General features: G+C 45.9%; 3 protein-coding genes across 6 annotated transcripts; all 3 read right to left on the bottom strand.

The window, feature by feature from the left end:
* Positions 1 to 30,960: 30,960 nt before the first annotated feature.
* TVP23C (trans-golgi network vesicle protein 23 homolog C) lies at positions 30,961 to 56,871 on the bottom strand. Its single transcript, XM_059148229.1, has 7 exons — positions 56,635 to 56,871; positions 49,816 to 49,898; positions 48,378 to 48,522; positions 42,431 to 42,520; positions 41,086 to 41,217; positions 34,616 to 34,744; positions 30,961 to 32,061 (listed from the first exon to the last, which is right to left on the bottom strand). The coding sequence occupies exons 1-7, from the start codon at positions 56,644 to 56,646 to the stop codon at positions 32,035 to 32,037; spliced, it is 618 nt and encodes a 205-aa protein (XP_059004212.1). The 5' UTR covers positions 56,647 to 56,871; the 3' UTR covers positions 30,961 to 32,034.
* A 2,910-nt stretch (positions 56,872 to 59,781) lies between these two features.
* On the bottom strand, positions 59,782 to 93,796 carry FBXW10B (F-box and WD repeat domain containing 10B). 4 transcript variants are annotated; one of them, XM_059147848.1, is made up of 15 exons: positions 93,394 to 93,787; positions 93,060 to 93,138; positions 91,493 to 91,624; positions 90,289 to 90,489; positions 90,053 to 90,180; positions 89,153 to 89,275; positions 85,972 to 86,081; positions 84,134 to 84,334; positions 78,623 to 78,744; positions 72,978 to 73,126; positions 71,886 to 72,028; positions 66,358 to 66,516; positions 64,085 to 64,353; positions 63,060 to 63,215; positions 59,782 to 60,631 (listed from the first exon to the last, which is right to left on the bottom strand). In XM_059147848.1, the coding sequence occupies exons 1-15, from the start codon at positions 93,562 to 93,564 to the stop codon at positions 59,832 to 59,834; spliced, it is 2,943 nt and encodes a 980-aa protein (XP_059003831.1). In that variant the 5' UTR covers positions 93,565 to 93,787; the 3' UTR covers positions 59,782 to 59,831. The 4 variants fall into 4 exon arrangements, with proteins under 4 accessions (XP_059003831.1, XP_059003829.1, XP_059003830.1 ...); XM_059147846.1 differs by having other exon boundaries at positions 93,060 to 93,788; XM_059147847.1 differs by lacking the exon at positions 63,060 to 63,215 and having other exon boundaries at positions 90,053 to 90,489; positions 93,060 to 93,792.
* Positions 93,797 to 100,702: 6,906 nt separating this feature from the next.
* TRIM16 (tripartite motif containing 16) lies at positions 100,703 to 121,252 on the bottom strand. Its single transcript, XM_059147850.1, has 6 exons — positions 120,521 to 121,252; positions 114,429 to 114,524; positions 110,692 to 110,925; positions 108,470 to 108,635; positions 107,907 to 108,002; positions 100,703 to 103,839 (listed from the first exon to the last, which is right to left on the bottom strand). Exons 1-6 carry the CDS (start codon positions 121,019 to 121,021, stop codon positions 103,271 to 103,273), a joined length of 1,662 nt encoding a protein of 553 aa, XP_059003833.1. The 5' UTR covers positions 121,022 to 121,252; the 3' UTR covers positions 100,703 to 103,270.
* Positions 121,253 to 137,183: the final 15,931 nt, after the last annotated feature.

The raw sequence follows: 137,183 nt of genomic DNA, 5'->3' as shown, positions 1-137,183 counted from the left end.
TTCCTCCAGGCCTTGTTGGGGGGGGGGGGGGGGCGTCCCCTCCCCCACCACCGCGGGCATGCTGGGGGCTGCTGGGGGCTGCACTGGCCTAGCTAAGGGCAGAGGCACACCTTTCCAGGTAATGATGTCTGAACTGGGGGGCATCTTTTCTGCCCTCCTCCCCTCCCTAGTATTTCAAGCTCCCTCCTTCCTCTCTCTCTCTCTCTCCCCTTCACTCTCTTCCAAGGAGATGAGATTCAGATTTGTGGGCTGTTGTTAATGCATTCCAGATGCCAGAAGCAATCTTGGCCCCAGCTCAGCAGTTCTGCCATTGGGCCTCTCCTTCCCCCAACCCCGACCCCACCCCCACCCCACTCCAACACCCTAAAGGGCATGGAGGAGAAAACAGGCGGGCTGGCGCCACCTGCTGGCAGCAGCCCGAAGCGCAGAGAAGAGGAAGAGGATTTTAGGGTGGGGCTGGAGGTTTCCGGTAACCGGCTCAATTCACAAGTTCTGGGTGGAAGAATCCGGTTTATCTGATGAAAAGTCCTTGAGGGAAAAGATTATATAAATTAGGACACTTCGGTCCTTAGAAATGAACAATGAACGGAATTGAAGATTTATGGAGCGCCTGGACAACCCTCTTTGTCTCACTTTGCCACTTTGTTATGTTCTATTTCTTTCTTTCCTTTTTTTTTTTTTTCCATTCTGGAATCCCAGCTGGGTTGCTTCTAATGTCAGATCCTGCGAAGGGTGGAGATTTTTGCATCCAGTCTTGTGTTCCACAAAATAAGCCGCAAGAAGACTCCGTGCAAATGAACCAGAAAGTCTGTGGCCTGGTGAAATCCAGTAGGTAGGGGAGGAGGGAGATTTAGTGTAAATGAAGCAAGTGGAAATAAATGGCCTGGGATTGTTGGGACAAAGTGCCCGTGAGGATTTCCCAGGCTAGCTAGCTTCTAGGCCATTGTTGAGCCAGTCAAATGGGAGGAGACATTTCCAAGATGGCGAATTATGGCCATGTCCTACCAGGAGTGGAAACGACTGGGGGTTAGGATTCCCCAAAGCTCGAGAATAAAGCCCCCGCAGCCAAGGAGTCAGGTTCCTCCGGCAGCTGGGTGCAGTAGCGCAGAAGCCTAGACCCTAATTTCTCTGAGAAAAGGATGAAGAGTTCAGTCTTCCGAGAGTGCAACCTTGGCCATGTGTGCATTTCTCCTGAACATGGTCCTTCCTATCCCCATCCGATCAGGCCTGACCCAGGACCCTGAAACCACCAGACCAGCCAGAGAAGCAGGAGGCCCAGCCTTCCAAACAGTGAAGCGTCCCTTTTATTCATACATCTTTATTTATGCATCAAGGACAAAATTTCCACTGGGGAGGGTTTTCTGCACTCTTTCTGCCTTGTCTTCCCGTCAAGAGACTTCTGTCTTTGCCGGCTTGTCCCTGTGCCTTGGTAACAGAGAACGTGGACAGAACGGGCAACGAGAGAAGCATAACTGGAGCAGCGGTCACCGGCTTTCTGTTTCTGGCTAAGCCACCATGTACTTGGGTGATGATATGAAGTGGAGGGGTTACTTGGAGACAAGCGGCGGATGGGCAGAGCCTTTAAACAGGGTGTGCGTGGAAGAGTCGAGAATGGGAAGGCTGGAGGTCTGCAGTAGGTCTGGAGACCAGTAATGTGGAAAATACTGAGAACACTTCAATGAGAGAAGAGATTTTTTTTTTTTAAGTGATTTGTTGTGCATTTAGAATGTATTTCCTGGGGCACCTGGGTGGCTCAGTGGGTTAAAGCCTCTGCCTTCAGCTCAGGTCATGATCCCAGGGTCCTCAGATCGAGCCCCACATCAGGGTCTCTGCTCAGCGGGAAGTCTGCTTCGCCCTCTCCCTCTGCCTGCCTCTCTGCCTACTTGTGATCTCTGTCTGATGAATAAATAAATAAAATCTTTAAAAAAAAAAAAGAATGTATTTCTCTCCCCCATTCCCACCTTAGGTGGTTTCTTAAAGGACTAAACATCAGAATTACTTGTGAGCTGCCTTTATTCAGGGGGGAGAGAAGCAAGTGTTCCCTGTTTCTTTGAATCAGCATCATGGAAGATGGGGCCCCAGAGGCTCCCATCTGCATATAATGTATATATGTTCTCATATCCCATGTGATGACATATCCAATGTATATATGATCTCAGCCCTGAAAAAGCATGGTAATAATAAGAGCTATAATCTCAGACCTTTTTTTTCTTTCATAGTTAAAGCAAACATGTCCAAAGGAAGAAAAACCATGACCATGTCAGTTTCTCGATCTATGATGTCTTCCCCAGACACCTGGAGGGAGACCTTTGGTCCGAGTTGCATAAGTGTTGATGAGATTCTCTGTGGGGTGGAGTTTATTAATGGGGTTTGAGGCTGTGGGATGTGTGGCAATGCTCTACCAATCTGGGCCAGTTGAACGTTGTGGTTCAGAGCACAGGGCCTTCAATTCTGCCCCCCCCCCCGTCCAAAGCCCAGCAAGGTGACTTCTTCCCCATGTGACCCAAGCTAGTCATGTCTCTTCTTGGCACCTTGACTTCTTTGTTGCTAAGGTGGGGATAAAAACAGAACCGGTCCCTTGAAGTCAAGAGTCAGCCTAAGGAGTAAATGAGTGTCGTGGTGAAGTGGTTAGCACAGTGGCCACCATTTATAAGAACGTTCCTTCAGTGTCAGCAGCTCGTGGGCACATGAGCTGAAGTGGGCACACTCCAGCCCTCCATGAACGTCTGTGGTCTAATTATTCACTTAGATCAACCCAGAGGCCATCTGTGCTTGTCTCGCTAGCTGACTGTGTCCCTCCACAGGGGAGCTCTTCTCTTGGGTCCAAGGAATGTCTGAATTGGGGGGTGATGAGGGGTCTGGCTCTGTCTCCTCGTCCTGAACCCAGTAACTCTGACTCTTTTCCACCTCCTGTAGCAGGTGTCCACTTCCCCTCATGTGAATGTGGGGAAGAGACGATGATGGCCAACTATTCTGGGCAACTGTGGTCTTTGCCCCCTTCCCAAAGCTTTTGGATGGAACAGAGAGATATCACAGGCCACTGATGTCCACTCAGAGCCCATGTAGGTGCCCCAGCAAGCCAGATTCTGCTCAGGCCCTAGAGTTGCCCACATGCTCTGCTCCAGCCCGGCCAAGGTCCCCTCTCATTTCTCGAGAGGCTGGGCTCCCACCTCCTGTCTGCTCTTCCATGGGGCTCCCAAAACCCAGGTTCCCTCCCTCTGGCTTTCCTGCTGCTTCTCACCACATCCAAAACTCCACCACCTTAGGGAGAAGAGTACCTATATGGGACCAGGAAAAATACCGCATAGTAGTTTACAAATGGATACGGCATTGTCGCAACCTTTCAAAATGCTTTCAGTGTTTTCAGACCTACTTCTTGGTCATGTCTTTTATGGCCATTTGCTGCCTCCTTATAATAAAAGGGTACATTCACCATCCAGTCCCCGCTCCTCCACTGTCTAGACAGCGAGCACCTGGCAAGTGGGGTGCACTCACCCAAGGAGGGGTCCGAGATGAGGCACTATGGTGTGGTCAGAAGATGTTCTAGCTTTGCTTTCCAGTTTTTTTTTTTTTTTAAGATTTTTATTTATTTATTTGACAGAGATCACAGGTAGACAGAGAGGCAGGCAGAGAGAAAGGAGGAAGCAGGCTCCCCGCTGAGCAGAGAGCCCGATGTGGGACTCGATCCCAGGACCCTGGGATCATGACCCGAGCCGAAGGCAGAGGCTTTAACCCACTGAGCCACCAAGGCACCCCTCCAATTGTTTTTATCTTATTTTTTTATCTTCCATTTTTACATCTGTTTTAGATTTAACATGGGAGAGCGGTGATGACTGTTTGCATGTATCCGAATGTGGAGGTACACAGTGTCAACGGTATGGTGACCTCTGTCCTGGCCCACATCTCCTGTCCATCATTCTCTGATCTGGCTCTAGATAATCTTTTCCTGCTTCATCAGCCCCCAGAGCGGTTCCCCTCCTGGCTAGGGTGGTATTTGCAGTCCCTAACGTCAAGCAGGACTAGGCACCAACCAGCCTTTGAAAGGACACCAGAGGCTCTGGTCTGAGCCTGCATTAACCCGTCAGTAGCTGGGCTGGAGAGATGATTGGGCTCCTAGTGGATGGAGGGGCAACCCAAGGTCAGGCATGCCCTTGGTGACTTGGAAGTATTTCAGAATGCTAACAGCAGCCCTGCGCACCCCCGACCCCTGTTCAGTGGCCAGTCCCACTGCAGCCACACCCTTCCTTCCAGTGAGCCCTGCAAACTCTGCAAATCTTGCCTGCCTTTGCACCGTTCCCTAAGAGTCAAGCGCCTTTCCACCTTCTCTCTGCCTGTTAAAATGCCACTTACCCTTCAAGATCTATTCCGGATTCTCCCGTCTCAGAGAAAACCCTGCGGGGCTCCCAATTAGGACCAAGCCCTCCTTCCCTTGCTCACAGCACACCCTCACATTTAGCACTTAACGCTTACGGTAATGTGTGCGACTGGTCGGCACTGGCTCTTGCTCACGCACGCGCTCTCTCTCCCCCCAGCCCTCTCTTCCCAGCTCGTACCCAAAGGAAACCCTATAAGCTCCTGGAGAGGAGCAGCTACCGTGTCTCCACAAGCCTAAGATGCATCATTATTTTATACCCCTCTAAGAAAGAGAAGAACCTGCCATTAGACAACATACCCTGATTTCCAAGATGCTGACATTGTTTTTAAGTGTGACGTAGAATGAATGAATGAAATGTGAGGGACGCTTGCTTGCGTGGCTCAGTTGGTTGAATGTCTGCCTTCAGTTCAGAGCGTGATCCTGGGGTCCTGGGATCGAATCCCGCATCAGGCTCCTTGCTCAGTGGGGAGCCTGCTTATCCTTCTCCCTCTGGGGCTGCCCCCCACCACCCCTAGTGCTCTCTTGCACTCTCTCTATGTGCATCAAATATATACATAAAATCTTTTTTTTTTTTTTAATTTTTTAAACAAATGGGAGGAGTGTCTGGGTGGCTCAGTTGGTTGATTAAGCATCTGACTCTTGGTCCTTAGTTCAAGTCTTCATCTCAGGGTTGTAAGTTCAAGCCCTGCATTAGGCTCCACTGGGCATGGAGTCTACTTTAAAAAAAGAGAAAAGGAAAGGAAAGGAAAAGAAAGGAAAGGGAAGGAAAGAAAAAAAAACAGGGGACACCTCGGTGGCTCAGTCAGTTAAGTGTCTGACTTAAGCTCGGGTCATGATCCCAGGGTCTGGGATCTAGCCCGGCATCCTGCTCTCTGCTCAGCGGGGAGCCTGCTTCCCCCTCTCTCTGCCTGCCTCTCTGCCCACTTGTAACCTCTGTCTGTCAAATAAATAAATAAAATCTTAAAAAAAAAAAAAAGAAAAGAAAAGAAAGAAATTCATGGAGCCCTTCTCACATGTCAGGTGTGGTTTGGGGAAGCAGTTCAGGGCGAAGGGACCCGAGATCCCAGGCAGAGTTCCAGCTCTGTGGTAGCCTGGATGTCCCCAGAGAGCTGCTTAATCCCTTTGACATTCCCTGGACTGAAGGATGACAAGCTGGTGACATTTCATATGTACAGACTGCTTATGACCACACCAGCAGTTTTGTATTTCTCTGTTTTATAAAAAAAAAAAAAAATACAAATGTATTTCTTAAATGGAAAACCAGTGTCCCTAGCCCCTTTGATTTTAAGGATAGTGGGAGGGGCGGCTCCCAACCCACCTCCCACCTCCATCCCACCTCCCAACCCCCACCCCACCCCCCACACGGGTCACATGACCTTAGACGGGACACTTTCTGCCTTTCACAGCTAAGGAAACGGGATCACAAAGTTGATCACAGGTACTCTGTCTACTAGAGGTATTTTATGGAGACAAACTGCAGGACTCGATGTCAAAGAGCTTTGGAAACCACAGAGCCAGACGAATGTGAGAGATTGTTATGGGCAAACAATGACATTACAGATTTGAAAGTGCTCGCTGCCCTCAAGAACAAGGACCCTATTCCACTCCAACGTATCCCCATAATAGACACAGAGTCCCTGCTCTCAGCATACGTCTGTCGCACACGAAGCCTTCCGAAAATGTCAAAGTCATAAAGCGTTAATAGCAAGGCGTCGGAAAAGTTTCCCCAGCTTTCAGGAGCCCACTGGAACTGGTTTTCAATCTTAAAGAGTTGGCATCATTAAGATACATAAAATCCCAATCGAGTTTGCGGTGATCCAACAGTTCTGGCTCTCGGCACAGTTAATAAACTGGAAGACAGAGGCTTTTATCTAATGGGTCCCATTTTCCCATTTCTCTTGGCTCTGGTCAGAAAACTGGCCCAGTCCCTAAGCTTCTCCAAATCCGAGTAACCCTTGACTCCATTAGATGACTCAAGAACACCGTTATACTCTTCATTTTCACACTCGACAGTATTTTGTGACTCTGGAAAATGTAACTGGCTTGCAATGTCTAGCATGTAAAAGGTAGGCAATCTGCTATCTTTAAAGCGTAAGATCAGACTTAAATTACAGAAGCGAAAGGAAGACTCCAGGAATCCAGGATTATGGTTTCATGTGTGGTAATTCAGACCACTGGGTCTCCATGGACCACTTGTTAAAACACGGACTGCCGGGCCCCCATCCCTGAGCTGTTACTTAGCCCAGACTCTGGCAGGATACCAGAATCTGCCTTTCTGGCAATTTCCCAGTGATGCTGGTGCTCTTGGGACCCCTCTTTGAGGACAATGGCTGTTTACTTGCCCTGGCATTCTCCCTTGAGAATCGTGGTCTTCTTTTAAAACCAGACTCTGGGGGCACCTGGGTGGCTCAGTGGGTTAAGCATCCGACGCTGGATTTGGTCTTAGGTCATGATCTCAGGGCCCTGGGATTGAGCCCCACAGAGGGCTCTGCACTCAACAGGAAGTCTGTTTGAGGATTCTCTCTCCCTCTCCCTCTGCCCCTCCCCTGCTCACACTGTCTTGCTGACTCTCTCTCTCTGTCTCTCAAATAAATAAATCTTAAATAATAATAATAAGCCTAGAATCTGTCTCCCTGGGATTCCAAAGGGACTTTCCCTCTCAGGACCCAAAGAGATCTAGGTTCCCTGGGGAGAATCTGCTGATACCAATAACTACGACAGTGCGCACACACCCCTGCAATGCTTTAGGGGTTCATAAAAGAGGAGATGATGTCCTCGCATCTGGGGGTTCCCAGCCGGAGTGGGAAGTGATCTGCATTCCTCTAACCTGGAACTAGCGGGAAGCATTCCCTCTGTTCTGCATACCGATTATTGCATAAAAATTCTATACCCCTAAAAATACAGTTGACCCTTGAACAATAAAGGGGTCAGAGGCACAAACCCCCACGCAGCTGACAATCCATACATAACTTCTGACTTCCCCAAAACTTAACTACTCATAACCTACTGTTGACCAGAAGCCTTAGCAGTAATGTAAATGGTCAATGAACACGTATTGGGTATGTTCTGTGTACTGGATACTGTATTCTTACAATAAAGGAAGCTTAAGAAAAGAAACATTATTAAGAAAATCATAAAATATTGAAAATCGTAACATATCGAAAAATGAAAATATATTTACAGTGCTGTACTGATTTTTAAAAATCTGCCTAGAAGTGGACCCATGCAGTTCAAACCCACACTGGTCAAGGGTCAACTGTGTATATATGTGTGTATGTGTGTGTGCGTGTGTGTGCGTGTGTGTACATGCGTGCCATGTGTAGGTTTGTGTATGTGTGTGTGCACATGCATACATGTGTACGTGTGTGCGTTCATGTGTGTATGTGTGTGCATTGTGTGTATGGGTACATGTGTATGTGTGTGCGGGTCTGTATGTGTGTCATGTGTATGTGTGTGCATGTGTGTACATGTGTGCCTGTGTGTATGTGTGTATATATGTGCATGAGTGCGTGTCGGTGTGAGTGCTGTGTGCATTTGTGTTGCATATGTGCACAGTCACGTGTCTCCACGTGTGTGTGTGCATACATATGCGTGTCTATATATGTGTGTACATATAACATACGTATAATACATATATTTATTAAAGGGCCCATCGAAGATCACAGAGACGTTTTCATTAAAGCAGCATACCTCCGGACACCTGGGTGGCTCAGTGGGTTAAAGCCTCTGCCTTCGGCTCAGGTCATAATCCCAGGGTCCTGGAATCGAGCCCCGCATCGGGCTCTCTGCTCAGCAGGGAGCCTGCTTCCCTTCCTCTCTCTCTGCCTGCCTCTCTGCCTACTTGTGATCTCTGTCTGTCAAATAAATAAAAATCTAAAAAAAAAAAAAAGCAGCGTACCTCAGCATAGGAAATCCTGCGTGACACTCCTGCTTACCAACTCCTAAAACATCCTCTGAGTATCAAGCAAACCAACCCTACTACCATGACCAAAGTAAACGGGACCACAGGAAGGTGCCCAGGGTAGAAGCCACCCTGCATGGAGGAGAGCTGAGCCGACCGCCCTGCTTGGGGTTGCTGAAGGAGGGTAGGGTGAGACCCTGGGCACGTGCCCTCCCCTCCTGGGCTCTCATTTCTCTTTCTGCAAAACGAGGATGATGCAAACCTCCACTGGAGAAGGAGTGTTTTCGGGCCCCCTGTCATGAACACAGTGACTTTCTGTTCTTCACATGCCACTCCTGGTCCCCTTTCCTCTGTGCTATGTGAAGAACTCGCCCGATCATCAGATTTGAGTCGGGGGTGGGGGGTGTCAGGTTCTCAGAAAGCCTGAGAACAGCCCCCCTAGGAAACCAAGGCAGACTCAGACTGTAGGATCAGACTCAAATGGCAAAAGGAGCTCAGACAATGTCACATGGTGGAGTTTAAAAAGACGCATTTTTAAGAGCCTGGACTTACTGAGTCAGCGATCTGGAACATTCTCAAGAGACTAAAAATAGCCCCAAAAGTGGACTGAATTCTAAACTACGCTTTAAAAAACTTTCTGTGCGAAAACAATTGGGCATCTCTTCTTTAAAAACGGCTCTGTGTTTTTCTTTATTGAGATGTTCACGACTGCAAATGCGAAGGATTTTAGAGGGGGGGGGGGCGGTTCAAGCCTCAGGTGGGGCATGGAACGTCATGGCCCAGAGGGTCATCTGGTCCCAAGATTGTATCCAGCGGACCTTTGATCTCTCAAACAATTTACATTTTCAGAGCAAGACATTTTGAGGATTCTTTTTCAAGCATCAGCTTGGAGGACAAAGGGTTATCTTTAAGCAGCTGTTAGGAGCTGCCCCTGGCTTGGATCCGGGTATCACGTGCCTTCCTCGCACAAGAGGAAGTGTGTACCCAGTCTGAAGCAGGGGAAACAAGTATCTGCGTATCACCACCCTGGCCACCTTCCCCGACCCGCCTCCCCTTTCCCCAATTCACACTAAAATACCCTTGGTCTCATGAAAGGCAGAAGTTCATGGTTCTGAAAATCTGAACCAGGTAAACCACTGTCTGAATCTCGGCATGAAGCAGAAGGACCTGGAAGGAAAAAGGACCTTCCCTGATTTTCCCAAGTATGCTCTGAATGCAGGGACAGACGGGGAAGGGGGTGCAGAGACCCCAGGTCTGTCATTAACAGGAAAACCCCAGCGATGGGAAGGGGCCTCCACATGCAACCAAGAGAACTTTCCTTCTGCCTTTCACGGGGTGCAGCACCTTATTGTGGACTAATGAACTTGAGTATGAACTCGGTGAAGGTGAGTGAAGTCCAGAGCCTGTGCATTCAACATCCACTTACTGAGCACTTACTATGTGCCAACCATGTGTTGGGTGCCAGGGATATGGAATAATAAGACAGGATACTGACCTTAAGGAGCACCCACTCAGTAGGGCACAAGGGTAGACATAGTACTGCAATTCACAGCAGGAGCTATAATCATAGAGGCACACAGGAGTGCTATGGGAGCAAAGAAAGAGCCCAAGAGCATCACAGTAGGCTTCCTGGAGGAGGTGGCATCTAAGCGCAGTCCTTCTTATTCATTATTTTATTGGGCTTTTTATTATAAAAGTTATAACCGGGGGTGCCTGGGTGGCTCTGTCTGCTCAGCATCTGATTCTTGATTTCGGCTCAGGTCACGATCTCGGGGTCGTGAGATCCAGCCCCACGTCGGGCTCCACGCTCAGCCCAGACTCTGCTTGAGAGTCTCTCCCTCCCGCTCTCTCTCTGCCCCTCCCCCGACTCATGCATACATTCTCTCTCTAAAATAAATTAAAAAACTGTTTTTAAAAACAATTGTAACTGGGGCACCTGGGTGGCTCAGTCATTAAGCGTCTGTCTTCTGCTCAGGTCATGATCTCAGGGTCCTGGGATCGAGCCCCGCCTCAGGCTCCCTGCTCAGTGGGGACCCTGCTTCTCCCTCTCCCACTCCCCCTGCTTGTGTTCCCTCTCTCACTGTATATCAAATCAATAAAGAAAATCTTTTTTTAAAAAAAGTTATAACTGGACTCAAGATACAAAAAGTAGAAAAATATACAGATTTATGGGGAAAAAAACGTATTAATCTTCCTCACACTGCCCACAGTCCCCACTTCTAATCTAATTAAGGTTAACAGTTTGGTAATCTGGTACAGGCCTTTGTGCACCTTTCACTGTGCTCCCACAAATCAACATGCACATAAAGGAAGAGCCTTACACGTTCTTTAAATTCTGCAGTAAAAATGCAGTTTGGTGCTGTGCACGTCACTCGGCTCCTTGGTCTTCCCAGGTAGCCCTATCTCAGCGGTTCCTCGAGAGGGAAACACGTGGGCCCAGACCTTCCTTTCACCGGCTGCACCCGGAGCAGCTGCGAGCCTTTCTAGCCCGTCTTTGCAGTCAGTGTTCAGGCCCCCATGCATTTTCTTTACTTACTTGTATTTTTCACTCGCGTGTATTTCAGTTAGAAAGCTCACTCCTCTCAGGTGAGTGTGGGGGTCAGAAGCTGGACAGGGCAGCATACAGCCACCCTCAACTCAACAGATCCAGGGACACGAGAGCAGACGGCCAGACAGGCTCAGAAGCGCACGCAATTTTTAATTCGCGCCTTTCACTGTCAGCCCTACAAATTAACGAGGTGGTTTTATGCAGCCCAGCTGGAATCTTGGGAAACACATCGATCTGATATGGGTAGGACGAGGTAGCAGACTGCCTTCCAGAGGCGGCAAGCCAGCCCAGCCAGTCCCTTCCCCATGCAGGTGGCCGAGGGAGGCGCTGGGCAGGTACACCTGTCCGGTCCGGGTGTGACCGAGCGCCGTGGGTCGAGCATGGCTAACCTAGAGTGGAAGGCGTCGGGCAGCTGGGGTGTGAGCTCTGCCCAGAGCAGCCTGTGTGATAAGACAGTCCGTATGTGGAGACTGCCATTGTCCGTGATGCTCTGTCCCGAGCCGTCAGTCCGTCTGAGCCAGCTGGGGGTACACCTGACATTTTATTTCTCCTGGAGGTCATTGCCTGCCTGGATAAAGTCTTCTGCTTTGGCTTGGGCTGGGGATACCGGGCTCCCCTCACTGCTGCTGGGTCTTGGACCCCCGCATTCCCCCGGCAGTGTTCCCTTAGCTTGGCAAGAGGCCACGTAGCAAGAAGGTGGCGGACTTGAACCCAGGCTGCCCATTCTTGGCCGGCTCCCTAGCCCACCTCATACCAGTCCTTGCTATGCCGGTATGACAGGCAGGGTCGCTGCCCTGAGGAGCTCGCCCTCCCTCCTCTCAGCAAGCTCGTGGGACTCCTTGAGAGACAGAGACATGAGGAAGGGCAGCTGTGCTACATCAGACGTGAATTTTATGCTGAAACGCTGCCAGAGTCATTTCGATGCAGAGAAGGGTGGGAACGGAGTATTGTTTGGTTTTGTTTGTGGAGAACCAGAATCTAGAAAAGCCAGATGATAGAGGGCAAGTCCCCGAACGCCCAGCCAAAGCGTTGGGACGGTAACGATCCTAAAACCCAGTTTTTGTCACGCACCTCCCTTGCTCTGGGGTCTCTCTGTCCGTGTGTCCAGGGTGACTGCAGACCTGAGCAAGGTGGGGGTTACAGATAAGCTGAGGCTCGGGGCCACCTCCAACAGGGGCACCAGCAAGGAGACAATGGCAAACGTGGAGAAGACAGCTCAGGGATTGTCGAGAAGGAAACCCAAAGGGTCTGGTAACTGGTGTGAGGTGGGATGAAGACGGTCAGCGTAGGAGTGTGCTCAGGCCCCAGTAACAAAGCAGCCCAGACCGGGGGCTCAAAAAACAGAAAATTATTGTCTCCGTTCTGGGGGCTAGAAGTCCAAGATCAAGGTGTCTGATAAGCAGCCCTCCCGTCTCTGGAGGCCTCTCTCCTTGGCTTGTAGACGGCCGCCTTCCTCCTGTGTGAGTCTGTGCCCGGATGGCCTTACGAGGACACCAGGCCGACTGGATGAGGCCCCTCATCGCTCTAACTTAATCACCTCCATAAAGGCCCTTCTCCAAAGACAGTCACGTTCTGAGGGGCTGGAGGTTAGGACTTCAGCCTATGAATTTGGTAGGGATGCGACGTGGTCCAGAAAAGCTAGCACGAGGACAATGGGCTCGGTTCCGGGAAGACCAGGTTTGAGACCTCCCCAGCATTCCAGCAGGCTGTACTGCAGATCTGGGCATAAAGCTGAGGTTGCATATACACCCAGAAGTTGCTTGTCTGCCCAGCTCAGCACACAGGCACGGCTTTTCACCCAGAGTGCGAGTCCAGAAATGCCACGTCTCTGTTCCACTGAGCTCTGACCAAACCCAAGTGAGTCAGTTCCAGCTCAGCAAACTGGAAAGAGACCGCTTCATAAGTGAGAGGGCCTGTTTAATAATTAGCCAGGCAGAAATCCCTGGAAGGCCTAATGAATGCCAGTCAGCTCCCTGGGATGCTCCTTCCTGCTGACCCCTTGGATTTCTCACCCCTGCCCCCATCACCCTGTGCCGATAAGAAGGGTTCTGTGGCCCCAGGACTGGGCTCCAGTCAATTTCACATCCCCTTCCCTTCACCCCTAAATGTACCTTTTTTTATTTTAGGATTTTATTTATTTATCAGAGAAAGAGAGCACAAGCGGGAATGGGGGGTGGGGAAAGGTGCAGAGGGAGAGAGAAGCAGGGTCCCCACTGAGCAGGGAGCCCAATGTGGGACTCAATCCCAGGACCCCAAGATCATGACCTGAGCTGAAGGCAGACGCCCAACCAACTGAGCCACCCAGGCGCCCCCATAAATGTATCTTACTAATATCTATATCCTTCCCGGCACCTAATACAGTTTCTTTCAGGCAGCAGTGGGCCAGTAAATACATGTTGATGGTCACACAGGCAGGACAGGCCTGGTCACTCAGAGAGGCACCACGGAGCCCTTAGGAGCTTGGCCTGTGGGTCAGACTTCCTAAGTCTGAGTTCTGGAGAATGAGCTGCTCCGTGCCTCGGTTCCCTCATCGTCTCAGATGAGCGCAGTACTCACCACAGCTGCTTCATACAGCCGTCACAGACATCAGTGGGGTGAGGCGTGTGTGTCCTGACTCCCATTCTCTATGGCTGCGACCTTATACACTGTATCAACATCACATCGACATCCATAAGGCATCCCTAGTGTTCAGAGCCCCTAAAACGTCCCCCTTGGCACCCAGCCAAACCTCCAGCATGCTCACCGTACCCCTGTAGCTCTGACGTCGGGAAAACAGATGACAGCTGGGCTCCCCAGCAGCTGGCGGAAAACACAGATCGTGACCAGACAGGTTATTACTGTGCCTCAGAGAATCGTGAGCACTCCTTCGGCCCCAGGACGGCAAATAGCAAGACACTATCAGTACTAATTCTGAATTGTCTCCGTTCTGGGGGCTAGAAGTCCAAGATCAAGGTGTCTGATAAGCAGAATTGGTGTTTCAGGAGAATTGCCATGGCCAAGGCTGAGCTTGGTGGACAAGAGCTCTGTGGTTGACTAGTGATGTCTGCCCGGGGCACGGCAGGGATGCAACACACCAGGCACTCCTTTGCAAACCCTTTTTCAGCCAAAGCATCCACGTCCATGCAAGTATGAAGAAGGCACCCAGGATCCATATAGTTTATTATGACATGGATATGACAGGTGTGGGGAAAGGCACACAAAAGGTGAGAAGTCCAATAAAAATATACATACTATTGATATGTGGGGGAAATTCCTGTTTTTTGTTTTTTTTTTAAGATTTTACTCATTTATTTGACAGAGAAAAAGAGATCACAAGGAGGCAGAGAGGCAGACAGAGAGAGGGGGAAGCAGGCTCCCTGCTGAGCAGAGAGCCCAATGTGGGGCTCCATCCCAGGACTCCAGGATCATGACCTGAGCCGAAGGCAGAGGCTTTAACCCATTGCACCACCCAGGTGCCGAAATTCCTGTTTTAAAACCCTAATCAGTCTTGGAGACGCCTGGGTGGCTCTGCCTTAAGCGTCTGCCTTCAGCTCAGGTCATGATCTCAGGGTCCTGAATCAAGCCCTGCATGGGGGTCCCGGTTCAGCAGGAAGCCTGCTTCTCCCTCTCCCACTCCCACTGCTTGTGTTCCCTTTCTCAATGTGTCTCTCTCTGTCAAATAAATAAATAAAATCTTTTTAAAAAATTAAAAATAATAAAATTTTTTAATAATAAATTGTTTTAAAAGCCTTGATAGTCTGTTTTGAGTTTGTTGTTTTTTTCTATGGGGTGGGGTCTTCAGAGATTCTTACCTTTTCTCAATATTCTTCAAAACAGTCAGCTGGTGTCACCTGCCTCTATTTATAGAGTCCATGCTTTAAAAAAAAAAAGCCATAGAAAGTCTTGAGAATGGGCTCCAGATGTCATTTAGCTCAGTCCCTTGGTCACGGCAAAAGCACTTCCGGCAACAGCCCAGCACACCTGCTCAGTCCCTACATCGGCCCAACGGGATAAGGCAGCTGGTCGAACCTGATCGACATGATTGCCAATGAGGTGTTTCCTTGGACTCAACCGAAGTCCTCTCCCTCAGATCTCTCACAGACCACCCTAATTCTGTCTCCCAGAGCCATCCAGAACATGAACACCTTGCTCAACATGACAGTCCTTCCAATCTCTGAACCCACGGGTACCCCGAGCCCCAGCCCCAAAACTTTCCTACTCCCTGCTAAACAGCCCCAGGACTACACCGTTTCCCAGGTCACCAGACGTCAGATCACCTGCTCGCCCTGGGCTCCCTTCTTTAGACCATTTTTGATCCCGGCTCTGTTCAGTTTCCTGCTCCCTGATCTCATTGTCAAAAGGGCCTCCAGGCAGAAAGCCAGGGCGATTATAAGGCTCACTTCATTTACTTCTCCGTTCTCGGGCACTGCAATTACACACTTCCTGATGTCCAATGCTTGGGAGGGGAAAAATGATTTCCTCTCTCCTATCCAGTCTTCTGATCATTTTCTATGGGAGGCTGAGTCTAGTCCTTGTTACCATATCATGCTAGAGGTGGAAGTCCCCAGAAAACATTTTTTTTTTTCCCTACTCGTTTATAATATAAAAGTCTTCCTGAGGCTTTTTAGAGACTGGTCGATGTCAGGTCCCACAGACAATGCGCAGGAACGCCTGGTCCAGCATCTGTAGTTGGTCTGAATCTGTAGTTCTGTGCTCCCCAGGGCTCGAAACAGGTGGTCGTTTACTCCTACAATCCCTGCGAATCCAGCAGAACCATCGCTGTTTTGCAAACAAGAGAACCAGCTTGAAAAGACTAATGAGGTTAAAAGTGATCAAGGTGGCCTTGTCCTTCCGGGTGACACCAAGCAAGACGCTGATGCCTTTCCTGTAAGTCCCAGCCTCCCAAACACATGTAATGTTGAAGTTTAAACGGAAAAATACAAGTGCTTTCTGAAGTCACTGTGACCTTAACCGACCACATATCTTTTTCTAAAGCTTCAGTGTGATCCTTTTTCAAAACTGGGCAAAATGGGGCACCTGGGTGATATAGTCAGTTAAACAGCCGGCTCTTGATTTTGGCTCCGGTCTTGATTCAGCGTCATGAGATCGAGCCCCAGGGCAGGCTCATGCTCAGCAGGGAGTCCGCTTGAAGGTTCTTTCTCCCTCTCCCTCTACCCCTCCCCACCCCTCCACCTGTGCACTCACTCTCTCACTCTGAAAATAAATCAATCACTCTTTTTAAAAAAAATTGGGGGCAAAATGGGAGAATTAGGGGTGCCTGGGTGGCTCAGTGGGTTAAGCCTCTGCCTTCAGTTCAAGTCATGATCTCAGGGTCCTGGGATCGAGCCCCGGGAGGGGCTCTCTGCTCAGCAGGGAGCCTGCTTCCCCGCTTCTCTCTCCGCCTGCCTCTCTGCCTACTCGTGATCTCTATCAAATAAATAAATAAAATCTTTTTAAAAAGTGGGAGAATTATCTTCTAAAAATATAAAGAACCAAACAAACTCAAGAAGAGACAAGACATGCTTAAATTCTCAATTAAGAGCGGACACCCTTCTCTTGGATGTGGAGGTATGAGACAGATCACCTAGAAAGCTCCCCCCAAGGGAGTACACTTTTAACCTAATTTTTGGTAGATGCTTCTACCATCTGGGAGGCATCCACTATTCCATCTCTCCATTTTGTCTTGTTTTGTTTCTCTTCCAGAAGGATACACGCAGGGCTGGTCTTTCAGTGGCCATACAGGTACCAAGAAATCCACTCTTCCCTAATTCAGGCAGGTTTTGCTGCTTGGAAACCGTTGTGCCTTTGTTCCAAAACATGAAGTTGCAAATAAGCATCAATGGCTGAAAAGACATGCCAGCAGAAGCCAAAAATCAGACAGTAAGTACACGGTGTCCTACAAGGACCCCCACGGGTGGCAGCGCCAGCTCGCCATGACCATCGGTGGCTTTATCCTTATTTCCCACTGCTCCATCCCCCAAAGAAAGCCCCCTGTGATTTGAGAACACGGGAAATCTGCAGCCTAGCCCCAGTCCAGGCCTGACAGGACACGTATGTTCGTTCACTTTTGCCTGCGCTGCTAGCTGGCGGGTACCCAGTAAATGTTTCTTGCCTGCCCTGAGGTGTCCGGCCTGGGGCTATGCACTGGGAATATGAACGTGAACAAGGAAGCTAGGATCCCTCCTCCATCGAGTTTACAGACAACTGTTGGAGTGTGACGGTTAGTTTCATGTGTCTACTTGGCTGGGCTACAGAGACCTGTTATTTAGACAAACGTGATTCTCGGTGTCGCTGTTGAAAGTATTTTGTACCTGTGATGAACATCTACAATCTGTTGCCTTTACGTAAAAGAGATCCCCCCGGGGAACGGGAGTGGGTTTTATCCAATTAGTTAAAATGCCTTCAGAGCAAAACTTGAGCATTTCCGGAAGAAAGCTGACCTGGAGCTTGCAACACGAGCTCCTGCCTGAGGGTGCTGGCCACCAGCTGCCCTGTGGATTCGGGGACTTGGCCAGCTGCTGCCAAGTGCATAAGCAGCCAGTTCCTTGACATGCATCTGTGTGTATGTGTGTATGTGTGTGTGTGTGTGTGCATGCGTGTGCGTGAACTAGATACACAAACATCTATAGAGACTTAGTTCATGGAATGTGTCCTACTGTGTAGACATGGAGATGTAAAGATATAAACAGAGAGAGCGAGAGATGCACTGATCCCTTCTGCTGCTCCTGTTTCTCTGGAGAACCCTGACTGATCCAGGGAGACTCCCACGTACACAAGGGATCACTAGGCAGTGTCCTAAGTGCTATGACCAGGAAGCAACATCTGTGATCGTGGAAGCCTGAATCAGACGTTCCAGATGGGAACCTCGCATTCATCGTGTACCAGATGCACCATGACCCTGGGTCAATTCCTACATCCTCTAAGCCTCAGTTTGCTCGCGTGCAAACTAAGAGAGTATCCCCCTTGTGGGGTCATCGCAAGATCAACGAGGGTAACACTCTTCCTCGTGAACACTCAGGCGGGAGTAGGAGGCCAGGATTTAAACTCAGGTCGGCCAGGCTCTGATGTGTGTACCCTTATTGCTCTGTCAATGCACTTGGGGGTTTGTCCTCCAGCAGACACTTTGCCGCAGACAACCCACATGTAGCCGTAGCTTCGGCTCTGCTCTGCAGAGATGCCTCTTAAATTTATTGTACTTTTGGCCCAATCCTAAGGTGGAATTCCAGGCTCCAATACAAGCCGGTACTTGGATGTGACCACTGAATTCAAACTCAATGTATCCTATCTATCCATCCATCCTATCCATCCATCTGTTTATTTATTTTAGAGAGAGACAGCAGGAGCAGGAGGGGCAGAGGAGAGAGAGACTCTCAAGCAGACTGTACTGAGTGTGCAGCCTGACATGGGGCTCAATCTTACAACCCTGAGTCACACCCTGAGCTGAAACCAAGAGTTGGATGCTTGGCCAACAGTACCACCTAAGTGCCCCAAACCAACGTATCTTAAATTCAAACTCCTCTTTCCTCACTGTGGACCAGTCCTAGCTTCATCTCTGTCTGTTTGTATGACTCTGGGAAAACCACTGACCTTCTAATCCTCGGAGTTCGATGTGGGGGAAGGGAAAAGTTGGCAATATAAGGAAAGCAGACACATCACAGATAGTTCTCAACGTTTCCTTGTGTCCACAGGACCTTATCTCTGTGTCTCGTACATTCTAGGTCCATTATTCTATTTACTCCCCCAGCATCTATTAATCAGCACTGATTTTAATTAATCGCACCACAGGAAACAGGGATTTAGTCTCAACTCACTACTTGCAGGCTAATTTTCCAGGAAAATCATCATTTTCCATTAAACCAAAATAACTAAGGCAGCGCTGCATTGGGACCGTTTCACTGACATTTTATGTTGATGTACTGCCATCTAGTGGGAAGTGTGCACATTACAAGCAAAAAGAGGGTGGGGCGCCTGGGTGGTTGAGTCAGTTAAGTGTCTGACTCCTGATTTCCACTCAGGTCATGATGTCATGGGTGTGAGACAGAGCCCTGCGTTAATTTTCTTTCTCTCTCTCTCTCTCTCTCTCCCCCCTATCCACCCTCCAACTCAAAAAAAAAAAAAAAAAAAAAAAAAAAAAGAGGGAAAATAGCGGGCAGAGAAAAGCAACATCCTAGAAGAAATGTTTACAATTATCAAGATGAATCCATGCACAACATTGTTGGATTTCAACAACCATCTGAAAAATGTAAACAACAAGATGTCTTTTACATATAAATTATAAACGAACACGATAGCAAGTTGCCAACTCAGATAATCTTATGATCCCTCTCTTGTTCTAAGCAAAATGGGAAATAAGAGATTCAGCATTCTTTCCTGCAACTGACTGCTTTGCTACATTTGAATTCTCTGCGCCGTATGTTGGATGGGAATCTAAATTAAAGAAAAGCCACTCAGCTAGGGATTAGAGTTCCTGACCATTCCTTTCACTAGCTAGGAACTCTGTTTTCGTTTCTGAATCAATTACCATTATCACATGCTTACCATGAGCTGGGGGCCATGCTGAATATTTTATGTGGATTATCTCATTTAATCCTCGTGACTCCCTCCCCCTGCTAACTGGAAGGGTAAGGTGATCTCACACATTAGACTCAGCTTACTGACTCATCTATAAAAATGGGGTAAGTGGGGCACCTGGGTGGCTCAGTGGGTTAAGCCGCTGCCTTCGGCTCAGGTCATGATCTCAGGGTCCTGGGATCGAGTCCCGCATCGGGCTTTCTGCTCAGCAGGGAGCCTGTTTCCCTCTCTCTCTCTGCCTGCCTCTCTGTCTACTGTGATCTCTGTCAAATAAACAAATAAAATCTTTAAAAAAAAAAAAAATGGGGTAAGTGACTTGTTCAAAGTCAAAACCAGGACACAGACCTGGATCCATGCCGCAGGTGTGTCTGAACCAAACACAGGTTCTTCGTGATTACATCTGCCCAGGTACGACACTCCTGCACAACTCCAAGAATGTTGTGAGGATGAAACAAGTCACGGAAAGCACTTTTTGGGGAAAGCACAAAGTCTGAAAGCTTATACATAAAACACCCAAACCACCACCATAGAGTGGAACATGCTCTATGTTCTATTAGGATAACCATTACTTTACAGAAGGATTTTTCGGTTATGGATTGCTTTTTCTCAGTAGTGACGGCCCCTCCTTCATTCCTGGCTTCAAGTAATTTTAACCTTTTTTTTCTAGTCAGTTGAGCTGGAAGTTCGTCAATTTTGTCGATCCTTCCAAAGAACCCGTTTGGTTCTGTTGATTCTCTCTATTGTTCTCCTATTTTGTTTCTTTCCTCTCTCGTATTCCTTTCCTTGTTTTTTTTTTTTTTTGGGGGGGGGGGGTTACTTTGCTATTCCTTTTCTAGTCTCCTAAGGTGAAAAATGGGACTATTGATTTGAGATCTGTTTTCTTAAGACTTTTAGTTTTAGACTCATAGCAAAATTGAGAATATGCAAATACATTTTTCATAGACCCCCTGCCCTACAAATGCATAATCTTCCCCATGATCAACATCCCCACGAGTGGGATCTTTGTTACAGTTATGAACCCATACTGACACATCACCACCCCAGTCCACAGTTTTCCTTAGGGCTCCCTCTTGGTGGTGTACACTTTGCAACTGGGCAGATGTGCAACGCCGTGCGTCCGCCATTAAAGTACCAACACAGTACTCTGCCTTTTCCAGAATGTCATGGAGTTAGAATCAAAACGTGTCATCTTTTCAGATCAGTTTCTCTCATTTAGTAATATACATTTGTTTCCTCCATGTCTTTTTGTGGCTTGTTTCTTTTTAGCGATGAATAATATTCCATTGTCTGGGTGACTCAGTCAAGTGTGTGACTCTTGATTTCGGCTTGGGTCATGATCTCAGGGTCATGAGATCGAGCCCTGTGTCGGGCTCCACACTGAGCGTGGAGTCGGATTGATTCTCTCTCCCTCTCCGTTTTCCCCACCACGACACCCTCACACATGGATGTGATAACACGCACAGACACATTCTCTCAAAAAACAAACAAACAAAAAAATATTTTATTCCATTGTCTGGATGTACCACAGTTTAACCATTCATGTACCAAGGGACATCTGGTTGCTTCCAGTTTGGGTCAATTATCAGAAAAACTGCCATAAGCACCCATATTCAGATTTTTGTATGGACATGTTTCATTTCATTTAGATAAACATCAAGGAGCACATCTGCTGGACCATATGCAAAGAGTATGTTCAGTTTTATAAGAAAATGTTCAACTGCCTTCCAAAGTGGCTGCAGCATTTTGCATTCCCACGAGCAATTAATGAGAGTTTATAATTTGTAGTTATAAATACAGGGATTTATAGTTATAAATTTCCCTCTACCTACTATCATGGATGCATCCCATACATCTTGGTATGCTGTGTTTTCATTTTCATTAATCCCAAAAGTATTTTCTAATCTTCCTTGTGAGTTCTTCTGTGACCCACTGGTTATTTCGGTGTTAATTTCCACATATTTGTGAATTTCCCAAATTTGATTCTGCTGATTTCTAATATAACTCCACTGGGTAAGATAACATACTTTGTATGGTTTTAGTACCTTTGGATTTACTGAGGGTTGTTTTATGGCCTAACACGTGGTCTATCCTTAAGAATATCCCATATACGCTTGAGTAAAATGTGTATGGTAACTGTTCTTGGATGGAATAGATGTCTGTTAGATCTACTTGGTTTACAGTGTTCTTGGATTCTCTATTTCCCTGCTGTTCTGCCTCATTCATGTACCCGTTATTAGAAGTGAGATACTGGGGCACCTAGGTGGCACAGTTAAGCAGCTGTCTCTTGATTTCAGCTCAGATTGTGATCTCAGGGTCATGGGATCAAACGTGTCAGACTCTGGCCTCAGGAAATTCTCTTTCTCCTTCTCCCTTTCCCCTTCTCTCTCTCTAAAATAAATCTTTTTTTTTTTTTTTTAAGTGAGATACTGAAGTTTGCAACTGCCATTGTTAGACTTCCTGACCATGCCACCTTTCACTAGCAAAGCAACTCAAGTTTTCCTTCTAAGCAATAGTTACCATTACAGAGCATATGCCAAGCACCTGGGACTCTGTTGCATATTTCATATGAATTATCTCTTAATCATTAAAAATCACTAATCGTGAATATTTAACAATAATAATAATAATGATTGAATTGTCTATTTCTCCCTTCAATTCTCTCAGCATTTGCTTCATGCATTTTGGAGCTCTTGCCAAGTGCATATATAATTGTTATGTCTTCCTTATGGACTGGCCCTTTTATCAATATGTACTGTCCTTTGTCTCTTGGAGCTTTTTTTTTTTTTTTTTTGGTCTTAAAGTCTATTTTGAATATGTCATCTTACAGCTTTCTGACCTCATTATTTCTGATGAGAAGCAAGCTTTTAATCTTTTTGAGCACCCTTTATATGTGATGGGTTGCATCCTCTTGCTGCTTTCAACACTGTCATTGGCTTCTGACAGCTTGACTATGGTATGTTTAGATGTGGTTCTCTTTAAGTTTATCATACTTAGGATTTGTTGAGCTTCTGGATATGCAGATTAATAACTGTTTTTTTTTCCCAAATCTTTCATCAAATTTGGGAAGTTTTCAGGCAATAAATCTTCAAATATTCTTTCTGCCCCCTTCTTCTCCTCCTAGGACTCCCATAATGTGTATATTGGTATGCCTGATGTTGTCTCAAAAAACCCTTGGGTTATCTTCACTCTCTATTCTTTTTTCTTTCTGCTCCTCAAACTGGATGATTACAACAGTCCTATTTTCAAGTTTTCTGTTTATTTCACCTGTCAAATCTGATTAATTTTTCTTTTGGCTCTTTGAACATATTTAAGACAGTTGGCTTAAAGTCTTCTCCAGGATCTCTTTCGATAGAAAATGGAATACATAAGATTTCTGTTGAATTAATGCCATCGGCATATACTGAACTCACTGAGAACAGCAGACATTCCACTTAGGATATACCATCCAAGTGAGGAAACTGGCCTCTCCAATTTCACAAAATATCAGCGCTGGTTTCTGGACTATGGCATCTACCTCCCGATTAGAACATCAGAGTTCAAGGTCAAATCCATCTGCTCTTCAGCAGCACCTGAGTGAAGAGGATCTAAGGGGCCGACCGTCCGCTAATAACTGCAAACCAGTGTTTCTTACTCCTTCAGTACCACGGCCGCTTGTTATGACAAATATTTTTAAATGCCCTTTTCTTTATTCAAAAAAATGTACAGACAGACATCATATAACATACCTTAGGCGTTTTTTGAATCACTATGTCTAACTATAACTTGGGAGAAATGAAAGGAAGCAACTCATGGTGACATGTAATTCAATATGAAAATAAATGGTCACAACTTCTGAAGATACAGTAAGAAAGTAGTCAGAGGCTTACCCGTAGGTATATGTAATTACCATGAATGGGGCCACAACGGATGCTGACCAACGCAGCTCCACTGACGTCTGAGTTGCAACTCAAATGCTATGAGCAACGTCGCCACTGGTGACAGGGGTTTCCAAAATGGTGAAATACTCTTGCTAAAGTACTAAGCAAAGAGTACAACCTTCCCTCACTTGATAGTCGCATTTCTGGGTGAGAATCACAAAACTGCAGTAACAAAAAATGTACATTTTAGTTTATGTATGTACAATGGACAGAGCGTCTAGGCTCCGATCATTATTGTCAGTGTTCACCAGCTAGACACCATGGGAGACAGAGCTGTCATCACGCCAAGGTGGGTTTATTAACACTCTTTGCACAAGGAAGATCCTTCGGATCACCATGGGATGCTCAGTACTGGGTGTTAGGAAGGATTTATTCTAGGACTTGGGCTTGTGTCATTTCCTTTCAAGAAGGGTTCCAGGAATCGGAGGTTCACTCTGGAGTGGGTGCTTGCAGAAAATGAAGCATGCTAATATGGGAGGTGGCAGAAACAGGGGCTAAAGCTAGCTGGCAAAGCAGCAGCAGTCAGTCACTCGTGGAAGCCAAGAGCAGAGGGTGTTTGGTCATTTTTTGTGGTCTGCGCAGTACTCTTGCTTCTATGCTCCAACATGATTACAGTGTCCTTATTTCTGCCTTGCTCCGTCATGGTCACAGAATGGCTCTGTCAGATGTTAGTATCGAATAAAACTATTTATGTTCAGCCGGACGCCGTAGGCTTAGCAGTTTGGGTCGGGGCAGCTTCCAGCCAACAGCTGTCAGGAGGTGATTTTTCTAATTATAAACAAAATTTTCATGTTTAATTGTTCAGGGGGAGATACAGACGTTATTTGAGATGCAGGACAACTGCTGGCTATAGAGGACTGTCCTATGATCTACAAGCGCCTGGCATCCCTGGGGTCCACACGTTCAAATATCACCCAGCCCCGTGACTAATCACTGTGTTAACCAACCCTTCCCTCCCCACCATCCCCCCGAGAACCACTGCTCTGAATATCCTAAGTCTAACCCCCGAATCACACCGAAGTCAGGATACACATTAAGAATACCTCAGACTACACCCCTCCCAGAACTATCTCACCAAGCTGTAGTGAATGGCTTTGCATCAAAAGTTGGCTACAGGGGCACCTGGGTGGCTCCGTGGATTAAAGCCTCTGCTTTCAGCTCAGGTCATGATCCCAGGCTCCTGGGATTGAGCCCCACATCGGGCTCTCTGCCTGGCGGGGAGCCTGCTTCCTCTTCTCTCTCTGCCTGCCTCTCTGCCTACTTGTGATCTGTCAAATAAATAAATAAAATCTTAAAAAAAAAAAAAAGTTGGCTACAAAAGCCGTCGAGATCAAGGGCTATTTATCACAGAAACAGCACTAAAAGCATTAGCCGCCAGCTGCAAGGGTCCTCCACATAAAGCCTCCCATGAGAAATAACGTAGTCAGCACTGCTACCCACTTACCTAATGTCCCTTTCACTTTCCCCTACTAATAAAATCTCACTTTTAGGCAAGACAGCAATGTGCCTACCGAAGTACCTGCCTTTCCAGACTTCCTGACACCTCAGTGATGCCATTTTGGCTAATCCGATGTAACCAGCAGCAGGTCTCCTGTTTCTTTTTCTTTTTTCTTTTTTTAGATTTTTATTTATTTCACAGAGAGAGATCGATCACAAGCAGGCAGAGAAGCAGGCAGAGAGAGGGAGGAAGGGAAGCAGGCTCCCTGCTGAGCAGTGAGCCTGACGCGATGGAGAGCTGGAGCCCAGGACCCTGAGATCATGACCTGAGCTGAAGGCAGAGGCTTTAACCCACTGAGCCACCCAGATGCCCCTCCTGTAACTTCTGAGAAAGCTTTTGCTTTTCCAATAGAAGCAGACAGATGCAACTGGAGCCTATAATCTTCTTCCTCAAAAAGAGATGAGTCATCTTCAGCTGTGACAGTCATCTTGTGACCGCGAGGCCATGAGCATGGAGACAAAAACCAGCTCTCTAAAGAACAGTTCAGTAGCCACAGCAACACTAGCCAACGGGCCACTGCCAGACTTCCTTTGTGGAAAAACACACAGACCCTTTTCTTGTCTAAGCCATTATTATTTGTAGGACTTTCCGTGACTTGTGACTGAACAAATCATTGAGAGAGGAAATCAACAGTTACAACAGATATCTCATGGAATTAAAAAAAAGAGGTTTATGTTAAGCCTTTAATATAATAACCAACTGGACAACAAACAATGCTCAAACTATGTGTGGGGAAGCTGTGTGCGTTAAATCTTCATCTTTCCATAGCAGGAAGTCAAGGGCTGATGTATCAAGTTGAAAAGCCAAGAAACACTGTAAACACCATAAGAATATTATTTAGAGATATGGAGGTAAATACCCCAAAATATAGAAACAGAGGCAGCTGAAGACATTTGCTTCTGGGAGCAGAATTGAGAGTGAGAAAAGCTGCTTTCCTTTGTAGCCTCTGTAATACTTGATTTTCTGACTCAAGAGGTTTTTGTTTTAGTTTTTTTTTAATTACTTGGAGTAAAAAGCTCTATGAGATTATTTTTTTTCTTGGCAATAAATTGTAACTTCTTCAGGAAATCATATGCTTTCTCCTTTCTTATGTAGAATAATAAGAAGGTTTTAAGGAGTACCTCCTGCTTCTCATAAGAATTAGATAATACTTTGATTTTATTTGTAATTGAAAAGTAAACTTAACATCCAATTTTAGAATGTGCTGTTCAAAACCAGCAACAGACTAAGTTTGAAAATCACTGACTGCACTGTGGTAAAAACTGGCACAGCTGAATTTCACCTACAAATACATTGTTTGGCTTCATGTGTTTTCTTCCTTCTTCCTTTTTTTTTTTTTTCGAGAGAGAGAAAGAGCACACGCAAGTGGGTAGGGGAAGAGCAGATGGAGATGGGGAGAGAGAATCTTAAGTAGAGCCCAACTTGGGGCTGGATCTCAGGACCCTGACATCATAACCTGAGCCGAAATCAAGAGCCGGACACAACCAAGCCACTGAGGCGCCTGGGTGGTTAAGTCAGTTAAGCACCCAACTCCCAATTTCAGCTCAGATCATGATCTTGGGGTCCTGGGATCAAGGCCCACACCTGGCTTTGTCCCTAGTGGGGAATCTGCTTGAGGATTCTCTCCTTCTCCCTCTGCCCCTCCCCCTGCTCTCTAGCTCTCTCTCTAAAATAAATAAATCTTTTTAAAAAATAAATTTAATATTTAAGCATTAAAAGATGAGATTTCATGTAAACATCTAGGCTTTTCATTTCTCTTGAAAAATGGAAAAACCCGGGAACAGAGGGACCGTACTCCTGAGTGGCAACAACTATCTGGAAATGAGAAGCTTCTAGTCTCTCGGATGGTGTGTGGACTCTCCCAGTTGGTAGTTTGCACCTGGTCAGCTCCACCTCTCTGGTCCCACCCACACTACAGGATAAGGAATCCAATGTCTCTTCTTGTAAACAGAAACAGCATGGAACAATGCAAAGTATAGCTTATCAGCTGTGCCACCAGTAAGTCAAAGCAGGCTGGTAAGCCACGTTGTGGAAACAAATTAACCAGGTAATCAAGTGGCTTTACACACCAGAAGTTTCTTTCTCACTTGCACTGTATGTCCCACAGGAATAGGCAAGGGGATTCTGCTCTACAAGTCATTCTGGGACTCAGGCTGGCAGAGGTTCTGCCATCTTGAGCACCACTGGTTGCCACGGAAGGGGAGGAAAGATTAGAGACTTCCCCTTCTTCACCCAGAAATTACACTGGTCACTTTCACTCAGATTTCATGGCCATAACTACTCATGGAGGCTCAGTTAATTAAGAGAGCTGGGAAATGTAGAACAAATGAGATACTTAGTAAGCATTACTATCTCTACCACATGCAACCTTCAGTAAATTATTTTACTTATCTCACAGGGCACCTAGGTGGCGCAGTTGGTTAAGCGTACCATTCCTGATTTCGGCACAAGTCATGGATCTCAGGCCCCATGGGAATAAGTCCCATGTCGGGCTCCTTGCTCCGTCAGGAATCTGCTTCTCTCTCTCTCCCCCCCGTCTCACTCTGTCCCGCCACCTGCTCACATGCACTCTCTTCTCTCTCTCTAAAATAAATAAATCCTTTTTAAAAATTTATTTTACTGGGACGCCTGGGTGGCTCAGTTGGTTAAGCAGCTGCCTTTAGCTCAGGTCATGATCCCAGCATCCTGGGATCGAGTCCCACATCCGGCTCCTTGCTTCGCAGGGAGCCTGCTTCTTCCTCTGCCTCTGCCTGCCACTCTGTCTGCCTGTGCTCACTCTCGCTCCTCTCTCTCTGACAAATAAATAAATAAAATCTTTAAAAAAAATTTTATTTTAGGGTTAGGGAGAAGGGGGTGGGATTATGGACATTGGGGAGGGTATGTGCTTTGGTGAGTGCTGTGAAGTGTGTAAACCTGGTGATTCACAGACCTCTACCCCTGGGGATAAAAATATATGTTTATAAAAAATAAAAAATTTTAAAAAAAAATTTATTTTACTTATCTCGGTTCTAGTTAGGCATTTGTAACATGAGGCAATTAATGGTCTTTCCTCCCTCTTGAGGTTACAAGGTGAATCAAATTAGATCACACATGTTGGCGAGGATGCAGAGAGAGGGAAACCCTCCTGCGCTGCTGTTAGGAATGCAAAATGGCGCAGCCATGCCGGAAAACAGCGTGGAAGTTTCTCAAAAACTTAAAAACAGAACTGTTCTACAACCCAGTAGGTCCCAGGGACCCAAAGGACACAAAAATGCTGATTTAAAGGAGCACACACATCTCGATGGTCACAGCAGCTTTACCAGCAATAGCCAAATTATGGGAAGAGCCCAATGCCTGTCAGCTGATGAATGGATAAAGAAGATGTGGTGTATAAATACCATAATGTCACTCGGCCATAAAGAAGAATGAAATCTTGCTATTTGCAAGCCAGAGTGTTATTATGCTGAGTGAAATACAGGGAAAAACAAATACCACATGATTTCACTCATATGTGGAATTTAAGAAACAAAACAGATGAACCCAGGGGAAGGAGAGAAAGAGAGAGAGAGAGACAGAAGCAAACAATAAGAGACTCTTAAAGACAGAGAACAGACTGAGGGCTGATGAAGCGGGTGGGCGGGGTACAGGTTAAATGGGTGATGGGCATGAAGGAGGGCACTTGGGAGAAGCATTGGGTGTTGTAAGTGATGAACCACCCAATTCTACACCTGAAACCAATTTTACCATATATGTTAGCTAGAATTTAAATAAAAAATTGAAATTAAAAAGAAAAAAAGCGATCATACATACGGAAGAATCTTGATGAGCTCTAAAGTTATACAAATTCAAAAGGATCAGAGTCCCTACGCTATGGTGGAACATGCTATCAGCCCTACACACGCGCGCACACACACACGCGCGCGCGCACACACACCTATGCATTTCATAGGTGTGGTCCGAGAACACATACTCCGGGAGCTGTAAAATGCAACGTTGCTTTCATTCTAATGGCACCATGCAGCCAGTTCACCTGTGCTCCAGATGGACCCAGGGAACAGAAAAGAGAAAATAATGCTCACTGCCCTCCTCGGTGCCCCCCACATAACCTTTCAGTCTCGATGAATGATTAAAGCAGACGTGGCAGACTGTACTTCCCAAAGAAGGCTCACAGTCTCTCCCGGCCCACGTAACCCTGTTTGTAATGTAGTCCTAACAGTCCCCCCATCAAGCTTGGGTCCACCATGTACCCTTCCCTTGAACTCAGAGAGACCTTGGCAACCACGTCAGCCACCAGAGAAGAGCCGAGGTGATGTTAAGTGGATACTCAGACGAGTCATAAAAACACCATGTGCTTCTCCTGCTCTCTAGGGAAGCGCACTCTGAGAATCCAGCTGCCAGGTTGTGAAGAGGCCAAAAAAAGCCGACAAAGGGACTACAGAAAGACAGCACAAATGTAAGGTGTTCTTAGGGGCGCCTGGGCGGCTCAGGAAGTTAAGCATCCACCTTCGCCTCAGGTCATGATCCCAGGGTCCTGGGATGGAGCCCCAGACTGGGCTCTCTCTTCCGCAGGGGGCCTGTTTCTCCCTCTCCCTCTGCCTGCCGCTCTGCCTACTTGTGATCCCTCTTGCTTGCCATCAAATAAATAAATAAAATCTTTTAGGAAAAAAAATGTAGTGTTCCAACAACAACGTAGCAAAGGTCCTAGCTGCCTGCCAACACCACCCTCCAGACCTGTGGCTAAAGAAACCCCCAGAGTTTCCTGCCCAATGAGTAAAGACAGGGCTACAGCCGAACCCCAGACACTGTATAGCAGAGAAAAGCTGTCCCACCAGGCCACTTCCAAATTCCTGTCCCACAACATGTGTAAGCATTAACAAAGACTGTTACACCACTAAATTTTTATGCAGCAACGGCATCCGGAACCGCTAAACTCATCGGCACCAATAACAGTACCTTAATGACCACACATAGAAAACGACAACTACGTTTTTCCTGAATTATTACATCCTAAATGCTGTACTAACAGAAACAATTATGGGGGCTGCTAATATACTGTACTGGTAAGAATTCCATTAGGTTACAGCAAAAGAAAAGCCAAAATAGTAACACTTGAACAAGAGAAAAATTTGTTTCTCACCTAGAAATTTGGACAGGCAGCTCAGGGCTGCTATCCCTGTCAGGGAGAACGCAATCTCTACCTTATTTCTGCTATTCATAAACAGGTTTCCATCCCACAGCCCTAGATGGCTGCTCAGGCTCCATTGATCACACGCCTACATTTCAGCTAGCAGGAAGGACAAAAGGGGATGGGATGGGTAGACCCCTCTTTATTATGTTTTTTCAAGATTGATTAATTGATTGATTTGAGAAAGAGAGAGTGGGAGGGGGCAGAGGAGAGAGAGAAACTCAAGCAGACGCCCTGCTGAGTGCAGAGCCCCAGGCAGGGCTCTATCTCAGGACCCTGAGATCATGATGTGAGCCGAAATCAGGAGTCGGAGGCTTTTTAACCCCCAATGCCCCTCTTTTTAAGACAACTTCCTGCAAGTGCATCCACTGGCCAGAACGCAGTCACAGGGCCACATCAAGATGCAGGAAAATCTGAGGAAAGCTGTATGTTGCCATGTCCCTGCTAAGAAGCAGGAAATGGGCAGAAGGGGAAAATGGGACTTTGGGAAGTAAGTGGTAGATTCTGCACATGCATATTCCAAAATACAATTCCTATTTGGCTTAGGATTACAGGTTCAAATCATGACGCAGCTCTCAGAAACCATACCAATGTGGCCCCTGTCAGACGTCAGACTCTCAGCTCTAGAGCTTTCCGATTCAACACACGTCTTTACGCAGTATCCACTTTCCTCACCAGACGACTATAAGCAAAATGGCAAATAAACACTTAATAAATTAATGATTCCTAAGAAAGCAAAAGACATTCAGAGACAAATACTTCCTCTAAAAATCATAAATATCCTGGTGGGTCTTCCTGTCATCTGTGTTTCCTTGGACAAGGCACTCGATAAAACCTAAAATCCCGTTTCATCAGCTGTAAACAGGTATCACGCATTACTGGTTTGTCGTCAGGATGGAAGGAGATTACACATGCTGAAGTGCTTTGTAAACAGGAGGGTTTTATACAAATATAAAGTTATGCACCTTCAAAGCAATCACACCAATAAAGACACTTTGAATATTAAACATTTTTGTAAAATTTTTAACAATGTATAAATACATCCCACAAAATAATCTGTTGGTTAAAAGACACCAACAAAGTTTACAGAACATACAACAGAATTTATAGACTCCTACAACTGCTTGTAGATTGTTACATATATTGCTTTAAGAAATACCAATAATACAAAGGCATGATTTACAATATCCCCATTATATCAAGAAAAAAAATAGATTCATACAATAAAATGTCTTTTAGGCATTTATTATGCCAAGTATTTAAATGATTATTCTCACTAGGACATAAGAATAATACTCTTTTAGTGATAAAAGATAGATTTCATTAGGCCAAGGCCCACTGACGAGTTTCCAAGAAGTTCTAAAGTAAAATCTGGCTATCCCTTCCAAAAAATAAATAGAACAGCAGCAATCTCTAAGAATCCCCTAAACAGAAACTGTGAAAATTCCATTTACATTAATAGGGCCTTAAGTACATGAGTTATTATAAATAAAAATAAAATTTACAAACTAGTTAACCACTAGCCCAAATTTGGTTTCTACCTGCCTGTGAGTGCCTAAGATAAGAAGTTTCATCATGAAGTATATATTAACTTGTAAGATTAACAATTATCTCTAACTTACATGTAAGCCAAAGTGCTTACTTTTACCACAGAAGCAATACCTTCTTCTGACAATAATTTACAGAAATAATATGGACACACCTAGAGTTCTGCAACAGACCGAGAACATCCCCTTTATTCTACACATCCAGGTACAAATGTCTCCATTACATATGTACATGAACACACTTTCAGTCATTTGGAATCAACGGACATTACAGGACTACGTGCACACATACATAACCATGAACCACTTTTAACCATGAGCCACGCCATACTTCCACGCCCCAAAATGCTAAAAAGAGATTAAAAACTCTGTATGAAAACTACCTTCCCATTTTTTTAAAGTAGATTTTAGAATGGAAAAACAAACCCAACGCTCCTCTTTGCAACGTGTACTGAGTTCCAAGAGCCTCAGAGTCAAGAATCTCTTCAGCTGTTCCCCAGTGTAAAAGGACACACAAGCTTGCTCTCACTCTCTTCAGGAAGTCTGCTCATCTCCGGTGTTCTGAAAAAGAGAAAGAACTCCTTCAGACTGAGAATTGTTCTACTTGACATGCCAGCCTCCAAAGCACTAGGAAAACATTCCATGTCTGTAAGGAGGGCCAGATACTACACTACCTTACAGAGCATGGCCCAATGATTTTAAACATGATGGACATGCAGGGCACCTGGGTGGCTCAGCTGGTTGGGCGACTGCCTTCGGCTCAGGTCATGATCCTAGAGTCCCGGGATTGAGTCCTGCATCGGGCTCCCTGCTTGGTGGGGAGTCTGCTTCTCCCACTGACTTTTTTCCTCTCATGCTCTCCCTCTCTCTCTCAAATAAATAAAATCTTTAAAAAAAAATAAATAAATAAAAATTTAAAAATAAAAAAAAAATGATGGACATGCGGAGAAGTACATCAAAGGATCCCCTGAGATGTCCAGCAAGTCCATCTCATGTTAAGCAGAATACCAGCAGCTGCCAGGTAACTCTCCTGACCCTACCCGTGTTATGTCAGGGTCAAGGTTCTATTTCCCTGTATTCAGTGTCCCTCCCTGCTTCAGAAACACTAAAAATCCGAAGGGAAAAAATTATTCAATACGCACTTGACAATTACCATACAGTGGACCCCTGCAACATCCTATCTGGGACTGTGCAAAAATACCTCAGGAAAAGAATCATGTCCCTACAACATTATTCATTTTCTGGACTTTTCATCATATACAAGAGAAACTGTATAGTAGAATGGAAAGAACAATGAATTTCAAAAGAACAGAGGTGGGTTAGGCCTTAGCTAAGTGTACTATATATATACATATATATTTGGCCTTAGCTAAGTGTACTATATATATATATATTAGCTGTATATCCTTAAGAAGTCACTCAGTCTGTCAGAGCCCTAGCCATCTAAATGTAGTCCTAGGACCATGAGCATCATAGTCCCTGGACCACCACCCACCTGGGAACTTGCAAGACATGCAAATTGTAAGACCCTGCCAGGTTAACTCTGGGAGTAGAACTCAGCAATCTTTGTTTTAGCCCTGCAGGGGATTCTTAAGCAGGCTCAAGTTTGAAAAACCACTGTCCTATATAACATTACCTGCCTGACCTACTGCCCTTAACAAATGTGAGGTATCCCAGAAAGTACCCCGTCAAATCTCCCCAAGTGATTTAACCACAACTATTCACCTATGGATAGTACTTACTCCATTGAAACCCCTGATTTAAATCTTCATACAGGGGAACTAGAGTAAAACCTTTATGTTCTAAAAAACAATCAAACAAATCTGAGTACTCTAAAACAATCTTTAATGATAGAGTCTTATGTCTCTACTTGTTCTGACCATAAATCCAAAAATCATAACATATGTTCTCCGAAACTTCATTTAGAGCCACCAGAATTAATGGAAAGCTACTGAACTTAGGTAGTTTTTTAGAATTAAGTTGTTATCAATGATAGTTTATCCCTGGTTTTAAAATAATTTCAGGGCAGGGACCCTGGGTGGCTCAGTTGGACTCTTGATTTTAGCTCCAGTCACGACTTCAGAGTCATGAGGTCGAGCCCCGCATCAGGCTCTGTGCTGAGCATGGACCCTGCTTAAGATTCTCTCTCTTCAAGGGGAACCTTCCTACACTGCTGGTGGGAATGCAAGCTGCTGCAACCACGCTGGAAAACAGCATGGAGGTTCCTCAAAAAGTTGAAAACAGAGCTACCCTACGACCCAGCAATTGCACTACTGGGTATTTACCCTAAAGATACAAAGGCAGTGATCCGAAGGGGCACATGCACCCGAATGTTTATAGCAGAAATGCCCACAATAGCCAAACTATGGAAAGAACCTAGATGTCCATCAACAGATGAATGGATAAGGAAGATGTGGTGTATATATATACAATGGAATACTATGCAGCCATCAAAAGAAATGAAATCTTGCCATTTGCAACGACATGGATGGAACTAGAGGATATTATGCTGAGCGAAATAAGTCAATCGGAGATATCATATGATCTCCCCGATATGACGAAGTGAAGATGCAACGTGGGAGGTTTGGGGGGTAGGAAAAGAATAAATGAAACAAGATGGGCTCGGGAGAGAGACAAACCATAAGAGACTCTTAATCTCACAAAACAAACTGAGGGTTGCCAGGGGAAGGGGGGTTGGGAGAGGGTGGTGGGGTTATGGACATTGGAGAGGGTATGTGCTATGGTGAGTGCTGTGAAGTGTGTAAACCCGACGATTCACAGACCTGTACCCCTGGAGCTAATAATACACTATATGTTAATTAGAAAATTAAAAAAATTATTTAAAAAAAAAGATTCTTTCTCTCCCCCTCTCCCTTGGCCCCTCCCATTTTCTTCTTTAAAAAATAATAAAAATAATACATAAATAATTTTCCAAAAGAAATAATAAAGAATGAATAAGATTTCAGGGCACTGACAATACATTTCTAGAAAGTCCTAAAAGTCAAAAATAATTAACATAACTTCATCATCATCATCTCAAAGTTTTTTAAGTATTTCCTAAAAATCAAACTCTGTAAGAATTAGTCACTGACCCTCACAACCAGAAAACACTTACTTGTCTTAAAAACTGCTTTCCAAGATAAGATGTAGCCATGTTGGTTAAATTCTTCCTGCTGCCCACTTTGCACCTGATGTAACCATACAGGTTGGCACCTTGTAGCACTACACCCATGATAACCACCGCCTGGGAAAGAAAAAATAATCAGGGGTTACTGGCCTAAAATGCACTGACCTTCCTCTGTGTCAAACAACAACAACAACAAAAAACACAACAAAACAAAGCAGACCACCATGGGAAAGAGAAGGAAAAGGAAACTCATGGGTGGGACTTGTGTCAATGAGACTCCTTAACCTGACAGAACAGACCCATCCAATACCTACTGAGCACAAGGCACTCACATCCGCCCAACATATATTAATTACACACATATGCTATACACCAGGCCCCAAGCTGCCCACTGGGGACGCAACGAAAGGACCATTCTCTCTCTAGGATTTTCCATGGGTCTGCAAATAAAGATACAAAAATAAGTAAGTAAATGAGATTCAGAAGAGGCTCAAACGTTAATTATTCCTTTAAGAATTGTGAAAGAATGGTCAGGAGATCAAGCTTTCTCAGTTATTAACTAAGCATGCAAAGGGGAATCTCCACTCTAGGCGAGCGTGCGTGTGTGTGTGTGTGTGTGTGTGTGACAAACAACCATCTTCCAGGAAAACAAGGCAGAGCTGGAAGACAGCAATCAATGGTTGTTGGCCTCCTGTGAGGAGCAGGATGCAGGGAGAGTACTAGGAGGAAACACACTTTGGCACAGTTGCTCCTTCCTTATAGCCACATCTGGGAACCTACCCATGACCCCACTAAGATCATTAAAGACAGTGAGTAAGAAACTCAAGCTTCCTCTTTAAGGATTACGGAAGAGGGGCACCTGGGTGGCTCAGTCGGTTAAGCGTCTGCCTTCAGCTCAGGTCACGATCCCCGGGTTCTGGGATCGAGTCCCGCATCAGGCTCCCTAATCAGCAGGGAATCTCCTTCTCCCTCTCCTTCTGCCCCTTTCCCTGCTTGTTCTCTCTCTCTCTCTCAAATAAATAAATAAAATCTTTAAAAAAAAAAAAAAAGATTATGAAAGAAAAGTTCATTAGAATGTGAGGAGGTCCCACAGTTGCTCTAGAACAGGGTGGGCAAAGTTTTTCTGTTAGAGCCTTTGCAGGCCATGTGATCTCTGTTGCAAACACTTCACTCTGCCATCCCAGTCCAAGAGCAGACACACACAACATGTAAACAAACAGGCAAGGCTGGGTTCCACTAAAAAGTTACAAAAGCAGGTGCTGGGCTAGATTTGGCACACAGGCCATAGTCTGCCAAGGCCTGCCCTAGAATAAACTCATCAACCCATCTGCTGTTAAAAGGGTCACCCGGAAAGTGTTTCTATGTGAAAAAGCAACACAGCTAAACAGAGTCTCTCGCCAATCCACACTTACTCTCCTTAACCTTTAATAAGCTATGCAGTTGATTTTAAGGACGTTAAAGGGTTTAAGTGTTTAATTAAGAAACAGATACAAATTCCTAGTAAAAGTGGAATTGCACTTGCTGTTTAAAACTTGTGTTTCAGGGTGTCTGGGTGGCTCAGTCATTAGGCGTGGGACTGAACCCCACATGGGGCTCCCTGTTCTGAGGGAAGCCTGCTTCTCCCTCTCCTGCTTCCCCTGCTTGTGTTTTTTCTCTTACTCTCTCTCTCTGTCAAATAAATAAATAAAATTTTTTAAAAAACTTGTGTTTCACAGAAATAAATACATTAGAATTATACAAGGTTGTTAGTTACCTAAATAAACATAAAACTGTATTTTTATTTAAATAAAACTTCTCATGCTTCTCAAAGTGGGACACTCCTAACATGCTAGGGACCAGCAATCACAGACTGAGCATGGGTCCTACAACAAATTTTAAAATCTATTTGTAAGTTAATTGGGGTGCCTGGGTGGCTCAGTGGGTTAAGCCTGTGCCTTCGGATCCGGTCATGATCCCAGGGTCCTGGGATCAAGCCCCGAGCTCGGCTCTCTGCTCACTGGGGAACCTGCTTCCTCCTCTCTCTCTCTGCTTCCCCCTCTCTCTCTCTGCTTCCCTCTCTGCCTGCTTGAGATCTCTGCCTGTCATATAAATAAATAAAATTTTAAAATCTATTTATAAGTTAAAACAGCAGACATCTGGTTTAAGGTGGTGTAGTGAAGCCTAACATCAAGAGCTCTCTATCCCTAACACAGAAGAGATTTTAAAAATACACAGGTTAAAAAGAGATTTTTAAAAATAGGTTTGGGCGCCTGAATGGCTCAGTTGGTTAAGCGACAGCCTTCGGCTCAGGTCATGATCCTGGAGCCCCGGGATCGAGTCCCGCATCGGGCTCCCAGCTCCATGCAGGGTCTGCTTCTCCCTCTGACCTTCTCCCCTCTCATGCTTTCTCTCCCCCACTCTCTCAAATGGATAAATAAAATCTTTTAAAAAAATAGTTTTAAAATAAAAGGGAAATAAGCCAGTACTAATAAACATTTAAAAAGGGGGAAGGGGCTGGGGGTCAGAGAAAGAACCAACTTGGTTCTGCTCTATACAACTCCTCTCTCTCCAAAGACCCTCTAACGGAAATTTCAGCGATGATCACTGCCCTCAATATGTTGGAGGCAGAAGTCCAAAGGATCCAGACAGCCCTGAGAAAAAATTCAGACCCCTGCCTCCCAAACACCCACCACGCAACACAGGCACCTGATCCCAGCAGCCTGCCACAAGATGCCCCCTGGCGAGAAGAAGCAACACAGAAGGACCAGCCAGCATCAAGCCCATGTTCTCAGCGGGAAAGGGGGAAGACGTTCCCAGAGAGCCTGAGTAATGAGAGCCCAAACCACCTTCCTTATAACCTTACCCAGCTGTTTTAGGAAGTGGAACCAGTGCTAGGGAAGGACTGGGCTGACTCCCCCAGAGTGCTAGGGCTCCGGGGCCTCAAGCAGGAAGGTAGCACCAGCACGGCGCACACAGCCACCCAGGAGAAAGAATCACACAACCTTAGAGAAGGCAAAACTCAAACAAGCTAGTATAGAGGAAGCCAGAGGCCAGGCTGTGCCCTTCACCTCACACCTACACCTCAGGCCGCCAAAGCCAGAATTCTGGCCTAGCTCAGAGCAAAGCCCAGATGTCTCAGATACCACCCGGAGGCGGTCAAGGAGAAATCACCCGCACGAATCCAGCACGGTGAGGAGGTCGAGACACAACAGCTACCACGAACTGAGCAACCTGGAGAGGGGAAGAGGGAAAACACATCCATGCAAAACTACGGAGGAGGAGGAAGATGAAGATGATGATGGTGGAGGAAAAGAAAATAATAAGAAAGGAATATAATATGTAAAAGGTGAAGAATCTATTCCGAAAGAAATAGAGCCCACCAAAATAAAAGCATTTCTGGGAACACTGCACCCTACAAAGAACCCAGAGATAAGAATTATAAGGAGCATGAAGGTTAACACAGGACAAGAGGAGATGAAAACAGGGCTGGCAGAGGTAAGGAACTACAGATGGAAGCTGCTGCCACACGCCCACTGGGAGTGGCCCAGTGTCCTCGCCCCTGTGTTCTCCAGCATGTTCCACCAGCATAGAAGCTCCACCAGAGCCTAGCTGGCCACCAACTGCACCTCAGGGCCTGGAACAGCTCTAACATCTGGAAGAGTCCTAAGAAGATTTGCAAACCGAATAAGCAGGAAGGGAAAAAATGAAAGATGGTAGAGGGGAACAGATAAAAACAACCCAACAGAGAGATAAATGGTCCCTCAGAATCCAAGAAGCCCAAAAATAGAACATAAATGAATGTAAACACTTGACAAAAGACAACCATCCTGATTCAAAGCAAAACCAGCATTGACATATTCGAAGAGTACACAGTTTCCAGAAAAATCAACATAGAAAGATAAATATAAGGATACTCTGGAATTTTTTTAGCACTCAAGAATTTAAAAAAATAATTTCTTCATTCGGGGAGAGAAATGATGCCCTCACTTACATGCAGGTTAAGTGAACCTGGCCTCAGATTTCTCTGCAATATTCAATAGAAGAAAATAATGATGTAATGTCTTCTAAAGGCTGCAAGAAAGAACCTTTGACTCACCGTGCCACATCATCAATCAAGAATGAAGTCAACTGGGGGTGCCTGGCTGGCTCAGTTGGTAGAAAGTGAGACTCCTGATCTCAAGGTGGTAAGTTAGAGCCCCGCTTTGAGTGTAGACATTACTTAAAAATAAAAATTAGTAGTAAAAAAATAAAAATAAAAGAATGAAACCAACAGATTCATATTCTTTTTCTTTTTTTTTCAAGTAGGCTCCAAGCCCAGCATGGAGCCCAAAACAGGGCTTGAAATCACAACCCAGAGATTAAGACCTGAACTGAGGTCAAGAGTCAGATGTTCAACCAAATGAGCCACCCAGGCACCCCAACAGGCTCATATTCTTAAATATGACAGAGCGAAAGGAAAATAGCACCTACAAATTCTCTGAAAAAAAAATCACCCAACAAGGAAATTTAGCCAACCAGGAGGTAAAAGGAAAGGCTGCAGTTAACCCAACTGAATCAGTGTATTTAAATAGATCAAAGAATGAACACCCAGTAAGACACATCATTTCAAAAGGTCTAACTGCTAAACCTTGACAATAAAACTCATACTAGAGAAAACACAACTCAGGCAAGAGGAAGGGAAGAAACAAGAGAAGAAACAGAAGAATATTTATCTCCTTCCCTTTCTGACAGATTCTAGAGGTCAAGAAAGAGGTTTAAACACCATACTTAAAATAACTAAAATTAGCCTAGAATCATCAGAAATCCAAATGCGGAGGCAGGACGAGAAGTGGGAGAAAGCATGGCTGTTAACTCTGCCATCCTTCACAGCAGGAAACCAAGACTACTACGTTTCCCAATCCACAAAAGAGGGTGTGATACAAACATAAAGAGAGACCTACTAGAAAAACTAAAAATACACAATAAACCTCCCAAATTCCAAAAGGGGAAGTATGTATATGAATACACAAAGAAAAAAAAAGGCCTATACAGCAAAACAGACATAAGAAAATAATTAAAATATGGGAAAAAAACATAAGTAAAGCCAAAACATGCCTGGAATCAATAAATGTTAAGTGAAATAAACTCAACTATGAAATGAACAAGAATCACGGTTTGGGTCAAGTGAGGGATTATATTTTCCAAAGATGGTAGCAATGACATCTGTTCCACGTGCTTTTCTAGAACTTTGATATTCCCTCCATCAAGCAAGCTACATAGCTTAATCCCCATTCCCTTGAATGTGGATGGGTGGCAAAAGTGATGATCTCTGAGCCTAGATTGTTGCCATGGCCTGAGGTGCATCTTCCCAAAATTCTAGGAAATTGAAATACTAACCCTGCACCTCAGAATGTCACTGTATCTGGAGAAAGCATTTTTAAAGAGGTAATTAAGGTAAAACGGGGTCACTAGGGTGGAACCTGACCCTCTATGACTGGTGTCCTTGTAAAAAGAGATTAGGACACAGACACGCTTGGAGGAAAGACCACATTAAGATATGAGGGAAAGACGGCCACCCACAAGCCAAGGAAAGAGGCCTCGGAAAGAAGAAATCAAACCTGCCAACATCTTGATCTGGGGCTTCTCGCCTCCAAAACTATGAGAAAATGAAGTTCTGGTGTTTAAAGCCCTCAGAAGGCAGTACTTTGTTACAGCAGCTGGAGCAAACTCACACAGTGTAAAGGGCAATTCAGCTTGAACTAAGACACTCCCAATGAGAGCTGTGAACTGCCATGAGGCCGCCATGCTGTGAGGACACGCTACATGGCCATGCGGGGAGACTACGCCGAGAGGCTGTGGGACTTCACAAACAGGCGATGCCTCCAGCCATGCCAGCCACTGCCTGACTGCAACCACATGGACCCTAACCCACAACCTTCCAGACATGCCCCACTCAGTCCCAGTTCCTGAACCAGAGAAACTGTGAGAAATAATCAAAAAAATTTTTATTTTTATAAGTTACTTTATTTGTAATTTATACTTTATTTTTAGCTTGATGGGGGAAATAAAAATTTATTTTTAAGCCACTACATTCTGGGAAGATTTACGATATACCAACAGCCAGCCAGAACAAGTTACCAACTAATATTTCCAGAGAAGAGCCCTCTGTTAGTTCCAAACTAAGCTAAACATGTTTGACTGGAGCTTACTGAACATCCACCAAGATAATACTGTGATAAATATACAGTAACTTCTGTACAAAGCGGGTTAAGTCAAAATTCTGGAAGGCCCTAGGAGAATCAGTGAAAAATCGGTGTTTAAGAGGATTATGCTCTCCAGGTCTGAGAAAAGCAGAGTTGGAGAACAAAACTTGGGAAATGCATAATGGAGCTGCCTATTCAAGACAGGTCTCAAATGTTAACAGAGATGGTTGCTTCTGGTGATCACCCATCAGACACGCTAGGGAATTAGTAGGGACATCCTCATGGATGGATACTCACCAACCACTTAACTCTGAAGGAGAAGAGCGCGCTAAAGGCAAATATGACCCACAGCACCGGGCAGGCAATGAGTCCTAACCAAAAGATTCTTGATTCGGCCTCGGAAACAGTTTTACTCTCTTGAGCAGACACCTAAGAAAGAACATGAACTTAATAACCAGTACTGTAGCATTTATCAGAAAAAAGTTTCACATTTTTCATGAAAATACCTAAGTCTAAAATCTGAATAAATTAATGAAGATGACCCAAGTCCCTCCCCCAACCCCAAAGAACAGTTGGTATATCTACCACTATTTAATTTTAGGAACTGGCTTAAATATGCTTTAACTCAAAAAAAATTTTTTTTTCAGGGCAGAATGGACAGTCTGTCATGACACAAGACATGGGTAAAGGTAAAGCTTGTTTCTGACAGGCTTCAATTCTTCCTGTTCTTGTACTGTTTATTAATAAGGAAGCTTTGAATCACACTATAAGAGCTAAGACAATCAAGACAATCAAGGCTACAGCCATCCTGGAGACAAAAGATCAGGTTAGGGGCCAGAGAAAGAAATGGAATCAGGGGATTTTGGATGATGCCAAAATGTCTTAGCAATATCCAGAAATTGTAAAGGGTGGTGAGTTGCTTCCATATAGATCTTATAATATAAAGGACATGGGCTTATCACTGAACACAAGACTGCCTTCTCAGAGGTGGAGCCTGTCAAGGCCCTTCCAAGCAGAAGGTAAACAACTTAATTAGTAGTGTTCTCCAAGAATTCTGTCCTCTGCCTCCCAGCCGAATCCACAGGGAAACTGAATGTTTGCTACAGATTGGCAGGCTAACCCAAAACAGATCAGCTTCCCCAAGGGTTCCCAAAGGCAGAGGCTTAAAGAACACTGTTCTGGTTGATTCAGATTTTCTCTGTCTACTTGTAATCCCTCTTTTTCTTTTCCCTGCCCACACGAGGAAGTGGACCGTGCTTTGGAGCAAGGACAGAAGGAGCTACTTTGGAAGCAGTTATCTGCTGACAGGGACAGATCCCTGGAGAGACCAGGCACAGCAACACAAAGCTGAGGGCCTTCAGAGGTCCTTTTATCAGCAGCCCCTGATAAGTAGCTTAGCACACAGAAGAAACTCGGACCCAAAATCCTTTCTCAGGGGCTTCTTTCCTGTACGCGCCTTACTTCCAGTCTCAACTAGACAGAAAAAATGCAGTTTTAGAAGGCCATCTGGTTTAGTGCTCACAGGCCAAGGGATCTAGGGTAGTACTTTTAGTCCTTTATACTTCACCTATAAATACTCAAATGTAATCTGCACATAATTTATTGAATGAGATTTTGGAGGGGGAAAAAAAGGGTAGTTTACCTTCCTGGACTCAAACACCCAGTGGCTTTTTCCGTCTTCATCTATATGATTCCACCAACGCAGACCAACCATGAGTCTACCTGTGACATTCTGGTAAAGATTAATATAAACACATGCATTTTAAAAGCATTGCTTAAAGAACTACCATAAGGTCATATCTTAGTGCAACATATCACAAACCAAAAAAATCTTCAGCTTTATCTCCCATAACATCCAGTTAACAAAGACCACCACACACCAGGCCTGGACAAAAAAAAAGATAATGCAACAGCATGACCAATAGGGGTTGAGGTGACAGGGTAATAAGCATGTCACTAAGCATCACCCTTCCCCTTCTCTTGAACTCTTGCCCTTTCTTCCAATTCCCTAATGTGTTCCTTGGTGTTTTTTGTTTTTTTTTTTTAAAGATTTTCTTTGGAGAGAGAGTGAGAGAAAGAGAGAATGAGTTCTGGGGTGGGTGGGAAAAAATGAATAAAATGAAAAACTGGCAGTCTGGAACCCAGAGGAATGCCCTCACCAGAAGCTGACCATCCTGGCACCCTAACCTGGCACTTCTGGCCTCTAGAACGTTAAAAATACATTTCTGGGGCGCCTGGATGGCTCAGTCGGTTAAGTATTTGCCTTCAGCTCAGGTCATGGTCTTCCTGCTCAGTGGGGAGTCTGCTTCTCCCTTGCCCTCTATGATCTCTCTCTCACAAATAAATAAATCTTAAAGAAAGAAAGAAAGAGAGAGAGAGAGAAAGAGAGGGAGGGAGGGAGGGAGGGAAGGGAAGTTCCTATCATTTATAAGCCACCAGACTATGGGACTGTTAGAACATAGCAGCCCAAACCAATACAATGGTCACAGGCACTAGCCCTCATTTAATACCTCAAAGGTACCAAACCCCTTCCTCTTACTAATGTAACAAATTGCTCTGACAGCTCTCTCAAGGTCTATTTACTCAACTAATATTTATTGAGCATTTACTCTGTGCTGCTAATAAAAATGGTGACCAACAGGGAGCTCCCTGCCCTCAGGGAGCTTCAAGCATTATGTGGAAGAGAGACAGTCGAGCAAAACAAAAACAAAAAGGCACTGCCACCAGCTGCTGTAAGTGTGGTGAGGGAGAAACGCAGGACACCTCAAGAGGCTAGCCGGGAAATCTGATCTAAACTGCAAATCAAAAAATGTCTCCCTAGGAGTCAACTTTGGGAACAAAATTAAAGGATAAGCAGGAATCACTCACTAATGTGGATTTCTGGTTAGAGGTGTTCACTAACAGATCCAAGGGTTCTGTGAACTTGCATGAGGAAAAAAAATGCTCTCTTTATCTTCACTAACTTTGGGCTGAAATTTAGTTTGTCTTTAAATTATGAATGGAAACAATAAACCACAGTAGAATTAACAGCATGTGTGACTCAGACCAATAAAAACCACAGATATTTTTTACATTGTATTACACCTGGTGCAGTTATCACAAAATAGTGCTTATGCGCATCACGGCTTGGGAAGCAATCAGATAGGCCTCTAGATCTTATTATTTAATGCATTCATAAAGAAGCATATCACACAAAATCAGAAATTTCTCTTTTTAATGTTTTCATTGTATCTCAATATAAGTAACTTTCTTTGTAATCTTATGTATTTTCTTTCAAGTATTTAAAAGCACTCATGGGACACCTGGGTGGCTCAGTCATTAAGCGTCTGATTTCACCTCAGGTCCTGATCCCAGGGTGCTGGAATCGAGCCCCGTGTCAGGCTCCTTGCTCAGCTGGAAGCCTGCTTCTCCTCCCATTCCCCCTTCTTGTGTTCCCTCTCTCGCTGTCTCTCTCTGTGTGTCAAATAAATTAAAAAGAAGAAGTAGAAGGAAGAGAAAAGGAGGAAGGGGGAGGAAGAGTAGGAGAAAGGAATGTTTATAAATAAATAAATAAATAAATAAATAAATAAATAATTGTGCTTGGTAGCTTCATGAGATTGTGAAACCAGTGGCACAAAAAAGGTTAGGAATCCTGGGGTTAAGGTGATACAGCAGTGAGAACATTCCAGGACAAACCGTGGGCACAGAGCCCTAGGGAAGAAACATCTATGGATTTATGGGACTTAGTGACAGACCGGATAAGGAATAGGAAGAAGGGAAATCCTCCATCTCTTGTTTGCTCAGGTTAGACACCAGTGATTCGAGGCCCCAGGAAAGGGAGCTCAGATGGAAGTGCGACATCTTGAGGCCAGAAGGAATAGTGAGATTTCCCACAGGCTGAATGTGAGGTCCTTCAAGACAACTCGCTAAGTGAAACTGTCAAGCAGACAGGTCGGCCCGGGTGAGGACAAGCCTGGACTGGAGATCCAGGTCTGAGGGCCACATGGCTCATGGACAAGCAACTAAAATCAGAAGCACAGATGGTACTGATCAGGAAAGGAATACAGAAAAAAAGGAAAAAAAGGAGGTTTCATACCAAAATTCATATTGTAGAAATGCTAATATTGAAAAGCTAAGGAAGAGGAGAGAGTCGGTGGTAAAACCGTAGGGCAGCCAGAGGTCTATTTTACTGGCATTTTCAAACACCACCTCTTAGAATATTTTCAAACTCCTTTCCCATTTTCCCATTCTTTACTTTTCTGTTTTGATCACTAGATTATTTTCAAAATTTCTCTCTGGTTTATTGTTTTGTTTTTGAACCTTCTGGACCTCTAATTTTTAAAAAACCTTTATTCTACTGTTTTTCCTCTAAGTTCAGCCTTAGACACATTCTGAAAGTTTCAGTGTAGGTAATCATCACCACGAATGTATAAATAATCTGTATTTATAGTCTATTTCCTGTTTAAGCCACGAGCTTTAAGCAGGTTGGCTTTTATTTGTAATTTGGATTTTGAAAAGCATTTTTTTTGTTGTTAGTTTTTAGTTTTACTGCACTAGACTAGAAAATAGAGCTTTTCTGAGGAATGTACTTGGGTCTTCTTCACAGTGATACTTAATCAACTTTTTTAAGTGCTCCACAAGAGCGGAACAGGAAGGTAGTCTCCGTATGTAAAAAGTTCCACAATATTGCTATTGTGTTGACCTCCTCATTTCATTCAGATCCTTTAGACCTTATTTATTTTTGTTGCTTTGATCTGTTAGATTCACAATAAGTTTTTCCCACCTTATCCTAGTGCCTCTAATAGTTTTTCCCCCATACATGATCTGAAGGAATGTCATTCTGTGAATGGTCCTCAATGTGATTCATAAGATGACCTTCTTTGTTCCCTTAAGTATTATCTTACTTTCTATTTTGTCTGATAATATTACAATGCCAGGTTTCTTTCTGTTTCTATCAGGCTGATATTATCTTGTGTCCTTTTACTTTTTCTAATGCTGCCATTTTATTTCGATCTTTTAGTTGGGACTTAAGATTTTAAGACTTTATTTATTTATCTGTCAGAAAGAGAGCACAACCAGGGGGAGCAGCAGGCACAGCAGGCAGAGGGAGAAGCAGGCTCCCTGTTGAGCAAGGAGCCCAATGTGGGACTTGATCCCAGGACCCTGAGATCATGACCTGAGCTGAAGGCAGAAGCTTAACTGACTAAGCCACCCAGGCATCCTAGGACTTTTGATTTTTTACCCAATCTTCAAATTGTTATCTTTAAAAAGAGATTTTAATCAAATTACATTTACTGTTATAACTAATTTGCTCCTACTTCCATCACCTTGCACTATGCCTTGTGATATTTAAACTTACTTTGTTTTCCTTCTCTTGCTATGTGAACCATGCTTTCATTGCTATCCTCTCCAACACTGTGGGAGACACACAACTTACTTTAAATTTTACTAAGTATTATTAAAGTTCTAAAACCATTTTTTAACCTCTTTTACACATTAAGAAAAGGAATAAAACAAAAGCCCCATAGAAGCTATAACATTTAAAATTTTTTTAGTATTTTTATCTTTGGGGCACCTGGGTGGCTCAGTCCTTAAGGTTCTGCTTTCAGCTCACATCATGATCTCAGGGTCCTGGGATCAAGCCCCACTAGGGCTTCCTGCTCTGTGGGAGGCCTGCTTCTCCCTCTCCCACTCCCCCTGTTTGTTTCTGTCTCTTACTGTCTCTCTCTGTCAATAAATAAAATCTTTAAAAAATATATATGTATTTTTATCTTTCATTTGTCTCTTTTATAAGTAAGTTAAAATAAAATAATAATAAAATTAAAAATAAATCTCCTTCTGCCAAATGCACAGAGATTTATAATGATTATGATGTATCTCTGTTCTAACAAGGTTCTGAACTGGATCTACCTCTTTTACCAAATCCATTTAACAATCTCCCTATTCTTGACCTCTTCATTCTGCATTGTATCTCAATGACTGGGATACCTCCAAGTAATTCTGTCACAGATAAAAGAGTGACACTTTATAAGCCCTTTTTTAGGAAGGAAGGAAGGAAAGAAGGATAAGTTTATTAGAAAATATATTTTTGGGCCACATGTTTTAAAACCCTAAGCCCAGAATGATTTAATTATATTGTTAAGAACTGGGAAATGACCAGGAAAACCAACCAAAGGCCCTGTTCTATTTGGCTAAACAGAAATTACATAATAACAAAAATGCACATTCCTCAAAACAAAATTGTGACCAGGATACAGTAAACACTACAGAGCATAAAGCAACAAAAGAAATTCAAAGAAATGCAAACCAAAGACGGTACAAAAGAAAAGCCAGGGCGCACCTGAGTGGCTCAGTGGGCTAAGCGTCTGCCTTCAGCTCAGGTCATGATCCCAGGGTCCTGGGATCAAGCCCCACATCAGGCTCCCTGCTCAGCGGGAAGCGTGTTTCTCCCTCTCCCACTCCCCCTACTTGTGTTCCCTCTCTCACTGTGTGTGTCTCTGTCAAATAAATGACCAAAATCTTTCTCTAAAAAAAAAAAAAGAAAAGCCGAAATAAAAGAAATCTTTATTAAAATCCTCATTCTCCGTGTTTTGTGGCCTGTGGAAGCTGACAACCACCAAGACAGCCACTTCTGGTGTCTGAAAGAATCAGGAGGTCTAAAATGGCAGGGCTGGTGGCTGCAAATGGATCTATAACATCTTCCTGATCTCTGAATCAATACACATGTCTCTGAAATCCCAAAATTAGCTTTGGCCTTTGTTGTTGTTGTTATCTTTGACTTTTTTTCCCCACCACTTTACTATGAAAATTTCCAAAAATAGAACAGTCAAATTTTACAGTGACCACCCACATACCTACCACTAGAGTCTACGTTTAATATTTTACTAGTTACTTTAACATACCTCCACCTATTGAGGTACCTGTCTATTCATCCATCTTCCTACCTATCACTGTATTTGAGTTTAAAGCCATTTCTTACTACTTCCTATCCCTTCCAACAGGATTTCTCCACCTCAGCGCTATGGATATTTGAGGCCAGATAATTCTTTGTTGAAGGGACTGTCCTGTGCATCTTAACATGTTTAGCAGCATCCCTGGCCTCTACCCACGAGATGTCAACAAAGCACCTCCCCCAACCCCAGCTGTGACAATCAAAAATGTCTTCAGACATGGATAAACGTCCTCTGGGGGATAAAATTGGTCCTGGCTGAGAAACACCTCCCTAAAACACACAGCAGCCTTTGCAAAGGGTGCGCATTCCTTAAGAATTTGTGCATGATCTATCCTGGGCCCTTACCCAGAAATCACACACAATACACCTACAGGTGTGGTCTGAATGAGAAGCAGTATACAGACTTTGCAGCTGCTAGTCACATTCTGTCTGTTTAATTTTAAAGCTGACATAGTCTGACATAGGCACAGACAAGTCACCAATATAATAACCCACATGTGATCTGATGATATTAACACAAAATGAGGGCTAAGGTAGACAACAAAAAGATACATTAACACAAATCCAAATTGCTAAGGGTCATTTTTTTCCCCACAGTTCATGCATCATTCAATCTTATCGTATCAAACACAATTAAAATAAAAACGATCGAACCTACCTTGACTGCCCAAAAGTCACATGACAACAACAAGATAATTGTCACCATACAGGCAATAAAGCTGCTGCTGAACAATTCACAGAGAAGATAGACTACAATTGCACTGACGCGAAAGAATAAATGGAAAAATGATGCCACTGGGTGTCTGAAAACCAAAACATAACAAAAGAAATGCAATTACATTTCACCACAGGTACTGCAGACAGAGATGAACAACGTTTCAGCCATAACATAACCATACAGAGTTTTGTCAAAACAAAAGAGATGACTGGAGGAAGAAGCAAATCGCCTACTTTTCTGTGTTTGTAAGTCCCCTTTTTGACTAGGCTCTGCTGTCACAGAAAATACACTAAGGAACCAGGACTTTAACATCTCACTGAATATAAACTTTCACAAAACATATAATGAGAAACTTTGCCAAGCTTGGAAAATTAAGGAAACTATACTCTTGGGATTAAATCCTATTTTCACATAAAAAACTAATTCGGGAGTGCCTGGCTGGCTCAGTCAGAAGAGCATGTGACTCTTGATCTTGGGGTCATGAATTCAAGCCCCTTGTTAGGCGCAGAGATTACTTAAAAAATAAAAATAAAAAGAATTCCTGGGCCCTCAGAAATCACTTCAGGCTTTAAGGCAAAGTAACTATCAGGTAGACTTGTTTTTGCTTTTTTAACAGCTTTATTGAGGTATAATCCACATACCATACGATCATATATTTAAAGTCTATACACCAGTGGTTTTTTTGGTATATTCACAGAACAGTACAATCATCACCACAATCACATTTAGGACTTCTTCATTACCCCCAAAGGCAACTGTACCCACTGGCAGTCCCTCTTCATCCACCCCGAACCCCACTCCTCTCCAGCCATCAGCCATCACTCATGTCCCGCTGTCTCTACAGATTTGCTTATTGTGGACATTTCACATAGATGAAATCATACAATATGCAGTCTTTTGTGCCTGGCATCTCTCACTCAGCATGCTTTCAAAGGTCAGGTGGAATTTGATTGCAGTAAGTGACTTTCTTTAGAGGGAACTAAATTTGGAATAGAAATATGTCTGGCCTGACATGTTCATGTTATTTTATAGATAAAAGATGTGATTCTGAAATTCACACAATAAATCAAAACAGAACAGGTCTACAGAAACTAAAGAAATGGTGTGTTTCTATTTCTATGGTGCAGCTTGAAGTACAAACACCAGTGTTCACAAAAATGGATTCACAGATATGAAAACTCAGCACCGAGTACAATTCCATAGGCCAGTTATACTCAAAGAAAATCTGAAATGTCCTCTTTGTCTCAGACCAAAGCTCAAACGAGCCATGTCCACTACTCACAAGTATGTAACCACCACTCTGCCCTGAATCCATCGGCTGGCTCCCGCCTACACACTGAACAGCCCCGGGTACTCACACACTCTTACGTCTTCCTACCTGATCTTGGATTTTTTTGGTCTGTTAGTTGTCTCCTCTTCCGCATCAAACAGGGAAACATCCTCGGTGTCATCATTACTGTCCTAGCAGGAAAATTGAATATCCATGAAGCAAGATGAAATTCGGTACTCGCGTGCCTCCTACACACAAGGCAGCGCGCTAGTCCAAATGGTGGACAAAAGACAGACATGGTCACGGACATTGGAGGATTGACAAGCTAGGGAGAGGGCACCCTGGGATCACCTGGCAACTAGCCATCGCTCCCCCGCTGCTGAGCCCCATAAGAAACCCCTGGGGTATCAATGATGCTCCCGCAAACTTCCCCCGAGCACTCTTGGCTGCTCTCTCACCAGTCGCAGAGAAAGCAGAGACCATTGTGGGACACACCTGATGCTTTTGGCTCCTTCACGAAATCACCTGCCTGCACCCTTGTTTCCCTGAACTCTTCTCACCATTTGTATCTCACTCTATCCACGGTGAAAGCAACTGTTGGGCTTGGAGTCTCTTCTTTTCCTGCCTCCTCGGGGGGGTTCCTCCATCAATTTCCCCTTCACTTACACTTTCTTGTATCTGCGGGTCTTTCTACTGCATCTTTCCAATCAGCAAATGAACTTTTTCAGAGATCATTTATTGCTTGAAAAAGATGTTTTAAAAACCCTGATCCTGATGTCCACAATAGCCATAATATGGGAAGAGCCCAGATGTCCATCAACTGATGAATGGCTAAAGCTGTGGGGTGTGTACGTACGTGTACACACACACACACAATATTACTCAACCATCAAAAAGAATGAAATCTTGCCATTTGCAACAATGTGTACTGAGCTAAAAGGTATTGTGCTAAGCGAAATAAGTCAGAGGAAGACAATTATCATATGATCTCACTCATATGTGGAATTTAAGAAATAAAACAGATGAACACAGGAACGGGAAGAAAAAAATAAGTCAAAAACAAAGAGGAAGAGTGCCTGGGTGGCTCAGTCAGTTAAGCAAGCATCTGCCTTTGGCTCAGGTCATGATCCCGGGGTCCTGGGACTGAGTCCCACATAGCTCTCCCTGCCTAGGAGGGAGTTTGCATCTCCCTCTGCCTATGCCCCTCCACACTGTACATGCACGTGCACTCTTTCTCTCTGTCAAATAAATAAATAAATAGAATGTTGAAAGAAGAGAGAGAAGCAAACCATAAAAGACTCTTTAACTACAGGAAACAAACTGAGGATTGCTGAAGGGGAGGTGGAGGGATGAGGTAAATGGATGACGGACATTAGGGAGGGCACGTGATATAATGAGCACTGGTGTTACATGCAACTGATGAACCACTGAATTCTACCTCTGAAACTAGTAATACTGTATATGTTAATTAAATTGAATTTAAATTTAAAAAAAAAAAACAAAAACCCTGATCCTGAACCTCCCCTTCCATCTTTCGCTCTCCTCCCACAACATTCCTCCCTTTCATAGCCTTAGATTGGAAGGGTGGCTCACATCTCAACTCACCGTTTCAGCCTCAACCACAACAAACCTTCCTTGACACCAGACCTAGGGCCAACCACCCACCACTCACCTGCCCTTACCTCATCCCTGCCCAATTCCGGACCCTCATGTACCCACAGAGCCATTCTTCTAACAGGAAGGTCACACCATGTCATTCCCCTCTGCAAATGTTTTCAACAGCTCTCCTACATGTATCAGGTAAAACTTAACTCCTCCATGTACAGTACAAGACACGTCATGATCTTCTGACTCTCCCTCCTACCGGGCAGTGCCACAACACTGCTATGACATGTTCTCTGAAAACACCATGGCTTCCCATCTGTCTGCCTCTCGTGTTTGTTCCCTGCCCAGAAAGCTCTTCCCTTCTCCATCCCCTACAAAGTTCACCGTCAGGCAACACCAGATCTAGCTTTCAAATTTCAGATAAAATACTGAAAGAGCTGAGACACTCTCCCTGCAACCCCCAGGCCTCCCACTTCCCATGTTCCCTGAGCACCAGGACGAATGTCCACTTGCACAACTATGTCAGGGTATCTTCAGGTCTCCAAGGACTACCTCCATCTAGACTCCAAACCACTAGAGAGCAGGGAGTGTCACTGCATTGTAGTAGTGTCCAGCAGAGCACGCGGCCAGGCAGTACAATATTTATCTAAGGCATGAGCAAATGCACAAAGGAAGCAACTGCAGGCTGTGATCAGAGTTGGGAGAAATACAAGTGCAAATGGGAGCACAGGGTTCTGGAGGAGAGTGTCTGCGCTGGGTGTGGACAGAGCAAGGAGGCCTCCTGCTCAGTCCAGTCCCTTGACTAGGTAGATTTTCAAAGGCAGAGAGTGGAAACACACACGTATGTGCAGGGAATGGCCAAGGAGCCCAGAGACGCAGTGTGTGAGCTAAAGGTGTGTGATGTGTGACATATCTAAAGATGCAGATGTGTGAGCTGAAGCTTTAAAAGGAAAATGGTGGCTCAGTGGGTTAAAGCCTCTGCCCTCGGCTCAGATCATGATCCCAGGGTGCTGGGATCGAGCCCTGCATCGGGCTCTCCACTCAGTGGGGAGCCTGCTTCCTCCTCTCTCTCTGCCTGCCTCTCCACCTACCTGTGATCTCTGTCAATTAAATTTAAAAAAAAAAAAATCTTTAAAAAAAAAAAAAGACCAGTGGTTCTCAACTTTAGTTTACAGGCTGGAATTGCCTGGGGTGCTTTCAAAAAGAAAAAAAAAATCCTGATGCCTGGGTCCCCTTGAATTACAAGATTCAGATGTAACTGGTCTGGAGTGTGGTCTATGTATCTGGATTTTTTTAAGCCCCCAGATGATAATAATCTGCAGACAAAATTGAGATCTACTGTATGATCCAACGGACTAAAAAACTGAGACTTCTGCCCTTGATCCCAACAGTCCAATCTATACCCAGCAGGCAGGGTGACCGTTCCCACTTAGATCATATCATCCTCCTACTGAAAACACAGAGGACTTTGACTGAAAAACTGACTCCCTACCTGGACCCATCATGATCTGGTCCTGCCCACCTAGAGGACCTTATCTCAGGCTGTTTACTTTGCCTTCTGGAACTGTGATGGACTGAATAATGCTTCCTCTCCCTCCTGCCAAAGACATCCTGGTTCTAATGACTGGCACTTGTAAATATGTAAATTTACTTAGCAAAAAGATTTTTTGCATATGCGATCGAATTAAGGATCTTGAGAGGGGAAGAACATCCTATTCTGTTGGGCCCAGTTACATCATTACATTGGTCCTTATAGAGGAACACAAGAGGATCAGAGAGGGCACTGAGATTCTGTAAAGCAGAAGATATCAGAGATAAATAGATTTGAAGATGCTGTGCTGCTGACTTTGAAGCTTGAGAAGACCATCAGCCAAGGAACGCAGATGGCCTCTAAAAGCTGGCGAAGGCAAAGACGAATCTAAGACTCTCCCCTAAAGCCTCCAGAAGAAACACAGCCCAGCCAATACCTTGATGTTAGTTAGCCCTTATGACGCATTTTGGACTTGTGACCCAAACTGTGACATGATAAATTTGTATGAAACCACTTAATTTATGGTAATCTACAGCAAAAGGAAAACTATACAGTATCTAAGCCCCTGCCAGACTAGTCTCTTTTAGTTTCTTAAACATACCAAACTTGTACCCCACTGGGTCCTTTTACATTTGTTCTATCTAGAACACTCTTTCCTCTCACCCTGTTCTTTGAAAGACTGCCTTATTCTCATTAAATACTGAGTGCCAGGCACGGTTTTAAGTGGTACAGCCTGAAACAAAAAGACAAATAGTTCTGCACTTCCGGAGATGCATTTACTAAGATGGGGAAGGCTATGGGCACAATATCTGGGTGAAATCTGGAGTCTGATTTTGGACATTTAAGCTGAAGATGCTGGCTTAAGGACTTTTTTTTTTTTTTTTTAAACTGAAAAGGGTAACCGTTAGTGTGTTCTGCACATAAGACTATCACATTCTGGGGCACCTGGGTGGCTCAGTGGGTTAAAGCCTCTGCCTTCGGCTCAGGTCATGATCCCAGGGTCCCGGAATCGAGTCCCACATCGGCCTCTCTGCTCAGCAGGGAGCCTGCTTCCTCCTCTCCCTCTGCCTGCCTCTCTGCCTACTTGTAATCTCTGTCTGTCAAATAAATAATTAATTAATTAAATTTTTTAAAAGACCATCATATTCCAATTTAGGTGTTAAAAGGAAAATTCTGACTACTATATGGAAATTCTGGAAGGGAAAGGGAAAGATAAAGGCACAAAGCTGTAAGGATGGTTTGAGTGGCTAATCCAATAATGGAGCCAAGAAGTCATGGTATGGTCTAGTGTGGACACAGTGCGGGTGGTGAAACACATCCAGATTCCAAATGCATTTTAAAGTAGCAATGAGGGGCACCTGGGTGGCTCAGTCAGTTAAGCGTCTGCTTTGGCTCAGGTCATGAACACAGGGTCTAGGGATCGAGCCCCGCACTGGGCTCCCTGCTCAGTGGGGAGTCTGCCTCTCCCCCTGCTCATGCTTCGGTGTGTGCACGCGCTCTCTCTCGCTCTCTCTCTCTCAAATAAATAAATAAATAAAATCTTTAAAAAATAAAAGTAGAAATGACAGATTTTGCTAATAGGCTGAATATGGGGTAAGAGAAAACAAGTTAAGGAAGATTCCAAAATTTAAGCCCTGAACAGCTAAAAGTGCAGGCACCAAGACAGACTCTGAGCACACCAATATCTATAAATCAAAAAGATGAGAAGGAATAAGCACTGGGGTTGAAAAGGAAGTGCTCAGGAGTAGGAGCTGAACCAGGAGGTGGTGTCCTGGAAGCCAAGTGAAGAAAGTGTTTCCAGGAGGAAGATCAGATCAACTGTGTGAAATGCTGCTCACAAGTAGGATGAAAACCAGAGACCACTGTCTTTCGAGCGAATCATCAGTGACCACATTAACAGCAGTTTCAAGATGGCAGAGGGAAGTAGGAGAAAACCAGACTAGACTGGACACAAGAGAGAACACAAGTAAGAGACAAGTATAAATAAATCTTAAGGAACAAAAAATGGGGGGGGGGGGGTTGAAAGGGTACATAGAATGAAGTTTTTCAAGACAAGACATTAAAGCATATTTACATGTTAACTTAAACAAGCTTTTTTTTTTTTTTTAAAGATTTTATTTATTTATTTGACACACCAGAGAGAGAGAGATCACAAGAAGGCAGAGAGGCAGGCAGAGAGAGAGAGGAGGAAGCAGGCTCTCCAAGAGCCAAGAGCCCAATGCGGGACTCAATCCCAGGCCCCTGAGATCATGACCTGAGCCGAAGTCAGAGGTTTAACCCACTGAGCCAGCAGGGCACCTTTTTTTTTTTTTTTTTTTTTTTTTAAGTGGGCTCCACCCAGCAGAACCCAACTCAGGACTCTGAGATTAAGACCTGAGCTGAGATCAAGGGTCAGACGCTTAAGCAAATGAACCACCCAGGTGCCCCTAAAGCTTTTAAAAATGGGGAAAAAAAAAAAAAAAAAAAACACCTGATGCAGAAGAGCAAGGGGAGAATTGCTGGAGTACTGCCTTCCAGAGGACCAGAGTGCACACATAGAGGGCATGGCCTAAGGATAGAGCACAGACAGGAAAAAGAAGGCAGAGTCTATGGGAGATCATGAGCACAGATGCAGGAGGCAGACGGTGTGAAATTCTCTTCTGATGCCTTCCACTTTTCCGGTGACATGAGAATTAGAGGACAAGGGGGAAAATGTGGAAGGTCTGAAGAATGAGAAATCTCAGGAGCGGCCCAGAAGGGTGGGAGGGTGAGGAGCTTATGGGACTGTGGTGATGACTGCCTGGCAACATTAAGAGACCGCGCATGTGAGGTTCACGGTCACACACTTAAAGTGGGAACAGTCAGTACGGTTGCGTGGTGCCCTTCAGCCTGGGTGCAGGTTCTGAAAGCCGCATCTAACCATCATTGGAACTTCTCCACTCAAGCGACCTCCTCAGTGGTCTTTCCTGATCATCAATTCTAAAGGTGTCCTACTTCTCAAATTCTTGCTATGACATCACTATGTTGTCGTTATCTTTACCGAACTCCGCACCCCAACGCATCCACAAGCCCCCAACCCCCGGCACCATAAACCTGTCTGAATCGTTCACAACCCTATCCCAAGGTCCAGAACAGGGAGTGCCTGGGCCACAGCAATCCCTCAGTAACAACAACAACAACAAAAAAAATACCTATACCCTTGAGGGAAAGTGCACTATAAACAGTAAAAAGGTTTTAACACGGGAAGGGATTAAATTTGTCGTACTCATCGCTGGTCGTCAACCTGTAAACTGTAATTAATTCTAAGGGGACAGACGTGATCGCCGAAGTGATAAGCAATCACCACTAGAGTCACTTCGGCAACGGACACTTGAATGCTAGGGCCCTGGCGGGGTCTCCTACTCCCACAGGATGGCGGTGCACCCCTCAGAGTCCCCGACCGCCTGGGGAAAGCCAGACCGCCAGCAACTTCACTTTCCGCAGCAGAGCGCCCGAGCGACTCAGCGCCCCGCGTCGGCTGGCACTGCGCTCTGCGCACACCCGTGCACACCCTGCACAACTGCGCTGTGCCTCCGACGCGCAGCCTGCCATCCTCCGCCTCCACAAAAGGTCTCCGGGCTGCAGGCGGCGCTCCCCAGACAGCCGCCCGCGGCCCTCCGCCCACACGCGCCCCCCCCCCCGCGCCCCCGGGCTCAGTCGGCTAGTGGGGCTGCGGGTACAATGGCCCTGGGCCGCCAGACTCGCACTCCTCGGACCCCGCGGACCTGGCGCCCAGCCACACCCACCCTCACAGAGCGCCCCCAGACCCTCACCTGCTGCAACATGACGGCCCTACGCCGGCCCCACTTCCGGGAGCCACGTCAGCGTCGCGGCTGACGTGACCTGGTCACCACAGGAGGAGAGGAGCAAAGCACAAGCCCAGCCCACTCCCACTTCCGCTTCCAGGTGCTTCGCGGAAGGCGGGGGGAGTAACGGGGGGGCGGGACGAGCTCGGGGCGGAGCGCGAGGAAGGCTGGCGTCCTGACGGCGTGGCGAGCTCGGGACGGAGCGGGAGGGCTAACAGCGGCCCCGGAACGGAGCGAGCATGTGGGCGGGGTTTCCGGGGTGGGACGAACTCAGGGGGCGGGGCGAACTCGGGGACGAGGCAAGCGCCAGGGTGGTGGGCGGTTCGGGGGTGGGGCGACGTGTGAGCGGGGCGTCCGGGGCGGGGCGGGCGGCCCAGGGGCGGGGCGGGGCGGGGGCGGGCCTGGGCTAGTGCGTTTAGTGGGCGGGGAAGCGCGGACTGGTCCAAGCTGGAACCAAAGACAGGCTCGCTTCTAACAGCATCAGCAACGCTCCCCTACGCTCGGTCAACTTCAGGGTGAAAGCTTTGTGGTTTGGCACGTGGGGATGTGGTTGCTCGCATTGGTATACCCGAGAGCGAGGGGTGTGGGGAACGGGCCTTACTATAATACAGTTGCATTTTGTTTGAATGTTTTACAACATGTTTACCTGCATTATTTTATGTGTACCTTAAAGTATAGAAGCAACTTCGCTTCTATAATTCACATTATTTTATGTGTACCTTAAATTATAGAAGCAACTTCGCTCTTGCGAAGAGGTGGAAGGGCATTAAGAAGAAACCAGGCAGAGGACTGTATACGATGGAGAGTACTGTTTTTTTTTTTTTTTAAGATTTTATTTATTTGACCGACAGAGATCACAAGTAGGCAGAGAGGCAGGGAGAGAGAGATGGGGAGGGAAGCAGGCTCCCTGCTGAGCAGAGAGCTCATGTGGAGCTCGATCCCAGGACCCTGAGATCATGACCTGGGCGAAGGCAGAGGCTTAATCTACTGAGGCACCCAGGCGCTCCACAATGAAGAGTTTTATCGTGGGAGGAAAACAGGCCAGGAAACAGGAATAGAGGTTGAGAGCATGGGTTTGAGTCCCCAGTTTTCCAAGTACCCAGCTAACCTCAATGTACGTCTTCCCTCAGTTATAAAGTGGGGATGCTCATGGTATCTGAACAGGTTCAGTGTGCTTAGTAAATAGTGAATGTAATTCTTACTACTGTTTTAAGTTTAATCGCTGGAGATGTCATTTTGCTCCGTGAAGGACCTGACATTCAGGGACCTCATATCTTCTTTGAAACTGTGATTATAACAATGTGACCGTAGCAATATCCTGTCTGCCTGGCCCACATCAGAGGGCTGTTGGGAGACTCATGGAATAATGTGTGTTAGCACATTTCCTTCATTGAGGGGATCCTTTCCATAGAAATCACAATTTTTACATGGCTGTTTACTAGTGCTGCGTTAACTCTTTTTTTAGGATTTTATTTATTTATTTGAGACAGTGAGTGAATGGGAGGGAGAGGGAGAAAGACTCTGAAGCCAACCCCACACTGAGCCCAGAGCCAACCTGGGCTCCTTCAGATCTTCCTGAGTTTAATTAATTTGCTAGAGGGGTTCACAGAACTCAGGGAAACTTACATGTACCAGTTTATTTAAAGATTCAGATGAACAACCAGATACAGACACAAAGAGCCAGGTCTGGGAGGGTCCATGGCGTTGGGGTACCTCACCCAGTACATGGATGTCTTCACTAACCTGGAAGCTCTCTGAATCCCATGATATTGAGTTTTTATAGAAGTTTCATCACGTAGGCATGAGGGATCATTAACTCTATTTCCAGCCCCCCTCTCTCCTCTTTGGAGGATTGGGGGAGCCATCCAGGAGCCCACTTTGAGTCCCCTCATTAAAACAAAAGATGCTCCTATGTTTCTATCAGTTAGAAATTTATAAGGATTTCAGAAACTCTATGCCAGGAACTAGGGGAAGAGACCAATATATATTTTCTATTATCCTACACCATCTGATGTTCATGCTGAACCACTGAGGAGAAGCTACTCCTTTGGATAGGACTTGAGCTCTCCAATGGGCTATAACACCCATAGTGTGCGACACCCTTTTCAATTACCTGCCTGGTCCCTGACACCATCCTTGGAAGGTCTGAGTGGAAACATCAACACACTTGATATTAGTGTCCCTCTTTTTTTTTTTTTTTTTTTAAAGATTTTGTTTATTTGACAGACAGAGATCACAAGTAGGCAGAGAGGCAGGCAGAGAGAGAGGAAGGAAAGCAGGCTCCTTGCTGAGCAGAGAGTCGGATGTGGGGCTCGATCCCAGCACCCTGGGACCATGGGACCATGACCTGAGAGCCGAAGGCAGAGGCTTTAAACCCACTGAGCCACCCAGGTGCCCCATATTAGTGTCCCTCTTTGAAGAAAAGATGAATATGGTCAATTCTGTTCCATAGACGTTAGCCCTGAGAAGGAAAAGAACACATAATGTTCTCAAATGCAATAGGTCTCCTTTTAGATTCTTAACTGAAGGGGTGCCTGGGTGACTCAGTTGTTAAGCGACTGCCTTCGGCCAGGTCAGGATCCCAGGGTTCTAGGATGGCGCCCCACATCAGGCTCCATGCTCGGCGGGATGCCTGCTTCTCCCTCTCCTACTCTCCCTGCTTGTAGTCCCTTCTCTCGCTGCGTCTCTGTCAAATAAATAAATAACATCTTTAAAAAAAAAAAATAGATTCTTAAGTCATTGAGTTTCATCAGGCTTCTGTGCGAAAATACCAGGGAATTCCAGTGCATTCTTATTATACAGTCCCATCAGTTCATTTGCTACCAGAACGATGGCACTAAATTGGTGGTGATGAGTGGTATCTAATTTCCAAAGGTCACTTTCCCATCACCCACCTGAAGCTGGATTTTCATAAGTTTCATTAACTGGTTACCAGTGGGACTACAGATGCCAGTCTCTCCCAGCAACACCCCCCTCCCTGCCTCTGTTTTCTTGATTTGATCTTACCAGTCTTTGGGCTTATAGGAAGATGATTAAGACCTACCTCCCACACGGCCAAGGGACAATCCAAAATAAACAAACAAACAAGCAAAACAAAAAGGACAAACACCAACATCCACTTGGGTTCTCTGTTTATTGTAAGATGTTCATTTCCCAAAGCTGGTTCAGATAAATACGTTTTGTCCAAGTTCAGGGGCTGCTGTCTTCCCTTGCTTCATGAAATGATCGATCGGCAGGCCTTTGATCTTCCTGATCCAGGCAGCTCTGCTGGCTTTTTCTGGACTGACCACGTCTCTGGGCTTTCTGGCCTGGAACTCCTTCATTTTGGCCTCCCTGTACTCCATCTCCTCCTTTACGGTCAACAACATGAACTCGGTGTTCATTCTAAAGGGATCAAGGGTCGTGTAGAAGCGAGGTCGATCTTTCTTGATGGACTTGGTTCTCGTGCCCACGGGGGGAGCCAGCATGCGATTCGGTTTAATGACCTGCAGGCTGGTTAAAGGGCTACAGCTACGCACTGTCCCGCCGACGGGGCCGGTCGCTTGGTCTTCTCCCTTAAGGCCACCAGCGAATCTGGGGTAGACGATCACAGGCTGGGGTATGGTGGACTGGACTTGGGGACTGTGCAAAGAGTTCTTCAGGTTGGGCTGCAGTTTCTGGATCTCCAGGGGAATACTGGTTTGCTTCACGTCGATGGGTGGGTTGCTATGTCGCAACCTATTAACTGCCTGTTGGACTGATATTCCTTTGAAATTCAGGACCTTCCTTGGGTGTGAAATTGAAGGTCCCCAGGCATCAATGACTTGGGTTTGGGGCCTCTGGGGATAGGCAAACTCCCCTGACTTATGGGCCCGCTGCAGGGCATTCACCGTGAGAAGGAACTGGTCGGGCGACATGGGGATTTGCCAGCGCTTTTTCTTTGAGCGCCTGATCAAGTCTCCAGGTGGAACTTTCTCCTCGTCCTCTGGGTTTTCAAAAATGAAAAGAAAACAAAAGCAAGTCAGAGTGTGCCATGAAAACTGGTAAGTAGTTATGCATGAAAGTTAAACCCATTCTTTTTTTTTTTAAGGTTTTATTTATTTTTCTTAAAAAAAAGAAAGAAAGTAAGTAAGTCGAGTTTGAGGGAACACACCTCAACATAACAAAGGCCATATATGACAAACCCATAGCTAACATCATACTCAATGGTCACACACACACACAGAGGAATATTACACAGCCGTAAAAAGGATGAGATCATGCCATTTGGAACAACACAGTAGACCTGGAGGGTATTATGCTAAATGCAATAAGTCAGACCAAGAAAGACAAATACATCATTTCACTCATAAGTGGAATCTTTAAAAAAATGAATAAACAAATTAAAAAATCGACCTATAAATACAGAGCACAAACAGATGGTTACCAGAAGGAAGGTGATGGGGGCTGAGCAAAATGGGTAAAGGGAAGTAGGAGACACAGGCTTCCAGTAAGGAAATGAATAAATCATAGGAATAAAAGGCATAGCATAAGGAATGCAGTCAGTGATACTGTAATAGGGATATATATGGGGACACATGGCAGCTAGACTTGTAAACACACTATAATGTATAAACTTGTCAAATCATTGTGTTGTACATCTGAAACTGTTGACCTGTGTGTCAAATTTTTTAAAAAAGGAATTGTGATGACTCATTGTTCATTAAGATGTCTTTTTTCGTATAATAATATATTGTGAATCTCTTTCCAAGTCACCGTATGTGGGTCCTCATGATACAATTTTTAGCTATTAGATAATATTCCACAGTATGAATTTTTCCATATTGACTTAGTCATTGCCCACTGGTGGACATTTCATTAGTGATCAACTTAAAAAAAATGCAAATATCATTTTTACTTATCATATGAGCAAGCACAAAATGATTGGATAACACGTATTTGGGCATGGGTAGAGTAGGAGCTCTACGCATTGTTCGTGGGACTATAAATCGATATATCATTTTTTAAGGGTGACTATGGTAATATCTTTCTAAACTTCTTAAATTTTTATTTGTTTATTTTTTAAGTAACCCCCTCAAGGTGGGGCTTGAACTCATGATCCTGAGATCAAGACCTGAGCTGAGATCAATAGTCAGATTCTTAACCAATGGAGCCACCGAGGCATCCATCTAATTTTTTTTTAATCCAAAGAAAATTTATCAGTTATGCTAGTGTCCTCCTCTTTTTTTATTATTTAAAAACATTTTTAATTCCAGTATACTGAATATACAATTTATATTAGCTTCAGGTGTATAATACAGTGATTCTGTACTTTCCCCAGTGCTCATCACGTACCCTTGACCTATTTTACCCACCCCCCACCTGGTGTCCATCAGTTTGTTCTCTACAGTTAAGGGTCTGTCTGTTTTTTTGGTCTTTTTTTCTTTGTTCCATTTGTTTCATTTCTCAAATTCCACATAGAAGTGAAATCATACAACATCCGTCTTTCTCTTTTATTTCACTTAGCATTATATCCCTTAGATCCATCCATGTGGTTGCAAATGGAAAGGTTTCATTCCCTTTTCATGACTGAGTAATATTCCTCTCTCTCTCTCTCTCTCTCTCTCTCTCTGTGTGTGTGTGTGTGTGTGTGTACACCACCTCTTTTTTTTTCCAATTTTTTAAAATTTTATTTATTTATTTGAGAGAAAGCATGAGTGGGAAGGGCAGAAGGAGAGAGAACCTGAAGCAGACTCTGCATAGAGTCCCAACACAGGGCTAGATCTCATGACCCTGAGATCACAACATGAGTCAAAGCCAAGAGCCAGCCACTTAACCAACTGAGCCATCCAGGTGCTCTATTATCTTCCAGATTTTTAAAGGCACTTTGGCTCAGCAATGCAACTCCTAAGACTTTACCCTACAGGCATACTGATACAGGTACATAAACATAGGTATATTCAAGGATTCCCATTGTTAGTACAGCCCTTTTAAAACTTAACTGTTTCACCCTCACCCTGAAGCTGGTCTCTCCAGGGAGTTTGATTCAAAGAACCACTATTATATTAGCCAAAAAATATTGGAAAGGCATTTTAAATCTACACCAAAATCTCTCTCAAAAACAACAAAGGGACACCCTATTCATGATGACACACCAGTCCAAGAAATGAGAAGTTTCAGTGGCCTGACATGGGAGGCAGGCTGTGAGCCCCAAACCGGAAAGGCACCTCTTACAAAGGTGTTCGTGCTGTGGCCTCAAGTTAATAAGGGGACAATTAAGGAAACCGCCCCCCCTTAAGAAAAGTCAGACGTTTTATCCTTCCTGAATTCTCAAAGAGTCACTGATTTGCTGAAAAACTGGATGGAACAGAGAGAGTGAGCAATAGAGAGAGGGGAAGATGGGGTGTTGCCCCTGATCTGGAGTAAAATATCACCGTTCGTTGTATCTCCTGCGAGGGATTTTGCTTCCAAACTCTCTTGCCCACCATAAATGCCGCATACTTCCTTAGAAAGAGCGCTCACTCTCTTTTTGCCATCCCTCTGGGGTGATTTTGACTTTCTTTGACTTTTAGGTCCCTCTGAGAAGACTTCTAAATGAAGATTGGGGAGGAAATCATTGTAATTACATCATTCAATGAGGTCTAAATAATGGGGGCATAGCTGGTAATTTGGCTGATTCTCACCCAAACTGTCACCTTGTTGTTTGTTGTCGTATGACACTAGATAACCCAGCTGGAGCCAAAGGCTACAGCCCCTCCTGCCTTCCCTCTCACCCACTTTTTCAACTGACTGTCAAGCTTTACACATTATCTATACCAGCTGGCCTCTGTCCTCCAAAGAGAGCTGATCATTTGTCTGTGTAACATACCAGGATGTGACCTCTTGATGTTCTCTGTAGACCTGTGGATCGAGTTCCACATGCCAAATGCAGGACAGGTGAAAGGAAGGAGTCTGGATACTCTAGCCCACACCTAAGTTATTCTTTGTGTCTTAAATGGCATCCCATATCACACACACACACACACACACATTTCTGCTTCATACTAATATTTTCTGGGAATGCATGCTATCAATCAGGACTCTAGAGATAATACATTCTGCTTAGAACATTATTCTGTGGCATAGTAATAGCTTGTCTCTGTTCGAAGGAAATTATTATGTAATGTATGTTTGGATGGGGTGGAGAGTGTTGGTGGTTTCTGGTTTGAAAGGCAAGTACAAAGGATCAGTGTTATCTACTATACAAAGATTCTAGTATGTCTGGTAAACCCAGGCCTTGAAAATCAGGAGATTCTCTTGAGCCGGAGAACAGGATCCCACCTTCCTTAGTAGTAAGGATTTACATCATCAAGAAATCATTGGCTAAAATATCCTACAGAGAAGCTAGTCCCGCCACCACCACCACCACCACCTGCTCCATTAGGAACCACCGAGGTGGCCTGGGATTCAGCCCCCTTACCTGTAGGTGCCCGGGTGTCCTTCAGGAAAACTCGGGACCTGTATGATTTACTTAACAGGGACTCCTGGCCCACAGTTTGTTTACTGGACATCGAGTCCCTCGGGCTGAAAACCTGAGTGCTAGACCTGGAGGCGACTTCTGTGAGGTCATTTTCTTCCCTGTCCTCATCTTTATCTTTCTTCTTTTGTTTGGCCTGGTCCATGGAGTACTGCCACTTTATATTCTCAAACTGGAACATGAGAATATTGCTCTCAGTGTTGATCACCATCCTGGAACCGAAACAACAAGATGGCCCACAAAAAGCAAGAAGGCCACCACTGCCCAGCCTCCAAATATGCATTTCCAGTACTGTCCCAACCAACCATAAGCCCGAGGGAACAGTGCCTGAGATGTGGCTGTACAAAGAGGGGGTGGAGGCTGTTAGGGTCTGGAGTGGTGAACGGTAGCAGTCAGGCAATGGGGGGGCGGGGAAAAGGGTCCTCTTGAAAATTAAGCAGGGCACGTATGTTCTGATTCCTTCACTTTTCAAGTTAAAATATTTTTAAAAATATTTTATTTATTTATTTGACAGAGAGAGAGAACACAAGTAGGCAGAGAGGCAGGCGTGTCGGGGGTGGGGGGGAATATCCCCGCCGAGCAGAGAGCCCAATTCGGGACTCGATCCCAGGACCCTGAGATCATGACCTGAGCCAAAAGCAGAGGCTTAACCCATTGAGCCACCCAGGTGCCCCTCAAGTTAAAATATTTTTAAATGAATTTCTGTTCATAGAGTGAGTACCGAGTCCCTAGCGTGCCCCAAGCAGAAAGGTTAGGGACTCTGTATATTGATGTCTTGAAATTCACTTTTTTTTTTTTTTTTAAAGCACAGTATCTAAATGCCATGTTTTATTGCTGTGATGGGGATAAAGAGTCTAGTGGGAGGGACTCTGCTCCCTTGCTGACCCTCCCTCCCATCTCTGTCCCTCTGTCCTTACACGGTCTCTGTGTATGCTCTGCATTTAAACAAAACAGCCGTCCGTGCTTTATAAAGCAGGATGATTTCCATCTTTCCTAATGCACATGTTTATGCCCTGGTAGGAAAAAGAGTTCTAAACCTGAGCCCCCGAGCAGGGACCGCCAACCGCTATCTACCCTACTCTCTGCCTAGATCTCCTAGAAGTATAAAGGAGCAAGGGAGATATCATGTGTGGGTTCCTTTCTGTTCCAAAAGGCTGAATTTTAAGACCTTCACGGTTAGTGTAAACTCTCTTAAAGAGTGACTTGTTTGGGAATGCCTGGATGGCTCAGTCCATTAACCTGCTGCCTTCGGCTCAGGTCATGATCCCAGGGTCCTGGGATGGAATCCCACATCAGGCTCCTTGCTCAGCAGGCCACTCTGCCTGCTTGTGCTCTTTCTCTCTCTCTAACAAATAAATAAATAAATAAATAAAATGTTTTCTTGATTAATTAATTAAAAAGAAAAAGAGTGACTTGTTTTGGTTAGAAATGCTAGCATGGAATTTGGAGAATCATTCCGATGAGGATTCCCTTTCTGACTCATTTTTACTGAGGTCCAAAGGCAAATGTCTCTCTTCGGACGTCATAAAAAAGAAAAGGTCGGAGGTAAATTTTTTTTTAATGGCACTATTATTTTGAAACTGAAAAAGTGTCCCTTGATGGAGACTTCTTACCAGTCCTGCCCCTTTTAGATGGGAAATAGCCCCAGTATGGTTTCATTAAAAGGAATGCAACATGATTAGGAAAGATGGACAGATATCTCAAGGGAATGCAAAAGTTAATTCTATTTGGGTATTTTCACATACTATCACCCTGAACCTAGCCTATGACAAATACAATATGACATACACATGGTCACAGTTCTAGTTTCCGTAAAACTCAGCTGCTCAGCTCTGCCTGCCCGGACACTGGACCCCCTGTTCCTACCATCCCACTTCCCGCCTAAAGGTCTCTGTGCGTCAGAAGCGAGCATCAGAGATGGCTGGTCAGGGAACAAACGGGCTGCCCAGTTAGAGCAGAGCCATACCGTACTCACTGCCTGATTGTCCCAGACATCCAGAACAAATTCTGAGTGACATCACCTGCTTGCTAAGCTTTGTGCAACATCCGATCTGCCCCCCACCATATGATTATTGACCCTTTTCCAGCCAAAATTGGAGGGTACCACGGCGCCCTCTCTCCTACTGCCAGCAAATGCAGGGCTGGCATCCCAGAGGAGAAGAAAATGATCCAAACGGAAGAGCTCACAGCCCTGACCTCCACACCTACCACCCTACCTGTTGCCCTGAATAAAGAAGGACAGCACAGGATCACCTCTGCCGTTGACTTTCATCACCTTCAGACAGTTCCCATTGAGGAAATTGTAAATGCGGATCTTGCCATCGGCACAGGCACTGATGACCCGGAGGAAGAGAAGGGCCACGTGGAGCACCTCCCTGGAAGGAAACAGAGCAACAGGCAGTACTTGTCTTCTGGGAAACTGCGTGGGTTTGTTTGTAGCTTGGGGGATTTTGTGTGCACGCCTGGGAACCATTGGTCATGACTGCCCTCCCTGTGATGTCTGCCGTCACTTCATAATTCCGGATGTAAGCCATTAACCCTCAAGACATACTTGCGCCCTCTCCTCCCGTTCTGCTGTCACATTTCCTGCAAATTGGTCACAGTGCCCCAAAATGGCAACAGGCAAAGGTTTATGTCATCGTGGCTCTTTGTTTTGTTTTGCGGTGGTCTGATACATAGGCAGTCATAGTTTTTCTCTTCCAGTTTGGTTCGTACTTACTGACTTCTCCAAAAGTCATGCAGAGAAGTACTTAATGTTGTGATTCCTTTTCAAATAGCATTATTGGGTAAAGAAAGAACAGAACGGGTGGGAAAATGATCATCGTTCTATGAAGCAAGAACCTGATATCTCAGCATTTTCTTTTGGGTCTTAAATTAGTGACTTTCAGGGGCGCCTGGGTGGCTCAGTGGGTTAAGCCTCTGCCTTCGGCTCAGGTCATGATCTCAGGGTCCTGGGATCGAGCCCCACATTGGGCTCTCTGCTCAGCAGGGAACCTGCTTCCTCCTCTCTCTCTCTGCCTGCCTCTCTGCCCACTTGTGTTCTCTGTCTGTCAAATATATAAGTAAAATCTTAAAAAAAAAAAAAAAATTAGTGACTTTCAGTCTTTCAGTGAAACATCCTGAAGAAACACCGTACCCAGGGATGAGACGCAGGTATTCCCTTTGGTAGTGACCAGCAGAAACAGAGAGAGGACCAGGAGACTTAGATACCTCCATTCCTACAACAGCTGCAGCCAAGTGGGACTCCAGACAGGCTGAAGTATTCAATTCTGCAAAATGTAATTACCCTATTCCTGTTAATGATACTAAAAAGTTGAATCTGCTGCCACCAATTAGTTGGATCTTAGTGCAAATCAAGTCCTTCAATCCCTGTCATCTGTACCTATCCAAGCCCCACTCACATGCTACCTTCTCCATAAAACCACACTTAATCTCCATCTCCCCTTTCCCATACACACATGCACAAACTTCAGGCACACTGTAAGATTCTCTGGGGCAGAACACACATCCTCTTCATCTTTGCATCCCCAGCACCTAACACAAGGCCTAGCCCATAGAAGAAGGTCCTCAGTAAATATCTGTTGAAATAAATGGTGAGTATCAGCTCAATTTCAGAGTATGATCCTTGATACAGTGGGTTAAAAGCATGACATCCACCCCATACCATGTAGCCTTAGCCCTGATCAGATCTAAGAGCCAAATTAAGAAGTTTCAAAGACCCAACCACTAGCAAAATAGAAACAACAAAGACTTTGAAAGGCAGGAATATGCTTAGCATGTTCAAAGGACAGCAAAAAGGCCAATGTGGCTCGTGTGATGGATAGATCAAGTCATCAATTGATCACACATTCCGAAGTGTAAAAAAATAAATAAATAAATGAAGTCCAACAAAGTTCTAGTTTTATTTCTAAGATGGACATATAATACATTTATTGGTGTCTTAAATGCACTTTAGTTTACCTGTAGTTGGAATCCAGAGCTAGGAGAGATGGCCCTGTGGTAGAAGGGTTTGACTCTCTCTGTACCTCTTTTGATTTTATGGAGCTGGACCTACACTTCTCATAGGCTCCTGTGGCATTTGATATTTCAGGCTATACCATTATAGCCTAGTAATATAATAGAGCACAGGCTTTAGGATCAGAAAACCTGGATCCAAACTTGGGTCTACCACTTGCTGGCTGCATAACCTTGAAAAAGTAACATGACTCTCAGTCTTTAGTTTTGTCTTCTATGAAAAGGAGGTAGTGATTTCTGCCTCAGAGGACTGCTGTCAGGATTAAATTAATGGAGGTATTTTTCAAACAGCCCAGTATCTGACACAATAATGGTTACTAGGAACCTGTCATAGCTCTGCCTGCATTCAGGTTTTCTCTCCGCCCTAAAAAGTCATTTCTTTCTTAAGTCTCCTTCTTTGTTCTTTCTTTATCAAAAGACACTGCAGAGGGGAGCCTGGGTGGCTCAGTGGGTTAAAGCCTCTGCCTTTGACTCAGGTCATGATCCCAGGGTCCCCGCTCATCGGGCTCTCTGCTCAGCAGGGTGCCTGCTTCCTCCTCTCTCTCTGCCTGCCTCTCTCTGCCTACTTGTGATCTCTGTCTGTTAAATAAATAAAATCTTTCAAAAAAAAAAAAAAAGACACTGCAGAGAGTGATGTCAGGAAGAATGGTGGAAGAAGGAACTCCAAAATCCCACCCTTCCCTGAAAACAATGAAAAAACCGGCAAGAACTGTCACAATCAACTTTTTCAGAACTCTGGAAAATAACCAAAGGCTTGCAGCAACCCAAGAAGTACTCAGACAAAGAAGAATGGCTTTGTGTCAAGAAGAAGAATGAACTTTGTGGTATATTAACTTACCCAACTCCCATTCCCAACTCCCCAGCTCACTGGTAACCATGAAAATAACAGCCCACATTCCTGGTACTAGAGGAAACAGAACCAACCTCCTTCACAATGAATTATTTGACCTCTCTCTTGGCTTCCTGGAAGACTAGTTCAAAAAGCTTGTCTTTATTTTGCTTTAGTAGGAACTCACCCAATGCTAAAGCTGCTACCTGGGGAGTATTCTGTGAAGGCCTTGACAGTCAAATCTTGTAGTCACTGCTGCCTAAGGCAATAGACATCTGTTGGAGCAAGCAATACACTGACCAAAAAGATGTAATGTTAAAGCTGGGGAATAAAATGTCCATTAGGGCTTTGAAAAGTTCAGACACACTCCTGGGACTCTATGTGGCCATATACAGAGCTGTGCACACATTGAGGAAAGAACTCACTCTTAGCTGACCTTGATGTTCTCCGCGAACTAAAGTGAGAGCTAAGATAGAGTTGTAAACTGTCTAGCAGAGTGTTGAAAGTTTCCCTCAACAAGTACACAGAGCCCCTTGGCAAAAAAAAAAAAAAAAAAAAAAAAAAAAAAAGGGAGATATTTTATTTCCAGGTCTTCAAATAAACCTATTCCACTCCGTCACCACCACGGTAATAGAACAGAGACTTCAGAGGCCAAACAAGACAATACACAGACTCACTAAACATATTTCCAGGTCTTCAAATAAACCTATTCCACTCCGTCACCACCACGGTAATAGAACAGAGACTTCAGAGGCCAAACAAGACAATACACAGACTCACTAAACATATTTCCAGGTGTTCAAATAAACCTATTCCACTCAGTCACCACCAAGGTAATAGAACAGAGACTTCAGCGGCCAAACAAGACAATACACAGACTCACTAAACAAACACACAAGCAAAGCCACAATAGGCAACAGTGAAAACAGACCCTGAGAATGGGGAAGAATTTGATTTCCAGAGATGTCCTATTAAAATATCCAAAATGCCCAGTTTTCAAATAAATGTATAAAAAGATACTGAAGAGGGGTTTCAGTGGCTCAGTAGGTTGAGACCTCTGCCTTTGGCTCAGGTCATGGTCTCAGGGTCCTGGGATCGAGCCCCGCATCAGACTCTCTGCTCAGCAGGGAGCCTGTTTCCTCCTCTCTCTCTGCCTGTCTCTCTGCCTACTTGTGATCTCTCTCTCTCTGTGTGTCTGTCAAATAAATAAATAATCTTTTTTAAAAATGGAGAAATGAAGATATTCCCAAATAAACAAAAACTAGGAGTTCACACTAGCAAGAAATGCTATACAGACTCCTTCAAGCTGGAGTGAAAGGACACTACTAGTAACTGAAATCCGCATGAATAAAGAGCATCAGTAGAGGTAACTACCTAGATAAATATAAAAGACAGTATAAATGTGGTTTATAGGTCTTTTCTTCTATCTCATTGAAAAGGCCACTACATAAGGCAATAATTATAAGTCTATGATGATGGATACACAGGATATAATCACCTATGTCATATTCAAAAGATGGGTACCAGTCCCATCATTAGAACTCTCCAGAAAGGCAACCTGCAAGTCGGTCCTCATTACCAGTCAATTAGAAGCACTTCCATGTGCACACCACTACTACAGATGAGTAGAGGAGGGGCCTGACAAACAAGAACATTGACCATGTCCTCTACATACCTATGGACTTGCTGTAAGTGTGAAGGGACCAAGGACCAATGTGAATGAGATGTTGGGGCCGTCATTCAATGTCAATGAGAATGGTCTGAGAAGGTCTCATTGCTGAGGTGGAGTGAGAGGCTGGGAATAGATTATTTTCCAATAACTAAACTAAATCCTACAGAATCATGCTTGGAAGTCTACAATTTTCAGGTGATAATCATAAAGTTTGACTCTTGAATTTGATAATCCAGATGATATGCTAAGAAGCTCACTGATAATCACGTAAGGGTTGGATAATGCACCAAAGAGAAGCCTTGCCCAGCACCCACTCATCCAAGGTGCAGTCATACACACAATGAGTAAATATACACAAAAATGACCCAAATCCCCTTCCCACAAAGTCAGTGTGTGCTCAAGAGGTTCCTATGAAGATATGTGGAAATCTGGGGCCATATTTTACTAAATAACTATCCCAAATAGATCCCCTAGAAGATCCATTTAGTCTTCTAATCAATTAGCATAGCATTTTGTTTCCTAGAGTTTTTTATAGTGCCCTTAGGGGAAGAAGCATTATTCATGTAGTATATAAGAGGGACCCAGAGCAGCCTATAAAACCCATGCCCATGAAAGAACCATGAACTGACCACAGTATCCCTTCCAAGTAAGCTCATGTGACCTTAGACTACTTCTTAATTGGCTCCAAGCACCACCACCACCAAATTGGGACTGGAATTATAAAATGAGATCCATTTGCTGTCCTGGAACGGAATGTAGCCAGCAGACTTATAAGAAAGCTCCTTCTTTAAGCCTTTAAGTTACTTTTAAAAACCTTGGTCACCCTTGGGTGACTTTAAGCTTTTGTGAACACAAGCTTCCTGGGGTAAAGACCAACAAACGCCAAGTATTTTAAATTTCCTGGAACTGTCATTCTTTGGGACAGTTCTGCCAATATTCCTAAATTTAGTAGCCAACGGATACAAACGTATCAGGTGTGTCACAAGCATAACATTTCAATAACTTCTCAAGATCCACATTGAGTACTGTTATTTCTTAAGAGAAATAAGTGATGGTGGGAGAGGGAATGGCCAAATGAGGGGGTGGGGCGGGGTGGGGATGGGGAACAGGTAGAGGGGACAAAAGGTCAGCAGAGCATGGAAAGGACTGATCTGCCAAAAACCAAAGTCTAGCTACGAGGGAAAAGGGCAGAGTACCACCTTCATCGATGAGGACTTCCCTATACCTACTTTGGATGCTTGTAGGCCATGAGGCACCGCTCATACTTTCCCACCATGCTCCAGGCCATAACCAGGCCATCAGTACTTCCCGAGAGGAGATGCCACTGGTCACAGCAGAGACACTTCACAGCTCCCTCGTGGCCACTGAGAGTCTGCAAGAAAAGAGGCCTTTTTTCAGCCCTCTTCAACTCAGATAGTGAGTCCTCCAAGGGCCCAAGCTGGAGGTGTCTTTCGAGGAACTGCAAAGCCACCCTCCAGCAATCCATGACTGCCACCTGAGCCGACTTCACTTTTGTTCTAAGAAGGCCAGTGGTGTCCATGCCCCTCCCCCCAGAGCGCTCTCTCCCCGCTGAAAGAAGAATGTGGTCAGGGAGAGGCCTTGCTCCTGGTGGGTCTTTGGCTGGGGCAGGCCTCATCTTCCTGGAGTACCAGAGGCCAAAATCCACCATCCTCTGCTGCCACACGGCATAGGGTCAGGCGTTCCATCCCTAGCTCCTTGCCAAGATCAGAGGACGCCTGGGACACCCCTGCACCTGTAACTGCTGATTAGGCCATGGGGACAAGACAGATGGGAAACAGTCCATCAGCCAGGCCAGCAGCTTCTCATTTTGCCCCTGTGTTCCCGGTACCAACGGATCTCACCACCACCCACTAGGGCCATGGGAGTTCAAATCCAGAGATATTTTTTTACATGTGAACATTCAATCGTTTTCACGACAGCAGATGTTCTCTTTTTACCACAGAATTAAGGAGGAGAACCACTGTGACTTTCTCCATTCCCTTACCCATGCAAGAGTCAGGGTAAAATGTTCTGGAGAAGGAAAAGTCACTTTACTTCTGCTGCCATGAAAAGACCCTGAGTCCGTATACCATGCTGAGTCAGAACATAGCCTTCTACCACCACCTCCATGACATGATCCCTGACACTCCACTGAGTCAGAATGCCCCTTTTTTGGGGGGAGCTCTTCAGGACCCTCCTTTTGGTGACCATAAGTTGGTAGCTTTATGGTGGTGTGGGGAGCCCTCTGGGGGAGACCCTACGTTTCCTCCAATCCATCATCACCAGTACCCCATTGTTCCGAGAGCCCACCACCCTCTCACCTTTACCAACTGGGCCGAGACAATGTGCCACACTTTGACTAACCCTCGCTCACAGCTGCTCACGATGTAGGTGTCATTGATCTTGGTGGCCAAGATGGGGTCTTTGTGTTTAAATGTCTTCAGACACTTCCCTGTCTCTATATCCCACTCTGAGAGGGAGGCAGAAAGAGAAGGGGCATGAAAGCAGGTTACAGTGGAGTTCTGGACCCCGTCACCGAAGCCAAGCCCATCAAGTCAGACCCTAGAAGTCTGTCGCCTGGCCCACCATCCCTGTAGGCTCACCAACAGCTCCGTGAGTCTGCAACACAGAGCTCCCTGACTATGGGCTCCTGGGGAAGCCACCATTCATAGACCTTGGCTCCAACCTCTATATCCCACTCTGAGAGGGAGGCAGAAAGAGAAGGGGCATGAAAGCAGGTTACAGTGGAGTTCTGGACCCCGTCACCGAAGCCAAGCCCATCAAGTCAGACCCTAGAAGTCTGTCGCCTGGCCCACCATCCCTGTAGGCTCACCAACAGCTCCGTGAGTCTGCAACACAGAGCTCCCTGACTATGGGCTCCTGGGGAAGCCACCATTCATAGACCTTGGCTCCAACCCTAGAACTCAGTGTTAGGGTCCAAGTGCCAGACATCTCCTCCCTAATAAGGCTCCTTCTTGAGCCTACAAAATACTTGCTATTGAGTGGATTTCAGGAAAATCATGGCATATGTTCCGTGGCACCATGCTTTCCAGACGCTGTTCTCCTGACTCACCCCTTCTAGCTCCAAAAGCAAAGAAAGCTGTCTATCCTTATTTACATTTTAAAGTATCTTTGAATCTGACTCTTGGATTTTACTAACTGACAGATTGTTAGAGCTGAGCAGGCTTAATGGTGCTTCTACATAGACAGTAATAGGGCAACTGCCTAGCACACTGTAAGGGTTGGGAAGATATGAATGTAGCTGGGTAGGTGGGAGAACAGAGCTTAAAGGAAAGAACTGAAAGGAGGCACCACAGATTCAGGGATGAGACCACCAAAGTCAGCCTCGTTGGCCCCAAAGTACCTGTCAGGCAACAGAATGTATAACCGAGGACAAAATAATAACCATGACTGATCCTGACACGTAGCACACACAACGAGCCAGGCATCGTTGGGAGTGTTTGACATGCATTAACTTATCTTCCCAAGGCAGTTGCTATGATGATTCCCCACGACGCAGATGAGGAAACAGGCATAGAGAAGTTGAGTAGCCTGCCAAGATCGTGCAGATGGTAAGCAGAATGAGCTGGGATTCGAACCCAGGGAGTCTGGATCCAGAAGCCATGCTCTTAACTGCAAATACTAGATTCATCCTAACTAAATAAGTATGCTTTTCTTCATGTGTTTTTTATATACACATTGGCCCTTTCATCTGATTAGAAAGGAGAATGCTGACAGGCATCTGGCTGTCTCACCAGAAGGAGCATCTGACTTCTGCTCGGGTCGTGGTCTCAGGGTCTTGCGATCAAGCCTCATGTTGGGCTCCCTGCTCAGAGGGAAGCCTGCTTGTCCCACTCTCTCTACACTTTCCCTGCTTGTGTTCTATCTGTGTCTCAAGTAAATGAATAAAATCTTCAAAAAAAAATTTTTTTAACAAGTTGGGGGTTACATTTCAGGTCTCTAAGATCTCTTTTTCTTTCTATGGGTAACCGAGGGAGCTGGAAGGAGCCCAGGGGAAGCAAGCAGGCTGGGGATGGGGCTAGGATTAGGGTAAGATCTTTTGAAATTTTTTTCGTCATGTATTTTGTGAATTAATTTTGACATTTTCAATATCGTTTTAAAATGTGTATCTTGAGGGCACCTGGGTGGCTCGGTTGGTTGAGCAACGGCCTTCGGCTCACGTCGTGATCCTGGACTTCCAGGATCGAGTCCCGCATCACCTTGGGGAATCTGCTTCTCCCTCTGACCTTCTCCTCCCTCATGCTCTCTCTCACTCATTCTCTCTCAAATAAATAAATAAAAATCTTTAAAAAAAAAAAAAAAAGTGTATCTTGAGAAGCGCCTGGGTGGCTCAGGTGGTTAAGCATCCACCTTTGGCTCAGGTCATGCCCTGGGATTGAGCCCCACACTGGGTTCCCTGCTCAGCAGGGAGCCTGCTTCTCCATCTGCCCCTCCCACCACTCATGCGTTCTCTCTCTCTCTCTCTCTCAAATAAACAAATAAAAAAAAAATTTTTTTAATGTGTATCTTAAACAAGATGGGATTGGGAGGGAGACAAACCATAACAGACTCTTAATCTCACAAAACAAACTGAGGATTGCCAGCGGGAGGGGGTAGGGAGAGGGTGTTGGGGTTATGGACATTGGGGAAGGTATGTGCTATGGTGAGTACTGTGAAGTGTGTAAACCTGGTGATTCACAGACCTGTACTCCTGGGGCTAATAACACATTATATGTTAATAAAAAATTTTAAAAAATAAAATGAAATAAAAATAAAAATGTGTATCTTGATTACTAGGAGTTTGGGGGGCCCTTTGCCTAGCTCCAGCTCTACCAGTAGCCATGCAAGACTCTCTCAAGTTTGGAGGCCTTGTCTGGCCTTCCAACTCCAAACCTTCTTCTGCTCCCCTCCTCAAAGCAGTCATGGCAAAGAGACTTTCAGGTCAAGGAGGGCAAAGAGGTAGGGAGTAAGGTTTCTTAAGCAGGTCTGAGGGTTTGCCTATGGAACAACACTCCATTCTTGCTTTCCAGAATGTTCTTCCTCCACCTACCCCCAGCATGATATGCTTTCCTGGGTCCCTTGCTTCTCTTCTCTTTTGACTCTTTCCTCTTGCTTTTCAGGGGACATCTCATCCACACCTGGAGCTTCCACCTTTCCTTATAACGGATAACCACCAAATCGATGTGTCTGGAGCCCCAGACCTGTTATATGGTAAACTCCCATGTAAACTCACACTTCCACCTGCCTCCAGCAATCTTCCCCTCGCTGTCCTCCAGAGTCCCATACCCGATGCCTTAGCTTTCTACTGCCACTGTAACAAATAGTCACAATTGTTTAATAGCTAAAAGGAAGACAAATTTATTATCCTACAGCAGTCTGGTGTGACATCCCCACAAGGCTGAAATCAAGGTGACAAGAGAGCTGTGTTCCTTTAGGGAGATTCTGGGGCCGGAGGGACCCATTTCCTTGCCTGTTCTACCTTGTAATGGCCACCCATGTTCCTTGGCTCATGAACCCTTCCTCCACCTTCAAAGCCAGCAACGTTGCATGTTTCTGACCATTCTTCCAAAGTCACATCTCCTTTTGATCAGATATGAGAACATTTCTGTTTTTAATGATCTGTATGATGACCCACAGGCCCACCCTGATAACCCAGGATAACCTCCCCACTTTAAGGTCCTCAACTTAATCACATCTGCGAAGTCCCTTTTGCCATAAGAGATAGCATGGTCACAGGCTGTAGGGATTAGGACGGGACATGTTCGGTTGGCCATTATTCTGCCTACCACACTCAGCATGTCCAAAAACTCAGTGGCCTGAGTTTAAAGGTCTGGCCTCATTGTCTACACTTCTATCTTCCTCTTCCATACCCAGCTGATGGCAAAGTCCTCCCAACTGTCCCTATAGGAATCGCCCTTCAGTCTGTGCCCCCTCATGGAAACTCATATCCCCCTGGCTTTCTTCACGTCTGTCTGTTCTGAGTTGTCTGAAGATGCCACAGTAGCTCTCCAGACTGAGTCGTGTCTCCGCCTGTCGCTTGTCTGCATAGTCCCCCAACTCCAAATCTTCCTTCCACAGTATCACTAGTTATCTTTGTCAGGCACACAGTTGACCATGTCAGCCTGCAAGTCAAAGTGCATTGAGAGCCTCCTGCATTCTATAGGGTAAAGTTCAATTTCCTACCATGATGCAGAAGGCCCTTGATCATCTGGCCCCAAACAAACTAACCAGCTTTATGTCCAACACCATGTACTGCAGTCCAGCCATACCGAGCAAGGGGAAATTCCCTAAAGACACCATTTTCTTCAGCCTTCTGTGAATTTGCCTGTGCTGTGCCTTCTGCTTAGAACATTCTACATTCTCCCTCTGCTTATAGAACTACACATCCTCAAGCACACACTCAACCCTGGGACGCCTGGGTGGCTCGATCCATTAAGCATCTGCCTTTCGCTCAGGTCATGATCCCACAGTGCTGGGCTCGAGCCCTGCATCAGGCTCCTTGCTCAGTAGGAAGCCTGCTTCTACCTCTGCCTGCTGTTCCCCCTACCTGTGCAAACTCACTCTCTATCTCTGGCAAATAAATAAATAAAATCTTAAAAAAAATAAATAAAAAGAAAGAAAGAGACACACTCAAACAGCACCCTGTCTGTGATGCTTTCCCTGTTACTCTTACTTCTACAGTCCCTTAGAATTCCACATGTGGGACGCCTGGGTGGCTCAGTCAGTTAAGTGTCTGACTTCGGCTTAGGTCATGATATCAAGGTCCAGGGAACGCCGCGTTGGCATCTGCACTCAGAAGGGAATCTACTTGTCCTTCTCCCTCTCTCTGTCCCTCCCCCTCCTTGTGCTTGTTCTCTCTAATAAATTAAAATCTTAAAAAAAAAAAAAAATCCACATGTTGGTTAGGAGCCCGTGATTTAGAGTCAGACAGCCCTGGATTTAAATCCCCACTCTATCACGTAGCAGCTCTGATTTGGGGCAAGTTGTTTTTCTCTTCGAGTTTTGGATTCCTCATCTGCCTTCACCACAGAGGCTTCTTGTGAGGGTTAAATTAATAAATAATATGTGTGGGGTGCCTGGGGTGGCTCAGTGGATTAAAGCCTCTGCCTTCAGCTCAGGTCATGATCCCAGGGTCCTGGGATCGAGCCCCACGTCAGGCTCTCTGCTCTGTAGGGAGCCTGCTTCCTCCTCCCTCTCTCTCTTTGCCTGCCTCTCTGCCTACTTGTGATCTCTGTCTGTCAAATAAATAAATAAAATCTTTAAAAAAACAAACAAACAAATAAATAAATAATATGTGTAAAGTACCCGTGTCAGTCACAAGGTTAGTAATCAGGAAGTGGCAGCCATTATTACTCATATTTATTATATCCTCAATTATATATTTATTATCTATCTCTGTTAAAAGATTGAGCCTCTTGAGGAGATAAAAAACCATATTTAAAGGGCCATATCATATTGTTTTTTTCCCTTAGGACTTAACACAGTGTCTAGCATACTGTAGGTATTCCACAGACAGTTGTTACATGAATGGATTCATAGATGGAAGGATGGATGGATGGATGGATGCGTGGTTGGGTGGGTGGGTTGATGGATGGATGGATGGATGGAAGAATGGGTGGAAGGATGGATGGATGCATGGAAGGATGGATGGATGCATGGAAGGAAGAATGTCTACCAGGCGCCTGGGTGGCTCAGGTAGTTGGGCAACTGCCTTCGGCTCAGGTCATGATCCCTGGGGTCCGGGGATCGAGTCCCACATCAGGCTCCCCCTGCTTTTTGGAGAGCCTGCTTCTCCCTTTCCCTCTGCTTGCTACTCTCCCTGCTCATGCTCTCTCTTTCTCTGTCAATAAATAAATAAAATGTAAAAAAAAAAGAACATCGTCCTACAGAAATGAGCAAAACAGCATTTTGACAATTCATGGGTTTGGGGGAACTTCTAAGAAAGGTCAAGGCATTTCTTTCTCACCTTTCACCTGGCAATCTCTTGCTCCAGATACGAGCCTGTTCTTATATAAATCCATGCAAGTGACTGTCCCCTGGTGGCCATTGAAGATTCGTATACAAGCCCCACTTTTCAGATCCCAGGATCTGCAGGAATCAGGCCAAAAAAATGTTTTTGAAATTTTTTTCTGAGGGCCCAAAGGTATCATACTATATACGACCTCCCTTAAACCAACAGTCTGTTGGAAGGCAGCAAAGTTTCATGGTCAAGCTCAGAGTCAGAGACCTAGATTTGAATCCCAGTTGCAGCAGCCATTAGGCATAACTTTGGGAAAGCTACTTAACTTCTACGTAGGCTTCATTTCCTCACTGGTAGATTAGAAATGATAACAATGATAGTTACACCTCATAGCAGTTTTAGCAAAGAATTAAATACACAAATGCAATGATTGTCAACCAGGAGTGATTACCACCACTAGGGTACATTTGCCAATGCCTGGAGACATTCTTGGTTGTCTCCACTGGGGAGAGAGATGCTATGGATATCTAGTGTGTAGAGTCCCAGGATACTGCTGAGCAACCTCTCAATGCACAGGACAGCCTTCACATGAAGTACTTTACAGCCCCAAATTGAGAAACCCTCCATTAATTCATGTAACATTGGAACAGTGATCAACATGTCAAAAATGCTTAATAAATGTTGGTTGGTATTAGGTGGAAGTTTCTAGAATTACCCCCAGGCTTAAAATCCATGGCACTGATTCAACAGAAGAGCTGATCTTCAAACAAGAACAATAGAACTATTGGGGATGCCCGGGTGGCTCAAAGGGTTAAGTCTCTGCCTTCAGCTCAGGTCATGATCCCAGGGTAGTGGGATCAAGCCCTGTATCAGGCTCTCTGCTCAGCAGGGAGCCTGCTCCCCACTCTCTCTCTGACTACCCCTCTGCCTGCTTGTGATCTCTCTCTGTCAAATAAATAAATAAGATCTTAAAAAAATAAAAAAGAACAATAGAACCATTTACTTCAATCACTTAGATCCAAAATATTTTATGTGTATTTCTGAGACATATCTAAGAAATACATGGAAGCATGTATGAGTCACATCATTTTTTAATAAGCAAAATTGCCCGAGGTCTCTCAGCTGTCTCTGATACAGACTTCCACATTAGCCAGTTTGCGTTTGCAGGGCAAAGAGTGATACTAAGATAGTGGGTTCTGGAGCCAGGGGGCCCCAGGTACCATCCCAGGTCCATCACTTATGAGCTGTAGGATCTTGGATAAGTTAGTGAACCACTCTGTATCCCAGTTTCCTCATATGTAAATTGAGGATAAGAATGGTAGTTACCTCATAGAATTCTTATGAGACTTGGCACACAATAAACAATTAATAAATGCTTCTTTTGTTTTTCTTTGAATGTGCTACCCTTTCCCTTCTAACATTCCCAAAGGTCCTGTGGCCTTAGTGGTTTGTCAGAGTCTGCTATGCGCCCACAGTGCATTTAAATATATCCCAGTGGCCTGAAGAAAAGCAGATTTTGAATTTCTGTTCTAGCAACACAGCCAACCATATGTTCAGGTTGTTTTTCTTTAGTTAGGCAGAAAAGATATCTGACAAACATTTTTAGGAAAATAGGAATAGGAAGTCCTGGCTGGCTCAGTCAGAAGACCATGTGACTCCTGATCTCAGGGTCATGAGTTCAAACCCCACATTGGGTGTAGAGATTACTTAAATAATAAATAAACTTAAAAAAAAAATAAAAAGAGGAACACCTGAGTGGCTCAGTCAGTTAGGCATCTGCCTTTGGCTCAGGTCATGATCGCAGGGTCCTGGGATAGAGCCCTGCGTCAGGCTCCCTGCTAAGCAGGAAGTCTGCTTCTTCCTCTGCTGCTCCCCCTGCTTGTACTCTGTCTCTCTATATATGTCTCAAATAAATAAAATCTTTAAAATAAAAAAAGAAAATAAAATTTAAAAAGTAGGAATAGAAGGAACTTAATGATTTCACAAACTTATTTTTAAAAAGTTATAACAGCAAGAATTATACTTAGTAAAACAAAAAAAACTATAGATGTACTCCCTTCAAAAAGGATAACAAGATGTCTGCTCTTACTGCTTCTACTTAACTGGAAGGCCAACGTAAAGTTAGAAAGAAAGAAAAATGTAGTATAAAAGTATGGGTAAAGAAGATAATTATTATCATTATTCCTGACTGGAAGACCATCTACATAGCACATATACTTTTTGTTAGTTTTTGTTTATTTATTTGACAGAGAGAGAGAAATCACAAGTAGGCAGAAAGGCAGGAAGAGGGGGGTGCAGGCTCCCCACCAAGCAGAGAACCCGATGCGGGGCTCGATCCCAGGACCCTGAGATCATGATCTGAGCCGAAGGCAGAGGCTTAACCCACTGAGCCACCCAGGCGCCCCAGCACATATACTTTTAAAACCAATGAGAGGTTAACAAGGTTGCTAGATACAAGAACAATCTATAGTAATCAACACCATTTCTCTATACCAGCAATAATCAATATGAAAATATAAACAAAAATAAGATACTGGGCACCTGGGTGACTCAGTCAGTTAAGCAGCTGCTTTTGGCTCAGGTCATGATCCCAGGGACCTGGGATCGAGTCCCATATTGGACCTTCCTGCTCAGCAGACATCTGCCTTCTCCCTCTGCCTCCCTTCCCCTGCCCCGCTCTCTCTCTCTCTCTCTCTCTCTCAAATAAATAAATAAAATCTTTAAAACTAAAAGAATTTTAAATTTTAAAAAAATTTTTGAGAAGATACTTCGGGAGAATGTCTTTTGGACTTCCCCAAAGGGAGGCGTTTCTTAAACATGTCAAGTCCACAAAGTCAACTACCTTAAAGTTAAGGATTTCTGTTCATCAAAAGTCACCACGGTGACAAGAGGAGTCTTAAATTGGAAGGAGGAATATGCAACACAAAAAACAACTAGTATCCAAAATATATAAAGAACTCCAACAAATCAGTAAGAATAAATAAATTAACAGAAGAATAGGCCAAATGACAACAAAAACTGAACAGGAATTTCATAGAAGAAAAAGCACAAATGGCTCTAAAACATATTGTGATGGTTAATTTTATGGGTCAGCTTGAAGGCTGTTTTAGGTCAAGATCAAGGTTTAAACCAATGGATGTCGAGTAAAGCACATGGCCCTTCATAATGTAGATAGGCCTCAACCAATCAACTGAAGGCTTAAACAGAACAAAAAGACCAACCTCCCCCCATGCACTCCCAACAAGAGGGAATGCTCCCTCAAACCAGCTGCAGACTTATCTCCACCCCCAATTCTCCTAGGTCTCCCGGCTGCAGGCCCACACTGTGAGCCAATTCATTATAAAGAGATAATCAATCTCTTTATATCTTTTTATGCACACACACATCTCCCTGGTTCTCTTTCTCTGGAAAGCTTAATACGCACATGTGAAAATATGCCCAACCTCATTAGTAATCAAAGAAGTGAAAAGAGGTAGCAGCAGATTGGCAGTTAATGTTGTCAGTATTGAGCATCAAATAGTAAATATTGGTAGGGGTCTACCCCTGATGATGAGAGTAGAACCTAATATAACTGTTTAAGAAAACAATTTAGTACTCCTACCTAGAGATTTCATGACAAAGAATAATCCTTAAGAAGAACTCATGCACTGTGATAAACAAGACTGCATCATACCTTTGAAAGGTGCTGAGAGTAGATCTTAATGGTCTTATCACAAGAAAAAAAATTTTGTAACTATGAGTCGTGATGGATATAAGTAAACTTACTGTGGTAATCATTTTCCAATATATACAAATATCAAATCATTATGTCATATACCTAAAACTAATATGTTGTATGTCAATTATATTCAGTAAAAAAATAAAAAAATTTTTTTACTAATTTTTTAAGTAATCTCTACACCCAACATGGGGCTCAAACTCACAACCCCAAGATCAAGAATCTCATGTTCTACCACTGAGCTACCAGATGCCTCTGAAAAAAATTTTTTAAAAACTCAGGTACATAGGGCCACCTGGGGGGCTCAGTCATTATGCCTTCAGCTCAGGCCATGATCCCAGGGTCCTTGGATCGAGTCCCACGTCAGGCTCCCCGATCAGAGGGAAGCCTGCTTCTCCCTCTCCCACTCCCCCTGCTTGTGTTCTCTCTCTCACTGTGTCTCTCTCTGTCAAATAAATAAATAAAATTTGAAAAAAAGGAACAAACTCATGCACATAGATGTCAGGGGACACATCCAAGAACACCTGTAGCAGCAGATGTTTATTCTTTGAAAGAATAAAAAAATGGAAACAATGCAAATATCCATTGACAGAAGATGAAATAATTTATAATATATTCATCCAACAAAAGACAGTGTCTCAATGAAAATAAATTACTGCTACCTACATCTTATGGATAAATCTCAAAATCATGGTTCAGTACAAGAATCCAGGATAAGTAAAAAATTTTTTTAAAGATTTTATTTATTTGACAGACAGAGATCATGAGTAGGCTGAGAGGCAGGCAGAGAGAGAGGAGGAAGCAGGCTCCCTGCTGAGCAGAGAGCCTGATGTGGGGCTCGATCCCAGGACCCCAAGACCATGACCTGAGCTGAAGGCAGAGGCTTTAACCCACTGAGCCACCCAGGCGCCCTATAAGTGAATTTTTTAATGCAATTCCATTTACATAAGTTTAAAAATAGGCAAAAGTAATCAATATTTTTGGAGATCTATAAATAGTTAGCAAAATTATAAAGAAATACAAGGGAATAATTAGTATAAAATTTAGGGTAACATTACCTCTGGTTGGAAGGAAGAAAGCAAGGTAAGACACACAGTGAGATTTGGGGAATGGTAATGATCTATTTCTTGGCCTGAGTATAGTACATGGATGTTTACTACATTGTCAAAAAACATATGTATATATACATTTTTAAACACCATTTTTCTTCTATATCATATGTGATATCCACAGAAAAACACCTTTTCCTAAGGCATCTATAAAAGAACTATAAATTGTGCCATCATCTAAGAGCACTAAAAAAGGTACTTTCCAAGGAGTGCCTGGGTGGCTCAGTCTGTTAAGTGTCTGCCTTTGGCTCAGGTTATGATCTCAGGGTCCTAGGATCAAGTACCACATCGGGCTCCATGCTCGGTGGGGAGTCTGCTCCTCTCTCTCTCCCTCTCTCTCTCTGCTCCTCCCCCGCTCATTCTCTCTCTCTCTCTCTTATTTACAAATAAGTAAATAAAATCTTCAAAAATTAAAAATAATATACCTTCCAATTCAAAGCCCTCAACCAGAAAATAGATCTGATAATGGCTATAAATGAATCTCATTCGAAGTTTAAACAATATATAAATTATTGGTTTCTACCTTGCCAAATAAAGAAAAATATGTTACAGGTTATCCATATCATTTAGGAGAGCATTACTTAGGATAACTTTTCAATAAATACTAAGAGGAAAAAGTATGCAGGCTTCTTCCACAAGCTGACTTTAGGCCTTGGGTGGGATGGACCACAACTCCTTTGGACCACTCACCTGATACTCAGGTCATAACTCCCGCTCAGTAGAAAGTTCTCCTCCTCACACAAGAAGAGGGTGCGGACACTCCCAGCATGGCCTCGGAACTCAGTGGGTAACTCCTTTACGTGTATGACATCTAGAAGCTGGATTTTCCGGTTGGATGACACTGCGACCAGATCTCCCCCAGAATAGTGGATGACTCTGTTTCGGTCCCACCTGAGTTGCCGGGGGGCAGAAAAAGATGGTCCATGAAAGAAAAGTTAGTGTCCTTCCAGAACTCCCTTCGTCTGATGACTGTCCCCTGCAGGGGTGGTATAATGGAAAGCAGAAGGCACACTCCTGGTGGACCCCGACCTCATACCATATCAAGTCACTTTAGGTGAAAACCTAAAGACAACAGGAAAACTATTAAAAAAGAATATACTAATATATGATAAATCATCAAGAGAGGATATTCTGCTGAATATGCATCATTTCCCAAACTTGTCTGACCACAGAAATCTTTTTTTATGGAAAACATTAGAGGAACACAGCTTGGAAGCCTGATGCCAACTGCATATCCCACTGTTTCTTTCTTTTTTTCCTCTCTCTTAACGAATACCCAATGAGTGTATGTCAGGTTCAAAGTACTGTGCTAAGAGCTACCATAGGAAATACAGAGATGAATCAAGATACGGATCTTGCCTTCAACGAGCCTGCAGTCTAGTAAAACAGGGTAAGTTAATTTTCCAGTCATAAGATTATTAGCAAATAGGTAAAATATGAGCAAGACGACCAAATCATTTATTGTCCAAAACGAGACTTTTTCACTGTGAAAGGGGACACGATTATTAGTAACACCAGGACCATAGAGTAAAGGGGGATTTTTTTCAGCAAACATGGATGGAGTCATGTCTGAATACGAAAAGTAATTCTTGATATCTTTGTCCTCATTCCCCTGGTTACATCTAGAGTTCAGTCACCATCATCTCTTCCAAAGGGCACTTATCACCAGGCCATCTATAAAAACCCAACTTTGCCTTTCCACTATCTGCTGTGTCTTCCCCTTACTGACTGCTCAAGATGTAATCTGTAAGTAACATTCACAGTCAAAAATAAAATAGAGAGAGGCAGCCTCCACAAAACCTTATGAATAAAGAGTGAAATCCGAGGCCTAAACTATGGCAGAAAGTTGATTCCTGGGGCACCTGGGTGGCTCAGTCAATTAAGCAGCTGCCTTTGGCTCAGGTCATGATCCCAGGGTCCTGGGATCGGGACCCACATCAGGTTCTCTCTTCAACGGGAAGCCTGCTTCTCCCTCTCCCACTCCCCCTGCTTGTGTTCCCTCTCTAGCTGTGTCTCTCTCTGTCAAATAAATAAAATCATTTAAAAAAAACTTATAGATATACATGCAAAGAAAATTCTAGAATATACAGAAGTATACATGAATATTAATAAAATGAATATTAATTTGTGTACTAATATACATGAAGATTATAGGAGGTCTTTGCCTTTCTCTATACATTTTATGGTATTTAGTGGATTTCTTCTTTGTACTAAGCACATATCACTTCTAAAATTGAAATAAAACCATACAAATATTTCCAAAAAAAGCAATGTTTTCATGCATGTGACTTGTGTGAAAGTTGGTCAGTAACCCGAAATTACAACAGGAAAGTGTCCTCTGGCCACGGGGAGAATGGTGCAAACATCCAGCCCTATTCTCCGAAGGGGATCTCATGTTCCTGCAGGACTTGAGCTTGAGGGGAGGAAGGATTGCCTTTCCAAGTGAACAGGGTCATGGAAATCCTATAGACGCCAGTGTGAGTAATTCAAGGGTCCCCGAAGACCTGGGTTCTGGCCCTGGTACCTACGTGTCTGAGAGGATACGGATATTATAAGTCCCACAGAAGATATTTCTCTCCTCCATTAGGACCTGCTGAGTTTCCTGGTTCTGGTATGCGGCCCACAGGTTGTAGTCATTCTAACAACGGAACACAAAGTCAAATCACAGCGGCAACTTTACCCCCCGCCCCAAACATGCACCCCCGAGGGCGCCCCCAGCAAGGACATAAGGTCCCAAGGATTCTTTTGCTTCAGGCTGTGGCTGCCACTGTGTGTGGGGAGGGAAGGACCCCGGAGCAGACCCCAAAGTAATCCATGGAGAACCAAGGGTCCTGATTTGTCTTCCTTCTCTTTGTATTTTCTGTGTGTTCTGATTCCATGAATTGCTGATCGCTCAACTTTTCCCAAAAAATGGGCTCACAAAGAGCAATGCTCACAAAATAAAGTGACAGGTGCCCTCTGGCCAGATCTTTTGCAGAAGTTGAGGTTCCATGGGCCTATTGCATTGACCTGAGGGTACAGAGCGTGCTGGTGGGAACTCAAACTGTATGTGAAGTCACAACTACACCCACTATGCATTTGGGCCTCAAAGTCTGCCCATAGAGGCAAGCTTGGTTCCTCCTTACAGCTGCCTCACGGAGGACACCATTGGCCCCACGAATTATTCTCATCATTTTGCAGGTGAGATATATAGCTGAGCCTCGGGAAGAAGAAACCAATTTTATCAAGTCTCAACAGGGGTGTTTTCCTTCCTTTTCTAAGACTTCCTTCCTTCCTTCCTTCCTTCTTTCCATCTTTCTTACCTTCCTTCCTTCTTCTTTTCTTCCTCCCTTCCTTCCTTCTTCCCCCCATCCCTCCCTCTCTCCATGGGACACTTTCTGAGCCACTGTGGCATTCCAGGTAGGCCAAATTCTGTTAGAGATGACTCAACCAGACTCTCACTTATCACTCCTCTTTCCAGCCATACTCTTCCCCCTCAAATAGCAGGAAATGACAACCATGCAAGCAGGAAACCAAAACACAGAGTGCCTTTACCATGAAAGCAAAGAAGACCACAGCAGCACATTTGGACCTGGGAGCCCTCCTGGGAACATCTCTTCAAGGCTTCCTACATGGCCTTCTTCTCCGTGCCTGTAGACTTTTCCTTGGGATGCCTGCTTTTCTGGACTCAACCTCCTCCTTGATCTCTAACCCAGTAGTGACGTCCACCTTAGAAGCCTTGCCCCTGAATCTCTCAACCTGCCTCCCCTCGAATGTCCAAGCATCTCTGATATCCTGCCTTGAATTCATCAAGTCTTCCTTGGCTTCTCACAGCCTGGGCTGGAGTAACTTGGCTCTTGGTCATTGGCCAAGTTTTGAGAGCCCAGAAGCTCCATGGTGGAGTCAATCAGGAAAAAGACCTGATTCAAATCCCAGCTCTGCCACTGAGCAGCTAGGAGACCTTTGGCGATTTTTGGAACCTCTCAGCCTCCACTTCCACGTCCAGAAACTGGAAGCGATGATATCCACCCAATCTACAGCAAAGATCAAGTGAATTATGTGTACAAAGCCCTTGGCACTATGTCGGGCACACCACTCAAACTCATTCCCCATGGCAGTCACCAGCCCTGAGAAGCACTCTCCTAAACTTTCCCTAGCAGACCCCTTAGCTTCCTCGTCTGGGTCTTCCATGTTTCTCGTCTGTTGTCCACAGTGCTTCACCTGTTTCTCTCTCTTTCCTAAAATTACAACATTTCTAAAATATCAAACACTGCCTGGGTCTTCCTTTCCAGTCAGGCAGTTACTAGCCATGTCACCCAGAGCAGGGTGTTAGCTCTGTTATACTTAGAGCACCGAGCTCAGGAAGAACGGGTCTGCGTCCTATTGTATCTCTGTCATTCTGTCAAGGAGACCAGAAACTCTCAGCACCTCAGTCTTTCCATCGGTCACACGAGTGAATGGGCCGATTCAAAGATATAAAATTCAGGTCTTGGGGCACCTGGGTGGCTCAGAGGGTTAAAGCCTCTGCCTTTGGCTCAGGTCATGATCCCAGGGTCCTGGGATCGAGCCTGGCATCGGGCTCTCTGCTCAGCAGGGAGCCTACTTCCTCCTCTCGCTCTGTCTGCCTCTCTGCCTACTAGTGATCTCTGTCAAATAAATAAATCAATAAATCATTTTTTAAAAAATAAATAAATAAATAAAATTCATGTCAAATGAAATTCACAGATGTGTTTTCTTTGGCTCCCATAGTTTTGGGGTTTTTTTAATGCTTTTAATTGGCTGCCCGCATTTAAGGAAAATGAGAGATGTCACAAGGTAATTCAGATTTCTGACTTTTCTTGAAAGCTCAGATGGATGGGGAGGCTGAGGTCCAGTCTCTATGGCCGTACCTCGTGGGAGCTGTGTAGCACCTGGCCCCTTCGGATGGAGAGGGAAGTCTCCAGCTCCTGATGGTTCTGACACACCCACTCGCACCCCCAACCGCCCTCATTCCTGTGACCTGCCCGGCTTCTGTGGACAGAAGAACTGGATGGTCACTCTGGTCCTTTCTATCCCTCGAATTCTAACTCATATACACAGTTGCCTTCGAGAAGCTACAGTCTGGATACCCCTTACTGAATATTCTTTTGAGGCCCGTGGGACAGATTTGAAAATAGAAGACCCTTGAGCAGAGAGGAGACAGCAAGAATCTGATGGTTTCAGGAATGACCACCAGGCCTGGATAAACTGTAGAGAGAGCTCAGAGCCTTTCTTCTGTCCTTCGCTGTTGCCCAAGATTTGGTATGGGGGAGTCTACGGTTAAGTAACTGCGCCCCTTCATTCTAGAATAAACCTGGAAGTGAGAGGGGAGAAAGCATAATCCATTCTGGACCCTGGACATTCTAGACCCATCCTGGCCCTTCCATTCCCGAGCCACAGACCCTCACAGCCTCTGGATGCGTGTGGCCTGACGGGTGTTAAGGAAAATCCCAACCATCCCTGACATCCACTCGTTTAACAGATGAGGGATTTCAGGCTGAAGGAGAGGAAGTCACTTGCTTAAGGACACACAGCACCGAACTCTGGTCTCCCTTAGGGAATGTCGCCTCCTAGGCCCTAAATCCATGTGCTATATCCTATATCCTATATCCTCCCGCTTCCTCTACCCTCATATAACGACTGAGTCTGGACTGCAGCCTGGCTAAGAACAGGACGCCACGGTGACCTGCCCCAGATGCCACTGCTACTCACCTTTGTTCTGAGTTTCAATTTCTGATTTTTCACACGTATGCACTTCCCGTTATCGGTTATTTTAGGAACTGGGATAAAAAGCTTGTTGGCATAGTTAGGATCGATTCCCTTTGTGTAGGATCCCTGAGGGAAAAAACAAACAGAAAATGGTTATTACTCTTGGCCCTTACTCCCCAAGAGAAGGGGGGAAACTCGTCCTTGGCAAGGTCTGAATGGCGGGTAAACTCTGGCAAAAGAAGGCCCAGGTCTGGCCCATGAGGCTGGTAGTGTGCGCGGACTGGTATAAGGTGGACAAAACACATGGAGGGACCCCAGGAGGACATGGCCAGAGTCCTCCACTTCCCAGAGGGTGGTCTGCCTCACAAGGCCGGCCTCTTCGTGTCTTCTCTTATCTATCTGTGCTGGGAAACACTCAAGCTACCAGCAACCCATGACATAGGGCAAGGCCAGAAACAGAAGTAAAAATGCCAGAGGTGGACACTATTCCAGGAGAAGAGCATCTTGACCCAAGAATATACTTTGTGGGCTTTGAAACATCTGGGTACCACGTGAGGCTGCTCCGGGAACACACTCACGGTCCTCTCATTGCCAAAGCCACAGTAAAGCTCTCTGGTGAAAACAATCCCCCACTCTGTGAGGTTTCAGGAAGGCTCTGCCTTCTCTCCTCCTGAGAGGTTTCCATATATGTCCTCCCTCCTGGATGCGCTGACCATGGGGTGATTAATGGGGAGAACAGACACAAAGGAAGTCACTACTGAACCCTACAAAGCAACAAACACGGGGCAGGAGGCCAACTGAGGATCTAGGGAAGAGACCGGAAAGGCCCCCAGGCAGGCCAACCTCAATGCGGAAAGGAGGCGGGTCTCCAGATCGACCCCTCCCCCTCCAGACAGGAAGTACCTGCAAGAAGGTGATATGGCTCTGAATGAAAGGATGCATGGACAATTCCATCTTGACCTGCTGGACCAGCATGGCCCAGTGCTGGCTCACGGAGGCACACCTGTTCAGGCTGTTTTTATCCAGCATACCTGAAAAAAAAAAAAAAAAAAAAAAAAAAACATGGACCTGGGAACCTCCCAGCCAGCCCGTGAGGCACCACGGTGTTTGGAGAAATCCCCCAGTACAGCCCAGCATACTTAGAATATATTTGGAGAGGTGAACGGGCAGGGAACGGATGAAGTCCCGGTATTTGCTGACCCCGGACGACAGGTCTTTGACGACATCCAAGTCAACCAACAGATTGGAGGGCGTGTATTCGGCCTTCGACAGGCCTGCTTTTCCGGAAAACAGGCTATTCATCTCTAAAATGCACTGGATGGAACTCTTCCATTGTCCATCTAGAGGAAAGTGAGAGAAAGGTGCGGGATGAGGCTGATTCTGCAATAACTCCAGGCCAAGAGAAGCCCTCCAGAAACCCTCTCCCCAGAAATAGAGCTCATCAGAATCCACCCTTTTAGACCCCTGGATTTTTATCGTTTCTTCTGCCAGAGTGGAAATAATGACCTCCCCAACGAAATGCACGAGGACTTTTTTAGCCTTCCCAGCTCAGGTAGGATACCTATAGCAGCAAAGCCTGCCCCACTCAGGTGAAATGGCCTTGTGCCTGGAATTTCCTTAGAATATCGCAAGGGGAAAAAATATATAAACAATTTTGTAAAGGGACAAATGAATGACATGAAGGGGCCAAGTATTGATAATTATCGAAACTGAGTGATGGTTATGTGCGTGGTGATTACGCTCTCTTATCTGTTTATGAAATCTGGAAGTTTCCAGATGAAAAGTGCCTGAGAATTGATGCTTTGTGTTTCTTATAATGAGGTCACATAGAGCTCTCGCCTCACACAAACCAGCTCAGGAAATCATTGAGGCTATGCCCTACTTCCCCACTGCTTTTGCTTCCTCCTCAAGACTGAATCCAGTGCAGCAAAAGATAGGCACCAGTGGGCTGGCCTCTACAGGTGTCCCCTATGCCAAAAAGGGAGGGGCCAGACAAGGGATTGTGGCCCCGGGGCAGAGGGAGAACCCAAAGGAAACCCTCTTATAGTTCCCTTTCTGAGCTTTATTTTCAGGCATCTCTCAGAGGCACCAAGATGGAGAAGTGAAAACATGGGCTTTAATAAGGTTATAATGACCACCTTCAATTCTCGCTTCTCCCCTACTGGATGTGGGATTCGATTATGTAATAAGGATCGGTGAGGCCAACATACCACTGATGCCAAATGAATGTTCATCTCCAAAACCTGCCACCCCCAGACGCTACTGCCCTGTGCCCACCGCCCCAAACCCATCGGGACTTCCCGATCTCCCGTCTATTAGCTTTCTTGCTACAAGCTGACTTACCAGTATTAGATGCTTCGCCCCTCCTGTTTTCAAGCGAATTTTCTTTTCCTGAAGCTCTGGACAAAGGGAAGGATGCAGTCTTGGTGCTGGCTGCCCAGAAAACATCCGAGGTCTCATACGGCACGTTGTAGTCTTTCTCGGGAAAGAAAAGAACACATCACTAGTGTCTTGGTTGGGGCCTGAAATGCCAACGGCCAAGACAAGGTGGCTTTTGAAGTGGGGTTGTGGAGGAAAGGACATGAGGCAAACAGTTTTTTGTTTGTTTGTTTGTTTGTTCTTTAAAGATTTTATTTCTTTATTTATTTGATGAGAGAGATCACAAGTAGGCAAAAAGGCAGGCAGAGAGAGTGAGAGGGAAGCAGGCTCCCTGCTGAGCAGAGAGCCGGACTCGGGACTCAATCCCAGGACCCTGAGATCATGACCTGAGCCAAAGGCATCGGCTTAACCCACTGAGCCACCCAAGCACCCCAAGACGGTTTTATTTCTACTTGCCTCTCTTCAGTCTACACAAAACGGACCGGGCCAGTTATGTCTGGTTTTTTGGGAGGAGGGAAGCGGGAAGGGGGGCCTCCAAGTTTCCATATAAAATTTGCAGAAAGGGGTGCCTGAGTGGCTCAGTCAGTTAAGCTTCTGCCTTTGGCTCAGGTCATGATCCCAGCATCTTGGGATGGAAACACCATTAGGCTCCTTGCTAAGCAGGGAGCCTGCTTATCCCTCTGCCTGCGGCTCCCTGCTGTGTGCTCTCTCTCTCTCTCTCTCTGACAAATAAATAAAATCCTTAAATAACTAAATAAATAAAATAAAAAGCCTTCCCAGTGATTCTGATGCAAGCTGAAGTTTGAGAACTCCTCTTCAAGGTTGGATTTTATGCACAAGCAAGGAATATGGTGCAATGAAAGGGGAAAAGCCCTAAACTTGGTCCCCTTGACCCAGGTTCTGTGCAGGGCAAACTGAAAGGCAAACCAGTTCAGAAGCCTCCCCTTTACATCCCTCTCTAACCCTGTCTAGTCCCTAACGCACTGCAGGAACCACACCAGCAAAAAGCAGTAGTGGCACAGGCCAGCCACATCTGGGTCTAACTCCATTTTAAATGCCTCACAGTGGGGCCCCTGGGTGCTCAGTGGGTTTAGCATCTGCCTTCAGCTCAGGTCATGATCCCAGGATCCTGGGACCAAATCCTAGCATGGCATGGAGCTCCCTGCTCAGCGGGGAGCCTACTTTTCCATCTCCCGCTCCCCCTGCTTGTGCTCCCTCTCTCTCTTTTTCTCTCTCTCTCTCATAAATAAATAAAATCTTGAAGAAAAAGCTTTAAAATAAGACAAAAAATGCAAAATTAAATGCCTGACAGTTACAAGTTCTGCACTTCCTTCTGAGTGTGTATTCTATACTTTTCTAGAAGGAAGTCGCAGTCTGCAATTTCTCCTTCGGTAAACAGGGCTGCAGGTCAGGACAAGGACCTCTGTCGTGTATTCTGGAAGATCCCCGTCTCCCTAAGCTGGTCCACACCCCTGGTTCCTTGACAGGTTCCCCAAGTCCGGCTTCCCAGACCCCCTGGGGCCTCATTTACCCGCGACGTTGTTCCACTGTCTCAGAGACAGGACCCTGATGACATTGGCAGCGGTCAGCAGCAGCTTGGGGTCACACATCTGCAGGAGAAAGAGCGTGTAATTCGCCTTGGTCCGGTGGGTGCTTCTCGCAAACCAGGACAAGATCTCCCGCATCTTCTGCTCCACGGTTTTATCCAACATCTGGTTCAAGGAAGACCTGACGATCTTCCCCTCCTTCCTGCTGAGGTTGATCCGGGACCGGCTGTAGATGAAATCCTTCCCCTGCGTGGTCTGAAGGATATTCTGAAAATAGTGCAGCAAGTAGAGGCTACCCAGCTGCTCCAGGATGCTCACCAGAAACTTTCTCCGGGGCACCTCTCCTATCCTCCGGAACCACTGTTTGGTCAAGAAGATATTCCAAGCCAAGACACATGTTTCGCATTCTTGACACACGGGGACAGAACTGTCTCCCTTCTCACAACGGAAATACGGGGCATTCCTGAGCCTTGGGTCCAGGTTTTCCATGATTCTGAGATGACCAGCTCATTTTATCCTTGCCCGTTGTCAACCCCACCAAACATCAGAGGTACAGGAGAGGCGGACAGATATCCTAATTGAGCCTTTTCTATTATAAACATTTCCCAGAGGAAAGGTAAAGCCCTGCGTTGGATGGAAAGCTGCTCTCTCCCAGAAACTGCCGGTAGAAGTCTGGCTTTTTGTACTGACTTCCTAGGAAACATGGCTTTTACCGTAAATCTCCTAAACCGGGCACTGCTTAGTAGGTGGAGGCAGTTGCTGTATATTCTGAAAGAGCTGGTCATCCCATTTCTAGAACCACAAGAATAGCGTCAGTCCCATTGAAGTCATACATGGAACCCTCTTAAAGGAAAAGATATATATATATATCATATATCGTGAAGCCTGGCATTGAGCTTCGACTGTTACTAATGACTTGTAAATATTCATGATGTACTTCTTACGTTAATAGCTGTTTGGCTATAAGGTGGCTAGCCCAATGATCCTGAATATGTCTCTACTCATTTTTTTTAAGATTTTATTTATTTATTTGACAGAAATCACAAGTAGGCAGAGAGGCAGGCAGAGAGAGAGAAGGAAGCAGGCTCCCTGCCGAGCAGAGAGCCCGATGCGGGGCTCGATCCCAGGACCCTGAGACCATGACCCGAGCTGAAAGCAGAGGCTTTAACCCACTGAGCCATCCAGGCGCCCCTGTCTCTACTCATTTTCTAAAGTCATCGTTGAACTGAAAACAGAAATGTTTTCATTTACCTTACTACGAAGGTAAGTCGTTTCACTGGTTCAGAATGCTAATGAGAAACCTCTGCAGGGAAGCCCTCCTTCAGGGAAAAAATTTCACTCAGCCTCAATTACATGCTCCTCTGGGAGGCAGCACCCGGACTGAATTCAAGGGAGGGGGGCGGTCACCCCGTGGGGTGCATTACATTGAATACAACCCAAGGAAGTGTTTGAAAGCAAAGAATTACTTTGATTACTTGGTGCACGTAAGGAGACAGATCACTCTCAAAGCACCGTCTCTCTTGGGGTTAGAACAGGAAGCTTTTATTCAGTGTAATAGGGGGTGAGAGCAAGGAGCTTGCATATTCATTAAGGAATTTACATGCTCTATTACTTGGGCATTTCTGTTCTATAGCTCAGACCTAGACCGCCCCACAGGCTAGTATATACATTATGTTCAAAAGGTGGCAGAAAATTCCGCCTCTAGGTGGAGATCTTAGTACTATAACCAGATAAAGGTTAAGTTCGGGACCAGGTTAAAGGGTGGAGACGGAATCGGTACACAGCTCTAAGCTGGCTCAAATTGGCTCCAGGAGGCGCTAACCAGTGAAATATCTAGCCAGGGGCTAGCAGGTGAGACACCCAGCTGGGCAGCTCTCAAAACAGCACCTTCCTTCCTGGCTCTCCTGCATTTCCCATCTTCCTTCTGCTGCTAGCTTTCAGCCCTCTGATTCTGAGTACCTCCCCCATTGCATCCCAGCCAACAGCACAGCCAAGTGGAGAACAGTGAGGAGTCTGGGGCAGAACTCCTGGACCCCAGCCCAGCTGCTTACTAGCTCTGTGTGCACAAGCGTATTACTTAATGCCCAATGTGTCAGTTTGCTTATTTATAAAACAAAGATGATAGTTTTGACTTGGGGTGGGAGGTTGAGGATTAAATGAGATACTATATGCAAAGCACTCAAAAGATGGCCAGTTACCTATTCAGCCCTCCAGAAGTGCTAACAATTGTCCTGTTGTCATCATGGGTGTCATTGGGATCATTGTTCTGAGCAGCCAGGTAATCAATGCCCCCTCCAATCTCTACACAATCTCCAATCTCCATGTGCATACATTGAGATGCATTTTAAAAATGACCCTAGGCAGGCATTGGCTCAGTCAGTCATGCATCTAACTCTTGATCTCAGCTCAGGTCTTGACCTTGGGGTTGTGAGTTCAAGCCCCATGCTGGGCTTCACTCTGCATGGAGACGACTTAAAAAGAAAAAAAAAAAAAGAAGAAGAAGAAGAAGAAGGACATGAAACGTGGTATACCTATTTCATGAGGTCTTTACCATTTGCCGCGGCTATATTCCATTCAGGAGTGATGACTTGGGTCATTACAGCTAGCCCTCGGAGTGCACATGGTCCCACAGGTTTCCAAACAGAAGGCTTCTGCAGTCACTTGTGACCCAGAAAGAGATCAGGGGCTCAGTGGGCTTTTCAAACATTTTGAACAACAAAATCCTATTTGCAAATCGTCTTCTTCTGTAAAAGCTCAATGTGGAACATAGACAAAATGATTTATATTAGAATAAATCTATGTTGTAAGTTAAAAGTTCACTTGCTAGCAAGGCAAGTAGGGAGAACAACTTGGCTATTTTGATGAAGACAAAACTTGGGAACCTGAAGTTAAAGATGACAGACATGCGGGACGCCTGGGTGGCTCAGTCGGTTAAGTGTCCAACTCTTGGTTTTGGCTCTGATGACCGCTGGGGCTCCGGGAGTGCAGGAGGAACAATAGAAATGACCTCTGAGTCCCGCTGTCTTCCAGCCGCCTCCCCCTCCTTTCCTTCACCCTTGACTCTCCCGCCAAAAGGATGTATGCCCACGTCACATCTCCATGGGTAACCCAATACCTATGCAGGAAACAGATAAAAGACACACACACACACACACACACACACCCCCGCCAACTCCCTCCCAGTGCGACTTCCCCCACTCTGCTTTCCAGAGTGACCCAACCTTGCCCGAGGGTGCCCACCTCCTCCCAGCGCAACCTTCCTGGCTCCCCTTTTCTCCTGAGCTCTGAAACTTCACCTGAGAATGCCATTAATAAATCTTGCCTTGCACCCACTTCACCTGGTGTCGTGTTTATCTCACCTATAAAACCTTACCATGACGATCTCAGGGTCATGAGATCAAGCTCTGTGTGGGAGCCTGCTTAAGATTCTCTCTCCCTGGGGTGCCTGGGTGGCTCAGAGGGTTAAGCCTCTGCCTTCGCTCAGGTCATGGCCCCTGGGATTGACCCCCACATCGGACTCTCTGCTCGGCAGGAGCCTGCTTCCTCTTCTCTCTCTGCCTGCCTCTCTGCCTACTTGCGATCTCTCTCTGTGTGTCAAATAAATTTTTAAAATCTTTTAAAAAAATTACAGCTTCCCTCTAGGATGAGATCAGATGTGTGAGACCAGCTGTCACTGCTCTTGTTGATGCTGTAATGATGATTTCCCTAGATCAAGCCAAAATGTTTGGTGTAACCAAGCATTTCTGGTGCCCACGTCTGGAGACTAGGCACAGTTAGAGAAAGTTATTGGGTATCATTGCCTGGCTCGGTGGCAAAAGCAGTCTCCCACAAGGGTCGGGGTTGAGGGCAGGAATCGGGCTGGGAAGGAGATCAGTTCTAACAGGTTGGTCTCTTCTGCCTGAATCCGTATCTGGAGAAAAGGTGAAGGTGGGTTAGCTTCTAAACTCTTGGGGAGGGTGGCCAGGAAGAAAGAGCTCCCATACACATAGGGTTTGGGTCTCTATGCAGGAGACATACCACCAACACCCCAGAACTACTACAAACTGAAAGTAGCTCGTGTTTTTTGTTTTTCTTTGTTTTATTTGTTTTTACCGAAGGAGGTAGAGGGTGGGCTGGGAGGGTGGGAAGAGGCAGAGGGTGAGAGAGAGAGAGAAAATATTAAGCAGCTGCACACCCAGCAGGGAGCCTGATGTGGGGCTCGATCTCACAACCTTGAGATCATGAACTGAGCTGAAATCAAGAGCCAGATGCTTAACTGACTGAGCCCCAGAGGCGCCCCTAAAGTGGCTGGTTTTTGAAGGTCCAAATTAATCAGTGAGGCTGATATACATCAAAGCGGTTTTGCCCACCCAGCTCAGTCTTGATTCCATGCTGAGGGCCAGCGGTGGCCCTGGGGGAGCACAAACCTGGGAGTCAGAGAGACCGGCTGGAACCCCACTGCTGCTCCTTACTAGCTGTGTGACCTTGAACGAGGTACTCGTGCTTCCCTGAGCTCCCATTTTCTTTTTTTTTTTTTTTAAATTTTTTTTTTTTTTTTAGAGATTTTATTTATTTATTTGACAGAGAGAGATGACAAGCAGGCAGAGAGGCAGGCAGAGAGAGGAGGAAGCAGGCTCCTTGCAGAGCAGAGAGCCCGATGCGGGGCTCGATCCCAGGACCCTGAGATCACGACCCGAGCCGAAGGCAGCAGCTTAACCCACTGAGCCACCCAGGCGCCCCCCATTTTCTTATCTGTAGAAGACACATAATCCCCACCACGCACGGTGCTGTCCTATGAGGACTAATTAATGAAATTAGGTGAGCATGAAATTTTTTTCTGCTGCCTCTGCATTCGACTCCCTACCAACACACACACACACACACACACACACACACACACACACACACACCCACCCCCATCTTACCTGCAAGGTGACCGGATAGGATAAGTCAATGATGGGGTATCCAAAGAGGAAGGCAAATAGGTCTCATCAGAGTTGAGAAGAAAACATTTCTCAAAGGAAGGTTTTGGGGCTGAGAAGTCCACCTGGAGATTTCTCAGATATCCACGCTGCCAGCAGCTTGTAGACGTGCAAGTCCCCTGGCTTTCCTTTCTGCCCTGTGTTCTTCACGATTCCGATTAGACAGTCTTCCCATACATCCTCAGTCTCTACTTCTCTTTCCCACCTCTCACAGAGTTTGGAGAGCCCCAGGGAGCAGGGTTGCTTCACCCTACCCCGTTCGGCTGCCCTATCTAGGACTGCACCCATGGCCACCTGCCGGGCTCAGGCAGCAGAAGTTGGGAAAGGGCTGGGGGGCCAGAGTAGGAGGGTGTGGGGTGAAACCAGGCTGTGCTGCGGCCAGCGACTCGCCCCTCGATAATTCCCTTGCTGCACCCCTTCTGCAAAATGGAGCTCATACTTCTGCCTAGCTTGCGGGTGAGAGTCAGGGTCAAATGAAGGGATGAGTTTGAACAGCCCCTCACAATGTGTGAAGAACTATCCAAGTGTCGTTATCCAGGAAAGCGGGGAAAACTCACATTTTATCATCTCTCCTTCGTGCGACGTTACAAAGTCGATTGAGCAAAGTTCCTGTTCCTGAGAAGTCCGTCATTCTCCAGGCTTTCAAAAGGCCCTTTGACTTTGAAAGAAGCAGGTGGAACACAAGGGCCTTGGCTCGACGTTGTTTTATGATGCACGAGGGGGAGGACGGAGACAAGCACAGAAAAGCTGGAAGCCCAGCTGCTGGCAATTGACGAGCAGAGCCGGTTAGGGAGAGAGAGATGCGAACCGTGGTTCTCACACTTCGCGCGGGCTTCAGAATCGCCTCGCGAGGCCTTAATAAACCAGACTGCTTCCCCGGTCCCCAGAGTTTCTGATTCCTAAATCCAGGCTGGGAGCCCCAGAATTTACATTTCTAAGAAATTTCTGCATGGTGCTGATGCGGCTGGTGGGGAAACTGCGCTTTGAGAAACACAGCTGTGAGCTATGCTTGCGTCTAAGTCTGAGAACGGAACTTCGCTTTAAAAATGAACACGGGGGCAGGCACCTGGCTGGCTCAGTGGGTTAAAGTCTCTGCCTTTGGCTCGGGTCATGATCCCAGGGTCCTGGGATCCAGCCCCGGAGCCTGCTTTCCCCTCTCTCTCTACCTGCCTCTCTGCCTACTTGTGATCTCTGTCTGTCAAATAAATAAAATCTTAAAAAAAAAAAAAAAACTAATTTTTTAAAAAAAGTAAAAATAAACACAAATCCTTCATTCTTTCAGAAGTTATTACTGGGGGTGCCTGGTTACTCAGTCGGTTAAGTGGCTTTCTTCAGTTTACGTCATGATCTCAGGGTCCTGGGATCGAGCCCCGCATTGGGCTCTCTGCTCAGAGAGGGAGCCTGCTTCCCCTGCTCTGCTCTGCTCAGAGGGGGAGCCTGCTTCCCCCTCTCTCTTCCCCCTCTCTCTCTGCCTACTTGTGATCTCTCTCTCCATCAAATAAATAAAATATTTTTTAAAAAAAAGAAAGAAAGAAAGAAAGGGACTAAGCATATCCCAGCAAAGCCTGGATGACCACTCTACCTGAGCCGTAAACAGTGGGTGCCCTGCATGTGTGTATCAGCTGAACATGATACAGTGACCCTCCCTACAAGGCCTCCTGCCCTCCCACCACCGTGTCTCACGGTGGGTGCAGAGGGAGGGGAGTTGAACTCAGGGAGCTAGGAGAAGTTGGAAATGAGCATGCTACCATTTCTTCTATAGCTGTCTTTGGCGATCGGGGCTGGAAGGGTGAGCTCCAAAATGGGGATAGTTGGTTGTAGAGATGGGGAGCAATCAGACAGATGGTCAGTCAATGACACAACAGAAAATTCAAGATGGGCTGAGAAGACATTACATTAGAGGCAGTACTTCAGACATGGGATTGAGGGATGTAGTCCATACTGCTTTGGCTGTTATTGTTGTGAATAGTAGATTCCTCTATTTTATTTTTTAAGATTTTATTTTTAAGTAATCTCCGCACCCAGTGTGGGGCTTGAACTCACAACCCCCTAGATCAAGAGTCCCATGTTCTACCAGCCAAATGCCCCTTGAATAGTAGATTCTTATTTAGTTCTTCAGATTCTATCATTTTTCACTTAAATTTATTTTTTTAAAGATTTTTATTTATTTATTTGACAGACAGAAATCACAAGTGGGCAGAGAGGGAGGCAGAGAGAGAGAGAGAGGAGAAAGCAGGCTCCCTGCTGAGCAGAAAGCCCGATGCGGGGCTCGAGCCTAGGACCCTGGGATCATGGCCTGAGCTGAAGACAGAGGTTTTAACCCACTGAGCCACCCAGGTGCCCCGAATTTAAATCAGTTCCTTGGGGCTGTCATTGAAGCATCCAACTCTTGGTTTCCGCTCAGGCCATAATCTCAGGGTCATGAGATTGGGCCCCACGGTGGGCTCCGTGCTGAGCATGGAGCCTACTTAAGATTCTCTCTCTCTCTCTCTCTCTCTCTCTCTCTCCCCATCTACCCCTCTAAATCCCCACTCTCTCTCTCTCTCAAAAAAAAAAAAATTATATATATTTATCAACTTCTTGTGATCAAAAGATACACATCTAGTTATGTTCTGGGTCACTGTTATCTTAGCATATTGGCTTCCATGTTATAAATGCCACATGTGTTGAATCAATTTCATTTTATTTCAGGACAGTCATTCCAAAAACATGCTGAACCCGGTTAGAGAAATAAGGGTTCCACAGTTGGGCCAAAATTCTTATCTCCTCATTCCATCATAAAGCTTGGGAAGACGTGGGAATTTACTCAGGTTCTCTAACATTCCTGGAAAAGAAGTCATAAGCACTTGAACTTCAACAAGTTGAGACAGGAATGAATTACGTGGTGGCTAAAATTACATTCTGACTCCACAATCACAAGTGGTCTAGTAACGGAACAAAACAATCATGCACCAGAAGGAGCCCCTGATGAGTTCAGACTCTTTTCCCAAATGTGTCTACACAGAGCAAGAGGAAGTAAGTGTAGGTAAATACAGAGGGTGATGGGCACACACAACACACACACAGAGCTTGGGGGAAATGACAGAATATAAAATAGGCCTTTGTTCTCTTGTTTTACTTATTTATGCTTTAAAATTTGTTCATTTTAAACAATTTCTGTTTGGGGACCAAGAATAAGCAAAAAGATATGCCCGTCAGTGGAAGCAATGACAGACAGAAAGTAGGTGTTTCTAACTCTCAGTTTTGCTTTGGTCTTCTACATCGAAAAGGGAAGGTTGACACTGAAACTGAATGAACAAAAAAGGAGCTGGCAGGGAAATGAAGCTCAAGTCAGTTAAGGAGATGCCCAAACGGTCCCTTTATAAGAGCTCCGGCATTCTGATCTCAAAAAGCTACATCTCACGGCACGGACACTGTTGGCCAATGTGACCAAAAGCCAGGCAGTAATCTTCGAGAAATGAGGAAAAGTGATAGACGATGGGGACACACGAAACTGCCTCAGCTTTTAAAAAGAAAAGTAAGGTACGTTCTGGAAGCAAAAGACTCATCAACTTGATGTTAACTCACAGCAGAGAAACCTTAAAATCAAGCATTTGGTGAGCATTCAGAAAATAAAGCAGCTGCACCAATAAACCACAGTGGTTCCATAAAAACAAGGGCAGGCCAAGGTGTTCTCCTTTTCTCTTCTGAGCGCCTTGTGAGACAGGTGGAATGAGGAAAGGCAGACGTGTCTTGGTTTCTCCCTTTGGAAAAGTCCTTCCTGGTGTCTGGTGGATGAAGAGCTAAAAGTGGGCTACCTCAGTGTACAGTTTTACCAAAGTGCAACTTACTGCAAACTCAAAAGGCATTGACTGGGAGGTGCCAGATTCCCTATTTGACCCTCCTCTCATCAACAGGTATCAATAAGATTAATTAGGAAAGTTGACCAGCTCTGTGGGGGACACCAAGCTAGGAAGGAGCACTCATCTACGGGCTCCAGAATCAAGAATCAAAAGCATCTCGGTGAGCAGAGCAATGAAATTTTAAATTCAAGTAAAAAAAAAAAAAAATGAACTCAGTAAAATTCAAATTTCAAAACATCCAAGAAAAACAATTCAAATCCTACTCTGTATAAATCCTAGGACATGAACAGAGGGCAGGGTCTCTGGGAACAAAGTAAGCGACTCAAAGCAATGTACTCTTGAGAAAGGACCATCAGACAGACAGAGGAGGAAACTTGCCCGACACGGTTCCCAGGAAACGACCCAGAAGTTACGAAGGAAAGTGGGAAATGTAGTGTGAAAACAAGACGACTTTCCTGGAGGGTCCGCATGAGAACTGCCTCCAAGTATTTGCAGGGCGGTCCTCTGAATGAGAGATGGGACATGTCCACATCTTGGGGTGAGAACCTCCCCTGAGGTCATGAGGACTAAGACTCCAACTCCAGGAAGACATTTCTTAGCATCGTCACTATCCAAAAATCCGATGAGCTGCGGGGTGAGGTAGTGAGGTCTCAGCTGCTCGACTGGCCCAGACGGAGTGGGCGCGAAGGCACGGAGGGCTTAAGAGGCTCGATGTCCATGCTGAGGAGCTCATCATGTAGCTTATCCCCTTACACACAACACCCAGGGAGGAATGAGGAGGGCAGCATCGTGTAGTGGTTAAAAATCTCTGCATCAGCTGCCCAGCTTCCAACCCCAGCTCGGCCACTCGCTCACCGTGTGAGTGCAACGACTTTGAGCAAGTTCACTGACCATCCCCCCACCCCGGGGGCCACAGGTTCCCCAATCTGTAAACTGAGGATGATGGGAGCCTGGACCCCCAGGGAGCCACCATGAAGTTGGGAGTGGATGGCCGTGCGGCATTAAGAACAGTGTCTGGGGCGTAGGCAACACAAAATAGAGTCTGCAATTGATTCTGATTACTCTGCAATCTCTGTGATCGCGCTGAAGATTCCTGGGCACCGAGCCTGGGCACAGTGTGACATTCACCTGAGCAGAGAGGAGAACATCACTAGAAGATGAGAAATGGGGTGTAGGTGCCTAGGGAGTAAAGAACACGGAGAACAGCACAGCAGAAGTAAAAGGGGAAAGCCAGAGACCTCTCCCCTCGTGCAGGAATCCACGTGATTCCTAAAGCCACTGGCAGACCTTTCCATCCCCAAGTCCCCTTTAAGATGCAAGCGGCTGGCTGGTCTTTGTGGTCAGCAAGAGTCTGGGGTCTAGGACGCAGCCTCGGTGGACGCGCCGGGCTTCTCAGCCTACTGGCATGGGCTTCTCAGGCTCCACCCCCAGATCCACGATCCGGATGGTGTTTTCCTTCTTGGAAAGCCAGAAGGCAGGGTAGACCGGCTCTGAAAACTTGCACTCAAACTTGTGAATCAGAGTCATGGCATCGGGCTCTACCCCATAGAAGGAGAGGATCCCCCCCAGAAAGTCCACGTAGATCCCCAGCCTCCGGAAAGGGCTGGCTTTGAGCGGGGTTTCCGTGTCGCTGTGCCAGGCTGTGAACTCCTTCCCGTTCCAGTGGAGGCTCCAGGAGAAGTTGTTTCCAGAAATGCAACCATTGCGCTCCTCCCCTTTCCGGTCGATGCCTTTGCAGGTCAGGCCAACATAAGTGCCGGCTCCAGAGATCTCTACCTCGAAATAGTACCTGTGCAGGTAAAGGCTCTGTGTGGACAGCACCTGCCGCCAGTGCACGAACCTGCTGGGGAGGTCCGGGTAGGGGTGCTCCCAGGGCGTGGTGTTGGTGACCTTGCGATTGTCCTCCTGCAGCCGGAGATACCTGTGCGCCGTGTCCGGGTCAAAAGAGATGTCACATGCATCTGAGGGGATATGGGAGAAGGGAGGGGAGGCAGGTCAGGAAGAGACAGCTGCTCTGGACAGGACACTTTGAACCCATCCCACTTCCCAGGTAAGAGAAAAACATCTTTCTCCTCTGCTCTGTTTACCCCAGGCCACTGCTCCCCCCAGAAAAGCAGTGGGCGAAAACCAGGAGCAGAGAACACAAGTCGCGCCACTTCCTTCCTTTATGAAGTTCAAATTGCTTGGCATTGACTGTGCAATTTACGGAACTGAACCAAGAAATAAAACCCCCTGATTTAGTCATTCATTCATTCGAAAATACGTATCAAAAGCCGGGCACTCGTCTTCTTCTCAGTGTTGGCAAGGGTTTGTGGAAATAGGCACTCACATATCCACTCCTGATTCTTTTACTTTTTTTAATTTGACCAATATTTAGCATGGTAGGGGCACCTGGGTGGCTCAGTGGGTTAAGCCACTGCCTTCGGCTCAGGTCATGATCTCAGGGTCCTGGGATCGAGTCCCGCATCGGGCTCTCTGCTCAGCAGGGAGCCTGCTTCCCTCTCTCTCTCTCTGCCTGCCTCTCCGACTACTTGTGATTTCTCTCTGTCAAATAAATAAATAAAATCTTTAAAAAAAAAAAAAAAAAAAAAATTTAGCATGGTAAACTCTCACCCATTCCCTCAAACATAATCATTTCCGAATCCCAGAGAATCAAAAACTAATGGCACCTCCTTGCACCCAGTTGCTGGAGTCACACTGAAGTTATTCTGAAAATTTCTTTGCCCCCAGCCTCCCCCCCCCCCCCCAGAACACACAGACAGCCCCAAGCCTGGTAGATCCCACTTCTGTGCAAACCACTGCTTCACCCCCAATCTAGTCCAGAATCATATAACGGGCTCCTAGCTGGCCAAGCTGCTCAGTCTTGACCCCCTCCCATCCCCTGTCCACCACAGAGCCATGGAGCAGGTTTCAGGGTACAGGCTAAGGTAAATTATGTCACCCCAGCTTTAAGCCCTTGGATAGTGCCTCTTGCCCACAGAATGCAGCAGTGGCCCATCACCCTGGCCTGCACAGCCAGGGATGACTGGCCCTTGCCTGTGTCTCCAGCTTTGTCTTCTGCCCTCTGGCCCTTGATGGCCATGGTCCAGACCTCCTGGCCTCAGGAACATGCAGCGCTGAGCCCACTTCGGGGCTTTAGCACAGACCATTCTCTCCATGACATCATCATCGCCCTAACCTGAGCCTGGGAGATTCCTGCTGATCTTTCAAATTGTAGCTGAGAGCTCATGTCCTCAAGGAGCGCTCCGACTTCGTAAGGGTCATGGTACTCCACACAATGGGTATAATCTATTTACTTATGGGTTCGTTTCATGCCCGTCTTCCTTCTAATCTATAAACTCCACATTTCACATGGGACTGGATCTTGGACTTCTAGCTCAGAGACGTTCAGTATATATTCCCCAAGTGAATTAGCATATTCAAGTCTATTTAAAATCCATTAATATAAAAAATTATTTTAGATTAACCCCGAGTTTTCCAAACTTCTTTGTGTCTAGGGAAGGGAAATTCTTTTTGGTTGTTGTGGGATTTTTGTTGTTTTGTTTTTGTAAGGGAAATTCGTAGCAGTCAATGAATCACTTTAGAAGGAAAAAAAAAAGGACACAACAATCTAAGAAGTTAAAAGGAAAAATGAAAGGGCTGCTGGGTGGCTCAGTCAGACTGTCCGACTCTTGATTTCAGCTCAGGTCATGGTCTCAGGGTCATTGAGATCGAGCTCTACGTCAGGCTCTGCACAGAGTCTGCTTTAGATTTTCTCTCTCTCCCTCTCCATCTGCCCCTCCCCCAGCTCTCTCTCTCAAAATAAATAAACAAAATCTTAAAAAAAAAAAAAAAAAAAGAAATGTGAATGTGAACCGAGGACCATAAAAAGGCATACAGGTGCTCACTTTGGCAGCATCTATACTAAAATGGGACTGATACAGAAATGAGCACAGGCCATGGACACAGGTCACATGCAAATTCGTGAAGCATTCCATATTTTTAAAGGCAGCCAAAGGTACAAAGTTTCAGCTATAAGAGAAGTCCAGGGGATGTCATGTACAGCATAGTACCTATCGTTAACGAGACGGTGCTGCAGATCTGAAAGTTGCTTAGACAGTAGATCTCAAAACTTCTCATCATTAAAAAAAAAGAATTTTGTAACTATATGAGGTGATGGACGCTAACCAACTTTTCATTTCACAATATAGGTGTATGTCAAATCATACAACTAGTATACGTTATATATCAATAATACCTCCAAAAATGTGGTTTTTTGTTTTTATGCATTTGAGAGAGAGAGAGAGAGAGCACAAACAGGGGGAGAGGCAGAGGGAGAAGGAGAAGCAGACTCCCCACTGAGCTGGGAGCCTGATGTGGGCTCGATCCCAGAACCTGGAGATCATGACCTGAGACCAAGGCTGATGCCTAACCATCTAAGTCACCCAGGTGCCCCAAAAAATGTGTTTTAAAAAGGCATATTTTGGGGGCGCCTGGGTGATTCAGTGGGTTAAAGCCTCTGCCTTCGGCTCAGGTCATGATGTCAGGGTCCTGGGATCAAGCCCCGCATTGGGCTCTCTGCTCAGTGGGGAGCCCGCTTCCCCCTCTGTCTCTGTCAGATACTCTGCCTACTTGTGATCTCTGTCTGTCAAATAAAGAAAATATTTTTTTTTAAAAATCCTTTAAAAAAAATATCCTTTAAACTCTTAAAGGAGGAAGAGTTGTCCTCCTTTAAGTTGGCAAGTTGGTCAAGTTGGCAATTTGAGCCACAGGACTTTGACAGGTCCAACAAGTGGACTCTATAAAAGCATCAAAGTTTGTAACAATCCCCAAAAACACAAAGTTAATATCGGGTGTGAACAAAGACCTCCGTAATGCCAAAGAACAGAGGTTATAATACAATACGTTTCATCTTTATCTTAATGTCAGGAATAAAGCGTGTTTGGTTTCTTGTATTCATTAGATCTGTGTATAACAATACAGATGTGCTTCTTTCAGGAAGCAGGAAAGAATACATAAAGGAAACTATGTGGAAGTGGAGAGGTCCTGAGAAAAAGTAGGAGCCGTGGCAAAAAACAGGAAACGGTCTTCGGAACCTGGGGCTCCATGGAGAAGGAAGACCTGCACTTATCCAACCAGTGGTCACCCCCAGAAAACAAGCAGTAGCAGGATTCAACGGTGTATCCCAAAAAGATTAATTTGCCAAATGTCATAAAAATATGCAATTCTGCTTCTCCTGGGAGATGAAAGCATATGGACTGGTTATGTCCTGATCGGAAACACAGTGTTTTATTTTTTTTTTAAGATTTTATTTATTTATTCATGAGAGACAGAAGGAGAGGCAGAGGCAGAGGGAGAAGCAGGCTCCCCAAGGAGCAGGGAGACTGGTGTGGGACTGGATCCCAGGACCCCTGGGGATCATAACTTGGCCAAAGGCAGACACCTAACCTTCTGAGCCACCCAGGCACCCTTGGAAACACAGTGTTCTAAAACATGCTAACAGACCAGATCAGAACCACACAATGACAGGACAACAGGGAGTCATCTGGTAACTAGCCAGGAGCTTCCGAAGTGCAAGGCTCATGAAAGACAGGCTAAGGGATTGGACCCAGGTTGGGGGAGACTAAGGAGGCAGGGAAACATCTGTGATCCTGGATCAGACTAGGGGCCAGAAAAAGGACACCGGTTAGCACGCTGGGTGAAACACTTGGATAATTCTACAGATTGGTTAATAGTAGTGAACTGATGTTCATTTCCTGGTTTTAGTCAATTTACCATAGTTATAGAAAGTGTTAATGTTCAGAGAAGTCTGATGAAAGGTATACCAGAATTCTGTCCCATTTTCTCCAATGCTTTTGTGAGTTTGAAATTGTCTCAAACATAAAAAGTAAAAAAAATAATAATAAAATTCAAAAAAATTTAAGTATCCCATTTAGGGGTAGACTTGAGTTTGCAACAGCCTGAAACTTACAGGAAAAACGGTGTTTTTGCTCCAACAAGCCTTACACTGACATCAGTAAGTGGGGAAGGAAAGCTGTTTGCAACTTACATTGGAGGAACTGCTGCCTGGTGCTGGGCTCGGGTTTTGAGGTCCAATACTTGCGCTTGACAACAGCAGACACTTGAGTGCTGATATCATACTCCTCTGGAAAATCAGAGAGTTATGCATGCATACCTGTCCAGGTGGTCAGGAGAACCTAAGAAGCAGGGGTCCCCAGCCTCTCTTCCCTGAGCTTCCTGGGGAAGAAAGGGCTGGACTCTAGTCACATCAGAGAGAAACACACTCAACGGATGATTTCTCTGTGGGTGAAACAAAATCCGCTGGAGAATGATCCCGAGCTGACTTGGATCTCACTTCAAAGTAGAGGCATTAGCAACCTCGGAAACTAGTCAGGGAAATTCGAGCCAATGGCAGGATGTAACTAACTCAACTTCTCTGGGTTTGCATCATAAAATCAAATGATCAAGGTAAGTGCCCGTTAGCCACTGGTCTGGCCAAAGGACAGCTTTGAACATGAGCTATTCCCCCTGATTTCACCCTCTGTCCCCTGGCTCTCTCCCACTCTGAGAAACACACATTCCTTTGCCCATGGCCCAGACAGCTTTCCTCACCTTCCTTGGAGAAATCCTGGAGCTTCTCCTTGTAGTTTTGCAGCAACTGAACTAAGTGCACCGTGGAGTCTGTGATGACTCGGCGGATGCCCGAGAGCTTGTCCTTGAGTCCGATGTAAACACTAGGGAAGGCACTGTCCTCAGTGTTCTTAAACTTGCAGTACTCCTGCAGGAAATGAAACATGGCAGAACTTGCCTTGGTTTCTGAAGTTCTGAAACTGGACTGCTCTGGTGACCTCACTTCCTACATCTGAAAATAGGTTGATGGCAATGCAGCCAACACAAAGCAGGCATATGTAAACATGTCCAGCTCAGGACCTAATAACGTAGAAAGCATTTTTTTTTTTTTTAATTGGGAAAGAGGGCTTTTAAAAATCAAGGGGCACGCACAAAAAATAAACATAAAAAAAATAAAAATAGGGGCGCCTGGGTGGCTCAGTGGGTTAAAGGCTCTACCTTCAGCTCAGGTCATGATCCCAGGGTCCTGGGATCAGGCCCTGCATCCAGGTCCCTGCTCGGCGGGGAGCCTGCTTCCCCTTCTCTCTCTCTGCCTGCCTCTCTGCCTACTTGTGATCTCTGTCTGTCAAATAAATAAATAAAATCTTTTTAAAATAATAATAATAATAAAATTAAAAATAAAAATAAAAATCAAGAGACACACACAAATTAAAATTAAAAAATAAAAATAAAAACCAAGAAACACTAGATGCCTAGGAACAACTCTAAGGCACCTCCCAGATTAGGGACCAAGGACAAGAACACCTTGTTTGCCAACAGTCCAAATAGCAACAGAAACATTCCTGCTACTTCCATTCCTTGGAGACTTTTTTTTCTTTTTTTAAGAATTTTTTAAAAAGATTTTATTTATGTATTTGAGAGACAGAGAGAGCATGAGCAGGTGGTGGGGGGCGGTTGGAAGAGGCAGAGGGAGAGGGAGAAGCAGACTCCCTGCTGAGCAGGGATTTCCCAGGACCCTGGGATCATGGCCTGAGCCGAAGGCAGACGCTTAACCAGCTGAGCCACCCAGGCGTCCCTCTTTTTTAGAATTTAGACAGAAATCATGATATGGAAGGGAGGAATGGAGGTGGAGGTATAGCCCTAGGAAGACCCATGAACAGGTCCTCAGACAGGAATGCTACCTTCGTCCTGCCCATTCAGTCTGATACACAGGCTCTCTCATTCTTACACTGTGCTTTAGCCTTTGGAAGCACCTTCCAGTATAATCATATGAAGTTGTTTACGCTTCAAAAAAAGGCAGTGATGAGGAAAGGTTGCTCTCAGATGCAACACAGTATCAACATCCAAACTCAGCTGGAACATGGTAGGGCAGACTGGATACAGTAGAAAACTTAGCAATGGAAAGTTGTACCAGAATGGTTAGGCAGATTAACAAGAGAGAAAAAAAGTCCAACCCAGAGAGTTGACAGAAAGAGAAACATTTTAACACTGCATACAGATTTAGTGCCATACATGAGAAAAGTGATATTTTAAATCAGTGGGCGGAAGGGGCACCTGGATGGTTCCATCAGTTAAGCGTCTGCCTTCCCCTTAGGTCATGATCCCAGGCTCCTGGGATGGAGCCCTGTGTGTGTGTGGCGGGGTGGGGGTGGGAGGGTGTTCTGTGCTGGGGGGGGGGGGGGTCCCTGCTCAGCGGGGATCCTGCTTCTCCCTCTCCCTCTGCCTGCCACTCCCTGTCACTGGGGCTCTGTATATCTCTTTCCAATACATAAATAACCTTAAGAAAAGGAAAGAAAGCTATTGACTTAGTACCTGATTGTCTGATAAATGAGGAATTTGAGACCCAGCAAGTTTCAGTGACCTGGTTAATAATTACACAGCTATTCAGCGACAGATCTGGGATGATGGCATCAAAGTACCTTATTCCCCAAATCAGTTGTGGTCTCTCAAACCTCTCTACTCGTGCATAGGCTCTAACCAAGTCTCTTTGGACACGACCTACTTCCCCTGACCCAGTTCCAGCCTCCCACTCTGGGAAGTCTGGCCTGCCTCTCACGTATTCCTGCATTCTCCTAATACCCCCTTCCCTCTGTGTCCCGGACTTCCTGCGCACCCCCATATAAAGGAGCAGTTCCACTCCCGCGGTCCCCACCTCCGCCACAGGCCTCACCAGTGAGGGTGCTCCCTGGCACTAATGAACCTGATGCCTCTGCCTCCGTCCCTCCATGCCTCCCTCCACCCCACCCCATCCCACCCCCACCCACCTCCAGGAACAGGACGGTGTTGCTGATGGCAGCAATCCTCTCCAGCTCCTGCCGGCTCTTCTCCATCTGTGCACTCCGGTGCTCCAGGTGCGTCTTGATGCCGTTGGCCTGGTTCAGAGCCGCTTGCTCCTTCTCCTCCAAGAAGAGCATCACGTCGGCCTGGGCCTTCCTCATGGCGGCGAGCAGCTCCCCAAACTGCTCCTCGGCCACCGCCTTCACCTCTGACACCGACAGCTGGCGAGGGAGGGGGCAGAGAAGAGAAGGTTAGTGAGGCATGCAAGGTTCTGGAAGCTCAGCCCACAGGACCGTAACCCCGAAAAGCCCATAAGTTAGGGAGCAATTTTCTATTATAAAAGGAAGATTTGGGGGTTCCTAGGTGGCTCGGTTGGCTAAGCATCTGCCTTGGGCTCAGGTCTGGATCTCAGTATCCTGGGATCGAGCCCCATGCTGGGCTCCCTGCTCAGCGGGGAGACTGCTTCTCCTTCTCCAGCTGCCCCTCCTCCCTCCCTACACCACCCCCTCCAAATAAATAAATAAATAAATAAAATCTAAAAGGAACATTTTATTCTCCTATAAATCCTGGAGTCCTGAAAAAAAAGGGGGGGGGTTACTTATCCATCACCATCAACTTCATCTCTCATACATCTGATGTCTACTTGTGATCTCTGTCAAAGAAATAAATAAAATCTTTTCTTTTTTTTAAAGATTTTATTTATTTATTTGACAGAGAGAGAGATGACAAGTAGGCAGAGAGGCAGGCTGAGAGAGAGGAGGAAACAGGCTCCCTGCTGAGCAGAGAGCCTGACTCGGGGCTCGATCCCAGGACCCTGGGATCATGACCTGAGCCAAAGGCAGAGGCTTTAACCCACTGAACCACCCAGGCACCCCCGAATTCCTGTTCTTTTTTTTTTTTTTTAAGATTTTATTTATTTATTTGACAGACAGAGATCACAAGTAGGAAGAGAGGCAGGCAGAGAGGAGGGGAAGCAGGCTCCCTGCTGAGCAGAGATCCTGATGTGGGGCTCGATCCCAGTACCCTGGGATCATGCCTTGAGCTGAAGGCAAAGGCTTTAACCCACTGAGCCACCCAGGCACCTCTGAATTCCTGTTCTTATGCTTGAAATAAGCCAACTAAGAGTGAACCCATGAAACCCTAGACACCCACCTTGAACCCCAATAAAGGCAGACCCAGGTCTGTACTCTCTCCTTCCCTCTCTACCTGCAACCTTGCTGTGTGGCCTGTGGCCTCTGGCAGCATTCTGTGTCCTCCAAGACCTTTGAGTAGTAAATCTCGTTCTTCAAAATGCCCTGAGAATTCCTTGCTGACACACATCCCACAATTGCAAGTTTCTCATAGAAGCACAATACCACGAGGCTGAGAAGCAGGAGTCTGAAGAGAGACTTCAGGGTCCAAATCCCCTCTCTTCCACCAAGGCCTTCCTGAGGAAGGCTGGATAGATTGAGAGTTCAACTGATGATGCCATACTGACTCTTCCACTATCAAATGTAACCTCTTATATGGAGAAATAAATACTTGTTCCCAGGGCACCTGGGTGGCTCGATCGTTAAGCATCTGCCTTTGGCTCAGGTCATGCTCCCGGGGTCCTGGGATAGAGCTCCCTGCTCAGCCGGAAGCCTGTTTCTCCCTCTCTCTCCGCCTGTGCTCCCCCTGCTTGTGCTCTCTCTCTGTCAAATGAATAAATAAAATCTTTCCAAATAAATAAATAAATACTTGCTCCCTGCATAGAAATGGAATATGCAAAGGATATTTTTTACATAATGTGTAATGACAAAGAAAGACTAAAGAGAGGAGAGGCCACACGGGTAGCAAAGTATGGAAGCTAATGGCTTGAAGAGATTGAGGATGGTGCTTGCACCTATGAACATCTTGAGTTTCTTAGGTTGAGGGAGCAGCAATCCCAGGTTCCTGTTTCATCAATCTGGGACCCCCCCAGACAAGTCTCGTCATCACTCTGTGTTCATGTCCCTCGTACATGCTGGCTATTGTGAAAACTACCTCCCCAAGTTACCACACAGTCATGAGAAAAGCTGAGTAGGGATCAAAGTGTCTGAAAAATAAAGGGCTAGAAAAAAGGCAGGATGCTCCATGTGGTTTTCTAGATTATCTTGAGCCTGGAAATCAACACTCGCCAAAGGTTTACAAGACTTTAAAAGGAAAATTATTTCTCTTCTTTTCATAAGATGATGTGGGTGTGAAAGAGCTAGTGAGTTGTAAACACTGAGAAGGAGAAAATTAAGTTGAAATGGATAACATGTATCAGATGTGGGTGGGTGGATGGATGGATGGAAAGATGGAAGGAAGGATGGATGGATGAATGGATGGATGAATGGATGGATGGATGGATGGATGGAAGGAAGGATGGATGGATGGAAGGAAGGATGGTTGGGTGGATAGATGGAAGGAAGGATGGTTGGATGGATGGATGGGTGGATAGGTGGATGGATGGATGGATGGATGGATGGATGGATGGAAGGATGGATGCGTGGATAGGTGGATGGATGGATGGATGGAAGGAAGGATGGATGGATGGAAGGAAGGATGGATGGATGGAAGGAAGGATGGTTGGATGGATGGATGGAAGGAAGGATGGTTGGATGGATGGATGGAAGGAAGGATGGATGGATGAATGGATGGATGAATGGATGGATGGATGGAAGGAAGGATGGATGGATGGAAGGAAGGATGGTTGGGTGGATAGATGGAAGGAAGGATGGTTGGATGGATGGATGGGTGGATAGGTGGATGGATGGATGGATGGATGGATGGATGGATAGGTGGGTGGATGGATGGATGGATGGAAGGAAGGATGGATGGATGGAAGGAAGGATGGTTGGATGGGTGGATGGAAGGATGGTTGGATGGATGGGTGGATAGGTGGATGGATGGATGGATGGATGGATGGATGGATGGATGGAAGGATGGATGGATGGATGGATGCGTGGATAGGTAGGTGGATGGATGGATAGATGGATGGATGGAAGGATGGATGGATGGAAGGATGGGTAGATGGGTGGATGGGTGGATGGATGGTTGGATGGAAAAAATAATTCATGGTATGCAAAGATGTTTCTGCTGACTCACTACCATAGCTTAGGTGTTTCACATTCTTTTTTGAATGAGGGTTTGGCCTTCCACTAATGAGAAGTATTTGTGGAACTCTTTGGGTCCACTTAGAGTTTATATGAAAAGTGTCCATAAACTAGAGAGACTAAAACCAAGTAGCCTGGCACACCACTGGCCTTATCAAGTTACCATCCACTAATCAAGCAGTTCTCCACTCTTTTTTCTTGCTGCCAGGACACAGGACTGGTGACACTCTCATGCCAAGCACCTTCCTAAGACAGAAACCCAGATTCTCTGCCTGATTCGTAGAATTCTAGCTAGATGCCCCCTCCGCCCCCCACCCTCAGCACACCTTTCTCCTGGTCAAAAAAGCATACGCAAATGTAAAAACAAGAATGATGTTATCACAGGACCAATCTGGCTCTTACTCTGTATCATTAAAAAGTAAATCACTTGCCAGTTTTGAACCTTAATTTCATAGGAAAAGCTGACAGAGAGCTGAGGCCCCCCCACCATGGAGCCGCTCATACCTCTACCTATAATTCTCATTTGCTAAGAAACCCCAAGGAGCCCATGGACATGGAGACTGGGCCTGCGACCCCATGTCCCACAACCCCAAATGGGCACAGCAGGTGACCCAGAGCAGCCTTACCAAAACGGATTTGTGATTGGCTTGGAGCCTGGCGATGGCGTTTTCATTCAACTTCAGCTTCCGTTCCAGCTCTAACTGGGTGTCCCGAAGCTCAGCCTAAGAGGGAAGAACCGTGTTAAGGAGTGTACACAGAATGTGCCCCCAGGAGCAAAGACGCTACCCACCCCTCCTGCGTGGAAAGGAGAATCTGACCTTGGGAGCTGCCTCAGAAGCCACCTGGAGGGCCCTAAAATGACGCGAAGGGTCAGCTGTGTGCCAGCGCCTCCTGGTGCTGAACTCAGCACAGATCAGCTAAAAATACCACGAGCACATACATTATGCGACACTAGGCATTACTTCCAGCATGGAGATGGATCAGCTTGTATCGTCCTGACCACACCCATGGTAGCTAAGTACCATTATCCCCATTTCTCAGATGATACCATCAAACCACCTGTCAAGGTCACACAGTTCAACGCTGGAGTCCAACCCAGCCCATCTGCCCCCAGAATAACGTTAACAAGGAGTAGGAGCTGGAGCCAAGCATGGGAACCCCAGCTTTTCTACTTAGCAGCCGATCCTTTGGAAAAATCTACTTAACCTCTCTAGGCTTCCATTTCTTCACCTGTGAAATGGGAATAACAAATGCACCCAACCCACGGGGGTTTTGCGAGGACTGAGTGAAAGAGCCTGTGTTAATGCGAACTTGCTCCAGCAGCTGGCACATTGTGTGTGTGCTACCAACATCAGCCATCGTGGGGGCCCCTCTTCTTGCTTACTGCTACAGATGAGGGAGCAGAGCCTGGCTAATGACAGAGCAAAAGCGGACACCCTGCTACCTGCCTCCCTCCACCTGCCACTTCTGGGTGGGACCTGCGTGACATTCTTGTAAAGATCTCCCAACTATCTTTTTTTTTTTTTTTTAAGATTTTATTTATTTATTTGAGAGAGCGAGAGAGAGCATGAGAGGGGAGAAGGTCAGAGGGAGAAGCAGACTCTCCATGGAGCTGGGAGCCTGATGTGGGACTGGATCCCAGAATTCCAGGATTAAGACCTAAGCCAAAGGCAGTGGCTTAACCAACTCAGCCACACAGGCATCCCTAAAGATCTCCCCACTATCTTAAAGTCAGTGCCTGGCTAGAGAGAAAAACAACCTTAACTTGACAATGGCAAGACCTCCAGTATCTTGTGGGTCCTCTTTAGCATATGAAAGTTCTTTTGAAACCTCTCTTTTCTTTACTTTCCCCCATCTCCCAAGTATATAATCAGCCACCACCACCCCACCACACCCACACCCCCACCACCACCCCGCACTGGGGCAGCAGCTCTTTCCGCCCACGGAGCCCATCCCGTGCTTTAATAAACCACCATTTTGCACCAAAGACATCTCAAGAATTCCTTCTTGGTCCCAGGACCTCACCCCATTGAACCTCACCTAGATTCCAAGACCACATCACTACCATGGCCACGCTCCATCACACACTCACCACCGCGAGCCAGGCCAAGCTAGACCTCCGTGCCGGGCAAGTGTGTGCCTGAAAACCTCAGGTTTGCTAGCTCTGACTCCACTGCCTGCTTCACCCTTCCGTCTGGAGACTCCCCAAACACTTTCTGCCAAGAAGTGGGCCAAGGCATGAAGCCTAAACCTTTGTGGCCTTCAAAGGCCCTCCAAGGGCATGAGTCAGCAAGAGAGAAAAGACAAGACTGGTTTTAAATGCTTCCAATAGGTTCTATCTGCACCAGAAGCTGCACGTTTGCGCCCTAAGGGAACTCAGTAGGCATCAATGGTCTCTACTCCACTCCCCCCCACTCACCCGGCCCGCCCCATCGCAGGAAGCCTGGGGAAAATTCCAGGCCCCCTAGTGAGGGGGGACCAGAGACCTGGCTCACTCCGAAGAAGGAATGGAACTTCTTAGTTTTGTTTTGTTTTGCTCAGAATCTGGGGTGTTGACTTGGAGCTAGGGGGCCCTGTGACCCCCATCCCTGAAACCTGTTTGGGGGTTGGGGGAGGGTCTGGCCTATTTGAGGGCAGTCCTGTAAGGTTTGGGGGTGGGGGGTGAAGTGCTTGTTTTAAGGTGGTGAAGACCACAACAGAACACATCCTGGCAAGGGGCCTGGGTAGCCCCAGCAGGATCCAAAGCCATGGGGGAAACTCCCAGAAAGTAGCCAGGGAAGGGGTGCTCTCCCCTGCCTGCAGATTGCCATAAAAGGAGAAAAAGACTACCTAATGGGGACCTCTCTGAGTCACCCCAAGGGAAGACACTCCAGATTACCACAAAAGGGAGGGCCGCTTTGGAAGACCTGCCTCTCCGGTTATGCCTGTTCCTAGAACATGACAAGGGGCCTCAGGCTCTGTCTCTAGGGTTTCCCAAGATGCCGGCCATTCACTCATCTCAGGCCAGGGTGGATGGACTCGTCAGAAAAGCGGGACAGCAGTGCCAATGAGAGCAGGCACCCTGTATTGAAGGGCACAGAGGGTCCTGCCTACTTCAGCAAGGTAATAAGTGTTGTGCAAAAGGCACAGTATTGGGGGCATGAAGACCTGCCACTGTTGGCCATCCCATCTCTGTCAAATCGCTGAGCTTCTCCCCTGGGGCACGGGGCACAGGCACAGATTAACATAATTGTTCTTGCTTCTATCTACAGGGGAAGGTGGTACCCAGAGCTTAGGGGTCGGACTTGGGGTTAGAGATGCAAATAGGAGCAGGAGAGGGAGGGAGAAGAGAGAAAATTCCAGGAGGTCCGGGTTCCTCTGTATTTCCATCTGCACGATGGTGGCCCTTCTGAGTCCGCCTGGACTGACTTCATTCCTCAGCCAATTGGTCAGAACCTACCACATGCCAGTCCCATCAAATAGGACACCCTCCCTGCTCCTTAAAGACATACAAGTGCCTGGTAGAATGCGTAAGAACAACAATTAAAAAAAAAAAAAAAAAAAAAAAAGTTATGTGATACTGAGTCCAAGGCATTCCTCAGAACTTCTAGAAGAAATTCTTTCCCTGAGTGCCCTCAAATCATCCGTGTTGTGGCCACCAGCAAAGGGGCTATGGAAAATGCCGGTGCCTTGCTCCCCAGCGATGCATGAATACCTGTGGCTTGCAGAAACTTGGCTCCTGCTCTATAAGGAGACTGTGTCCCCAGGCTGCTTCCAGTCCCGAACCTTCTGGAACCAATGCTGAGGCTGAATGTAATGTGGGCCCATGATCTAAGACAGATCTTCCCACTCCCAAGAACCCTGCCTTCGCTCTTGCTGACAACTCCTTCCTGGACCAGGTAGCAGGTCACGGTCATGCCTCAGCCCTGAGGTACTTCCAGGGAGCCATGGAACTTGCCTTGGCTTCCTCCTTCAAATCCAAGCCCCCAGAGGACACAATGTGGTCTCACACTTAGCCCATAGGAAGCAATCGATGATGTGTGATAAGCTTGAGGAAGAACAAGAAAGAACCATGTGCACTTCCGGGGTGTGAACAAACAAGGAAATGGCCAGTGGAGTCCAAGTTTTATCAGGTTTTGCATGCACGCAGGCAGGTGCACAGCCAGGCCAGCTGACCTTAAAACCGAAGGGGCCTTAGGAAGCTGGCCTGGAGCAGAGAGAAGTCCCCATCAGGAAAAGCCAGGATCTGGTAGACCAGCAGGATGGAACATGTATCAAAGAACAGCCATTTCCCAAAATCCAGAAGTTCTGTCCCCTGGCACAGCTAGAGACGGGAGAAGCTTCAGGAGGGGTTCCCTTGGTTAACTGAGAAGTCAGTGGCTCTGGGGATCTGATGCAGATCTCAGCTGCTTTGTGTCCTCATGACTGACCCCGCTATTTACACCTTCCTACAAGGACGTGCCTGCTTGAGTAATTAGCCCTTAACACAATCCAAAGTGACCTTCAGTGAGTCACTCCAGCAGGCGGGGGCCAGCTGAAGGGGATATGAGTTTTCTGGGGCCTTCATTATGCCAGGTAAAACTTTCAAAATAATTCTAGGGGCATTTTCAATCTCATCAACCCACTGTGTCTTCTGGGCTGATCTCTTGGGCTCCTTGCGAGAAATCTTTGACTCCTAAGATTTGGCAGAGACACCTGCAGTGTGGCTGCCCTTATGAAGGAAACTTGCTCTCTAAGCTGAAAACAAGGCCACAGGAAAGAAATGGCGAGAGCTCTCTCCGGGAGAGCAGAAGAGTGGAGGTTTGGAACTGGGGTCCTCACCAAAAATCTGGGGTGTGGAGCTGCTGGATTGTACCTGTATTGAAAAGCCATGACTGCTTTTCAAGACCAAATGTTGCTCTGGAGCCCCTTACCCAGTTTTTATTTTACCCTACACAGTCTCCCTGCCTGAACTTAGGGCTCCGTACATGCTCTCCTCAAGTCTTCCCGCTCAGAATGACAATCACCCTCTCTGCCATGCACCAGTCTACACCGTGCTTAAAATCCATATTGTACCCATGCCAGTATAGACACACTGTTTCTGAAAGGAAGCAGAAGAAAGTAGTGTTTGTCTAAGGAAGGAGGAGGGGGGGTGTCCAGTCTGGAGGGAGTGCTTTTCTTGATATGATCTATTGCAAATTTGGTGGAGGTTGCTTTTTAACATGTATATGCATCCCTTTTTCCAGCTAAATATAGTAACATTCACATATCAGACCCCAAGAGAACAGCAGTACACTTTGTCTTAGTATCTCTACTCTATGTGTGGCAGGATTTGGGTACCCCTCCCCCCAAAAAAGGTAAGGTTATAATAATGTCATCTCGGGGTCCTTCACTCACGTTCCCAAGGTGGGGTGATGTTCCAAAAGCTTCCATTCCTCACTCCATGACTTAGCTGTCTGTGTGAGTTTGGCAAAATGTGACGCCAAAGAGGACTGCCACCCCAGAGAGTTATCTGAATGAGAAAATGCACAGAAAGCACCCGGCCCAGGGCGATGCTCAGTGAGGACCATTTTCGCTCAATTCTGTCGCGCTTTTTTCTTTTGCCCCGTCTCTCTGTTGACTGAGAGCTTCTGCATGGTTACAGAAGCGCATAATACTGACCCTCACCCTGGTTATGTGTGGCAGCAAACGGCTTTCTGGACAGGACATTTCCCTGACTCCGGAAACATTGGAAGCAGCTGGCAGGGGCCTCCCTGAGCTGGGATTGGTGACTCACTAGCATCTGGAATACAGAGCTTTCCAGAACAAAGGCCATGAACACTGGATTCAATCTGTGCCTAAGAAAGGACACGGAGGAGGGGCTCTAGCAAGTAAGCCCTTCCCAGAAAGCCCTTCCCTTTGCTGCCCAGGAACATTGGAACGAGGAATTACGGTGGGGCTCCCGCCCTGTGCAGTGCAAACAGGGAGCTGCCCGCAGAATGAACGTGAGCAATGTGGGAGAAAAGTCAATTGCACTGTCCTACCCAGGGGGGAAAAAATTGCTCCTGAAAAGTCAAAGTGCGAGAAACCACGAACACAAAGTAGCCAAGTCCATTCCCAAGAACTTCCCCATGCTCTGGGCTTTAGGGCAAAGAAAAGCTGGTTGTTCTAGAAACAGTTTCCCTATCTGATGGGAGTAAAATTACAGGCTAAGAGTATAGTGTTTCTTAGTCCCTCCTAGTACCTCTGCCTGCTGAGGAACTTCTGTTTTCCCTAAGCTCTCAGATTTCACAGCGGGTATTTCTAGAGGAGCACTTCTTACTGGTCTCCCGTTTGGGGTAAAAGGGAAAAAGAGAAATTAAGTGAAAGGTTTGTTTTTTTTTCTCTTGAATTTCTGCCAAGGTTTACATTTCATTCGTTGCCACACAGATCCAGCCAGAAGGTGATGTCACTGTCCTGAGCCCCAGAACTCCTATTCCTATACCCCACACCCAAACACACATCCGTCCCCGAAAGCAGAGTGACGGAGAGGAAACTAGCAAGCATGAGGTCAGACAGACACACACAGAGACAGTACAGGGACAGCCGGATGGAGATGGGAGCAGAGCAACCCACTTCAGTTTCCAAAGCCAAGTGCAGTAGATATCTACCCTGGACAAATAGCCAGGGACTAAGGCTGAAGTCCTTGGCAGGACTCAGAGCGCAGAAGTGAAGTCGGGAGCCCCGGGAGCTGTGGCAGTGGTTCTTCACGTCCCTCTCCTGCATGGACCCCAGCACTTGCCTCCTTGTCCCTCCGGGCAGCATCCAAGGAAACCGAGGAATGGCCCTTGTGCTCGTCCTGGCCACACTCCTGGCAGATGCACTGCCCGTCGGGGCGGCAGAAGGCGACCAGTGGGCTGTGGTGGGCAGGGCAGGTGCGCAGGTCCCGGTCCTTCACAGGCTCAATCAGCTGGTGGCTGTGCAGTCTGCTGTTCTCCTGGTGAGGCCGCAGGTGCTCCTCGCAATAATTCACCATGCAGGTCAGGCAAGACTTAACCGCCTTCACCCTGCCAGTCCCGAGGCAGAAGTCACATAGGATCTCTGCCTCCCCCTCACCGTCAGGATCCCCCTGCCCTGCAGAGTCACTTCCCTGTCCCTCCGTCCCCACCTGAGGGCTCCCCAGGGATCCCATGTCCTCTTCTTCCGCCAGGCTGCCTGACCCAGGGTCTGGGCTGACAGTGGCCAGAGGGTGAGCCAGGATCCCAGGCGGTGGCCCTGGGTCCATCAGATCCAACTCAGCCATCTGGAAGACTCTGGAGCCGGAGCCGTCCTTCCTCTGCCCCTTGTCCCAGGATCTTGTGCGGCCCAAGTCAGACAAGAAAGCCACGCCTCGATGATTGCAGCTGTCACAGGAGTTTAACTGTTTCCACCCTGCGGGAGGAAGCTCAGTTAGTCATTACTCTGATCCAGCTTGGATGGCGGCCAGCGGCTGTGACGACGCGGCAGCTAGGTTGTTCAGGCTGAGGACGGCCGCTCCCAACGTCTCCCCAGGGGCTCAGGCCGCTCCTTGGGTCCAGCCCCGAAACTTCTATTCTTGCATGAAATCATTCGCACCCTGTAGGCTCAGCCAAAGATCATGTGTGTCTGTGGCTGCTCTGGAAAGAATTCGAGATTCCTGAGCTCTGCTGTAAAAAGCCTGCGGTGCTTTATGAGGCTTGACCAGCTGCATTTTTTGTTTGCCTTTTTTCAAGGGATCTAAAATGCAAGGACTTCAACGATCAGTCAGACCTTCATCTCTTCCCATCTCGTAGAACTGGACATGAGGCATCTAAGAAAGGGAGGATATGTGCCCCTGACCCTGACTTTGTCCATGCCACCTTCTTGCAAATGGGTGCTTGAGGGGATCAGAAGGTCAGGGACAGCGTCAGGGAAGAACACATCTCCTTCTACGTAAAGCTCAACTCAGACAGCTCCCCCGGGCTACACGTCCCACCCCATGGTTCCTAGAAAGAGGTTCCTAGAAACAGCCCCTTTGCCCACTTAGTAAGGTGTTTCTGGACACAGCGTGTGAGTTTTCTTATGCTGTCAAAATAACCAAGTACCACAGACTGGTGGATATAAACCACAGAAATTAATTTTCTCGGGGGCGCCTGGGTGGCTCAGTGGGTTGAGCCACTGCCTCAGGTCATGATCTCGGGGTCCTGAGATCGAGTCCCGTGTCGGGCTCTCTGCTCAGCAGGGAGCCTGCTTCCCTCTCTCTCTCTCTCTGCCTGCCTCTCCATCTACTTGTGATTTCTCTCTGTCAAATAAATAAATAAAATCTTTAAAAAAAAAAAAAGAAATTAATTTTCTCATGGTTCTGGAGGCTAAAATCCAAGATCAAGGTGTCCGCGGAGCTGGTCGCTTCTGGGGTGTCTCTCCTTGGCTTATAGATGGCCATCTTCTGTTTTCGCCTGGCCTTCCCTCTGTGTGTCTGTGTCCCGATCGATTTCCTCTCCTTGATCTCCCCTCCTCCTATAAAGACACCGGTCATACTGGATTAGGGCCACCCTAGCGACCTCCTCTTAATTACCACTTTAAAGACCTTGTCTCCAAATACAATCACATTAAGAGGTCCTGCGTGTGAGGCGTTCAACAGATGAATTTGGGAGAGAAAGACACAATTTAGCCCAGAACACACGGACAAGAGGACAGCGCAGGAAGCATCTAGCTCCCTAAAGAAAGGAACTCCCAGGCATCACCACCGTTGGGGATCTACAGTTGTGCCCAGGACGATTCCAGGGTGCCTGGACCCCAACATCTATATCCTGGAGAGGTTCTACAGCCTCCCCCCTCCCCCGGACTTTTTCAGAAATACTCAAAGGGATTTGGAAAGCTTATGAAAGGGAGAAAGAGTGGGGGAGGGGGCCCTGGTCCAGTTTGTCCCTGGGATCTGGGGCTGAGGCGACTCCAAGACATGGTACTACTCCTCTGTGGCTCTCCACCCTGCACCCTGCCCCCCTCCCCCCTAGCTCTGCAGGGTCTGGGTTAAACGAGATCAACCAAGGCACATTTCTTGTCACTAACCAAGATGTTCAAAAATTCAAAAACTATAGCGGTTGCTCAAAGTTGGAGGGCATTAAGATAGTAAAAATCTATCTCAGCCACAGCCCCATTGTATTTTCAACGTGCATAGAACATCTGTATCCTGATTGCCTAAAAGCAGCCCTTTTTAGTAATCTGAAGTGTCCCCGTCCAGAATGTTGTGGTCCCCTGTTGAAGAGCCCCCACCCCAAGAGGCTTCCCTGCATTTAAATTCATAGTTTTTAGATCTCCAGCCAGGAGGGAAAGGAGCTGGTGTCTGCAGGCTCCCCTCTGTGCTCAGAGTTAGCAGATGGGGCTGTTTCCTTTCCCTTTTTCCGGAATGACCTGGTGGTGGAGGCTGAGCAGGTCTCACAGGCACAAAGCCTTTGATCTTCCTGAGAAGGAGGAGGGAAAGTGGCCTGGGGCTGAACCGAGGACTTTAAAACCGTCTGGTGGCCTCCTGGCCTCTCCCATTCATTCTGGCCGGCTCATTCCCACCCTCTCTCCTTTCATGAATTGTTTCCCTGCCCTGCCCCCACCCTCCACTGCCAACCCTACAGGGCCGCTCCCCCGCCTCCTCAGACCTTCCCTACTTGCACATGGGGGAGCCGAAGCAGCCTGGAAAACAGAAAATCTGAATTTCAGTCCTAACCTGGCCTGACAAAATCCTTTGTCCCCACAACACCCGAGTGTCCCCAACCATAAAATGAGTGCCTGAGTCAGGGCTAGCCTGAGATTCCTGGTTTGGCTGTCTGGGGCACTGTGTGGTCTCTGACTTGATGTCTGAGCTTCTTGGGAGAGTGGACACCCTCTGGAGGCTTGCCTCCAGCCCTCTGGGGACCACGGAATGCACCACAGCTTCTGAATCCCTACCAGGCCTTGAAGCCAAGCCTTCTAGTTGACAGGCGTAGCCCTGATCTCTGCCAGGGGATGTCATGCATCTCATCGCGCTTCAAATACCAGAAGACTGGGACCAACGTCTGGTGTATCTGTTGCACCTGCTGCACCAAGCGCTCCACAGCCATCACCGCCCCTGTCCTCCTGCTGCCGCCCAGGAGGCCCCCAATGTTCTCAGTCTTTCTCAAACAGTTCCCTTGGCTTCCCTGACTTCACGGACATTTGGCTTCTCCCAAGTTTCCTGCCACCTCTCAGCTGGCGCCCTTCCTTCTCTCACCCCTACTAATGACAGAGCCAAGGTAGGGTGGGCGTGGGCCTCGCTCCCGGTCACAAGGTGCATACCACCCACCCTATAGTCACACATGGGGTTATTCCCCCCCTGCAGTAAAATACACATCGCATAAAACTGACCATCCTTAGCTGTTTTCAAGCATACCATTCTGTGGCATTAAGGACATGCATACCGTTGGCGGCCATCCCCGTCCACCTAGAGCTCCTTTCCTCCCCCCCCCCAACTAACACTGTCACCACTCAAGCCTAACTCCCCATCCCTGTGCCCCACGCCCCCAGCTGCTGGCAGGCACCCCTCTACTTTCTGACCCGATGAATCTAACGAATTCCAGGTACCTCATCTAAGTGGAATCAAACGGTATCCGTCCTTCTGTGTCTGGCTGCGTCCCTCCGCCTAAGGTCCCCACGGTGCGTCCAGGTTGTCGCCAGTGTCAGAATTCCCTTCCTTCTTCACAGCTGGATTTTGCATTTGCCCGAAAGCTTGAAAAATGGGGATGACCGCCAACGGTATGCATGTCCTTAATGCCACAGAATGGGATGCTTGAAAACAGTTAACTGGAAAACAGTTAAGATTTCTCCCAAAATCACGAACTGGTAATTTTACTGACTGCAGCTACAGCTCCCTTGCTATAATGCCAGAAGGGGAAGAAAGTGCCTCACGTCTAGCATGTCAACGACGTAGTTCCTTGTTGTCATCTTTCCCTTCCTGTCTTCCTGCTCTTCTGAGCTGCTTTTACACTCCAGGGCCCAGCGTAAGCATGTCCCCTTTCCGCCCTCCATCTCACCTTGCCGGGAACCCCCAAATGCTCCCAGCTTCCTGGAGCCTGCACCTAAAGGCAAGGAACACTAGAGCAAGAATCCCAGTCACACAGAGAGGCGCCATCATGAATTCAAGATGGCTACCCTCCCGAGGCCCCAACACTGCACAGCCCTGGTGCTGTGTTTTTCTAGGTAAACCCTCTCTTCCCTCCCCAGGGACCAGGCTCCTCCCTTCTCAACCCTCTTCCTTCTTCCTACTTCCCCTTTGTGCAGAGAATCTCGTCCTCTCCCTTCCCGTGAAAAAGAAGCCACTATTCAGGAACTCACTGATGTCCCCATGACCAGCCCTACAAAGGTGCCAGCATCTCTCGCCTCTCTTCCTCCTCCTCCCTCTGCCCTGGAAGCAGGGTCCCTAGGCCTATTAAAGTCTAGTCCTTCCCTGAGAGTGTTGGACCCTCACCCCTACCCCAGTGCTGTCTTCTACTTCTCTGAACAAGGACTCTGCTCCTTCAGTTAAGCTCCATCTTACACTCTTATTCTGTCCCTCTCCGCTAGCTTGCACGCAGCAATTTGCAAACATACTCTAGTATCTTCCATTAAAAAGAAATTAGGGGGTACCTGGGTGGCTCAGTGGGTTAAATCCTCTGCCTTTGACTCAGGTCATGATCCCAGGGTCCTGGGATCGAGCCCCACATCAGGCTCTCTGCTCAGCGGGGAGCCTGCCCCCCCCAACTATTTCTCTCTGTCTGCCTCTCTGCCTACTTGTGATCTCTGTCAAATGAATAAATAAAATCTTAAAAAAAAAAAAATTAGGGGTGCCTGGGTGGCTCAGTTGGTTAAGCGACTGCCTTCGGCTCAGGTCATGATCCCGGTGATTAAGAAAAACTGTACTCTAAGATGGCTGACCCAACCAGCAAGGGAATTCCAGTCCCTGTCTCAAAGCCCTTCCAGGTTCTTCCTTCCTATTGCATTTCCTGCGCGCACCAAAAGTACCAAGTATGTGGAAGTAGAAGGGTATAAATCCCCCTCCCTGCTTGTGCTCGCGGCTCAGACCTTTGGAGAATAACCCTGTCTGAGCCCACCGTGTTAAATAAACCTCCGTTCCTCCAAAGTCTCCGAGGGCTGCTTGGTTCTTCCACCAGAATCCAGTCCACGTTCCACAACACCGGGGTCCTGGGATCGAATCCTGTATCAGGTTCCCTGCTCAGTGGAGAGTCTGCTTCTCCCTCTGACTCCCCCCTCATGCTCTCTCTCGCTCTCTCTCAAATAAATTCAGTCTTTAAAAAAAAAAAAGGCAGATCTTGCTTAATCCCTCCAACAGCAAAAAGTGACACCAAGGTTCGTGCTACCGTTCTCTCACTCCGGACTCTGGTCAGTTCGGCTCGGACCTCCAAGGGCTCTGGCACATTCTGCAGCTTGCTGGCTCATCTCCACAGCAGCAAATTATTATATGCAACTCACTGAGATCAATTTAGGCACAGGGATGGCCTTCCTGAGAGGAGGCTTGGTCCGGGGTGTCACTGGACACCACTCACACCCGTCCCAAACTTTCCCCCCTATATAAAGTGTCTCTCTCTTCTTCACCAAACTAACATAATTTGACCGGAGTATCCTTTCCTGAGTCAGACCTGCCTCCAGGAATGTGATGGCCGTGGTGGTTTGGTATTCCTTTCCAGAATTAAGGGGGGTTTCCTCTCCCCAGAATTTTGAGGACTCCAATTCAAACAAGCCAAGTGGTAGGAGATCCGTAGATAGGCCAGTAACTACTTAGTTGACTTTGTGAAAAATAATCCCACAAACTCCCTAAAAGGTACACAAACATTAAATGCCAGTGGATTCACTCTGATGTGGGGAACGAAGGCAGAAGGAAATGTGGATAAAATTACTTGTCCGCAGGCCCTTGATAGGTACTTAACGCAGGCAGAGAATAACATCCCTCCAGGAATCTCCCAACGTCCTCACCTCTTCACGTTAATACCTTGCTAGAGGGGAAAACACCGTTAGCTTTGACAATAGCCAGGCCTCCAGGAACCAGAGAGTCTTCTTTAGCGTATGAAAGTCCTTTTGGAAACCTCCCTCTGTCCTTACCTCTGCCCACTGGATCCTGTCCCTGCGCTTCAATAACCCTTACCTTTTTGCACCAAAGACCACACTCCTTGAAAAGCCCCTGAAGTGAGACTAAAGGAAGAGGAGAGAAAGTACTTACCGATTTTGCACCGAAGCGCAGAGTCCAAATGTAAAGACTCAAAGCCCCACGTTCAGGCTGCAAATGATGAAGTTTTAGAATATAAGTGAGGTTCGGTGGGGTGAGGTCCAGAGCCGACAACCATGAAAGAATTCTTAGATTTCTTTGGTGCAAAATGGTGGTTTATTAAAGCACGGGGACTGGACCCATGGGCAGAAAGAGCTGCTGCCCCAGGGCAGTGAGGGGCTGCAGGTTATATACCAAGGGGGTGGGGGAAGGAAAAGTGAGGTTTCAAGAGAATTTTCATATGCTGAAGAGGACCTACAAGATCCGGAGGCCTTGAGGACTTGCCATTGTCAAGGTCCTTTTTCCCTCTAGCGGGGTATTAACATTAAGATAGGTGTGAGAAGGGCACCTGGGTGGCTCAGTGGGTTAAAGCCTCTGCTTGTGGCTCAGGTCATGATCTCAGGGTCCTGGGATCGAGCCCTGCATCAGGCTCTCTGCTCAGCGGGAAGCTTGCTTCCCCCCCTCTTTCTCTGCCTGCCTCTCTGCCTACTTGTGATCTCTGACTGTCAAATAAACAAATAAGATTTTTTTAAAAAACGAGATCAATATCACTGCTAACGGGTTTACATATAACATGTGGGCTAATCTTCACAACCACCCCACAGGGAGAGATACTATTACTATTCCTACTTAGTAAATAAGGAAATAAACTGAAGCTACCTGGGCTTAAATAACTTGCACAGAGATGCTGGGTTCTGCACCAGCTTGGATTTGTGCCCAACAGGCTGACTGAGAGCCTGTGATGCTAGTGAAAACATCTGCAGTTTATTTGAGAATGTGCATTTTGTTAACTCTCCTCCAACAATCTTGGAATCAGCTGCATTTGTTTACATTTTATTTTTATTATTATTATTTTGAGTACAAAGTAAGAACTACGGACCTATATCCCCAAACAAGTAAGGAAAAAAAAAAATTTCTTTCTAGGGCCAAAACCCTCCCCCCCTCCCTCCAGGGATCTCCATGGCCAGGGTCAGAGGGAAATGGTTTTGGTTTCTCTTTTGTTTTTGTTGTTGTTGTTGAAGATTTTTTATTTATCTATTTGACAGACAGAGATCACAAGCAGGCAGAGAGGCAGGCAGAGAGAGGAAGGGAAGAAGGCTCCCTGCCAAGCACAGAGCCCGATGTGGGGCTCGATCCCAGGACCCTGAGATCATGACCCGAGCCAAAGGCAGAGGCTTTAACCCACTGAGCCACCCAGGTGCCCCTTGGTTCCTCACTGCCTCAGGGAAGTCCTCTCCCTGGGGAAAGATGCTTTTGTCTCAAGACCCCCTGACAATCCATTCTTAGTTCGATTCCCCTGGGGACACCCATTTGATCCAAAGTTTTCAATTTCAAAAAAAAAAGAGGGACGTGCCTGGGTGGTCCCTTAGGTTAAAGCCTCTGCCTTTGGCTCTTTGCTCAGCAGGGAGTCTGCTTCTCTCTCTCCCTCTGCCTGCCTCTCTGCCTACTTGTGATCTCTGTCAAATAAATAAATAAATTTTTTTTAAAAAGTTTGTAATTTCCTCCTCATTGTTGCAAACCAGATGGTTGAAGAATGATCTGTATTTTTGCCCCCTTATTGAGTGAACAAAGCATAATAACATCTGTGTGCATGGGTTTCCTGGAAGGAGGGGGCAGCCTTCCTGCAAAGCCTGTAGCAGATTCAGGAACCAAATACACAGCAGGAGGGCTCAGAGGAAGACATTGGAGCAATTGCCTCCATGAGAGTACAACAATCACCGTCTTGCCAAGAATTTTAGTAGGAAGGAAAAGAGCTTACTAAACAGGAGACTTGAGTGTTTTTTGTTATGGGAGGAATCCAGATAGAATCAGAGAGTGAAACTGCAGTTAGAAGTGCCAGGTGATGAGTCTGTATCACTCTAGCCTAACACCTACCAGCTAGCTGTGTGACCCTGGTAAGTGTCTTAACCTCTCTGAGCCTGTTCCCTTGTGCAGCACATGGGGATGCAGTATCTGCTCCTACCAACTGACATTGTGTGAAGAAACTGGAAGAGAAGACATCCTATAAATGCAAGTGGACTTGTAAACTAATGATATATGGTCACTAGTACACACCAGGTACTTGATGAGCTGAAAGCTTCTTCAAAGGAGTTTTCTTAAGCTGTGAGAAAGGAAAGAGGCCACGATGATCCTCTGTAGGCCAAGAGAGTTAGGGGTCCCTGGAAAAAGGAAGACAAGACATAGCTTTCTTCACATTTTGAGGTTCCCCAGCCATTTTGTGATCCATGACTGACTTGCACTACTTGCTCCAATACATTTCCTGTGGAACTTCCTGGAAAATGCTAAAATGGGGTGTGGGGGGGTGCATATAGACCTCAGAAGTTAACAAGTTCAAGGGAACAGAAAAATGTGAAAACCAACAGCCACTCCTGGGCCAGGAGATAGCCTAACCACATCAGACATAATAAATTGGTGTAAGAAGCCCCCGCACACACACGCAGTGCTATTTCAAAAGCAAAGATTGACCTGAAGCACATTCTTCGGTCATTTTTGCAGGATTTAAAACCCCCTGAGCACCCAAACATCAGAATGACTCAAACCAGAGAAATGATGGTGTCAGCCCTTGTTGGTCCCATGACTTCAGCCTCCCAGGACCTGGACTTTGTCAACTCGGGATGAATTTGCCGCAGTTCTAGATAGAACTCATTGCGACCGAAGTACCCCCCAGATCCACCGGCCCCATGCATACTCTGTGAATATCCATGCGCCCTTAGCTTAACACTCCCCAATTGTGTTGACCCGGGAGACACTGTTTTAGGAAATAGCCCTGGTGTTCTCCTTACTTGTCTCAAGTAAAAAACCCTTCCTTTTTGTACTCAGTTGTGTCTTTTGGCTCTACACCCACCAAGAGGTGAACCTAGTTCCAGGTTACAAAATTCGGCATCCCGGAGGGACCTCCCAGCTAACCCCTTTGAGATCCCCCAGCTCCCACCAGGTGATGCCATGGGCAGCAGGAGGTCACTGGGCCTGTGGTCTATGTCACTGAGGAACCTGGGAAAGGGCATTAAGAGAATTCCTATTGGTACCTGATATGCTGGTTCATACAACTGAATGGGTTCAGCGGCTGCTCAGGACATTGTAATCAGGGAGTCCCTCCAGAGAGATCAGTGGCAGTTACCCCACAAATTAGCTTTCTGGCTCTGTCCCTATTTCAAGGGAAGAGAAAAGGAAGGGCTCGAGGTCTGTGCAGCGATCTGGCCAGGTCTGGATGGGAAGCCTGGGGGAATCATCCCTGTGTTCCTGGGTCCTGGAGACTCATCAGGGATACCTGATTCTGAATTCCTAATCCTGGAGGACTCAGTAGGATAAACCTCTGATTCTGGAGAGGGTAGAGAGGCACCAGCTTGGTTTAGCCAAACAATGAAGTATGCACTTTTTTTTCCTAAGATTTTATTATTTGACAGAGACACAGCGAGAGAATGAGCACAAGCAGGGGCAGTGGGAGAGGAAGAAGCAGGATTCTTTCCCCCTGAGCAGGGAGCCCAATGCGGGGCTCAATCCCAGGACCCTGGGATCATGACCTGAGCCGAAGGCAAAGGCTTAACGACTGAGCTACCCAGGGGCCCCTGAGTGTGCACTTTTAAAATTATCAGTCTTAAGAGCTTCCCCTTACCAGACCTCCCGAGAAGGAAATTTTCAGTTGGTTAAGAACAGTCAAATCGATGGCTTCACCAACACTTACTAGAGAGCTCTTGGCAGGTGGAGACAAATCCTCAACAGAGATCCAAGGTCAGGGGAAAGGTTTTAATAAAAGAAGAAAGGGCCTTTTGGTAAATGCTTTGGTGGACTGAATGCTCCTTAGAGTTGAGCCTAGAAGTCCCTAGTAGAAGGAGATAACAGCATCCTGGATGACTGTAAGTATGTCCCCCATACAGGTTCCTGGGATAAGAAAATTGTTAGGATCCAGGGCACCTGGGTGTCTCAGTGGGTTAAGCTTCTGCCTTCAGCTCAGGTCATGATCTCAGGGTCCTGGGATCGAGCCCCGCATTGGGTTCTCTGCTCAGGGGGGAGCCTGCTCCCCCCACCTCTCTCTCGGCCTGTCTCTTCGCCTACTCATGATCTCTGTCTGACAAATAAATAAAGAAAATCTTAAAAAAAAAAAAAAAGAAAGAAAGAAAGAAAGAAAGAAAACTTTTAGGATCCTATTAAGGATGGTTTCTAAAAAAATCTTTTTAAAGATTTTCTTTATTTATGTGTGGAAGGAGAGTGGGAGCCCAATGCGAGGCCTGATCCCAGGACCACAAGATCAGGACCTGAGCCAAAGTCAGATGCTTAACCATTTAAGGATGATTTTAATGCTCAAATGGCCTGACGATCCTTTGGAAGATCTAATAGGTTTATTTGCACACCCAAATCCAGAAAGCTGCTGTTAACCCCACAATCCAAGTGGGGTGCATATTCTGATTGGTATTTAGACGCTTCTAAAAAAGCACTGAGAAGATACCATCCATGCAAGAAACTAAGAAACTTCCCGAGATAGAGACAAAATTGAGCCCCAAAACATCAGCTCCTGAAGAAATACTTCCTACTGTTTTTCAGATTGGAAGTTGATATTCAGTTATGAGCCTGATAGGAATTCCTTTGAAGGCCAAATGAGAACGGAAGACTCAGAGGGGAAGAAGCAAATTGAGGAGAATGCAAGCAGAAGGGTAGATCAACCTTCAATGTCACTTAAATTGCAACCCAAATTCTCCCGGGTTCAAAGCAACTGTCCTTATCTTGCAAATCTTTCGCAACAACTAGAAATATGGCCCCAGAAACAATCCAAAGTCCTTCCACCTCCCTGGGAACTCTCGCCGAAATCATTCTCCATTCCTAAAACTGAAAGGAAAAGGCAGGGTGGGGGGTTGGGGAGGAAGAAGAGGACTTTTAAAAATATGAATGGCTAGGAAAGCCCCCTTGTTCAAAACCTAGCTCCCAGTTGCCATAAGATTATTTGACAACAAGAAACACAAATCTCAACTCTAATTTTTTTTTCTTTCTGCTGTTAACCCCACAAAAAATCTTTAATTTTTTTCACCAAAGATGAATTTCTTTCTGTGGATATTCGGTATTTTCTACCTCCAGATGGTAGTGCTAAACTCAATTGTAGAAGAGCTCTTGCAGACATGGTTTGCAGACAAATGCTTATAAAAATTGAGGATTCTAGGGCTCCTGGGTGGCTTAGTCATTAAGTGCCTGCCTTTGGCTCAGGTCATGATCCTGGGGTCCTGGGATCCAGCCCTGCATTGGGCTCCCTGCTCAGCAGGGAGTCTGCTTCTCCTTCTCCCTCTCACTATGTCTTTCTCTGTCAAAAACAAATAAAATCTTTTTTAAAAATTGAGCATTCTAGAGTGCCTGGGTGGCTCAGTGGGTTAAAGCCTCTGCCTTCGGCTCAGGTCGTGATCCCAGGGTCCTGGGATCAAGCCCCACATCGGGCTCTCTGCTCAGCAGGAAGCCTGCTTCCCTCTCTCTCTCTGCCTGCCTCTCTGTCTCCTTATGATCTCTGCCTGTCAAATAAATAAATAAATAAAATCTTTTTTAAAAAATTGAGCATTCTAACACTCAAAAAGATAGAAACTAAACCAAATGTTTTTCAGGCTCATGTGATCTGGGATAATCTCTGGTAAATTAAAGATTTTGTCTGCCGGCTTATTTAAAATAGTCATTTTTTTGGAGTTCTCAACACATAAAACATAATACAGCTAATCAACCTTCATTCTCTCTGAATTTGTTAGTCATTTTTTTAAAAGGTCTTATTTATTTATTTAACATAGAGAGAGAGAGATCACAAGTAGGCGGAGAGGCAAGCAGAGAGAGGGGAAAGCAGGCTCCACGCTGAGCAGAGAGCCTGATGCGGGGCTCAATCCCAGGACTCTGAGACCATGACCCAAGCTGAAGGCAGAGGCTCAACCCCCTGAGCCACCCAGGCGCCCTGAATTTGTTAGTTAAATTCATGTTGTATCTATTGCAATTCATCACCAAAGAAGACTTAAAATGATGGCTGGTTTTGTCTGTCTCCTGAAGTTTCCATGGGTAATGATGTTAGAAACAAAAGAAAAAGAAAAATTAAGTGTCCTTACTACTTACAGCCCATTGACAAGTCCTTGAAACAGGCGGAGTGACCTTCCTCTGAAAACTCAACTGCCTCGATGTTAACACTTGCTAAGGGCAAAAGGCAAATCTTAGTAAGAAATTGTAGGTGGATTTTATAGGCAGATAGGGTTAGGGGGTTCCCAGAAAAAGAAAGACAAGACATAGCTTGCTTGCTTTCTTTCTTTCTTTCTTTCTTTTTTTTTTTTAGATTTTATTTATTTATTTGACAGACAGAGATCACAAGTAGGCAGACTCCCCACTGAGCAGAGAGCCCGATGTGGGGCTTGATCCCAGGACCCTGGGATCATGACCCGAGCTGAAGGTAGAGATTTTAACACACTGAGCCACCCAGGCACCCCAAGACATAGTTTTCTTAACCTAAGAGAACAACATTACTTCCACTGACTTCTCAAGAATGCATTCCCCCTCCCACTCTGGACTCACGTAGCATGAGTTTGAAACCCTATCCTGCCTGGTACCCATCCTGACATTCATACTGATCTGTTGGTTTTGTTCCCCTCATTTGATGGGGAGGGGAGCATTTGTACCTTCATCTTTGAAATATGGTATGGCTTCATCTGGGGTGTATGGGAAGGAGTGTGTTCATTCTGTCCCCAAAGACTAGAAACACATGCTTCTAGGGTGGGCCCACAGGCTTGGGTAAGGTTACCCGGTTGCATTCCCCATAAGGGAACTCATGTTTTGGCTTCAGTGACCAGTGCATAAAGAGGCATAGGCAGTTGGGTGGTATTGTAAGTCCTCTACCCAACGTGACTTGTTTGCCTCTGGCGAGGTGTTCTGTTTGCTCTCCTAAGATTCTGCCAAACAGTTCATTCAAAACCAGTTTTTCATTATGTAATGACATGAGGAAAGGATCACAGTATATTGCGTTTCTAGAGGAAAATTATAAAATGGACTGTACACCATGAGCCGCATTATGTCTAGAAGAATAGCTTTGAGGTATGTGTGTGTGTATAAACAGGAGTACAGCAGGAAGAGAGCTGCATGAAATTATTGTTGGCAGTGACCTTCTCATGCCTTCTCGTATTTTTCAACTTTCAAACTAACAACTCATCATTTAAGTAGAGAACGACACCTTTAAACAAACAAATCTGTCTGTTGGCACGTCTCCCGCGTGCCAAGTGATGGTGTTCATGAGCAGAGCACCCTGGGTTTTGGGGTCAGAAGACCTGGGTTTGCATTCCAGTGCAGACCTCGACTAGCCACTCACCGGGTGTCATTTGCCTTATCAGCCCCAAATCTCTTCACCTATAAAACTAGTAGGACTTGGGGCACCTGGGTGGCTCAGTGGGTTAAAGCCTCTGCCTTCGGCGCGGGTCATGATCTCAGGGTCCTGAGATTGAGCCCCACGTCGGGCTCTCTGCTCAGCAGGGTGCCTGCTTCCTCTTCTCTCTCTGCCTGCCTCTCTGCCTACTTGTAATCTCTGTCTGTCAAATAAATAAATAAAATCTTTAAAAAATAAATAAATAAATAAATAAATAAATAAATAAATAAAATTAGTAGGGCTTGCTTTGTGTAACTCTTGGGGTTACTGTAAGATTCTAGATTTTAGGACAAGGTAACATATCAGAAAACTAGATCACGAATGGATAATTTTCAAAGGACATCACATTCTCTGGATTGCCTTCCTCCCTGTAGACGTGACTTTTCAACCTGCTTAGCTTTCTCCTCTTCTCCTGCCTGGCTGTTAACATGAGAAGTCCTTTGAGGTCTTTACCCAAGACCTCCTCCTCTTCCCAACCTCTCCTCTCTCCCTAGATGATTCATTCCTAAGACTTCAATTCCACTGGCGAAAATGACTCACAAGTTGTGTCTCCAGCCCAGACTTGAAATAGGAGATCTCATAGGAAATATGAGAACTTGCCTTTCTTATAGCCGCCTTGAACCTAACAAGTCCAAAATTAAGCGTGTGGCCTGTCCAGATCCCACCACAACAAAGCTGGCCCTCTTCCTGGTTCTTTTCTCTGAAATTGTGACCAGCACCCAACCATATATGCAAACAGAAACCCGGGGAGCATCCCTATCTCTTCCCTTTCCCTGACCCCCCATACCGATTCCATCACCATTCCACATCCCAAATATCTCCAGAACCTTTACCCTTCATGTTTGCTCTTCCATCACAGTAGTCCAAACCACCATGGTTTCCTACCTACATTATAACTTTGGCCTCCAAACTAGGATTCTTGCATCCATTTGTTCTTCTATCCAGTCCATTTCCATTTTGCATCCAGAGAAAGCTTTAAAAAAAAAAATGGGGGTGCCTGGGTGGCTCAGTGGGTTAAAGCCTCTGCCTTCAGCTCAGGTCATGATCCCAGGGTCCTGGAATCGAGCCCTGTATCAGGCTCTCTGCTCAGCAGGGAGTCTGCTTCTCCCTCTCTCTCTCTGTCTGCCTCTCTGCCTGCTTATGATCACTGTCTGTCAAATAAATAAATAAAATCTTTGAAAAAATAAAAAAATAAATCAATTGCATTGGGGTGCCTGGGTGGCTCAGTCCACTAATCATCTGCCTTCTGTTCAGGTCATGATCTCAGGGTCCTGGGATAGAGCCCTGCCTTGGGTTCCCTGCTCAGCGGGGAGTCTGCTTGTCCCACTGCCCCTCTCCCCACTCATGCTCTCTCTCTCTCTCTCTCTCAAATAAATTTTAAAAATCTTTTTAAAAAAGGGAAAAACACCATTTTCAGCACCTCAGCAAGTTCCCTTTACAGTCTGTCTTTCTGCCATCCCTGGTCCCAGGAGAGTGCAGAATCTGATTTTTTTTTTTAAACTCATTTTTTGGTATCACTATAAAGTAGTTTTGCCTGTTCTAGAATTTCAAATAAATGGAAATATACAGGAGGTACTCCTTTGTGTCTGGCTTAGCATCATTCAGCGAAACAACGACAAGATTCATTCACGGTATGGTGCGTCAGTAGCTTGCTCATTTTATTGCTGAGTAATATCTCCTTGTATGACTATATACCTCAGCGCTATCTACCCATTCACCTGCTCATGAGCATGTAGGTTGTTTCCAGGTTGTGGCTATTTGGTGACATCTCTTTTCTATCCTTTTAACAACCTACCTACTTTTTTTTTTTTTTTTTTTAAGATTTATTTATTTATTTGACAGACAGAGATCACAAGTAGGCAGAGCGGCAGGCAGAGAGAGAGAGGAGGAAGCAGGGCCCCCGCTGAGCAGAGAGTCTGACTCCGGGCTCTATCCCAGAACCCTGGGATCACGACCCGAGCCAAAGGCCTCTGCAAAGGCAGAGCCACCCAGGCGCCCCTACCTATGTTTTGATATCGAAAATGCACCTCCAGGGTGCCTGGCTGTCTCAGTCCATGAAACATTCAACTCTTGGTCTCAGGTTGTAAGGTCAAGCCCCACGCTGGGTGTAGATATTACCTAAAAATAAAATCTTAAAAATAAAAAAATAAAATGTACCTCTTGGCAGGCATCATAGGAGTATTATTTTTTAATCCGGTTAAATGGTCTCTGCCTTTGGCAATAAGGAGGAGGGAGTGACGTGGCAAGCAGTGGAGAAGCTAATGGATTTCATTAATGGGATAAGTATAACGAGCATAAAGTAATTGTACGCACTTGACTTCATCTTCCAAAAACTGGATGCCTGCCATGAACCAGTGGTTTTAAAAGTGTAGTGTAGGGTCGCATGGCTGGCTCAGTGGGTTAAGCCTCTGCCTTTGGCTCAGGTCATGATCCAAAGTCCTGGGACTGAGCCCTATATCAGCCTCTCTGCTCAGCGGAGAGCCTGCTTCCTCCTCTGTCTCTGTCTCTCTCTCTATGCCTGCCTCTCTGCCTACTTGTGATCTCTCTCTGTCAAATAAATAAGTAAAATCTTAAAAAAAAAAATTCACTAGAACAGAGTCTAAAAACAGATCCAGAGGAGTCCGCATTTAGTACAACGAGAAAGGAAAGGGATTATGTACTAAACACTATTAGTTTGATTGGCTAACTATTTGAAAAAGTATTGTTTTATCCCTAACTCATTCCTTAATTAAAAATAAACTTCAGATAAAGTATTAATAAGCAAAATGTATAAAAAGCTACTTCAGGGCTCCTGGGTGGTTCAGTGGGTTAAGCCTCTGCCTTCGGCTCAGGTCATGATCTCAG

Source organism: Mustela lutreola, chromosome 15, assembly GCF_030435805.1.
Source record: "Mustela lutreola isolate mMusLut2 chromosome 15, mMusLut2.pri, whole genome shotgun sequence".
In the NCBI taxonomy this organism is placed as follows: Eukaryota; Metazoa; Chordata; class Mammalia; order Carnivora; family Mustelidae; genus Mustela; species Mustela lutreola.
Note: the sequence above shows the minus strand (reverse complement) of the source record. Positions and strands in the feature narration are given on the sequence as shown.

Coding starts and splice junctions, on each gene's coding strand:
- TVP23C (XM_059148229.1), bottom strand. Junction 42,521..48,377: donor GTGACTTTTGGGCAGTCAAG/GTAGGTTCGATC, acceptor AATCTTTACCAG/AATGTCACAGGTAGACTCAT. Junction 34,745..41,085: donor CCTTCAGAGTTAAGTGGTTG/GTGAGTATCCAT, acceptor TTTCTTTCCCAG/GCGGTGGTTATCATGGGTGT.
- FBXW10B (XM_059147846.1), bottom strand. CDS start 93,564: ATGGAAAACCTGGACCCAAGGCTCAGGAATGCCCCGTATTTCCGTTGT. Junction 84,335..85,971: donor ATCCGTATCCTCTCAGACAC/GTAGGTACCAGG, acceptor CCGGCAACTCAG/GTGGGACCGAAACAGAGTCA. Junction 60,632..63,059: donor CGCAGGAGATACAACGAACG/GTGATATTTTAC, acceptor TTGAAAACCCAG/AGGACGAGGAGAAAGTTCCA.
- TRIM16 (XM_059147850.1), bottom strand. CDS start 121,021: ATGGCTGAGTTGGATCTGATGGACCCAGGGCCACCGCCTGGGATCCTG. Junction 110,926..114,428: donor CCAATCACAAATCCGTTTTG/GTAAGGCTGCTC, acceptor CTCCCTCGCCAG/CTGTCGGTGTCAGAGGTGAA. Junction 108,636..110,691: donor ACACCGTCCTGTTCCTGGAG/GTGGGTGGGGGT, acceptor CATTTCCTGCAG/GAGTACTGCAAGTTTAAGAA.